This window comes from Phyllobates terribilis, unplaced genomic scaffold (genome assembly GCF_046119375.1).
Source record: "Phyllobates terribilis strain yellow unplaced genomic scaffold, ASM4611937v1 Scaffold_13__5_contigs__length_258822181, whole genome shotgun sequence".
Lineage (NCBI taxonomy): Eukaryota > Metazoa > Chordata > Amphibia > Anura > Dendrobatidae > Phyllobates > Phyllobates terribilis.
This window is the reverse complement of record NW_027362773.1, coordinates 129,587,251-129,731,429: the sequence shown is the minus strand read 5'-3', so window position 1 is coordinate 129,731,429 and position 144,179 is coordinate 129,587,251. Positions and strand designations below refer to the sequence as shown.

Sequence of the window (144,179 nt, the reverse complement as noted above, 5' to 3'; positions counted from 1 at the left end):
CTGGGGGAAATGTATAATATTGACCCTAAGACCTTGGCTGAAATGGCGGTACTGACGCTAGAGGGGGAGGCATTGACGACAGTCAGACTGGAGACGGTCAGGGGCCAGCGTACAGTAGATGATTTGGTGCGGGTGCTGGAGAACACCTATGGGCCGACCACATACCAGGGAACACTGCGACACATGTTCTTTAGACGGATGCAGCTTGAATGGGAGGATATTCCCCAATATGCAAACGCCCTTCAGGTACTCCTTGAACAAACCTGTGGAAAAGGGGAGCAACTAGCTGGTATGGCTTCTCGTGACCTGGTACTGAGAGACCAATTTGTAATAGGACTGAGAGACCAGTATCTTAACCGCACGTTACAGGACTTGATCCGGATGATGCCGGCTCTTACTTTTGCTGAAGTCAAACAGGAAGCCATAGAACGTTCAAGGGGACCCGTCATGGATGTGGGGATTCAAGGTGCTGCGTGCAGATCCATATCTGACATTAAAAATTCGAACAGTGACACGGAAGACCTGAAACAGATGGTAGCAGACTTACAGAGACAGATATTACAGTTAACATTAGACCGACAGGGAGACCAGCGAAGACAGCCTAGTCGTCCCGTGGGACAGTGTTGGTCATGCGGTGATCCTCGCCATAGGGCAAATCGTTGTCCTCAACACTTCCCTCCGCAACAACCTCCGTCGCACCAACGAACAAACCCTCAGTCACCCCAGCGAAGGGAATTTCGATCAGACCAGCGAATTGAACCCCAGCCATATCCACAAGCAGAGCTACCACGCCGGGCCTCACCACAATGGCCGCCGTTAAACTAGACACCCCTGCAGCTGAGGCTCGCGCAGCAGGGGAGGCCAAGGAGAGGGGTGTGGAAAAACAGAGCCGATGGCGGAGTGCTCTTGCCTCGAATAGCCCGACACTTGAAGTTGTCCTGGAAGGAATTGCCGTACAGGGACTGATGGACACCGGGTCACAAGTGACCACGATCTCTGAACAGTTTTACGAAAATTACCTCAAACCAAGAACTGCTCGTGACCCAGACACCACCATTAAGATTATTGCGGCTAATAATCTACCCATTCCAGTGACCGGAGTTGCTTGGATGGACACAAAGGCCTGCGGACAGGACTTAGGGAAACGAGGGATCGTCATCGTCAAGGAAGGTTTCGGCTCCGAGACCCCAGTGATAGTTGGAATGAACATCTTGAAAGACCTGGATCTTATGCTGTTGACAAGAAAAGGACCCAAATACTGGCAGAAAGTCACCAAACATAAGCCGACTCGTCTGGCGTTCCAGCGCGTAATCCGGACCGTTGGACTTCAACAGATGGCAGAGGAACAACTACCCCTAGCCGCCATTACGGTGCCACGCCGTACCCGGATTACTTTGCCCGCTGAAAAAGAGACAGTCATTTCCTTACCCCTTAACACCCACCGACAACTTGAGGGGGTTGAAGTGTTGATCGAGCCGAGGACCCCAAGTGGGGGTAAGCTAAACCCACTAGTTGCTCACACTCTAGCTGTCGTGCGGAACGGGAGAGTCCCTGTCAGGCTAAACAACACCGCAGACGTAGGCCTAGCCCTTGAAGCCGGCACTCAACTTGCCCGGGTATATGCTCTACCCACGGAAGTGAATCCCATTGGACCCCTAGAATTCACCCCGTCTACAGAAGGCGACTGGACGGTAACCGTCTCAGCCATAAACGCTCAAGTAGACGATGAAGACATTGGGCGAAAACTACGGGAAAAAGTGCAGCTAGACACGTCTCAGTACACCGAACAAGAAGTGTTTCAAGTGGAGGAACTTCTGCGGGAACACCAAGACTCCTTTGCAAAGCATGACACAGACTTTGGGTGTACCACCAGTATCCAGCACGAGATACCCACGGGCGATACCCCCCCTATGCGCGAGAGGTACCGGCAGATACCACCTCAGCAATACAAGGAGGTGAAAAGCCTGTTAGAATCTATGCTACACGCCGGAGTGGTACGTGAAAGCCAGAGCCCGTGGGCTGCACCCGTGGTGATAGTCAAAAAGAAAGATGGTTCCCTAAGGTTTTGCGTGGACTACCGTAGGCTGAACGCTTGCACTATCCGGGACTCATATCCACTTCCTCGGATCGAAGAGTCACTGACCGCCCTGAAGAAGGCCAAATATTTTTCGTCCCTAGACCTGGCCAGTGGATATTGGCAGGTTCCAATGAGTGAGAAGGACAGGGAAAAGACCGCCTTCATCCTTCCCATGGGCCTGTATGAGTTCGACCGGATGCCGTTCGGCATGAATAACGCACCGGGGACCTTTCAGAGACTAATGGAACGCTGTCTGGGGGACTTCAACTTTGAGTTTACGCTGATATACCTTGACGACATCGTGGTATACTCCGCCACCTTTGAAGATCATCTTCACAAGCTTGGCCAAGTGTTCCAGCGCTTGAGGCGACACAGCTTGAAGTTGAAGCCCAGCAAGTGCCGTCTGTTCCAGCAGGAAATCGACTACTTGGGTCACCGGATCTCGGCCGAAGGCGTCCAGCCCTCTCCGGAGAAGATAGCAGCCGTTCAAGAGTGGCCGCAGCCGACTACCGTCAAAGAAGTCCAGGCTTTTCTGGGGCTAGCAGGCTACTACCGTCGGTTTGTCAAGGACTTTGCTCGGCTTGCTGAACCACTGTATGAGGTTCTCCGAGGGACCGCGAACAGCCCCAGAGGACGACGCATCAGTTGGGGGCCTGACCGAGAAAAATCCTTTCAGGCACTTAAGGCTGCTCTAACATCACCCCCTGTTCTGGCATATGCAGACTACACATTACCGTTTCAGTTGCACACCGACGCCAGCCTTCAAGGTCTAGGGGCGGTCCTCTCTCAAGTTCAAGATAATAAAGAACGCGTGATAGCCTATGCCAGTAGGTCTCTCCGTGACACCGAAAAGAATCCCGTCAACTACAGTTCCTTCCGCTTGGAACTCTTGGCTCTGACTTGGGCTATGACGGAGAAATTTGCCGGCTATCTGACAGGAGCGGAGGTGCTGGTCATGACGGACAACAATCCTCTTGCCCACCTAGAGAATGCCAAACTAGGGGCAATGGAACAGCGCTGGATGGCCAGGCTCTCTAGATTCCAGTACAAAATTAAATACAGAGCGGGGAACGAGAATCAGAATGCTGACAGCCTGTCTAGAGTGACATCATCCCCGCCAGTGGGGGACCGGGATGAAGAGTTGGAGGAAGATGAGATGCCTGACTTTGCCCGGCTCGCAAAGCAAATAGAAGATAACCGCCAGTATGCTGTAGGAGGGATTGAAGCCGTAGTGGGATCTCCCCTGTCCCAGCAAGAATGGGCCAAGCTTCAAGATCGAGATCCCGAGCACGTCTTACTGAAACAGTATGTGAATAAACAAGAGAAACCGCCCTCCGAAGTGCGAGCCCGACTATCGACCGGATCCTTGGCTCTGCTTGCCCAGTAGGATCGGCTGATTGTGAAAGATGGAGTCCTGTGTCGCAGGGCCCTTTTATCCCATATGCTGGAGGAGTGTTTGCAGATTGTCGTCCCGGTGCAGTTGGCCCATGAGATGGTGGGCAAAGCTCACAGGAGGAACGGCCACTTCGGCATAGACAAGACCCTCCGGTGGACCCAGCAGTTCATTTTTTGTCCGGGGCTCCGTAAGTTGGTTGAAAATGTCTGTCAAGCATGCCGTACCTGTGAATTCCACAAGTCTGCAGAGCAGCGTGCCCCCGTCCAGACTATTAGGACGTCGAGGCCCCTCGAGCTGTTAATGGTGGACTATCTGTTGATCGGAACGGCGAATAGTGGCTACCAATACTGTCTGGTGATGGTGGACCACTTCACGAAATTCGCTGTCGCTGTTGCTACGAAGGATCAGACTGCTGAATCAGCTGCACAGGCTATCTGTCAGCAATTCATTCGGGTCTACGGGTGTCCGGAGCGGCTACACTCTGATCAGGGGGCTTGTTTCGAAGGGCGAGTCATTGAAGAACTCCAACGGATGTATGGAATCAAGAAGTCCAGGACCACCCCTTACCATCCACAAGGGAATGGCGCGTGTGAACGCTTTAACTGGACCCTCTTACAACTGATCCGGACTTTGGCTGAAGACAAAAAGCCCGACTGGCCTCGATTCCTCCCGGAACTGCTGTGGGCCTATAATAATCAGGCCCATTCCGTCACCGGATACACCCCATACACCCTTCTCTTTGGCCGTCCAGGCAAAGACATCCATGAGTTGCAACTGTCTAGCTCCGAAGAAGATACCTGTGGTACCTATCCTTCCTGGCTACAAACACACCGCCAGAGAATGGAGACTGTCTACCGGCTAGTAGGCCGACAAATTCAGGATCAAGTGCACGCTGACCCACTTCCGGTACAAGAAGACCCACTGAATGTAGGTTAACTGGTCCTAGTCCGAATAAAGAAGCCGCAAGGGAAACTCCGGCCCAAGTGGGAGACCGAAGTCTATCGAGTAATTGGACAGCCGTACCCCGGTGGCCCCGTCTATCGAGTGCAGGGCGAAGACAGCGGCAGCATCCAAACTTTGCACCGTAATATGTTGCGCCCCTGCCGTTCCCAGCCTGACTCCCCTACTGTGATACCTAGAGAGATGGATATCACTAATACTGTCGGAGACACTGACCCCGGGGATGTAGAGACTGAACGCATGCCTACCCCTGTCCGTCCGACTGACGCACTTGAACCAATTACCTCCTCTACTGACATGTTGACTGGGAAAGAGAGTGGGGTGACTGATAGGAGAGAGGGGATCCAACCCGTTAGGCGGACAACGAGGACCACTGCAGGGGTACCTCCAGGACAGTCCTACAGAGACCAATATGTGTGGCCCTCTTCCCAGCCGCCCCCTGTCACATCCACAGCCATCGCCGCCCTGGAGCCGGTCGTTGACAGGGACTGCCAACCTTTGAGTGGGGGGGCGTGTAGTGAGCTGGCCGGCTCTGGCTGTTCTGTGATTATTGATATAGAGCCTGTTACAGAAGTGATTACACAGGATGATGTTGCCACCTTGTGGCCAGAGGTTGCACCTGCGCAGGGTGTGATGACAGAGAAAAAGACTGAGCCTCCTGTGTCCGGCCCTAGAGAGTCACGTGACCAAAGTGGGAAGCAGAAAAAAGCGCGAAAAGAGTTTGCTGTGGTCTGTGAAAAGAGCCAGGACAGTGTGCAGGCCCTCGTGCGTGGCGCAGGATAGACTCTCAACGGGATTTCTTTTACCTGACACCATATCCTCGGGGCCTTCCCCAGCTTCTTCACTGCTGAGGGATACAGCTATTACACTCCCTGCTACTGGAGTGTGGACTACATAAGGGATCCACCAAAGCTGCTATCCGGATCAGAGAGACTGTAAGCGGGTCCTCTGGCGAGAGGCCGAAGTATTCCCTCCTTTCAGCGTAATTTGTTGTTCCTGTTTTTTTCTCCGGCTGGGACGCCTTCCTGCAAAGACAGACAGGCCTGCAACGGGGGACACATCCTTCTGGAGTAAAGGACTGGTAACGTGTGAGTAGGGACAGTGAGGGTCAGCTTATCACTACACGTTATTACTGTGCATATTTACGGTCGTCATTTATTGTTTTTTTTCTTTGCTGTGTTAAAAATGTATACGAGTAAAGATACGGTTATCAAGATGGAGTCTGTGTGTGGGGATCTTGCTTGGCCAGATCATAGATACCAATGCGCGGCCTTCCCCGCGGTCACTTCAAAGCCAATCTAGAAAGTCCATTTGAAGACGTGTTTCAGGGTGTTTACTCCTCATCAGTGCAAAGAAGGATAACTAATTTGGCTATGTGATTGGCCTCTGACAGGTGGCCTAAGGGGTAGAGTTTCTCCTTGTAGAAAGTAATAAATTGGCATAGGGACATACCAACACAACATGTAGATGTGATAAGAAGGCGTTGGGGTGGCCACCTAGCCATAAGATTTATATTTTATGGAAAGATGAGACCAGCTTATGTAAGCAGTATCCCTAAATACATCCATACGTATCAATGACAACTTCCATGTGTACTTTTATGTTTTGATTGTGAAGCTAAAAAAATGGAGAAACTGAACGAATTACACACCAAATGTTTGGAAATTGTCCAGTTTGGACACAAACATTGATTTTCAAATTGACATCATTTTGTATGCAAGACAGATCAGCCTGAACACATATATAAAATCAAGAGAGCTATTAGCTAACATACCAATGGTGTATTCCATCTTCAAGGCTTGGAGAAGCATGCGTGCACTCAAAAAGGGCCGTAGGCAAAGGGACAACATTCCTATTGTAGCTGTGTGTATCCGGCTGGAGCAAAATAATGGCAAGAACAATCGGTGAGTGCTGATACTGCTTTGTCTTGTACTGGTGATTGTACTTTGAACCAGATGACTCCAGCAAAGCATTACTGCACCCTGAGTAGAGCCTTGGTGCAGTCATTATTAAGAGCAGGAGTGGGCAGAACAGAGCGACAGTGGGTGGATCAGTGGGTCCTGGGATCAAATCCCACCAAGGACAACATCTGCAGGAAGTTTGTATGTTCTCTGTTACGCTCACGCCCGGACTGACTGGCATGAGCGTGGTTAGTGGTCCCACTGGGCCACGAACCGAGGAGTGCCTGGTGGGGCGTGACTAGGGGCCTCGCCAGATCCGACCACGAACATACGGAGGCTTAATCAAGTCCGAGGAGGGACGGGGGAGGTGGCCCAGGTGCTACTCCAGGTCAGACTCCGGTCACAGCTGTTGACCCACACCGGGGAATGCAGCAATGGGCAGGTTTGGCTGGTATGCAGACTGGCGGGTACTGACAGGCACGGCTGGTATACAGACGGAGGGATACTGGCAGGCACGGCTGGTATACAGACAGGGGGGTACTGGCAGGTAGGTAAACAGACTGGTTAGGGACCAGTACAGACTGGGATACAGGAACAGAGCCGCAGGTGCGGAGAAGAAGTGGAGCAGAGCTGAGCCGCAGGTGCGGAGGACAAGCGGAGCAGAGCAGAGCCGCAGGTGCGGAGGACAAGTGGAGCAGAGCAGAGCCGCAGGTGCGGAGGACAAGCGGAATGGAGCAGATCAGAGCAGAGCCGCAGGTGCGGAGGACAAGCAGAGCAGAGCCGCAGGTGCAGAGGACAAGCGGAGCAGAGCCGCAGGTGCGGAGGACAAGCAGAGCCTCAGGTGCGGAGGACAAGCAGAGCAGAGCCTCAGGTGCGGAGGACAAGCAGAGCAGAGTGGAGAGGAGCCGCAGGTGCGGAGGACAAGCGGAGCAGAGCGGAGCCGCAGGTGCGGGCAGACAGGACAGGGCTCTGTTCACCTGGAACAGACTGGGAAACACAGGAAGATAGCTAGAACACAGGAAGTAGATACGGAGGCAGGGAATGGTACAAGTAGAACCAGATACACACAAGGTATTTACAATGAAGTAGCGAGTGGACACAAAACTCACAAACAGAAGTACAGAGACAACGAGTAGGAGTTAGGTACTGGTTCAGACACTGCAGGAAAAGGGAAGGATCGGACATAGAGACAAACAGATAATGAGCTAGGACACAGTTCATACAGGAACTGACACAGGAACGAGGCTGGGCGTACAGCCCCCAGGGTGGCGGAAATAGACTAGAAGTCACAGATATAGGTAACGGGCCTGGGTACTCAGCCCCCAGGGTGGCGGAAAAAGACAAGATACAGGACAGGACCTGGCAGCTCAGTTGCACAGAACACACTGAAAGAAAGTGTTGCTCAGGCACCTCCTACTGGGTGGAGGAGGTTTAAGTATCCAGTGACTCACAGCAATAGGCTGGGGACGCATTAGGACTGCGCACGCTGTAAGTTTAAGAATCAGGAAGTGCCAGCCCCGCCGCCCTAAGCCAGCAGACAAGAGACATGCACACAGCAAGTAAAGGAGTATAGTACACAGCCTGGACTGATAGATAAGTTGGCGGTCTTGCATGGTGGGAGATGGTAAGCCATACCAGCACACCGCCTGGGATGTTATATTCTCCTTGTGTTTGTGTGGGTTTCCTCCGGGTTCTTCACTTTCCTCCCACACTCCAAAGACATACTGATGGGGAATCTAGATTGGGAGCCCCAATGGGGACAGTGATAATATCTGTAAAGCGCTGTGGAATTAATGGCACTATATAAGTCAATAAAGTAAATACATTTTGAGTGCTCAGAAGTGTAGACAAGTACTCAAGCAGCGCTGGGGTGATTCATCTATTGAGGTACACCACCTAAATGTCTAATATAAGAAAAAACTTATGCTTGTTTGCCCCAAGTACCATTTTTCAGGGCTTCGGATGGAAGCCGCAATTGAGTCTCTGACATGTTGCCCAAATGCAATGTGAACATACCCTAACGTAGAAATTAAATCTTTCATTGCTTTTATCCAGTGATTATTTTATATATCACATAAATTAGTTCCGTTCACTGCATCTGACAGGGGAGTTATTTGATTATACTTTATTTATTCATGTATTTATTTACATACGTCTACCCTATGTTTTATAAGGATATGCGGCATTTTTTGAAGCGCTTCATAGCAACATTTTTTAGGGTGGAAAAGAAGCTGCATTTACCAGCTAAATCAATGAGATTTCAAAAACCTCATGCACACATAGCTTTTTTTATTTGACTGTATTAATAAAAATTAGTAAAAGCCAAATAGGAGGAAGCATCAAAAACAAAGCAGCTTTATTTACAGCATGACGTACCAATAAGAGACATAAACCTCAGCGTCAAAATTGCAAAAAAAAAACGCATGTTATTTACATAATAGGTGTAGAAATGTGGCCACATCAAAAACTCACTAAATACTGATTGCGTGAATGTAGCCTTATAGTGCAATTTTCATTGAATATTATCTACCCTATAATTGAAGCGACCATAGCAGCCCCTGTTGTAGTGGAAAACTAATTGACAGCCGTCACAATCCGAGCTGGGCAAAGCTGCACCCAACAGCACCGTCAAGCAAAACTGACAATTCCTATATTGTCCATGGAGCACACATATGGGTGCTGTCTACGTAGTGATCAAGTAGACAGAGAAGGTAAAAGTCCCAGTGGTGGACTTACCATTGGTGCACATGGGCCTAAGAGGTAAGGGGGCCACGTCTACCTCCAAAGTAGGTGGAATTTTGCATTCTTCTGAATTATTGGACTGCAAAGGGCCCATATATTGTTCTTGCACAGGGGCCCTCTTTTGTCTGTGTCCGCCAAGACCATCATCACAGTGCTACATCATGTCCATAATCAACACCACCTTTTTGAATTAGTATCCGCAAAGGGTTGTTATCATTCTCCTTGTCATAGGTTGTGCCCCTACACCAGTGCTTTCCAACTTCTTCAGCATAGGGGATCTTCTGGGAAAAAAAGAAAGGAGAGAAAAAGGCTAAAAACAATTAATATGCAATACGTACAAATCACTGTTTGATATTAGCATCTGAATTTTACTTTAAAAAGGCGTACCCTTGTAGTGTGATACCAGAGCTTGCTTTATGAAAATTCCCAACAGATGTCGGTCATTGAGCTCGGGGCAAGTTCTACTGATTGACATCACGAGGCTGATCTGAAAAATGAGATGAAGTTCATCAACTTCTATAACAGTCACTGACCCCTGTATAGACAAAGTGTGTGTGTATATATACACACACATATTCCTATATATCACACGTGCACTTTAATCTGCTCATGCATGCACCTGTATATTGATACCATATATATATTTACTGTATAACATACCCTCTTGTAGTGCCCCTGTCTGGTTATAAATTAAAAATAAATTCAGACCTCGATATTATTACAGATTCCAAACCTGACGCCAATATTAATCCAGATCCCTAAATAAATTGGGGACCTGTACGTATACGGTCACTTATATGTGTAGGTCCTTCAGCAGGACTGACACCCACATGATTATGTGACCCTACCAGAGCAGGGTCTCCTGCAGGTCCTGAACACATTTGTGCCAGGAAATGTTCTTCAGAGCTACTTTTGTTGGAGTTTTGCTTCGATTTTCAACTTAAACTGTGACAAAACTACAACGTGCATAAAGTCTTTAAGATAGATTGTTCTCAGTGAGAGAAACAAAATATTTATCTTGTAGTTATGATACCTTTTAATGGCTAACCAAAATAAAAGAAGTGATGTTACAAAGCAAGCTTTCGAGACTTCTAAGGTCTCTTCATCACGTATGGTATAACAAAGTATCTGAAGAAACACAATTTATACACAAAAAGAGCAGAGGGGTGACATAATAAATGGACATGTAAAAAAACGAAATCTGAGCTCAGAGTATGAATCCTTCATTAGTTTAGATTAGTAGTGTGAAAGTTGTCCCAATATCCATGATCTGAGACCTGGTGCCCTCACTGTCTCTGGAGCAGATTCCTCAGATTTTGTAGTGAGTCATAAATCCTTGTTACAGATTTAGTCCTGTGTGGAGGGAATCAAAAACTCTAATACATTTTTTTGTTCTCAGACCCAACAGTGCTTTTGTGATTTGAAGTTGCCCTTTAACATAACTTTCATATTCTTTATGTTGTGTCCTGGATCACAGAAAGGTTTGGCCACAGGTTGATGGGATTTTTTTGTCTGTAATTTTGTGGCAATGAGATCTTATCCTTGCCCTCAGTTTCTGTCCTGTTTCTCAAACATAGAAACCCTCAATAGGACAAATAGTGCACAGATTTAGGTACACCAAATTGGAAGAGGAACATGTTGTAGCGCCGGCGTCCCTGCATGCTTCCTCCTTCCCCCAGCAGGGACAACGACTCATTCACCGTTGCAGCCCCCATCCTGCACTACCTCCTGCTGCCCAGGGTCTGACACAGCTCTCAGATCCCCGGCCACTGTTGTTAGGCTATGCACTCGCTCGCAACCTCTTAAAGGGACAGCACGTGCCATTCTAAAGTGTCCCCAGCCAATGGCTGGGAGACACTTACTATTTAAGGCACCTCCACCTGTTGGGAGGTACCTGAGCTACGTGTATTCTTTGCTAGTTGTATGCTTACTAGTTCTCAGGTTCCTATTCTAGTTGGTCTTCCTGTACCTGCCAGTACCAGCCTGTACCTGCATGTGCCTGCCTGTATACCAGCCGTACCTGCTTGCACCTGTCTTGCCCACCTGTATACCAGTTGTGCTAACCTATACTTGCTGTGCTCACCTGTATATCAGCCGTACCAGTCTGCATCTATCGTGCCCTCCTGTATACCAGTCATGCAAGCCTGCACCTACCATGCCCACCTGTATACCATCCATACCAGTCTGCACCTGCCATGTCCACCTGTATAGCAGCCGTACCACCCTGCACCTGTAGTGCCCATCTGTATACCAGCCATACCAGTGTGCACCTGCCAGTACCTGCCTGTACACCACCTGCTGTTCCTGTATTCCAGCCATGCCTGCCTTTATCAGCCGAACTTTCCCTTTCTAGGCCATTCCAGCTCCGTGCCCTTGGGGGTTAGCTGCCATGCGTCCGAGGTCCATCCTGGTGTAGCATCTGATGTCCATCTGGAGCCAAATCTAACCCCAACATCAGGAGCTTTAGCGAAGAGTCGGATGTTCACCTAGTTACGCCCCTCCAGGCTCTCCTCGGACCGCGGCACAGTGGTTTCACCATTTCCGTTACACATGTGAATGTTCCAGGAATCTTAGAGACCTGCTATGCATTGTAGATCTGTAACCTGTCTGTGGTCATTACATGAGTGCAGGTTTTGCAACTCTTCACATTACAAGGAAAGGTTCCTCTTGGTGTATCAGAGGGTATTGAACTACTGATCACAATATTCCTTAAATTTGTCAGTAGCATAGCATGAGAGGGTCTTTGAATATTATTTTTAGCCGGTCAACTTTGTGTAGGATATGGTGAAGTTTTTTGGCAGTTTTTATGAGCACTTCAAGCCGTGGGTTGTAGGTCACCACCAGAGGTATATGATTATTTTCTTCTTTTTCTCTAGACTGAAATAGTTGACTACGAGGGATCCTTGTGCCTCTATTGATGTGATCATCAATGGAGGTGGGGTGGTAGCCTTGGTTTAAAAATGTCTTTTTATGTTGAGTTAAGTGTCCATGCCTGTCCGTTAGGTTGGAGCAGATACGATTATATCTGAGGACCTGGCTGTAGACAATGGACTTTTTAATGTGTGTATAATATATATATATATATATATATATATATATATATATATATGTATATATATATGTATATGTATGTATATATGTATATATATATATATATATATAGTACAGACCAAAAGTTTGGACACACCTTCTCATTTAAAGATTTTTCTGTATTTTCATGACTATGAAAATTGTACATTCACACTGAAGGCATCAAAACTATGAATTAACACATGTGGAATTATATACTTAACAAAAAAGTGTGAAAAACTGAAAATATGTCTTATATTCTAGGTTCTTCAAAGTAGCCACCTTTTGCTTTGATGACTGCTTTGCACACTCTTGGCATTCTCTTGATGAGCTTCAAGAGGTAGTCACCGGAAATGGTTTTCACTTTCCAGGTGTGCCCTGTCAGGTTTAATAAGTGGGATTTCTTGCCTTATAAATGGGGTTGGGACCATCAGTTGTGTTGTGTAGAAGTCAGGTGAATATACAGCTGATAGTCCTACTGAATAGACTGTTAGAATTTGTATTATGGCAAGAAAAAAGCAGCTAAGTAAAGAAAAACGAGTGGCCATCATTACTTTAAGAAATGAAGGTCAGTCAGTCCGAAAAATTGGGAAAACTTTGAAAGTGTCCTCAAGTGCAGTTGCAAAAACCATCAAGCGCTACAAAGAAACTGGCTCACATGAGGACCGCCCCAGGAAAGGAAGACCAAGAGTCACCTCTGCTTCTGAGGATAAGTTTATCCGAGTCACCACCCTCAGAAATCACAGGTTAACAGCAGCTCAGATTAAAGACCAAGTCAATGCCACACAGAGTTCTAGCAGCAGACACATCTCTTCAACAACTGTCTTTGTGCGACGCAGAAAAGGTGAACGGATGGACTCTACATGCCTGGTTCCCACCGTGAAGCATGGAGGAGGAGGTGTGATGGTGTGGGGGTGCTTTGCTGGTGACACTGTTGGGGATTTATTCAAAATTGAAGGCATACTGAACCAGCATGGCTACCACAGCATCTTGCAGCGGCATTCTATTCCATCCGGTTTGCGTTTAGTTGGACCATCATTTATTTTTCAACAGGACAATGACCCCAAACACACCTCCAGGCTGTGTAAGGGCTATTTGACCAAGAAGGAGAGTGATGCGGTGCTACGTCAGATGACCTGGCCTCCACAGTCACCAGACCTGAACCCAATCGAGATAGTTTGGGGTGAGCTAGACCGCAGAGTGAATGCAAAAGGGCCAACAAGTGCTAAGCATCTCTGGGAACTTATTCAAGATTGTTGGAAGACCATTTCCGGTGACTACCTCTTGAAGCTCATCAAGAGAATGCCAAGAGTGTGCAAAGCAGTCATCAAAGCAAAAGGTGGCTACTTTGAAGGACCTAGAATATAAGACATATTTTCAGTTGTTTCACACTTTTTTGTTAAGTATATAATTCCACATGTGTTAATTCATAGTTTTGATGCCTTCGGTGTGAATGTACAATTTTCATAGTCGTGAAAATACAGAAAAATCTTTAAATGAGGTGTGTCCAAACTTTTGGTCTGTACTGCATATATATATATATATATATATATATCTATATCATATATGCATGATCTTCTATGCGTATGTATTACTGCACACTGTAGAATAAGTTTTATTAATTACCATCTTAAGAGACCTATTAGTGGTCATTACAAGATTATTCCCAAGTGTTATTCCCAATGTAAGGTTACTCCCAAGGGTTATTCCCAAGATAGTAAATTACGGGCCTACTGGAAATATCTAAGGACTGTACTCATCTTTCTCCAGCATATCATAAACAATGAATGGAGTGGAGAAAGGATCAAGCATGCAACGCCACTCCATTCAATACAAAGCACAGCAGAGCCCGATTCCCATGTTCCAAAGTCCTCTATTCATGATTGTTAGTTTTATTGTAACTTACTATCTTGGGAATAACCCTATAAGGAGCTAAATGGGTTGTATGAGATTAGAGAAAATAGTCTGCTTTTTTCTAGAAACAGCACCGCTCTTCCCCATGGACTCCTTCTCATATTGCACTCAGGCATCATTTGTCCACACCTTTTATTAAAAAGTTCCCACATATTTTCAGAATAGCATATTTTTTTATTCTAAAAATTATTTTCCACAGCGTAAAAAATAATTATTTTTGCAAACCTAAAATATCTAATTAGTTCTTGCAAATTTCTCTAACTTCCCAATTCTGACAAATTCTACACCACATAGAATATCAATCAGCACGAAATTGTTTTACCTCAGCACGGGGATTAAAAGCCACAATGACACCATTCAAGTACATGAGTGCAATGATAAATGGAGAAGTAGAATTTGAAAAAGAGATGTAATTATCTAAATAAAATATAAGTTTTATTAATTTGCATTAAAACTTAATTATCTGTAATAATATTATTGTTATATAAGTAGTATAGAATTCATATAATCCATCAAACTCAATCTGACAGGTGCCCCGCCCCAATCAAAGTGTATCAAACTGTCTAACCCCTCCCCTTTTGCAAAGCGTGACCCCGCCCCTATGCCCCAATGAAATTGATAGTGTTATATTAGTGTATCAATTAAAATTGATAGGGTGCATTATCAAATCATTTAATTTTGATTCATTAATTTGATAATGTTACTATCAATTAATTGCCCGATTATTATTAACCAGTTGTTGTACTGCACAATAAATTTGATTTGATAGTGGAATATTATGTATGACACTATCAAAGGCCGGGCATATTATATATATGGCCAACTTATAACTACTTCCCAGTAAATAAATTTGATTTGATAGTGCCATATTATGTATGATACTATCAAATTTGATATGATTCGCAATATTATATGTCAGTGTGATTCTCCAATTTTACATTCAAATGAAATTGGCCGGGCATATTATATATATGGCCGACTTATAACTACTCCCAAGTATTAAAAGTATTCACTTTATACAGTTTGTGAAAAAATGGAAGATGCTTTATAAGTTTTAATGATTTTATTAAGAAAATAGAATGTATCAGACATCACATTTCAGTCAAATTACAGTTGGATATAAGGCTGCGTGCCCACGTTGCGTATTACAAGTGTATATGCTGCGGAATTTCCGCAGCGTAAACGCTTGTAAAACGCATGTATATCCGCACCCCATGGTCCCCAATGGCATTCCGCAATGTCAATGCCCATGCTGCGGATTTTTCCGCAGCGTATATGCTGCGGTCAAAAATCCGCAGCATGTTCATTAATTTTGCGGAAGCGCAGCGGAATCAATGTGTGGATGGTACCCAAGTCTGGATGAGAGGAGACTCTCATCCAGACTTGGGTACCAAAGAACCTGTAAAAAAAGAAAAAATAAAGTTTATACTTATCTTCTGATGTCTTCCCGGTGTTTTCCCGCCGTCGCGCTGTTGTGTGAAGGACCTGCCACGTCATTGAGTCATGTGACCCATCACATGACTCAATGACGTCACCGCAGGTCCTGCACACAACAGCGTGAGCCGCTCAAGACTCCGGACGGGGCACAGAATGTATCGGTAGGTGAGTATAAACTTTATTTTTTTATTTTTTACCATTCTGATTCTTTTTTTTTAACTATTACTTGGTCACACTATATAAATCCATGCCGGTTGCATGGATTTATATAGTGTGAACAAGTTGTCAAGCACTTTTCCAAGTGATGCTTAAATCACTTGGAGAAGTGCTTGATAACCCGCATGCGGAAATGCATGCAAAGACGCTGCAAAGACGCCTCACAAACGCTTCTACCTGGCGGGAAAACCGCATGTAAAATACGCATGCGATTTTTCCGCCAGGGAGAAGCGTAAAAAATATGCTTCAGTTCCGCAACGTGGGCACTTAGCCTTAGGCATTACAATAACATGAGGTAGCAAGTGTTCATAATATATATATATAAAAACATTTGATAATATATAGTAGTATTGGCATTTTACAAATGTGTCTCAGACCGCTGACCTCTACACATTTAGGATGAAGCAGGGTCAGCATCATTTTCAGCACGACCAGAGACTGTTTTAGAGCGATTATCAGCTACCTGCCCCTGGCTACCAGATAAAGTGACCACTAACCCAGCACCGCCTCAGTCTGCCCAGATAGTGTCTAGTGTTAGCAGCTGATGGAGTGATGTGGCAGTGTGGTCAGCTAAAAGCAATTATTAGTGTTGAGCGAACATGCTCGACACTGCTCGGTACTCGCCCGAGCATCACGCTACTCGGGATGTTCGGCGAGCACCGAGCATTTCCGGGTTACTCGGGCGGGAGCTCGGGTCTCTGCCCTGCATGTTTGGCGCTCTTTACAGAGCCAATGAACATGCAGGGATTGCCAGCCAGTCACTGTAATGCTGCAGCCATGTTGGTTGTGGGCATTACAGTGATTGGCTGGCCGCACAGCGTCACCTCGAGTATTTAAAACGGGGCGCCGCCATCTTGGACACAGTCGCTCCGGATAAGACAGTGTAGGGAGAGTGCTGCTGATTTAGGGAGAGATATAAACTGCGAAATAGTTAGTGTAGGGTCTGTAAAGGCTGCCAGAACAAACAAACAGTCCTTTTCAGGACTAATATCCATCCCAGATACCAGGCAGGCAGGCTGTATAGGAGACACAGTGGTTATACCAGCAAACGCTGCATTACAGTCCTGTGCTCCTGTTGCTGAAATTGCTGGACTTAGCACCAGGTGTCGGGGGCCAGGAAAAATCCTTTTTTTTCATCTAAATCCTCCTTTTTTTTTCCTCCTTCACACTGTACAAATACCCGTCTTATTAACCTTTTGGTGTGTCCCCCCCCCCAAAAAAAAAGCATGTCTCTGATTTTTCAGACACAAATATAACTGTTGAAAATAGTCTGGTGTAGGCTAGAGAAACAGAAGTGTTGTTTTGCACTTCCACGGTTCAAACCTCTGTATTATCCATTTTGGGCCATTTGTATCTAAAAAAAGAAACAGTTTGAGTGTGTCGCTCACTGTTCAGCCGCAAATATCTCTATTTAAAAAAGTGTGGTATACCCCAGTAAACAATAACTGTGGTTTTGCCATCCCACGGTAAAAAATCTCTATTATTCAGCTTTTGGTAGTTTTTTCCGTAAAGAAAAACAGTAGTGTCTCCTGACTGTTGTGACACAAAAATATATCTGTTGAAAATAGTCTTGTGTAGGCCCGACATCCCAGTGTGGTTTCGCAGTTCCACGGGTCAAATCGCTGTACTATCCAGTTTTGGGCCTTTGGTATCTAAAAAAAAAAGCAGTTTGAGTGTGTCGCTCACTGTTCAGCCGCAAATATCTCTATTTAAAAAAGTGTGGTATACCCCAGTAAACAATAACTGTGGTTTTGCCATCCCACGGTAAAAAATCTCTATTATTCAGCTTTTGGTAGTTTTTTTCCGTAAAGAAAAACAGTAGTATCTTCTGACTGTTGTGACACAAAAATATATCTGTTGAAAATAGTCTTGTGTAGGCCCGACATCCCAGTGTGGTTTCGCAGTTCCACGGGTCAAATCGCTGTACTATCCAGTTTTGAGCCTTTGGTATCTAAAAAAAAAGCAGTTTGAGTGTGTCGCTCACTGTTCAGCCGCAAATATCTCTATTTAAAAAAGTGTGGTATACCCCAGTAAACAATAACTGTGGTTTTGCCATCCCACGGTAAAAAATCTCTATTATTCAGCTTTTGCTAGTTTTTTCCGTAAAGAAAAACAGTAGTGTCTCCTGACTGTTGTGACACAAAATATATCTGTTGAAAATAGTCTTGTGTAGGCCCGACATCCCAGTGTGGTTTCGCAGTTCCACGGGTCAAATCGCTGTACTATCCAGTTTTGAGCCTTTGGTATCTAAAAAAAAAGCAGTTTGAGTGTGTCGCTCACTGTTCAGCCGCAAATATCTCTATTTAAAAAAGTGTGGTATACCCCAGTAAACAATAACTGTGGTTTTGCCATCCCACGGTAAAAAATCTCTATTATTCAGCTTTTGGTAGTTTTTTCCGTAAAGAAAAACAGTAGTGTCTCCTGACGGTTGTGACACAAAAATATATCTGTTGAAAATAGTCTTGTGTAGGCCCGACATCCCAGTGTGGTTTCGCAGTTCCACGGGTCAAATCGCTGTACTATCCAGTTTTGAGCCTTTGGTATCTAAAAAAAAAGCAGTTTGAGTGTGTCGCTCACTGTTCAGCCGCAAATATCTCTATTTAAAAAAGTGTGGTATACCCCAGTAAACAATAACTGTGGTTTTGCCATCCCACGGTAAAAAATCTCTATTATTCAGCTTTTGGTAGTTTTTTTCCGTAAAGAAAAACAGTAGTATCTTCTGACTGTTGTGACACAAAAATATATCTGTTGAAAATAGTCTTGTGTAGGCCCGACATCCCAGTGTGGTTTCGCAGTTCCACGGGTCAAATCGCTGTACTATCCAGTTTTGAGCCTTTGGTATCTAAAAAAAAAGCAGTTTGAGTGTGTCGCTCACTGTTCAGCCGCAAATATCTCTATTTAAAAAAGTGTGGTATACCCCAGTAAACAATAACTGTGGTTTTGCCATCCCACGGTAAAAAATCTCTATTATTCAGCTTTTGGTAGTTTTTTCCGTAAAGAAAAACAGTAGTGTCTCCTGACTGTTGTGACACAAAAATATATCTGTTGAAAATAGTCTTGTGTAGGCCCGACATCCCAGTGTGGTTTCGCAGTTCCACGGGTCGAATCGCTGTACTATCCAGTTTTGGGCCTTTGGTATCTAAAAAAAAAGCAGTTTGAGTGTGTCGCTCACTGTTCAGCCGCAAATATCTCTATTTAAAAAAGTGTGGTATACCCCAGTAAACAATAACTGTGGTTTTGCCATCCCATGGTAAAAAATCTTTATTATTCAGCTTTTGGTAGTTTTTTCCGTAAAGAAAAACAGTAGTGTCTCCTGACTGTTGTGACACAAAAATATATCTGTTGAAAATAGTCTTGTGTAGGCCCGACATCCCAGTGTGGTTTCGCAGTTCCACGGGTCAAATCGCTGTACTATCCAGTTTTGGGCCTTTGGTATCTAAAAAAAAAAGCAGTTTGAGTGTGTCACTCACTGTTCAGCCGCAAATATCTCTATTTAAAAAAGTGTGGTATACCCCAGTAAACAATAACTGGGGTTTTCCTCTTCCACGGTTCTAATCTACTCTTTATTACACTTTTTCCATTGATAGTGCAAGTGTAAGCTATTTTACTTCATTTACAATGGGCAAGGCGCGTGGCAAGGGACGTGGAAGTGGACGTTCTGGTGATGGTTCGTGCAGAGGACGGGGCCGTGGCCAAGGTGAAAATGTGCCTCAACCAACGGCCACATCTTCTCGCTCCCACTTCTTGACCGAATTACTAGGGAAGCACACTACAACACCAGTATTGAGAACTGATCAGTGTGAACAGGTTATTAATTGGATAGCAGATAATACTTCCAGTTACCTGGGCACCACCACCTCCGGTCTGTCTTCCACACGGTCAACTCTTAGTAGCCGTGAGTCTCGACCGCATACTCCTCCTCACCCTGATGCTCCTTCCTCCCACCATGCCGAGTGTCGTCAGACAGCAAGTGATCCCACACTTGGACACTCTGAAGAGCTGTTCACTGGTCCATTTCCATATTTGGGCCCCTCGCCTGATACGCTTGAAGTGGTGGAAGAGGAGATCCCATGTTGCGATGCCCAAATATTTGAACAGCCACGGCCACAGGAAGTCGACGTTGGCAATCTGTCACAAGAGGTGGACGATGACGAGACACAATTGCCAGGAAGTGAGGAGGAGGATCGTGGTGCGCAAGTGGAAGAGGAGGAGGTGGTGGATGATCTAGTAACTGACCCAACGTGGAAGGAGGACATGCAGAGTGAGGCCAGCAGCACACAGGGGGAGGGAGGCAGAGTACCCCAACAGGCAGGAAGAAGCAGTGTGGTGGCCGCAGACAGAAGGCAGGCAACCGTTCCCCGTAACACCAACACGAGGGACGTTGCCAGTACAAGCGGTAGGTCTTCCAGAGTCTGGAATTTTTTTAAAGACTCTGCTGATAACCCCAAAAAGGCCATATGTTCCACCTGCCATGCCAGCATCAGCAGGGGTGACAAAACTACCAGCCTGACCACCACCAGCATGATCAGGCACATGGCAGCAAAGCACCCGACTTTGTGGGGCGAAACCCAGGGTCCACGACCAGTGTCAGCGGGTGTCACCACTGCTTCTTCCACTGTTGTGCGTGCAATAGAACCCCCTGTTGTGTGTGCAAGGCAATCCCCTGTCCATACTGCATGTAAAGATGCCCCTCCTCTCAGTCTTCACTTGTTGTGGCAGTTTCTCAAGAAACAGCATCAACGTCCACGTCCACGTCCCACCGCAGCGTTCAATTGTCCATATCCCAGACCTTTGAACGAAAGCGGAAATTCGCAGCTAACGCCCCACAGGCCACAGTCCTAAATTCGCACATTTCACGACTGCTTGCATTGGAAATGCTGCCTTTTAGGCTGGTGGAGACGGAATCCTTCCGCAATCTTATGGCGGTGGCCGTCCCTCGGTACTCGGTCCCCAGCTGACACTATTTTGCCCGGTGTGCCATCCCCGCACTATACAAGCACGTGTCCCAAAGCATCTGCCGTGCCCTCAACAACGCAGTTACTGGGAGAGTCCACCTGACAACAGACACGTGGACAAGTGCTTGTGGCCAGGGACGGTACATCTCTCTGACGGCACACTGGGTAAACATAGTGGAAGCCGGGACCCAGTCGGACCTTGGGACGGAACACATCCTCCCCACACCGAGGATTGCGGGCCCTATGTCAGTCAGAGTTGCCCCCACAGTGTACAGCTCCTGCGCATCCTCCTCCTCCTCCTCCTCATGTTCAGCCTCCATCTCAGATATCACCACATCAGTTACAAGCTGGAAGCATTGCAGTACTGCCTCCGCCAAGCGGCAACAGGCTGTGCTGAAACTCATAAGCTTAGGTGATAAACCTCACACTGCTTGTGAGTTGTGGACAGCTGTGAAAGAGCAGGCAGATCTGTGGCTGAGACCGCTGAACCTACATCCCAGCATGGTCGTGTGTGACAATGGCCGTAACCTGGTGGCGGCTCTGAGGCGAGGTGAGATCACACACGTACCTTGCCTGGCTCATGTGCTTAACCTCGTGGTTCAGCGGTTTCTTAAATCGTACCCCGAGTTGACAGATCAGCTCGTGAAAGTACACCGCCTGTCAGCTCATTTTCCCAAGTCGGCTACAGCTTCCGCCGCCCTTGCTGTGTTGCAGCAGCGTTTGCAGCTTCCGGCACACCGACTGGTGTGTGATGTCCCCACACGTTGGAACTCTACCCTCCATATGTTGCAAAGGATTTGTGAGCAGAAGAGAGCAGTTGTGGAGTACCAGCTGCAACAAGGCCGTCGATATTCAGGTCAGAATCCACACATAAGACCTCAGGAGTGGACCTGGATGTCTGACATATGTACCATCCTGAACCAGGCAATGTGAACTGAGGTCTAAGATGGTAGACATGCAAGAAATAGGAGCATGTTCACACTAGCAAAAAAGAAACAAAACCTACAAAAGACAAAAGACAAAAATATATCTCATACCCTACCATCATTATATATAAATGTAAAGCAAAGTTGCATAATAAATATAGGGTACTTAGTGAACTATTTTTGATCAAAAAAAGTATACAAGCCGTCCCACCAGCGGCAAGGTGACCCTAAATTGGGACGGTACCTATACTGCCTATATTAAAAACCTTACTGTATATCAAAGTTGAAGCAATGCATATAAAAGGGTAGACAAATAGGACCGGGTCCCAACTCCAGACCACCCAGGCCCGTGGTAAGCTACATATATACCAGTCAGCTCAACAAAGGGGATGCCACACCCTTAAATTGCACAGAATGCAAACAAGATAAAAAACCAGGCAATGTGAACTGAGGTCTAAGATGGTAGACATGCAAGAAATAGGAGCATGTTCACACTAGCAAAAAAGAAACAAAACCTACAAAAGACAAAAGACAAAAATATATCTCATACCCTACCATCATTATATATAAATGTAAAGCAAAGTTGCATAATAAATATAGGGTACTTAGTGAACTATTTTTGATCAAAAAAAGTATACAAGCCGTCCCACCAGCGGCAAGGTGACCCTAAATTGGGACGGTACCTATACTGCCTATATTAAAAACCTTACTGTATATCAAAGTTGAAGCAATGCATATAAAAGGGTAGACAAATAGGACCGGGTCCCAACTCCAGACCACCCAGGCCCGTGGTAAGCTACATATATACCAGTCAGCTCAACAAAGGGGATGCCACACCCTTAAATTGCACAGAATGCAAACAAGATAAAAAACCAGGCAATGTGAACTGAGGTCTAAGATGGTAGACATGCAAGAAATAGGAGCATGTTCACACTAGCAAAAAAGAAACAAAACCTACAAAAGACAAAAGACAAAAATATATCTCATACCCTACCATCATTATATATAAATGTAAAGCAAAGTTGCATAATAAATATAGGGTACTTAGTGAACTATTTTTGATCAAAAAAAGTATACAAGGCGTCCCACCAGCGTCAAGGTGACCCTAAATTGGGACGGTACCTGGATGTCTGACATATGTACCATCCTGACAAACTTTGAGGAGGCCACCAAGATGGTGAGTGGCGATGACGCCATCATTAGTGTCAGAGAATTAAAGAGGAGGCATTGCAGCCAGAGTATGATGAGATGGATCAAGAAGCCGTAGCGGGCGATTACACACAGCCCAGCCTCATCTCATCCCAACGTGCATTGGGGAACAATGAGGGAGAGGAGGAGGAGGAGGAGGAAGAACAGGAGCTGCTATCATGCGTTGTAGACGGTAGTACCTGTACAAGTGTCATACCGTCGGTTCAGCGTGGGTGGCCTGAGGACAGGGGGGAGGAGGAAGAGGAGGAGGAGGAGGAGAGCATGGTCAGTCGTCATCTTGGTGAGGACACGGAAATCTTGCCCGTTACCAGTCCGGCACGCATGGCTGACTTTATGTTACGCTGCCTTAACCGTGACCCTCGCGTTGTCAAAATGTTGGGTGACAGTCATTACTGGTTGGTGACACTTGTAGACCCCCGCTACAAGGAGAACTTTCACTCTCTTATTCCTGAGGTGGAGAGGTCTACAAAAATGGGGCAATACCAGAAGGCCCTTGCTGCAGAACTCTTAAAAAAATTCCTATCTGAACACGCTAGCGGCAGAGGTCACAGTTCGTTGCCCAACCAAGGCGTACAGGCGAGAGAGATGCAACTCCAATCCAGCAGAGGCAGGGGAACACTGTCAACGTTCTGGGACAGTTTTCTGACACCCGCCCAGCTTACAGGCCCTGAGGCGCGGGGTACTCTCACAAGGAGTGGAAAGTTTCAAAAGATGGTGAGGGAGTACCTTGCCGATCGTACCAGCGTCCTCCGTGATTCCTCTGTGCCTTTTAATTATTGGGTATCCAAGCTGGACACTTGGAATGAACTCGCTCTGTACGCCTTGGAGGTCCTGGCCTGCCCTGCCGCTAGCGTGTTATCGGAGCGTGTTTTTAGTGCCGCTGGGGGAATTATAACTGATAAGCGCACTCGCCTGTCAACTGACAATGCTGACAAGCTGACCCTTATCAAAATGAACAAGGGCTGGATTGGGCCAGACTTCTCATCACCACCAAATGACAGCAGAGTAACATAAAGTCAAATCCACTGTGTTATTTCGGGAGGTGTATTCACATGCACCGCTTCACACCCACACATGGGTATACGCTTCCTCTTTTCGGCTGTTTAATCTTCTTCTCCTTATCCTCAGCCTCCACCACCACTATACCACCAGGGTGCCAGCATTGCAAGTTCCTCCGTCCTTATTTTTGGCAGCTTTTGCTTGCAAGGCATAAGCAAATAATATGGGACACCCACTCCCCAATAATGGGACTTATGTTTGTAATATGCTGTACTGCATGGCTCTTGTAAGGGGCATTGCAAGTTGCTCCGTCCTAATTTTTGGCAGCTTTTGCTGGGGAAGCATAAGCAAATACTATGGGACACCCACTCCCCAATAATGGGACTTATGTTTGTAATATGCTGTACTGCATGGCTCTTGTAAGGGGCATTGCAAGTTGCTCCGTCCTAATTTTTGGCAGCTTTTGCTGGGAAAGCATAAGCAAATACTGTGGGACACCCACTCCCCAATAATGGGACTTATGTTTGTAATATGCTGTACTGCATGGCTCTTGTAAGGGGCATTGCAAGTTGCTCCGTCCTAATTTTTGGCAGCTTTTGCTGAGAAAGCATAAGCAAATACTATGGGACACCCACTCCCCAATAATGGGACTTATGTTTGTAATATGCTGTACTGCATGGCTCTTGTAAGGGGCATTGCAAGTTGCTCCGTCCTAATTTTTGGCAGCTTTTGCTGGGAAAGCATAAGCAAATACTATGGGACACCCACTCCCCAATAATGGGACTTATGTTTGTAATATGCTGTACTGTATGGCTCTTGTAAGGGGCATTGCAAGTTGCTCCGTCCTAATTTTTGGCAGCTTTTGCTTGGAAAGCATAAGCAAATACCATGGGACACCCACTCCCCAATAATGGGACTTATGTTTGTAGTATTCTGTACAGCATGTGACGCGCCCCCTGGGCCGTGTGTACACGTGTGTGGGATACCCGGTGCCGGGTCTCTGGGGTCTGTAGTCTCCGTGGCGGTGACCCGCTCCCGTGGCTCAGGCTGGTCAAACCAGTGGCAGTCTTTCTTAGGTTTTGAGGTTAATTGTCCGACTGCGCCACCCGTGGATTGCGGTCAGGGAGTACCACCGCTGCGAGGCAGACCGCTGAGGCTGGTGTTGTGTGCGCAGCATAGAATGGGATAACTCCCCTCGGGAGGAGTATAGCCTCAGGGCAGTGAGTGTGGATGATGGGGGTGATGGTGCACGAGCGCAGCAGGAATGACTCAGAGTCTTTGCAGTGCAGTTCAGGGTCTTTACTGATTATTATAAGGTAGACCCTCCCGGGAGTACTGGCTAGCATAAGAGGCCGGGTCAGTCTGTGAGCAAGCAGGAGTTCCCCTGGCCAGGTGGAGTTGTAGGCCTCCCCGTCTGTCTGCACTCTTCCTGGCTACCTTGCTGTAAGTGGGTAGAAGTAGCCCACGTCTCTGAGTGTACCGTGTAGTGCTCACCCGTATGGCTGGTGACTTGGGGCCTTCTGTTAGCCTCCGCTCCACGACGGCGGTGCTGGTCCCTTGCTTGTGACTGAGCCTCCGGGCTTCTATGGCCAGAGGACCTGAAATCCCCTGCCGGCTGGTTTCTGCTGCTGGATATATAAGTCCTCACAGCTTCGGACTCCTGTGTCCGGTTCCTATTGTCTTCTGCCAGGGCGAGCTCTGCTCAGCTTCCAGCCCCTGGTCTTTAGCTCCTAGCTCCTACAGAGCTCCTTGCTGTTACTTTCCCTTGCTCTCACTCTGACTCTGACTGTTCTCTGACTCACTCAACCCCGCCCCAGATCCAGTTTATAAGGGCAGAATTCTCCCCTCCCAGGATTGGGGCAGGAGGATGTTGCATGTTTAAGGGATCCTGACCAGGAAACCTCCCACTTGCTCTCCGACGTAATATCTCTATTACTGTGGTGACCAGACCCCTGGGGTGCCACACATGGCTCTTGTAAGGGGCATTGCAGTTCCTCATAATTTTTGGAAAGCCTTCCATTCACTGCTTAGGCCAACAGTGCACGGGAGACCCAGTTGCTATAAATGGAAAAAAAGGTTTAGTTAACGCCCTCTGACCTCCATGTCATTTCCAAGGGGCATTGGAGTGGCTCGAAATTTTTGGTAGGCATTGCACTCACTGTACGCCCTATAACTGTGTAGCCGAACCGCTCCTTTTGTTACAGAAACATATCCTACAAGACATATGTGGTTGACTGGCCTGATATTGATGTGAATGGTCCCTGTTCCTCCTGCTCTTTCTCCTTTGCCACTACCTCAGCCATCATTTATCACCTGAAGCTTTGTTTTAACGGGAGTCATAGAACTTGGATAGTAGCAGGAAAACATCCAGCAATCCTCGGAGGAGGTAGGATATGTGCCAAAACGCTGACCACCTCAGGCCTAGCCGCTACTACATACATGCGCTTGCATTACAACAAAACAAAGCAGATGCTAACTTCTATCATCCTCATCATGCTCCTCACCTTGGCACTCTCAACTTCCCTGATGGAGAAGCCAGGGCCCACCGGAGTAGTCTGATAGTCCGGTGGGCTCGGCCAATGCTGCCCTAAAGCAGGCCAGGCTAAGAAAAGTGTGGGAAAGGTTACCGGGACAAATAGGGGTGGCTGGGGACCGAGTATGGACACCCGGCCACCCCCTGGAGGCTGGGGAGCAAGCGGGGACACCCGGCCACCAGGCGGCTGGGGACTGAGTATGGATACCAGGCCGCCGACACAGCCATGGCGTGGTGGCCAGATTCCGCCTCCACATGCCTAAGAGGCCCAATTTAAAGTGCAAGCAAGCAAGCAGTATGGTATTGCAGCCTGGGGGTGGGTGGGTGGCAGGCTGCATACTTGCGCTTGCATTGCAAGGAATGGGAGAGGTACAATTGAACACTGCCCTGGGACAAGGACTTGAATGGGGATAGTTGCAAGTCTGCAACGACAGGTGCAAGGTGGGAGGCATCTTCGCATGTACCATGAACAGGGGTTTGGCATGCACACACTACAGCGGAATAGGCTCTCCTTCCCACTAAATGCACTGGGGAGGGCACAGGTAATGTTTTGGTATACGCGGTTAATCTTATGTATAAGGCACACCAGGACAAATATGGGTGGCTGGGGACTGAGTATGGATACCTCGCTGTCGAAGCAGCCATGAGGTAGTGGCCAGCTTCGGCCTCCTCCAAACTAAAAGGCCCCATTTCAAGTGCAAGCTAGCAGTATGGAATTGCAGTCTGGGGGTGGGTGGGTGGCAGGCTGCACACTTACACTTGCATTAAAAGAAAACATAGCAGATGCTAACTTCTGTCATCATCATCATGCTCCTCACCTTGGCACTCTCAACTCCACCGATGGAGAAGTCAGGGCCCACCGGAGGAGTCTGGTTCTCTGGTGGGCTCGTCCAATGCTGCCTAAAGCAGGCCGGGCAAGAAAAGTGTGTGGGGGGATGTTCCAAGGAGAAATAGAGGCGGCTGGTGACCGTTTATGGACACCCGGCTGCCCCCAGGCGGCTGGGGACCGTGTGTGGACACCCAGCCGCGGGGCGGCTGGGGACCGAGTATGGACACCCGGCCGCCGGGCGGCTGGGGACTGAGTATGGATTCCAGGCCGCCAACACAGCCATGACGTGGTGGCCAGATTCCGCCTTCACATGCCTAAAAGGCCCAATTTCAAGTTCAAGCAAGCAATCAGTATGGTATTGCAGCCTGGGGGTGGGTGGGTGGCAGGCTGGATACTTGAGCTTGTATTTCAAGGAACGGGGGAGGTACAATTGAACACTGCCCTGGGACTAGAACTTGCATGGGGATAGTTGCAAGTCTGCATCTTCTGATGCGGTAAGGATCACTTATGATGGGCACACTTTTAGACAGTGACCTGGGAGTCAGAGATGCTTCCAGGGGTCTTCCCCATGCTGTTCCCTTGTCTTTTCAGCACTTTATGCATGTGTCACACAGCACATGGCCAGATAAGGTTGTAAAATGTTAAAATGACATTTCACGGTGAATGCATTTGTCATAGTTGAAAGCAATACAAAAGTGCAAAAACGCATAAAAAATGCTACTTGTGAACATAGCCGAAGGTGTGGAGGAGTATTTTTGTTTTTGGTCATTTATTTTAACTTATACACAAGTCTTTACCCTGGAAAGGATGTTCCTTAACATATTTCACAGGAAAAAAGTTTCACTTTCGTTTTTGAACGTTTTATTGTGAGCCTGTAAAAGTGGCTTAATACCTCTGACCACGTTGTTGACAGTAGTGACCTGGGGGTCAGAAATGCTTCCTGGGGCGATCCCCATGCTGTCCCCATGTCATTTGAGCACTGTCACTATCGTTTTGGGCACTTGTTAGGCTTTTAAAAGACTGTCGGGGGTGCCACCGCAAAAATGCTCGAGTCTCCCATAGACTAACATTGGGCTCGTTGCTCGGGTCGAGCACCCGAGTATCACGGCGAGCTCGGCCCGAGCTTCGAGCACCCGAGCATTTTAGTGCTCGCTCAACACTAGCAATTATACATCACATTGTCAGCTAAATGCCGCCATACTAAGAGTAACACTGAAAAAGTATATTTTTACCCACTAGGAAATAAACTTAATTTATGTCTCCAATCAAAGAATTCATTATTGCAGCTGTAAATATAATGATAATTTTAGCTGTTATTACAAAGGACCAAACAATGTTGCTTATAAAGGTAGTTTGTTCTATAGGTTGAATGTGCAGGGCATAGATTATCCTTCAGAAACCGGCTCACTATCTCCCCATTTTGATTTAAATTCGCATTGAAGAAGCTCAATATCTTGGTATAGGTCAGGCCCTGGGCAAAATGATACAGAAAAAAAGCACAGAAATGTCCGCACACACTACTAAATGTATCTTGCAACTGGGAATTTTGATAGGCATATGTCGCACAGTTCCTATTCAAGAATGTCACAAAATCACGGGGAAATAAAATATTATTTGGCTCCAACCCATAGCTATTGAAAAATATGGCCTTTTTATCATTGCAGAGCACTATCAATATCCAGTGTCGGCCAGGGCGCCCCGAGGGATCCGTGTTGATGATGAAGGCGGCGGGTCTCTTGATTACTCTCTCTGACGGCAGCAAGTCACACGGCAGCACACCTGCAAATATGCGCTGTGTATAGCGGGTAAAGTCTGGTTTTTATTCAACTATCCCCTGACGCACCCCTGGGCCTACTTGGTGTAGCGTTGCGCACGCGGGGACTACCCGGAGCCGGGCCTGTTGGGGGTAGTAGTCTCGTGGCGGAGACCCGGTCCGTGCCCAGGGAGTCAGACTAAGTGGCGGTATATTAGCAGTAGATGTAGGACGACTACGCCACCCGTTGAATGCAGCTATGGAGCTGCCGCTGCAGGGCAGACCGCTGAGGCCGGTGGTAGGATAGTGCAGCGTAGATGGTATAACCCCCAACGGGAGGGGTATGGCCTCAGGGCAGCCGACGTGGATGATGGGGGTAGCAGGAACCACTCAGAGACGATGCGGTGTAGTTCAGGGTCTTTACTGGTGACAAAGATAGACCCTCCCGGAGTACTGGCTAGCGGTCGGGGCCTGGTCAGTCCTTGAGCAGATGGGATCCCCCTTGGCCAGGCGGAGTTGTAGGCCTCCCCAACTAATCGTACTCTTCTGGCTACCTTGCTAGAGGCGGGTAAAAGTAGCCCACGTCCCTGAGTGTACCGTGTGGTGCTCACCCGTATGGCCGGTGACTCGGGGCCTTCTAGTGGCTTCCGCTCCATGACGGCGGTGCTGGTCCCACGCGTGTGACCGTGCCTTCGGGTTTCTTGGCCAGAGGACCTGAAATCCCCTGCCGGGCGGTTTCTGCTGCTGGGTCTGGGTTAATCCCCACAGCCTCGGACTCCGGGTCCGGTAGTAACTCTTCAATCAGGGCGAGCTCTTCAGCTGCCAGCCCCTGATTCCTTTTAGCCTGCTCCCACAGAGCTCCTGATCTTTCTTTCCTATGCTGCTTCTCTTCTTCTCAACTCTTCTCTTCTCACTAACCCTGCCTCAGCCCCAGTTTTATATAGGGGAAGTTCTTCCCCTCCCAGGACTGGGCAGGAGGTGTGGCATGCATAGGATTCCTGACCAAGAGACCTCCCACCTGCTCTCAGACATAACATTGCTATTACTGTGGAGACCAGACCCCTGGGGTGCCACATTGACCTGGTAAGGGCGATTAACGCACGGATCGATAACCTCAAGCTATCTTGCGAGGGTTTTAAACTCCGCTATGGCGAGATAAAAAGAGGAGTTACCATATCGGACTCCCAGACGATCCAATTTGCACCAGGGCAAAAATTGGCTGATATTTTAGGGCTCCAACCCTATAGCGAGGGTTTTGTGGATAACAGCTTGCAAGAGAGGAAGAACACTTATGCGGATATAAAAGCCGGGTTTTATACACTATTTGTTTACTCAGATATCATACAGCACCAACTTGTGGGAGACAGCTATGTCCAGCTGCTGCGCACGGTACAGGTAGCCGGTAAGAGCGGTGAAATTATGAACCTACAGTATGCAAGACCCGATTAGGTGTCCTTATGCAAGTGTGGTGCCCCTGAGGGTTCGGTCGCCATAGAGGTATTGCATCTCATCCAGAGGTGTGGTATCTCACTCTCAGGTAAGGAAGGAGTATGGCTCAGGACCCTAACACTACATCCACTACACCACATTTCCGGGGGGACAGGGCGAGAATGCTCCTATGGGAGAGCACAAGTGTCCCTGATCCCTGGCTGGAGTGGGGAGGAACCACTTAGAGAGGGGAAACTAAGTAGTGGATGGGTGGAGAATGTAGATCCTGGGCGCACTGAGAAGGAGCATATAAAAGAGAGTAGCCAACTTAGATCAGTGTTCAGTCAGAGGAGGAGAGCCTCTGCAGGGGCTCTGCTCCAGAGGCTGGCCTAGCCACTGAGGCCTGAGCTTGAAAGGAGAGAAGAGAGGAGAGGGAGCAGGACGGCTCCAGGAGCAAGGAGAGAAGGGACCCTAGGGGTACGGGCCGTGCAGAAGGCCACCCGTACGCCCGCTGCTACCAGGAGGTAGAGGGGTCAGGCCAGAACAGGGAACCGGGTCCCTCAACTAGTAGAGAAACAGCAAATGCTCAACTAGGAACCGGAGGCTGCAGCACTTCAAGTACAGCAGGCCGCCCACATCAGCCACCAGGAAAGTGGCCACATAGGGCCAGGGGATGGAACACACGTCGCCCGCCAAGGCCCGAGGACACTGGACAGAGGTGCCGCTAGGTGTGAGGTACAAGGAGAGAGGCCAGAGAGGACACACAGAAGGGGGTCCTGCTAAGTGCTCCGGAGCTACCTGGGAGTCGACTGAGCCCCTCACTCGGTAAACACAGGACGACGTGGGAAGTTATAAACCTGCAGTAATAACTTGGAGTGAAAGAACAGTGAGTAAAGACCCTGAGACTGCATTGCAAAGACTCCGCGTTGTCATTACTAATTATTCCCTGCACTATCACCACCATCATCCACTCACGCTGCCCTGAAGCTACACTCCGCCTGTGGGGAGTCACATCACCTAGCTGCACATACCACCAGCTTCAGCGGACTGCCCCGCAGCGGCGGTTACCAATAACCGCAATCCACAGGTGGCGTAGTCGGACTATATAACGGAGACACATAGACTACCCAGGTTTGACCACCCTGGGTCACGGACCGGGTCGCCGCCACGGTGACTACAACCCCCAGCATCTACAAGGCCCGGCTCCGGGTATCCCCACGGCCCAGGGGGCACGTCACAAGCAACATTTTGACTCCATAACAATCTCTATTTTATCAGACCAGGGAACACCTGTTAAATTCAAGTATGGGAAAAGTATTGTGGGATTGCATTTTAGACCACGACAGCGTTGACACAATAAAAATGGTGTCTCATCGAGTGTACGGCGACCCCACCATTTATGCCCGCTACTATATTGCGCAATCGGGTCATGGTTTAGAGGGTTTCCAGCGGGCCCCTTTCATGTATGGGGCCGGTCTCACCGGTATCTTTCGCGGACTTTTTCGCCGGGCTGTACCATTTTTCAGAAAAGGCCTAGAATTAGTCAAGCCACATGTGAAGACGGTGGTCAAAAACATTGCTAAAGACGCTGTCACCACCGTCTCAACAGCCGTTATGAATAGAATAAATAACCCACCGCAGGATGGCTCTGGACTAGTTTATGTAGCTAAAAAGCAAAAGAAAAGAAAAAGACGCAATTCACAGATCCCAATGGTCACGAATAAAAGCGTTTCCAAGAGACGACCCCGTCAGAAAAGAGTAAGGCGCTCTGTGGAAGACATCTTCTAATCATGGCCTTCGTACACGACGGATCTGTAGAGTGCGCAAAATCTGAATTGGATATTTTTGACATCCCACCGACACAAACAAGTATTGAGAAATCTCTCTTTGTAGAGGTTCAGCCTATTGTGGCCCTGTCAGACAATGCACCTCTGGAATTCTACATATCGGGGAGCAGTGAATTTTATTTTGATCTCAATAACACCCTCCTTTATATAAACTGTCGCATCGTCAAGACCGATAATACGGCGATTCCCGAGGATGCTCGGGTGGCGCTTATAAACTACCCTATAGCAACGCTTTTTAATCAGGTCGATATCACTCTCGGGGGTCGCCTTATCTCGCAATCAGATAATCTCTACGGCTATAGAGCATACATCGAGACCATTTTAAACTATAGCTCATCTACACTGGCAACGCAATTTACTGTCGGATTGTTCTATAAAGACACTGCCGGCCACCATAATGATCGGAGCTTGGACGGCTCAAATGCCAGTTTTATCAAAAGAGCCAGGGCAACGGCCCACTCTAAACCGGTCGATCTATTGGGGCCTATTTTTGGAGATATATTTAATCAGCCGAAGCTTATATTGAATGGACTTGACCTTAAGGTCAAGTTATCAAGAAGTAAGGATGCTTTCTGTCTCATGTCTGCAGAGGCCGAACCGTTCAAGGTGCAAATCTTACAGGCCGCTCTCTACGTAAAGAGGGTGCAAGTCTCACCGGCTGTTCGTATAGGCCACAGCCAAGCACTACTAGCGGCAACAGCCAAATATGCACTTGATCGTGCTTGTTTAAAAGTTTATAGTATTCCAGCTGGTATGCGCGTAAGCAACCATGAAAATATCTTCCTCGGTCAGCTGCCTAAAACCGTTATATTAGGTTTTGTCGATAATGAAGCATTTAGCGGCACACTTAATAAAAACCCGTTGCCGTTCCATCATTATAATATGAACCATGCAGCGTTGTACCTGGAAGGGCAACAGATCCCTGCAAGGCCCTTTCAGCCTAATTTTAATGTCGATTTAGCAATCCGGGAGTATATGGCCCTTGCACACATATCTGGCAAGTACAAGTCTGATAGCGGCCTGTCAATAGACCGTGAAGAATTTATGGATGGGTTCACCTTGTTTGCGTTTGATTTATCACCTGATCAAAAACCGGGAGGTCATTTCTTGATCAGGTGAAGTACGTTTTGCCATACCAACACCCCACACGGTTAGCATGATCGTGTATTCGACCAGTACTGCCATCTTGGAAATAAACCATCGGCGAGAGATATTGTAAGATTTTAACTGATGATGGATACTCTAGAACTCACAGCCCTGTTGAAGTCTGACCGCTATACACAGCGCATATTTGCAGGTGTGCTGCCGTGTGACTTGCTGTCATCAGAGAGAGTAATCAAGAGACCCGCCGCCTTCATCATCAACATGGATCCCTCGGGGCGCCCTGGCCGACACTGGATATTGATAGTGCTCTGCAATGATAAAAAGGCCATATTTTTCAATAGCTATGGGTTGGAGCCAAATAATATTTTATTTCCCCGTGATTTTGTGACATTCTTGAATAGGAACTGTGCGACATATGCCTATCAAAATTCCCAGTTGCAAGATACATTTAGTAGTGTGTGCGGACATTTCTGTGCTTTTTTTCTGTATCATTTTGCCCAGGGCCTGACCTATACCAAGATATTGAGCTTCTTCAATGCGAATTTAAATCAAAATGGGGAGATAGTGAGCCGGTTTCTGAAGGATAATCTATGCCCTGCACATTCAACCGATCGAACAAGCTACCTTTATAAGCAACATTGTTTGGTCCTTTGTAATAACAGCTAAAATTATCATTATATTTACAGCTGCAATAATGAATTCTTTGATTGGAGACATAAATTAAGTTTATTTTCTAGTGGGTAAAAATATACTTTTTCAGTGTTAGGCTGTGTGCCCACGATGCGTTTTTAATGCGTTTCTGCAGCGTTTTTGCAGCTGCGGAAATGCATTAAAACGCATGGTAGAAGGGCAGCAATGTTCCCCAATGATAATCCGCATGTGCTGTGCACATGCTGCGGAAATTTCCGCTGCGGATCATCATTGCGGTAAAAAACGCAGCACTACCAATTATTTTGCGGAAGTGCTGCGTTTTCGCCGCCATTGACTTGCATTAGAACGCGCCAAATCCGCAAAACTGCATCTGTACTTGCGTAATTGGCGCGTTCTAATGTGCAGATGGTACCCGGGTGTAGAGCAGAGGAGAGTCTCATCCACACCCAGGTACCATTAAAAAATCTGTTAAAAAAGAATAAAATAAAAAATAAATGTATACTTACCTTCTGTCGGCCCGCGCTGCGCTCCTACTTGCTTCCCGGCACTTTGCAGTGGATTGAAGGACCTGCGCTGACGTCAGAGTCATGCGACGGGTCACGCAAGGCAGACGTCGGCAGATCTTTCAATCCACCGCTGCCGGCACCGAGCGAAGCAAGCCAGCGCGGGCCATCGGAGGGTAAGTATATATTTATTTTTAACCACTCTCTCGGGTCACACTATATAAATCCATGCCGTTTGCATGGATTTATATAGTGTGACCTAATTGTCACAAGCACTTTCCAATAGATGCTAATCGCTTGGAAAGCGCTTGTCAATCCGCATGCGGAAATGTCAGTGAATAACGCTCCATTTCCGCATGTCCCTGGCAGGAAAACGCATGTACAATCCGCATGTACAATCCGCATGCGTTTTTTTCTGCCAGGGAGATGCAGAAACGCTCAGGAAAAAATCCTGAGCATTTCTGCATCGTGGGCACATAGCCTTACTCTTAGTATGGCGGCATTTAGCTGACAATGCGATGTATAATTGCTTTTAGCTGACCACACTGCCACATCACTCTATCAGCTGCTAACACTAGACACTATCTGGGCGGACTGAGGCGCTGCTGGGTTAGTGGTCATGACGCGCCCTGGGCCTATGTGATGTAGCGTTGCGCACGCAGGGACTACCCGGAGCCGGATCTGATAGGGGTAGTAGTCTCGTGGCGGTGACCCGGTCCGTGCCCAGGGAGTCAGACTAAGTGGCGGTATATTAGCAGTAGATGTAGGACGACTACGCCACCCGTTGAATGCAGCTATGGAGCTGCCGCTGCAGGGCAGACCGCTGAGGCCGGTGGAAGGATGGTGCAGCGTGGATGGTATAACCCCCAACGGGAGGGGTATGGCCTCAGGGCAGCCGACGTGGATGATGGGGGTAGCAGGAATCACTCAGAGACGATGCGGTGTAGTTCAGGGTCTTTACTGGTGACAAAGATAGACCCTCCCGGAGTACTGGCTAGCGGTCGGGGCCTGGTCAGTCCTTGAGCTGATGGGATCCCCCTTGGCCAGGCGGAGTTGTAGGCCTCCCCAACTAATTGTACTCTTCTGGCTACCTTGCTAGAGGCGGGTAAAGGTAGCCCACGTCCCTGAGTGTACCGTGTGGTGCTCACCCGTATGGCCGGTGACTCGGGGCCTTCTAGTAGCTTCCGCTCCACGACGGCGGTGCTGGTCCCACTCTTGTGACCGAGCCTTCGGGTTTCTGGGCCAGAGAACCTGAAATCCCCTGCCGGTCGGTTTCTGCTGCTGGGTAGGAGTTAGTCCCCACAGCCTCGGACTCCGGGTCCGGTAAGAAATCTTCAATCAGGGCGAGCTCTACAGCTTCCAGCCCTGACCTCCTCTTAGCACGACTCCCACAGAGCTCCCGATCTTTCTTTCCTATTTCTGCTTCTCTTCTTCTCTCTACTCTTCTCACTAACCCTGCCTCAGCCCCAGGTTTATATAGGGGAAGTCCTTCCCCTCCCAGGACTGGGCAGGAGGTGTGGCATGCATAGGATTCCTGACCAAGAGACCTCCCACCTGCTCTCAGACATAACATTGCTGTTACTGTGGAAACCAGACCCCTGGGGTGCCACATTCCCCCCTAGTGAAATTTAGTACTCCGGGACTAAACATATTTTTAGAAAAACATAACCAATACAAACAGAAACGGTACAATAATAAATAAAAAAAACATATTAGAATGGTCACGGCGTGTCCGCAACCGGGTGCAGTTTTTGAAGAAAAGCAAGGTGTCCATTTCACCAAAACAGGGAGACGTAACCAGGTAGGGGTCTGTCCTGCCCCGAGTCCTTAACAGTCTTTAGTCCATTCCTAAGTTACGCTCCAACCAATTGTACAAGGATTCCCGGTAAATCCACCAAGGACTCCTAAAAATAACTAGAAACACATAATTATTTACAAGTAACAGACAGATGACCACAAATAAAACAATTTAAACACTTCAAATTCTCCAACGTGCGGGTAACTGGCCTTTAGTGGCCCTAGTGGACCTACGGAGCTGACTGTCTGGCCCTGAACTACAGGGTGTAGGAGCTGTCAAGGGTAAACTGGGCAGCTGTCTACAGGCTCTTTGGCTCACTAGGGGTATGGCAGGCTCACTATAAGCAGAGGGTTGATCCTCCTGATCTGCTTGTGTGGAGTCTTCTGCCTCCTGGACCGGCTGTTCTTCCAGCTCTACTGGTTGCTCCGTGAGTACTTGGGATGCTGGTTGGAGGAACGTGAGGACGGGTACCACAACTGCACCATTGACTTGAGTCTAGGACCGAGGGAAGTCTCCGAGCACAGTACTAACCACATCTTCCCTTTCCTCTACGGGTCGAGGGTCTTCTTGTTCCTCTTCAGGATTCCGTAGCTGTTCGGGACACCTCTTCAGGTGATCCCGGGATACAATGGTTGTGGTTTCCCCTCCGTCTTTACTGATGGTACAGACCTTCGGGTTGTCGTGGCTTGAGGGCAGTACGATGTACGGGTCCTTCTCCCACTGGTCGTCCAACTTGTGGAGCCGTCTTTTCCTCTTCAAGACCTGCTCTCCGGGTACCAAGGGAACAGCGGGAGCATACTGGTTGTAAGTTTTCTCTTGTCTTTCCCTAGCTAGACAGAGACTTCGCTCCACGCTCTCCTGTACTTTCCGGTACTGCTGCTGCCTCTCTGTGTCCCAGTCTGCTTCCGGTGAAGTGTCCTCGGGTGTCAGGACTCCCATCTCCAGGTCAACAGGTAGCTTACCGGGTCTTGCCCTCATTAGGTAAGCCGGGGTACAGTTGGTGGAACCTACAGGGATGTAGTTGTATAGGTCCACCAGGTCGGGCAGCTTCTCAGGCCACAGACTGCGTTCTTCCAGGGGCAATGTTTTTAGAAGATCTATCACCACCTGGTTCATTTTCTCACAAAGTCCATTAGTTTGCGGATGATAGGGTGTCGTCCTGATCTTCCGGCAGCCATACAGAGTACAGAACTCTTGGAAGACCTCCGCTTCAAAGGCAGGTCCCTGGTCCGTCAGCACCTGCTCTGGGTAGCCGTGTGGACGGCAGAAGTGCTGCTGGAAGGCTCTAGCTGCTGTTTGAGCCGTTAAGTCCTCGACGGGGACGACAGCCAAGAACCGGGAGTAGTGATCCACGATGGTTAATGCGTAGACGTAGCCACTTCTGCTTGGGGTCAGTTTTACATGATCCAAGGCGACCAGTTCCAACGGCTGCCGGGTGACGATGGACTGAAGGGGGGTCTTCTGGCTGGCACGGTCCTTCCTTCTTAGGTTGCATGGGCCACAGTCTCTGCACCACCTCTCGATGGCTCCTCTCATGCCTACACAATGGAACCGCCCGCGCAGCAGGAGCTCCAGCTTCTTCCATCCGAAGTGCCCAGCCCCGTCGTGGTATGCCTCCATCACCATAGCTGCGTCCCTTCTTGGCACCACTACTTGCCAGATCAGTTCATGCGTCCGGGAGTTAACCATTCTGCGGCACAACTTCCCCTTGTAAAGGAACAGTCGACTCTTCTCTGCCCACAGTTGCTTGGCCTCCTCCGGAGCGTCTGGGTCAAGGCGAGCTTCTGGCTGAGTCAGCATCTCCTTCACCAGCCGGACGGCAGGGTCACTGTCTTGCGTTTCCGCCCAGTTGTAGTGAGGTAAGGGGTTGAACGTAGCGGCTTGCTTACCCCTTACACGGTGGGAATACTGGATAGTCCCATGACGGTGGAACGCAGGGAGTTCGACCTCTTCCAAGTCTTCTGAATCCTCACCCTCGTCCGGTAGGTTTGGCATCCTGGACAGGGCGTCCGCGTTGGTATTGGAGCGTCCTGCCCGGTATTTGATTGTAAACTCATAGTTGGACAAGCGGGCCATCCATCTCTGCTCTAGGGCACCGAGTCTTGCAGTGTCCAGGTGTGTCAACGGGTTGTTATCCGTGTACACGGTGAACCGGGAAGAAGCGAGGTAGTGCTTAAAGCGTTCGGTGACTGCCCACACCACTGCCAGGAACTCTAGCTTAAATGAGCTGTAATTCTCAGGGTTTCTTTCGGTGGGTCGCAGTTTTCGGCTGGCGTAAGCAATTACCCGTTCTTTCCCCTGCTGGATCTGGGACAGTACGGCTCCTAGCCCGATGTTACTGGCGTCGGTGTAGAGGATAAAGGGCTGGCTATAATCAGGGTACGCCAGGATTTCATCCCCCGTGAGGGTCATCTTCAGCTGACGGAAGGACTCTTCTTCCAGCTTCTCCCATCTGAAGGGTGGCTTCTGGTTCTTGGCTTTCCTGGACTGGCCTATCAGGAGGTCCTGCATAGGGGCTGCCTTTTTGGTGAAACCGGGAATGAACCTTCGGTAGTAGCCTACCAACCCGAGGAACTGCCTCACTTCCTTTACGCTGGAGGGGCTTGGCCATTCCTTAATTGCGGTGATCTTATCAGGGTCGGGAGCCACTCCGTCCGCACTCACCACGTGTCCCAGGTACTGCACCTTTGGCTTCAGGAGGTGACACTTGGAGGGTTTCACCTTTAGGCCGTAGCTTGCCAGAGCTTCGAACACTTCCGCCAGGTGTTTCAGGTGGTCCTCATAAGTCTTGGAATATACGATGACATCGTCCAGGTACAACAAAACCGTCTCAAAGTTTCGGTGTCCCAGACAGCATTCCATCAATCGTTGGAAGGTTCCTGGTGCGTTACAGAGCCCGAACGGCATGCAGGTAAACTCACTAAGTCCCATCGGGGTGGTGAATGCAGTTTTCTCCCGGTCCGCCTCTGCTACAGGAACCTGCCAGTACCCGCTAGTGAGATCCATGGTAGAGAAGAAGTTAGCAGATTTTAAAGCAGCCAAAGACTCCTCTATCCTTGGTAAGGGGTACGCATCCTTGTGTGTGATACGGTTGATTTTCCGGTAATCTACACACATTCTCATGGTGTTGTCTTTCTTTTTGACCAAGACTAGTGGAGCTGCCCAGGGGCTACAGCTATCTCTGATTACCCCAGCCTCCTTCATGTCTCTAAGCATCCCCTTGGCATGTTGGTAGTGTGTAGGGGGTACGGGTCGATACCTCTCTTTTATGGTAGGATGGTCTCCCGTGGGGATGTGGTGTTCTACCCCCTTGACTCGCCCGAAGTCTAACGGGTGTTTACTAAACACTCTCTCATACTCTTGAACCACCCGATAGACTCCCTGTTTCTGGTGTGAGGGAGTGGAGACAGTACCCAAATGTAGTTGCTGACACCAATCCTCCATTTGTTGTTTAGAGCCGTTACCTTCCTCCGGAGAAGATGGAGGCAAGGGTTCTACGGACTGTATGGAATTCTGATTGATAGTATACAATTTGGCTAGCGTGGCATACCGGGGCAGGTACACTTCCCTCTTCCCGATATTTATTATGCGAACGGGCACCCTCCCATGGCGTACATTGACCACCCCCCGTGCTGTCAAAATGGTGGGCCTACTGTCTGAGTAAACTGGTTCTACCATTGCCTGGTAATCTCTACCCCTCAGACAAATAGCCGCCCGGCACCAAATCATCATTTCACTTTTTGGGGGCATGGCAATAGGAAAAGGGTCACACATTCTCACGCTACCAATCTCACCGCCGGAGAGTTCCACCTGTTGCCGTCGCATCAGTGCCCGGATCTCTTTTTGGAGCACTCGCTGCTGGCCGGAGCTGGCGTTCTTGGCAACCTGCTGTAAAATAAAAATCACCTCTGCAAGACAATTTTCAATTACATTAGTTCCTAGAGTTATCTTAGGGTGACTCTCGCGCTTGTCAATGTCCACAATGATCAGTCCCTGGGCTGCCAGCTCGACTCTACCGATTTTAATGGTCACCTCTTTAAATCCGATCTGTGGCACGGGCTGACCATTGCTGGCGATGATACTCAAGTCGTCGTCAGGGTAGCGGGTTATATCCGAGTCATTCCAGTACTGCTTGAAGAGCACGTACGGGATGGTGGTGACCTGTGACCCAGTGTCCAGTAGGGCACTCATAGGAATGCCATCCAGTACCACAGGCAAGACTGGACGTCCTCCCACATATATGTCACGCCAGTTTGATGGGCCTGATGATCTTTTTCCTAGGGGTTGGCCCTCTACCCTAGGTTGTGCCAGTTTAAAGGACAGTACCTTGCCATATGTCCGGGTTGATTGCAGCGGCGGCAGATAGGTTGTCCGTCCTCGTTGTATCGGTCGCTGGGTCTTCCTCTGGCCGGTGGGGTCCTCCTTGGTCGGCGCCACGGGATGTCCTCCGGTCCGGATGCCAGCTGGATCTTCCCTGGAGTAGAAACCTGTAAAGACTGCACAGTTCGGGTTAGCGCAGCAACGCTTTTAGCTAGCTCTTGGACCTGATGGTGCAGGTCGGAAGCCGGGTCATTGTTCAAAGCCTGCGCATCAGCTCACACAGGCCCTGCCGACAAGGGCGCCGCCTCCTGGTGGTAAGTGGTAGTGGGGCGTCTGTGGGTCACAACGCCACCTGGTGCCGGTTCTCGGAGCACCCGGATGGCTCTGTCCTTGAACTGTGCAAATCCCAGATGAGGGTCCTGTAAGGCCATTGCCCGCAACTGGGTTCGGTGGGCATTGCAATATAAACCCTCTATAAATTGTTCAGTCAACAGCCGGTCCTCGTCTCCCACGCCGTCAGGGTCAGTCTGCTTAATGGCTCTCAGGGCCTCTTGTAGGTTTAATGCATAGTCCCTTATACTCTCTTGTGCTCGCTGCTTGCACCCGTAGAATCTAAGCTTGATCTCGGCTGAGGTGCGGGTATCAAAGGTGTCCTTCAGCCGGGTTAGTATCCCTGCGACAGTCCTCCCCCCAGGTGGCCAGGACTTTACCTCCCTTTGGGCTGCCCCAGTTAATTGGGCCACCAGGATGCTCACTTTTTGCTCTTCTGTGAGGGGGTACACCTGGAAGAGGCTATCCAGCTTTTCTCTAAAGTCATGCAGAGTATGTGACTCCCCTGAGTACTGGGGTAGCCAGGCCGCTCCCGGGATATAGGGCATGGTGAAAGGCATGACTGCAGCAGCGGTGGCGCTGGCGGGGGTTGAGGCAGTGAAGCTCTCCTCCGTATCCGACATCTTCCTCCCCCCTAGTGGACCGTGGCCTACCTTGCGATGATCCTCTTCCGTAGGCCGTGGCTCCGCAGTGGATCGTCAGGGTTGAGGACCTTCCGCCGCGCTCCTGTGACGTCAGCGTCTGCTGGGCTCCTTCCAGGACCTTACGCGACGTCTGGACGTGAGGCGGAGCTTCAGTTCTCGCGCGCTTTCGGAGTCCACGCCCCTCTTCTTCCCGCGTGGCGTCTTCAAGATGGCGTCCAACGGCGGGAAAACTCCACGGATGGCGGGAAGAAGGCAAAAGATGGCGCCGGATGGCGGGAATCTTCACGGATGGCGGGAAGAAGGCTGAAGATGGCGCCGGATGGCGGGAATCTTCACCACTGGTAAGTTTGAACAGTCTTTTTCAGGCACGCAGTACCCGGTGGTTGCGGGCACGAAATCCTGCCGACTACGCCAAAAGTTGACGCGCCCTGGGCCTATATGATGTAGCGTTGCGCACGCAGGGACTACCCGGAGCCGGATCTGATAGGGGTAGTAGTCTCGTGGCGGTGACCCGGTCCGTGCCCAGGGAGTCAGACTAAGTGGCGGTATATTAGCAGTAGATGTAGGACGACTACGCCACCCGTTGAATGCAGCTATGGAGCTGCCGCTGCAGGGCAGACCGCTGAGGCCGGTGGAAGGATGGTGCAGCGTGGATGGTATAACCCCCAACGGGAGGGGTATGGCCTCAGGGCAGCCGACGTGGATGATGGGGGTAGCAGGAATCACTCAGAGACAATGCGGTGTAGTTCAGGGTCTTTACTGGTGACAAAGATAGACCCTCCCGGAGTACTGGCTAGCGGTCGGGGCCTGGTCAGTCCTTGAGCTGATGGGATCCCCCTTGGCCAGGCGGAGTTGTAGGCCTCCCCAACTAATTGTACTCTTCTGGCTACCTTGCTAGAGGCGGGTAAAGGTAGCCCACGTCCCTGAGTGTACCGTGTGGTGCTCACCCGTATGGCCGGTGACTCGGGGCCTTCTAGTAGCTTCCGCTCCACGACGGCGGTGCTGGTCCCACTCTTGTGACCGAGCCTTCGGGTTTCTGGGCCAGAGAACCTGAAATCCCCTGCCGGTCGGTTTCTGCTGCTGGGTAGGAGTTAGTCCCCACAGCCTCGGACTCCGGGTCCGGTAAGAAATCTTCAATCAGGGCGAGCTCTACAGCTTCCAGCCCTGACCTCCTCTTAACACGACTCCCACAGAGCTCCTGATCTTTCTTTCCTATTTCTGCTTCTCTTCTTCTCTCTACTCTTCTCACTAACCCTGCCTCAGCCCCAGGTTTATATAGGGGAAGTCCTTCCCCTCCCAGGACTGGGCAGGAGGTGTGGCATGCATAGGATTCCTGACCAAGAGACCTCCCACCTGCTCTCAGACATAACATTGCTGTTACTGTGGAAACCAGACCCCTGGGGTGCCACAGTCACTTTATCTGGTAGCCAGGGGCAGGTAGCTGATAATCGCTCTAAAACAGTCTCTGGTCGTGCTGAAAATTATGCTGACCCTGCTTCATCCTAAATGTGTAGAGGTCAGCGGTCTGAGACACACTTGTAAAATGCCAATACTACTATATATTATGAAATGTTATTATGAACACTTGCTACCTCATGTTATTGTAATGCCTTATATCCAGCTGTAATTTGACTGAAATGTGATGTGTCTGATACATTCTATTTTCTTAATAAAATCATTAAAACTTATAAAGCGTCTTTCATTTTTTCACAAACTGTATAAAGTGAATACTTTTAATACTTGGGAGTAGTTATAAGTCGGCCATATATATAATATGCCCGGCCAATTTCATTTGAATGTAAAATTGGAGAATCACACTGACATATAATATTGCGAATCATATCAAATTTGATAGTATCATACATAATATTCCACTATCAAATCAAATTTATTGTGCAGTACAACAACAGGTTAATAATAATCGGGCAATTAATTGATAGTAACTAGTGTTGAGCGATACCTTCCGATATCGAGAAATATCGGATCGCATTGGATCGGACCAATACCCAAAAAATATCGGATATCGCCGATTCCGATACCGGAAACCAATGCAAGTCAATGGGATACAAATATCGGAATAAAAATAAACCCTTTCTTTCCTTATAGGTTAATTCTACATGAAGGAAAACAAATAAGAATAATGTAGAATGTATTACATGAAAAGCAGGCAATTCAGCAAGCGGCATACACCGGTACCCGACAATTTAGAACAGAAAGAATAGAGCATCACACATAGATTAGATAGATAGAAACATGTCAGTCACATATATATGAAGTACAGTGACAGTGTTGATTACTGTACTTGTCATTTAGTGTTAAAATAAAGGATTTATTTTAAAAAAAATTGGCGTGGGGTTCCCCGTAATTTTAGTCTCTAGCGGAGGTTAAGCAGACGGCTGGGGCAGATGTTTGAAGCCTGGGAAGGGGGTAATACCCATTCTCTAATAAAGAATGAAAAATTTAAAGGGGTCTGAATACTTTCCGTACCCACTGTAAATGATGTATGCTATGATCCTGCCTCTCCTGCCCCATTTCTCAATTATGGCTTTTTCAGATGCACTTTTTTCAGAGTCTTTTTCTGTTTCCCGTAAAAAGTGCCTTGCTTTTTAGTAATATTACTGTCTTTTTTCTTTGCAAATGTTTTCGGCGTTTTCACATTTTTTTTTAATAAGTTTATCCTGATGTTTTTAAGTCCTTCATGTATCCTTTTTTTGCCCTTATTTTCTTATCTTATTCTATTTTTTTTTTTAATCCGCCATATTGTTCTAGAGATATCGGCCTGGGTGTGGCTCACAAGATCCTTAGGGGCGTGTCTTTTGGCTGCACTGCATTATTATCCTATGATCCTATTTTTGTGTCCAGCCAGGTACAACTAGGCAGCTGGGGGCTGGAATCTGCAGCGCAGGGAGGCCCAAGCTTTCTGGGCCCCCCCCGCTGCAAATTGCAGTCCGCAGCCACCCCGGAAAATGGCGCGTTCATAGAAGCGCCATCTTCTGGCGCTGTACCCAACTCATCCAGGGCCCTGGTGCGGTGGCTCACTGGGTAATAAAGGGGTTAGGGCCAGCTTGGTATTATCAGCTGGCCCTAAGCCCAAAATTCATGGGGTCACGCCAATATTAGACATGACCGCCATGAATTTCTAGTAAAGTATTTAAAAAAAACACAACACCCAGAATAAAGTCCTTTAATTGAAATAAACACACAATTCTTTATTGTTCTAAATTAAACCACACTTACCGTCACGCCCATTCCAGCTGAAGCCAATGATCTCCTGAAATAAAAGAAAAATAATAAAGCAACATAATCCTTACCTTTCCATGGTTCCCAGGACAGCTTCAGCTCTGCTACATCGAGATGACAGGCTGGACCGCAGCAGAAAGCTGCCATCCAGCCTGTCATCCCGCAGACACTGAAAAGCGCAGGCATGCTTGCGCTCCTCAGTGTCTGGCTGTGACGGCATCCAGATGAGCTGACAATGAACTCAGCTCACCTCATGCACGTCACTGACAGCGTGGGAGAATTCTCCTGCACTCAGCGCTTCAGCGTGAGAATTCTCCCACGCTGTCAGTGACGTGCATGAGGTGAGCCGAGTTCATTGGACATGACCTCGGCTCATCTGGATGCCGTCACAGCGAGACACTGAGGAGCGCAAGGAAGCCTGCGCTTCTCAGTGTCTGCGGGATGACAGGCTGGATGGCAGCGTTCTGCTGCGGTCCAGCCTGTCATCTCGATGTAGCAGAGCTGGAGCTGTCATGGGAACCATCGAAAGGTAAGGATGATGTTGGTTTATTATTTTATTTTTATTGCAGGAGATCGTTGGCTTCAGCTGGAATGGGCGTGACGGTAAGTATGGTTTAATTTAGAACAATAAAGAATTGTGTGTTTATTTCAATTAAAGGACTTTATTCTGGGTGTTTGTGTTTTTTTAACTTTGACTATGGGGTTAGTAATGGGGGTGTCTTATAGACGCCTCTCCATTACTAACCTGGGCTTGATGTCAGCTGGCATTATAAGCTGACATCAACCCCAGCCCTATTACCCCACTGCCACCGCTACAGGGCAGTGGGAAGAGCGAGGCTAAGTGCCAGAGTTGGCGCATCCTATGGATGTGCCATTTCTGGGGCGGCTGACGGCTGGTGTTTCTAGCCTGGGAGGGGGCCAATATTCATGGCACCCTTCCTGAGCTATTAATATCAGCCCCCAGCTGTCTGCCTAGCCTTTGCTAGCTATTAAAATAGGGGGGGCCCCACGTCATTTTTTTGGGTGGGTCCCCCATTTTAATAGCTAGTAAAGGCTAGGCATTCAGCTGGGGGTTGATATTAGTAGCCTGGGAAGCTCTGTGGGTATTACCCCCTTCCCAGGCTTCAAACATCTGCCCCAGACGTCTGCTTAACCTCCGCTAGAGACTAAAATTACGGGGAACCCCACGCTAATTTTGTTTTTTAATAAATCCTTTATTTTAACACTAAATGACAAGTACAGTAACCAACACTATCACTGTACTTCTTATATATGTGACTGACATATTTCTATCTATCTAATCTATGTGTGATGCTCTATCTTTCTGTTCTAAATTGTCGGGTACCGCTGCTGAATTGCCGGCCGGCTTTTTTAAAGAGACGGTGCATGAAAACACTAATATTTTTTTAAATAAATCCTTTACACTAAATGACAAGTACAGTAAGCAACACTGTCACTGTGCTTCTTATATATGTGGCTGACATGTTTCTATCTATCTAATCTATGTGTGATGCTCTATTCTTTCTGTTCTAAATTGTCGGGTACCGCTGCTGAATTGCCGGCCGGCTTTTTTAAAGAGACAGTGCATGAAAACACTAATATTTTTTTTAACAAATCCTTTACACTAAATGACAAGTACAGTAATCAACACTGTCACTGTGCCTCTTATATGTGTGACTGACATGTTTCTATCTATCTAATCTATGTGTGATGCTCTATTCCTTCTTGTCTAAATTGTCGGGTACCGGTGTATACCGCTGCTGAATTTGCCGGCCGGCTTTTTTAAAGAGAGTGTCTTCTGAGCAGTTTGTCAGCTTTTGGACACCTTTGAAGGTGTTTTCTATGTGTTTCTATGTGTTTTTGTTTGCCTGCCATTGGTTTTAACGGTGTTCGACGGTGTTCTAAGGTGTTCGACGAACAGTTCGACGAACAGTTCCTCGAACATCCCGGTGTTCGACGAACCGAACCGAACCCGAACACTACAGGGGTGGCTCAACACTACTCTTTATTTCATTGCAGCCATTTGGTAAATTCTAAAAAGTTCATTTTTTTTCTCATTAAAGTACACTCTGCACCCCATCTTGACTGAAAAAAACAGAAATGTATAAATTTTTGCAAATTTATTAAAAAAGAAAAACTGAAATATCACATGGTCATAAGTATTCAGACCTTTTGCTCAGACACTCATATTTAAGTCACATGCTGTCCATTTCCTTGTGATCCTCCTTGAGATGGTTCTACTCCTTCATTGGAGTCCAGCTGTATTTAATTAAACTGATAGGACTTGATTTGGAAAGGCACACATCTGTCTATATAAGATCTCACAGCACATATCAGACCAAATGAGAATCATGAGCTCAAAGGAACTGCCCAAGGAGCTCAGAGACAGAATTGTGGCAAGGCACAGATCTGGCCAAGGTTACAAAAGAATTTCTGCATTACTCAAGGTTCCTAAGAGCACAGTGGCCTCCATAATCCTTAAATGGAAGAAATTTGGGACCACCAGAAGTCTTCCTAGACCTGGCCGCCGAGGCAAATTGAGAAATCGTGGGAGAAGAGCGTTGGTGAGAGAAGTAAACAATAATGTTGAGCGAATTTGTTCGGCATTTCAAATTCGTGTTCGTGTTCGGGGTTCCGGCTTGTTCGCGCAAAAAAATCGGCTCCATCCACGAACATCGCTGATTTGCCACGTTGTCACGCAGATAAGATAAGATTTTCTGGTCTGATGAGACGAAGATAGAACTTTTTGCTGATAATTCTAAGCGGTATGTGTGGAGAAACCAGGCACTGCTCATCACCTGTCCAATACAATCCCAACAGTGAAACATGGTGGTGGCAGCATCATGCCATGGAGGTGTTTTTCAGCTGCAGGGACAGGACGACTGTTTGCAATTGAAGGAAACATGAATGCGGCCAAGTACAGAGATATCCTGGATGAAAACCTCTTCCAGAGTGCTCTGGACCTCAGACTTGGCCGAAGGTTCACCTTCCAACAAGACAATGACCCTAAGTACACAGCTAATATAACAAAGGAGTGGCTTCAGAACAACTCTGTGACCATTCTTGACTGGTCCAGCCAGAGCCCTGACCTAAACCCAATTGAACATCTCTGGAGAGACCTGAAAATGGCTGTCCACCAACATTCACCATCCAACCTGATGGAACTGGAGAGGAAGGATGGCAGAGGATCCCCAAATCCAGGTGTGAAAAGCTTGTTGCATCATTCCCAAGAAGACTCATGGCTGTACTAGCTCAAAAGGGTGCTTCTACTCAATACTGAGCAAAGGGTCTGAATACTTATGACCATGTGATATTTCAGTTGTTGTTTTTTAATAAATTTGCAAAAATTTCTACATTCCTGTTTTTTTTCAGTCAAGACGGGGTGCAGAATGTACTTTAATGAGAAAAAAATTAACTTTTTAGAATTTTCCAAATGGCTGCAATGAAACAAAGAGTGAAAAATCTAAAGGGGTCTGAATACTTTCCGTACCCACTGTATGTTTCTTTGCTTTGGCAATTAAAGTGTTTGTACTAAGATCACAAGTTTGGGCCTATCCATAGGATAAATGACAAATCTAATTGCTGGGGGTCCGAGCTCTGGGACCAATATCAATCATGAGACTGGGAATCAAAAGTCCCATGTTTGAATGGAGTGGTAGCCAAGCCTATGTTCAGCCTCTCTATTCAGAATCTGTGGGACTGCAGGAGGTAGCTAAGTGTTGTATTCGGATATTTCTGGCAAGAAAGTAAAAAACATACTTCAATCACAATTAAACATTGCTGAATGAAGAACAGCCTTGTTATCCACACTAAATAATAAACTCCTGGGTCTGATGGATTTCGCAGTTTCATAGAACCCAGAAAAATTCGTTTTTACACTTGAAAAAGACCCCGGTTCGGTGTTGAAAGACATTGTGGAATAAAAACCGTTTAGTCTACATTTGGCAAAAGGATCTTTATTTCGGCAGCGCAACCCAACACCATGAATCATCCTATCTGGTCATAGTGTAGTAGAATGCAATGAACCATCAGGAGAACTCTTGCAGGATGTGCCAGAGATGAGGAGAGATTGCCATCTGCTGACCAAGCAAAATTAAGCGGAACCAAGTTGTGATAGAAGAGTTGAAGGGGGGGGCAAATTAAGATGCTGGACCTGATCAGGTGACCTTCAGGAAGGATTTCCTGGATATAAAAGTCCAGCAAGCCAAGACCCAGGAGGATTTGGTGCCAGGATGTAGAGTGGAGCAGATGTGCTCCAGAGGGACTGCAGAGCCCAGCACAACAGGACTCAGCCGGAGACCTGCGTCGCACCAGATCCGGACACCATCTGATAAGCTCCGGACTCCTCACAGAAGCGCCCTGAGCCCTGCACATGTTGGTCAGAGTCAGGACCTGCGCTCCACACTGAGTAAGTTCCCGGAACCCGACGCTGCCTGCCAAGAGCCGAGGTCTGGATCCCCTTACCCCAAGTGTGAGAGAATACCGTCGATGGTCAAGCCGAGAAGAGCTGAGAGAGGACTGTGAAAGGAGAGATGCACCAGCAACTGTGGAGGAATCGCGCAAGTGAACAGGGCCGTCACTTCCAACTCTCACCTACGGTACCGGGGACAGTTGGGATTAGGACTTCAGGTTGGATGGAGGCCGGTTGGTGCAGGGGAAGATAAAAGGGATCTGATAGACTTTTTCCTTAAGAGACTTGCGGCCTAGCGGGAAGAAACCAGTGCCTTGTCCACCGCACCTGCGGTTTCACTCCGCTCTGTCTTGCCCACGGCTTCGGCGGTTTCTCTCTGCTCTGACTTGCCCACCGCTCCGGTGGCTTCCCTCTGCTCTGCCTTACCCACCGCTCCGGTGGTTTCTCTCTGCTCTGACTTGCCCACCGCTCCGGCGGCCTCCCTCTGCTCTGCCTTACCCACCGCTCCGGCGGCTTCTCTCTGCTCTGACTTGCCCACCGCTCCGGTGGCTTCTCTCTGCTCTGCCTTGCCCACCACTCCGGCGGCTTTTCTCTGCTCTGCCTTGCCCACCGCTTCGGCGGTTCCGCTCTGCTCTGCCTTGTCCATAGCACCTGCGGTTTCTCTCTGCTCTACCTTGTCCACCGCTCCGGTGGTTCCGCTCTGCTCTGCCTTGCCCACCGCACCTGCGGTTTTCGCTCCGCTCTACTTGCTCACCACACCAGAAGTTCTTCTCTGCTCTGCCTTGTCCTCCGCTCTGGCGGTTTCGCTTTACTCTGCTTGTCTACCCCATCTGCGGCTCTGTACCTGTCTCCCAGTCTGTACTGGACCCTATCCAGCCTGCGCTCCAACCTGCTAGCACCTCCCTGTCTGTGTGGCGCCCCTGCTGCGCATGAGTGCCACAGATCCTGGATGGGTGCATGAATGCATTTCTCCACAAGAGGCCCTCGCAGCATACATACACCTCCACCTTCCACCTCAGACCACCAGAGGGAGCCCGTTAGGGATATAAATAGGGAAGGTGGAGCTAGGCAGTCAGTAGTTCCTCTGGAGAGTTCAGCAAGTACAGGTCTGAATACAGAGTCGAGCTCAGTCTAGAGAGCAGAGTCCCTGCTCAGAGCCAGAGAGGGACAGAATTCTCAGTTCAGTTCCTCTAGTGAAAAAGCCTAGAGTGAAGCTCAGGTTAGTGAGCCCAAGTCGTGCCGACGCCACAAGAGCGGTGAAGCGCGGCAAGCTGCCACTAGTGTGTATAGCCTAGTGAGGGCCTCGAGCACGGCCGAAGGCTAGAGGAGTGAGCAGCATTGGGGGCAGAGGAGCTGTGATGAACCTGTAGCCGCCATCTTGGTAATGATAAATCATATCCAGGGATGGCCACACTTCAGCAGCCCCCACCCTTGGGACCTTCTGTTAAAACGTCAACTAGATAGTTTCCCCCCATCCAGGCTCCTGTAAGATAAGAAGCCTACTTAACACTTGAATGCTAGGAGCTTCAAAGACTTCGAGAGGAAACACAGCCAGCAGGGGGGGGTGCTTCGTCTATCTGTACCTGACCATTTGTCCCATAGGACTAGTTTCTTTGTCTGTCACAAGCATGGAGGCATAAGATATAGAAACATGAATAGTACACGCATGTTGCGTGGGATGGGCCAATAAAAAAATATCACGGCGTCCCGGAGCCATTGCGCACACAAGCCTCCGCGGTAGACGTTTGTACGTGCTCTGGAAGCCAAGATATAGCGCGGAGCCATTCCTGAGGACCGTATGGTATCATAATTGATATCAAAAGGTCGGTTACGGCGGCCCGAATCCATGGGAACCCCTGGGGGTATCATGAGACCATCCCAGAAGAAGTTATTGGGTTCCATAGAATTTGGGCTTCTGATCGAAGTTAGACCTGAGGGTGGAGACTGAGCCAGCTGACCTCACCAGCAGTGGGCGGGACGGGGCAGGTAAGATAGCAGGACAGACAAGAGACAAGTCAGTTTTTGACCCAAGAGTGGTGTGCTGAACATCTGAGCACCAGCTGAGGCCACCAAGGGGAGGAGCAGTTTGACCATGCGGTGGTAGGCCTCAGCCTGTAACAAAGAACCGTGCCTGCGACCGCAGAATCCTCTCCCTGCGTCACAAGAAAATCAAGAAACCGGTAACTGATATGCTGTGGTGATTCTGTGTGTTGTATTCCATTGTTGTATAGTTTAGCCTGACCTTATACCTGTGTATATTTAGTTGTATATCGTGTATCTAGTGTATTATTATAATCAATTACCTCAAGTAATTGTGGGCCTGCCTTTTATTCTGCATAACGAACGCACGTCCGTGTGAGCTCGGCTCAAGCCAAAACGCTACCCAGGGTTGGTTCCTGACCCGATATAGGCCCATTCACGGACTGGGCGTATATCTAAAATAGGGACTGGTGGCAGCATACCAACTGGGGATTGGGGAAGGCTGGTAGTGACGGTCGGAGGTTCAGATATATATATTCCTGGCGCGGCCAAGGAAGATATATATACCGCCCTCACTACAGAGGGCCCCGATACCCAGTAGGTTACAGGACAGTCTCCCTGGCGACCGCTTATCCTAGGTGCAGTTCCTTGACTGACCTGAGGCTAAGAGGGCGCTAGCGAGTTGTGCTGTGTAGTGACGTTACGGTTTAGTGACGTTGAAGGGAACACTCTACCGTGTTCCCTGCGCTGGTTGCAGCTTCCTGGCACTACTTTCTCTAGGTGCAGTACCTTGACTGACCTGAGAGGTAAGGGGGCGCCAGAGAGCTGCACCCACCGGCCGGCTTTCATCACATTGGTGGCAGAGCGGTGGGATTGCAGAATAATAGTGTTGTGGGACCCCTACTCCCAGGCACTAAAGACTGCCAGTGGTAACTTCCACTGCTGGAGTCTTAAGGTCAGCCCAACGTTAGACGGTCAGGCTAAAAGTATAACAAGGTGTGTGCAAATTCAGGGTTGCAGCGGTGTCGGTTACCAAGATGGCAGACGGCACCAGGAGCAAGACCCTGCAGGAGGCTAATGCTACGGTCCGTGTGGCAGGAGGGGAGGACATTGTTACTCATGGCGAGGAGGAGTCCAGCCCGGGCACCTCAGGGAGCCAGTCCCCAGTATACGGTCCCGCAGTGGGCTGCCCACCACCTACCCAGCCCAGCCTGTCCAGATCACAAGCCCTTTTACAAGCGGCTATGGCAAGTCTCCAGTCTCATGGCGATGCCGTCTACAAAACCCTCCTGGCAGCATCAGAGAAGGCAGCGGAGGAGGAGCGCGAAGCTGCGGAGCGCCGGGAGGCTGCGGAGCGTGCAGAGCGGGCTGCAGAGCGCCGGGAGGCTGCGGAGCGTGCAGAGCGAGCTGCGGAGCGCCAGCACCAACTGGACCTGGCCCAGCGGGGGCTTCCGCTAGAGCAACCAACCCATCAGGAGACCAAGTCGTCCAAAGTCCGAGCTGAGGACTTCCCTCTACTGGAGAAGGATGGGGACCTGGACTCCTTCCTGGTGGCATTTGAACGGACCTGTCTTCAGCACCATCTGGCCCGGGATCAGTGGGCCAGATACCTAACCCCCCGTTTGAGGGGTAAGTCCCTGGATGCCTTGGGGGACTTACCTGCCGGGGAGGTACAGAACTACGACTGCATCAAGCGGGCCCTGATCCGGCAGTACAACCTCACTCCCGAGTCGTACCGCCAGAAGTTCCGGAGCCTGCTGCGTGGCCCCAAGGACACCTGGACCGATCATATGCGGGCGCTGTTGAGAGCCGCAGAGCACTGGACCTCGGGTCTAGCGCTTACTACCCGCCAGGAGGTCCAGGAACTGTTCGTCACGGAGCAGTTCTTGTGGAACTGCCCAGAGGACCTCCGACAGTTCCTCCGTGACCGAAAACCAACAGGGGCTTCTGCTACAGCCGCCCTGGCAGACGAGTATGCCAATAACAGGGCGCCTGAGCTGAAGAAGTCTGCCAGCAGCACCTGGAGAGGGGGTAAGCCCAGTCATGCCCCTGTTTCCCCGGCCCCTAGAACACAAGGGGTGTATCCCCCTGTTGCCCTCTCCAGGCAAGGACCAGACGTAAGACGTTGTCATCTATGCAACAAACCAGGACACTTTAGGGCTGAGTGTCCCCAGCGCCAAAAGACCCCATCCCAGTCCCAGAGAGCGCCCAATGTTTTGTGTGTGGGAGGGGGTGGTGGTAGGTCCCTGGACAACATCCAACCCGTCACCATAGGCCGTTCTGCGGTCATGGGACTGCGGGACATGGGCGCTGAACGAACACTGGTACGGCCTGAGGTGGTGTCCCCCCAGGACTTGGTACCAGGAAAGACTCTTTCCGTCTCCGGGGTTGGAGGCGTGGAGCCGGCACTTCCCGTTGCCATGGTGTATTTGGACTGGGGTGCCGGAAGGGGGATGCGGGAGGTGGGAGTAACGCCAAATATTCCCGCAAATGTTTTATTAGGGACCGACTTGGGGCGTCTAGTATCGCAGTATGTACCCTCTGAACCCCCAAGTTCGGCCCCCCAAGAGTGTATTGATTTGTCTGCTGCTAATGCCAACCATGTTGTATGTAGTGTGTGTCCTGCTGAGGAGGAGGGAGTGAAACCTGAGGGTAACACCTGCACAGACACAACACAAACAGGGTTAGTGAAAGCAGGTGGGGAGTGTGGGGATGCCCGCAGAGGTGCTCAGCCGGCGTGCCGTGACCTCTTGTCCTCCGGTGAGGGAGGGGGCGGGCAGGATTCTGTAGAGGGAAGCTCAGGGATGGAGAGGGGGGCAGCTACCGGCAGTGTAGGGCTCCCAGGGGTATCCAGGCTGCTGAGTATAGGCCCACTGCAGGGGGAGGAACAGGCCATGGGAGGTGGGGGTGTCCCAAGAGAGGAGCCGCCAGGTAAGACCCCAGGGCAGGAGTTCCCCACATCCGAGATGTCCAAAGGCCTAGGAAGCCTGCCTGATCGGGCGGCTTGGTCAGAAACAGAGGGGAAGCAGGCACTACCCACGGTCACAGCGGTCATAGCCGCTGTCACCAGGAGTGGGAGCGCCGGAGCCCAAGGAGCCTTGCAGAGGTCCGACGGCTTCCCCACTTCTGACCAAGTGTCTGCCGGGTCAGACAGCGGCCAGGTGACATGCCCGGAGGGGCTGACAGAGGATGTGGCAGTTTCGTCGATTCTGGCCACATCAAGTCAGGAATTTCAGGCTGCGTTGGAAGCAGACGACAGCCTGAAAGCTCTCAAGGAACAGGCGGCACAGCCTCCCATGGAGTCAGACTGCGAGCGTGTGGTCTGGGACCAGGGACGGCTGTACCGGGTAACGGTCCAGCAGGGTTCACCGGAGGCGTGGCCCAGGGACCGACAGTTAGTGGTACCCTATCCGTTCAGGGCGGAATTGTTGCGGATCGCACACGAGATTCCGATGGCCGGACACCTAGGGATCGCTAAAACCAAGGCCAGGATAGCTCAGCATTTCTACTGGCCTGGGATGGGAGCCGCGGTGGGTGCCTACTGCCGTTCGTGTGACACCTGTCAGAGGGTGGGGAAGGCGGGGCCGCGCCCCAAAGCCCCACTGGTAACTCTGCCAATCATCGAAGAGCCTTTCTCGAGGGTTGCTGTGGATCTTATTGGACCTCTGTCCACTCCCAGCCACTCCGGGAAATGCTTCATACTCACGGTAGTGGACTATGCCACCCGGTACCCGGAAGCGGTAGCTTTGTCGTCCATTCGGGCCGACAAGGTGGCTACCGCCTTACTGGAGATCTTCTCCAGAGTGAGTTTCCCCCAAGAAATGCTCACCGACCGAGGGACCCAGTTCATGTCGCGGCTGATGGAGTCCCTCTGTAAGCAAATGCAGGTGCAACATCTGGTGGCCAGCCCGTATCACCCACAGACTAATGGCCTGTGTGAGCGGTTCAATGGCACCTTAAAGCAGATGCTTAAGATGTTGGTCGACTCCCACGGGAGAGACTGGGAGCGTTACCTCCCACACCTCCTATTTGCTTACCGGGAGGTTCCGCAGGCCTCAACGGGGTTCTCCCCCTTTGAGCTCCTGTACGGGCGACGGGTACGGGGCCCCCTGGCTCTGGTGAAGGAAGCATGGGAAGGGGATTTGGCCACCCCCGAGGTGTCGGTCATCGAGTATGTCGTGCGCCACCGGGACAGGATGATGGCCTTGGCAAAGCTGGTGCAGGACAATATGGCCCAGGCCCAGGCCGACCAGAAGCGGTGGTACGACCAGAATGCTTGTGAGAGGACCTACCAGGTGGGTCAAAAGGTGTGGGTACTGGTCCCCGTACCACAGAACAAGCTTCAGGCAGCCTGGGAAGGTCCCTACTTCGTGCACCAGAAACTCAATGCCGTCACCTATCTGGTCACCCTGGATCACGCCCGTGGAAGGAGGAAGGCCTTCCACGTGAACATGATGAAGGCTCATCATGAGCGGGAAGCGACTGCCCACCCAGTGTGCAACCTTCCCGAGGAAGGAGAGGTAGAAACCCTCCTGGATCTGCTCACCCAAGCCAAGGCGGGTGGGTCCATCGAGGATGTGGGGGTTGGCCACCAGCTCACGGAGGACCAACGGTCCCAGCTGGGGACCACCCTGCACCCCTTCCGGGGGCTGTTCAGCAGCCTGCCCGGAAGGACTGAGATGGCTGTCCACGACGTGGACACTGGCGATCACCCGCCGATCCGGCGTTCAGCATATCGGGTCTCTTTCGAGGTGCAGGGAAACATGCGCCAAGAGATAGACGAGATGCTGAAGCTGGGGGTGATCCAGGCATCCAGCAGCGCGTGGGCCTCGCCTGTAGTCCTCGTACCAAAGAAGGACCGAACTACACGGTTCTGCGTGGACTACCGGGGGCTCAACGCTGTAACGGCCACCGATGCGTTCCCCATACCACGCATCGATGACCTGCTCGATCGGATGGCCGGGGCTAAGTACCTGACCATCATGGATCTGAGCCGGGGGTACTGGCAGATTCCTCTGACCCCCGCGGCAAGGGAACGCTCTGCCTTTATCACCCCTTTTGGACTGTACGAGTCCACAGTGATGCCATTCGGCATGAAGAATGCCCCTGCCACTTTTCAGCGGATGGTCAATACGCTGCTTGAGGGACTTGAAGGGTACGCGGCTGCGTACTTGGACGATATTGCAGTCTTCAGTCCCACTTGGGAGGATCACCTAGAGCACCTGCGGCAGGTGCTCGGTCGGATCCACCGGGCAGGCTTGACCATCAAGCCGGAAAAGTGCCAGCTGGGCATGAGTGAGGTCCTCTACCTGGGTCACCGGGTAGGCGGGGGGGTTCTGAAGCCAGAACCGGGGAAAGTGGATGCCATCGCATCCTGGCCCACTCCTAGGACCAAAAAGCAGGTGATGTCCTTCTTGGGGACCGCCGGGTACTATAGGAGGTTCGTCCCACACTATAGCACCCTGGCCAAGCCCCTGACGGACCTCACCAAGAAGAAGCTGCCCGTCGCAGTCGACTGGACAGTCGCCTGCGAGACAGCTTTCGGGGCACTCAAGGCCGCCCTAAGTAGCTCCCCTGTACTGCAAGCTGCCGACTTCGACCGGCCGTTTGTGGTACAGACCGACGCCAGTGACTTTGGCCTCGGTGCTGTGCTAAGTCAGGTCAACACGACAGGCCAGGAACATCCTGTCTTGTACCTGAGCAGGAAGCTACTGCCCCGGGAGGTGGCTTACTCCACGGTGGAAAAAGAATGCCTGGCAATTGTATGGGCCCTGCAGCGTCTGCAGCCCTACTTGTACGGGAGCCATTTCACCGTGGAGACGGACCACAACCCCCTCAGCTGGTTACACACGGTCTCTGGGTCGAATGGCAGGTTGCTACGCTGGAGCCTCGCTCTCCAGCAGTACCACTTCTCCATTCGCCACAGAAGAGGCCGTGACCACGGTAACGCTGACGGGTTATCCCGGCAAGGGGAGGGTGCAGAAGGACGCACGGGGGAACACAGGAATGTGCTACCCCCTCGCGCCCTCGTATAGGGGGAGGTGTGATGAACCTGTAGCCGCCATCTTGGTAATGATAAATCATATCCAGGGATGGCCACACTTCAGCAGCCCCCACCCTTGGGACCTTCTGTTAAAACGTCAACTAGATAGTTTCCCCCCATCCAGGCTCCTGTAAGATAAGAAGCCTACTTAACACTTGAATGCTAGGAGCTTCAAAGACTTCGAGAGGAAACACAGCCAGCAGGGGGGGGTGCTTCGTCTATCTGTACCTGACCATTTGTCCCATAGGACTAGTTTCTTTGTCTGTCACAAGCATGGAGGCATAAGATATAGAAACATGAATAGTACACGCATGTTGCGTGGGATGGGCCAATAAAAAAATATCACGGCGTCCCGGAGCCATTGCGCACACAAGCCTCCGCGGTAGACGTTTGTACGTGCTCTGGAAGCCAAGATATAGCGCGGAGCCATTCCTGAGGACCGTATGGTATCATAATTGATATCAAAAGGTCGGTTACGGCGGCCCGAATCCATGGGAACCCCTGGGGGTATCATGAGACCATCCCAGAAGAAGTTATTGGGTTCCATAGAATTTGGGCTTCTGATCGAAGTTAGACCTGAGGGTGGAGACTGAGCCAGCTGACCTCACCAGCAGTGGGCGGGACGGGGCAGGTAAGATAGCAGGACAGACAAGAGACAAGTCAGTTTTTGACCCAAGAGTGGTGTGCTGAACATCTGAGCACCAGCTGAGGCCACCAAGGGGAGGAGCAGTTTGACCATGCGGTGGTAGGCCTCAGCCTGTAACAAAGAACCGTGCCTGCGACCGCAGAATCCTCTCCCTGCGTCACAAGAAAATCAAGAAACCGGTAACTGATATGCTGTGGTGATTCTGTGTGTTGTATTCCATTGTTGTATAGTTTAGCCTGACCTTATACCTGTGTATATTTAGTTGTATATCGTGTATCTAGTGTATTATTATAATCAATTACCTCAAGTAATTGTGGGCCTGCCTTTTATTCTGCATAACGAACGCACGTCCGTGTGAGCTCGGCTCAAGCCAAAACGCTACCCAGGGTTGGTTCCTGACCCGATATAGGCCCATTCACGGACTGGGCGTATATCTAAAATAGGGACTGGTGGCAGCATACCAACTGGGGATTGGGGAAGGCTGGTAGTGACGGTCGGAGGTTCAGATATATATATTCCTGGCGCGGCCAAGGAAGATATATATACCGCCCTCACTACAGAGGGCCCCGATACCCAGTAGGTTACAGGACAGTCTCCCTGGCGACCGCTTATCCTAGGTGCAGTTCCTTGACTGACCTGAGGCTAAGAGGGCGCTAGCGAGTTGTGCTGTGTAGTGACGTTACGGTTTAGTGACGTTGAAGGGAACACTCTACCGTGTTCCCTGCGCTGGTTGCAGCTTCCTGGCACTACTTTCTCTAGGTGCAGTACCTTGACTGACCTGAGAGGTAAGGGGGCGCCAGAGAGCTGCACCCACCGGCCGGCTTTCATCACAGGAGCTGTACAAGCTCACACCAGAAAACATATACCGGACACCGGGTCCGCGTCTACAGGGCCGTATATCCCCCTGTAGAGACAACCGGAGACCCCTGGAAGACTTCAGGTCCCAGGATCACCCAAGAGCTGATACGTACCAGAGCCAGGAGTCACGGAGGCCCCGCAAGCTGGGAGCGTGTACTCCAAGAGAAGGCACTACCACAAAGTCAGCCGGTGCAGGACAGAGACAAAGTTAGGCCTAGCTCCAGGCAGGTCAGAAACTTACTACACAAAGGCAAGAAACAGGAGGCCCTATACCCGCTCACTGGGGAGGATCCTGATATGCACCCTTCACCCTACAGTGCTCCGGAATGTGCCTGAACTTCCATCAGTAAAAGGTACTGAAGTGGCTATCGTGTCTGTCCCTGTTCTTACTCTGACCCAGCTGGGTCCCATCTGTCCTGCATCCCTACATCCATGCTGCCCTGAGGCCTAGCTCCACCTGTGGGGAGCTCTACCACCCAAGCTGCCTTAACACCGGCCTCAGTGGGCTGCCGCAGCGCTGGTGAACCTTACCAGACACCACAGGTGGCGTCACGAACTTTCACATAATTATCCACCCTTTTAAAGAGAGGCCCAGGGTACGGGCCCGGGAGCTGACTACCGCAACATCCCGCAAAACTAACAACAAGGCCCGGGCGCCGAGTCCTCCCCATCCCCTGGGCACGTCATCTGCACTCCAGCCGTGCTTGCCAGTATCTCCCTGTCTGCATACCAGCCGTGCTTGCCAGTGCCCACCTGTCTGCATACCAGCCGTGCTTGCCAGTGCCCACCTGTCTGCATACCAGCCGTACTTGCCAGTACCCACCTGTCTGCATACCAGCCATACTTGCCAATACCCACCTGCCTGTATGCCAGTTCCTGCATTCCCCGGTGTGGGTCAACAACTGTGACCGGGGTCTGACCTGGAGTCGCACTTGGTCCCTCTGCTCGGTTCCTCCTTGGTCCACGGAGTCGACTAGCCGCCGTGCGACCTTGGTCGGATCGGGTTGATATTTAGTTACACCCCTCCAGGCACTCCTCAGTTCATGGTACAGTGGAATCACTAATCACGCTCATGCCAGTCAGTCCAGGCGCGAGCGTAACAGTCAAGAAGGCTGGAGATGAGAACCGAGAGCTAGGACCATTAGAGGAAGTGCTGCATGACCAACTGATTGCTGGCCTGAAGGATCCCTCACTGAAACAGATTTTAAAGGAGCGACTGCACTCGAGTCCTGATCTGGGCTTCCTGGAGGTTGGAGCCGAAGCTAGAGTCCTGGAGAAAGAGATTCCTGTCCTCAAGAGCTATGCAGTGACTATTCCTGAATTAACCCACAAAGAGCCTGACTGGGTGCAGGAGATACATCAAGAGATCCGAGATATCTGAGGTGAGCTGCACAATAATAGAGGGACCACCACTGCCCTCTCCCTGGGGGACCGCAAAGCCCCACGTGGACAGAGGTGGGAATGAGAGAAGCGTTCCTACCGTACTCCACCACGTCGTATACCCAGTCCATCAGAGGAGCGAGGGCCAGAGTGTTGGACCTGCGGAGGTAGAGGACATATCTCCAAAGACTGCCCGAGTCGAGAAAGGAGGGGCAGCCGTTAAACTAAGGCGCCCCATAGTCGTGAAGCATACTGTGGGGTTCCGAGCCTCAGAGAGTGGAAGGAGGAACTCTGAGGACATTGTCTCTGAGATGCCCATCATCTGGGCTGAATTTAATGCGTGACGGATTCATTGTTTAATGGACACAAGGTCTCAGGTGACTACTATGCCTGAGGCGTATTTCCAAAGTCATTTCCCTGAAGTTGCTCGCTACTGGAAAGAACAAACTGTCTGGCTAGTGGCAGCTAATCAATTACCTTTTCCAGTAGCGGGACTAGTATGGATGACTGTCCGGTGTGCGGGAAGGACCTCGGTCGAAAAGGGATAGTGTTGACCACGGGGTCTGGAGGCGAAGGACCCATTGTAACCTTGGGCATGAATGTGCTAAAAGATCTCAGGCAGTTCTTAGCCAAGGACCCCAACAAAAACAATTGGACCCTCACCACTCGCAATCTGGCTAGCAAGAGAGTATTCCAGCATCTCGTGTGAGTCAACCAAATTCAAAAGCTACCCGCTGCCTCCCAGTATCTCGGTAAAGTATCGATACCACCCAAAGCCACGGCGACACTGCCAGTGAGACAGACTGTACTCACTATACTAGTACTGGCACATGTATCCTTAGAGGGCGTGGATGTTCAGATTGAGCCAATGGAGAGAGACGAGGCGCCCTCCAGACTCTTGATTGCTCGCACGCTACCCACCTTGTGACAGGGGCGAGTGCCCGCACGTTGCATCAACCTAAGCGGGAAGTATACAGTTATTGCCCCGACAAAAGGTGGTTCGAGTTTGTACAATGCCAGAGGATCTCACCAGAGCTGACACTATAGGATTAACACCTGTGAAAGGAGAACCATGAACCCTAGAGGTGTCACATAACAGTAAAGAGAATGGAAGAGAACCACTGGCTGGACGCCATCTCTTAGAGCAAATGGAGGCTAACCTTACACAGTTTTCCGCAAGTCAAGTCAGACAGGTTGAGCAGTTACTACAGCGATACCAGGGGGTGTTTGCACAGCATGAAGACGACTTTGGGTGCACCCAGGACATTCAGCACTAAATACCTACAGGAAATACTGCTCCCATTCGATAGAGGTATTGGCATATACCACCTCAGATGTATCAGGAGGTGAAAGAACTGTTGGCTCACATGTTGCGGAATGGCGTGATATGCGAGAGTCAGAGTCCCTGGGCAGTCCCTATCGCGTTGGTCCGGAAGAAGGACGGTACTTTGAGGTTTTGTGTAGACTACCGGAATCTTAAAGCATGTGTAGCACCCTGAGGACTCGGCTGCTACAGGGGTATTACACCTCAAGCCAGAGGTGTGGTATTCCACTCCCGGGTAAGGATGGAGTGTGGAACTGAGCTCAGATAGCTGCATACACTACATACATCCCATTTCCGGGGGACAGACCAACGGTACTCCCACCAGTTTATGTGCAGGTACGATAGTGTCTGTCCATGGCTGGAGTGGGAGGGGGGTGGAACATCCCAGTAGTGTAGGGGCAGATAGGGGGAGCAGTCTGGGTAAGGCTAGGAGCTCATTGGGTGCTGGTCACCTGAGCTCACACATAGAGGGAGTATATAAGGTGGGCACCATCTTAGGACAGGGTCTTTTGTAGAGTGAGTCAGTCTGTCTTTGTAGAGTCAGAGGAGCAGAGCAGAGAAGCTCAGCCAGAAGGGCTGACAGGGAGTTGTGGTTCCGGCTGGGCCCAGCTCCAAGGCCAAGTCTGAGAGAGAGAGAGGAGTCAGAAGGACCCAGAGAGAAGAAGAAGGAACCCCAAGACCCCAGAATACAAACAGCAGGGTGAAGGGTTGGCACCCAGGGTACCGGATCCCAAGCTGGTGGAGGCCACTAATCCTCAGCCAGAGACCGGAGGTCGTGGGCAGGATCTGCCACGACCCTCACTAAATCCACTAGGAAAGCATACCAAGTATAGGGTCAGGGAACCCAGAAGAGGTGTACCCACCAAGAGACCCGAGGGAGCCGGACATAAGTGGATCCCTGGTGGGAACGGCCAGAAGAGAGGGGAAGTCAGACAGGAGCTCAGGACCACGCTCCAGAATTGCTTGGGGGTTGGCCGAGTCCAGGACCTGGTGGACGCAGCACGGCTCGGGTGGTCGCTTCAGGCCAGAGTGACCATAAGAACACCCGTAAGTAAAAACCCCTGAACTGCACAGCCCGACTCTGAGTCTTCTTGCTTAGCTCTCCTGCACCTGCACAACCACCATCCTCTACATCTGACCCCCTGAGGCTATACCCCTCCCGTTGGGGGTTATACTACCACAGCTGCACACATACCAACAGCCTCAGCGGACCCTGTTGCAGCGGCGGCCTTTTGACCGCAAATCAACGGGTGGCGTAGTCGACACTAAGAACATCAATAACATCTATCAAGACTGCCACACACTGAGTTTGACACCCTGGGCACGGACCGGGTCGCCGCCACTCGGAGACTACAACCCCCATCTGATCCGGCTCCGGGTAATCCCCAAACAGCACTGGCCCAGGGGGCGCGTCAACTTTGGCGTAGTTGGCAGGATTTCGTGCCCGCAACCACCGGGTACTGCGTGCCTGAAGAAAAGTTCACATTTACCTCAAAAAGAAGTCTCCCGCCGGTTCCAGAGGGTCCCCGCCATGGGACGCCATCACGGATCGTTTCCCGCCGGTTGCCCGCCATCTGCAGCTTTTTCCCGCCATCCACGGAGTTTCCCGCCACTGGGAGACGATTCCCGCCATTTCCAGAAGATTTCCCGCCTTGGAAGAGCGGACGCCATTATGGGCGTGCCAGAGGGTGGCAAGAGGTCACCTCCCATCGTGGGCCAGGTCAAGGAATGGCGCCAAAAGCGGAAACCGCCCCCACCAACAGAGACTCTGATGCTGGAGATGTCCATCAGCGTGAGAGAACTGCCCCTGGAACTGACAATCACAAAGTTGCCCCGGGACCACCTTCAATGTGGGCGGAGACAGAACAAAAGAGAGAAGATGGGTGCAGCCTGGAGGAGTCTGGAGAGAGCGCACCCGGAGACAAGAAGTCTGGAGAGGACTCCGGAGAAGTCGTACCCGGAGATGGAAGGAGAGTCAGGCAGCACCGACCCTGTGGTCAGGAGCCTGCTGCAAGCAACAACCCCACTAAGCTTAGTGGAGATCCTGGCACAGCTCCCCCGAGACCGGGAGTGTGCACAGACCGCGCTGGAGCGCCTCGCATGGAGGATGGCCCAGGTGCAGCGAGAGACGCTGACGGAGTGGAGCCGAGAGATGGCCCTGCAGGCAAGAACCCGCCAGCGAAGCACGCCACCCGAGATGAGGGGACAGACCGCCTCTGAGGATGGTGCAGGAGGAGTGAAGGCCGGAGACGGCGCCGAAGAGGGAGCTGAACAGATGGAGGCAGGTAAAGGGGACGTCACTACCCCGAGCCGAGAAACCGCGTGCCTGCCCCAGCTCCCCGTCGCAGAGCCCGAATATTCCCCCTGCCGTGCCCGTCGCTGCATCGTCACCGCTCCAGACAAGGCCTCAAGCAGAAGCCGCGGCCGCGACCCCTGTGACGTCACGCGCCTCAACCCTGAGCGCGGCAAAGCAGGAAACACCACCGGCCTGGTCGCAAGGTCTAGTACCCCCGGGCGCCGCAGTACCAACAGCGCCCTCTACCTCCACTGAGCCACCGGCCTGGTCGCTGGGCCAAGTAACCCCGGGCGCCGCCGTCTTCACGGTGCCCTTTACGTTCAGGGTACCCCAGGCCTGGTCGCAAGGCCTGGCGAACCCGGGCGCCGCTACTACCACCGCGCCCTCAACATCCACAGCGCCACACCTGGGTGAAGACCTATTTGCCCAGCACACGTGCCCGTATGGGCAGCCCTCTGTGTGGCCACCGGAGTACCACCATCCCCGACTCCGGAAAGAAAGACCCCTAGATGAGCCCCTGATTCCGGTTCCGAAGCCCGTTAAGATCACCCCACTCTCGTTGGAGGAAGCGCAGTTTGCGTGGGACCCTACCGGAGGAGACCTCATGGGATTCACCCAAGAGACTCGGGCAGCCGCAGCTGAGCGTGCGGAGTGCTGCCGGCAGCAGTTAGAGGTCTTCGACCGGGAGCGAAGAGAGAGGCGGGTCCGTGAGCAGCGGCTGCAGGAACAGAGCGCAGAGCAGAAGAGCCGGACCAGGAGGAACCCCCGTGCAGCTCATGGTCCCCGTGCCACCGGGACTGTGATTAAATTCCAACTGCAGCACGGGTGGGGCTTCATCAGGGATCACCACACCCCCGGCGACGTCTTTGTCACCAGAAGAGACGTGGAGTCCCATCTGCCGGAGGGACACAGAGGTCGTGACCTATATGTAGGGGACGAGGTCACGTTCACCCGGCACAAGTGTGCCAAAGGACCCTACGCCCTCCATGTACACCGGCTGACGGAGGAGGAGCTACGGTGTGAAGAGGAGCAAGAGGATCCGGACGGGTCTGAAGGAGGAGCAGGAGTACGCCGTCATTAAAGTACGGTAAAGAGACTGTACATAGTTACCCGTCAGGGTATAAGAACTGTTACTGCTGCTAGTTAAAATCTAGTCCCCGTTGGGACCAGCAAATTGAACTGAAACCCGTGCGTCCCTATTCCCACTGACCGAGGACTGAGAGCGGTCATTCCTTTCCTAATACCTGGCCGAGGACTGAGAGCGGCCATATTTCCCCTTGTATATAGTTGCGCTTCCTAAGGCGCCCCCTACCGGTTTTATAGGAAACTGTTGTTTTTACTACAAGAGACTGTTGCACTTTACCCGGTCACAAGTTGCACCGTGGCCGGAGGAACAAGAAAGTTTACAAAAATGTTTATATGAAAAAGTTTTATGCTGATAGTATATATATTGTTGTATATGTTTATGTTTTATGAAAAAAAAATTGTATGTTTATGGATGTTTATTCTCTTACAGCCCGAGGACGTGCTGTGATTTACCAGGGGGGAATGTAGCACCCTGAGGACTCGGCTGCTACAGGGGTATTACACCTCAAGCCAGAGGTGTGGTATTCCATTCCCGGGTAAGGATGGAGTGTGGAACTGAGCTCAGATAGCTGCATACACTACATACATCCCATTTCCGGGGGACAGACCAACGGTACTCCCACCAGTTTATGTGCAGGTACGATAGTGTCTGTCCCTGGCTGGAGTGGGAGGGGGGTGGAACATCCCAGTAGTGTAGGGGCAGATAGGGGGAGCAGTCTGGGTAAGGCTAGGAGCTCATTGGGTGCTGGTCACCTGAGCTCACACATAGAGGGAGTATATAAGGTGGGCACCATCTTAGGACAGAGTCTTTTGTAGAGTGAGTCAGTCTGTCTTTGTAGAGTCAGAGGAGCAGAGCAGAGAAGCTCAGCCAGAAGGGCTGACAGGGAGTTGTGGTTCCGGCTGGGTCCAGCTCCAAGGCCAAGTCTGAGAGAGAGAGAGGAGTCAGAAGGACCCAGAGAGAAGAAGAAGGAACCCCAAGACCCCAGAATACAAACAGCAGGGTGAAGGGTTGGCACCCAGGGTACCGGATCCCAAGCTGGTGGAGGCCACTAATCCTCAGCCAGAGACCGGAGGTCGTGGGCAGGATCTGCCACGACCCTCACTAAATCCACTAGGAAAGCATACCAAGTATAGGGTCAGGGAACCCAGAAGAGGTGTACCCACCAAGAGACCCGAGGGAGCCGGACATAAGTGGATCCCTGGTGGGAACGGCCAGAAGAGAGGGGAAGTCAGACAGGAGCTCAGGACCACGCTCCAGAATTGCTTGGGGGTTGGCCGAGTCCAGGACCTCGTGGACGCAGCACGGCTCGGGTGGTCGCTTCAGGCCAGAGTGACCATAAGAACACCCGTAAGTAAAAACCCCTGAACTGCACAGCCCGACTCTGAGTCTTCTTGCTTAGCTCTCCTGCACCTGCACAACCACCATCCTCTACATCTGACCCCCTGAGGCTATACCCCTCCCGTTGGGGGTTATACTACCACAGCTGCACACATACCAACAGCCTCAGCGGACCCTGTTGCAGCGGCGGCCTTTTGACCGCAAATCAACGGGTGGCGTAGTCGACACTAAGAACATCAATAACATCTATCAAGACTGCCACACACTGAGTTTGACACCCTGGGCACGGACCGGGTCGCCGCCACTCGGAGACTACAACCCCCATCTGATCCGGCTCCGGGTAATCCCCAAACAGCACTGGCCCAGGGGGCGCGTCACATGCACTGTGCGGGACTCCTATCCCTTACCCAGAATTGAAGAATCTCTATCAGCACTGGGAAGTGCCAAATTCTTCTCTTCCCTCGACCTAGCTAGTGGCTATTGGCAAGACCCGATAGCTGAAAAGGACCGTCCGAATACAGCTTTTGTTCTCCCTATGGGCTTGTTCAAGTTCAACCGGATGCCTTTCGGGCTGACAAATGCGCCAAGGACCTTCTAAAGACTGATGAAAAGATGCTTGGGGTATCTTAACTTTGAAGCCGCTTTGATATACTTAGATGATATATTTATCTATTCCGCTACGTTTGAAGATCACCTCCGCCGACTGGAACAAGTGTTAGAGCGACATCAGAGATACGTATTGAAAATCAAGCCTCGCAAGTGTCATCTGTTCAAGTGGGAAATTGAATATCTAGGACACACCGTGTCTAGTGCAGGAGTGCACCCCACCACAGAGAAAGTAGCTGCAGTACAGAAGTGGCCCACAAGTACCAACCTGAGAATACTGAGGGCACTCCTGGGACTCACCGGATATTACCGCTGATTCATAAAAGACTTCGCTAAGATTGCAGTACTACTCAATGAGCTGCTGAGAGGAACGGCGGGGGGAGCCAAGCGACAACCTATTCAGTGGGGCCCGTGACAAGAAAAAGTCTTCTGAGCATTGAAGATGGCACTAACGGATGCCCCAATTCTGGCCTACACTGATTTTTCACAGCCCTTCGTATTGTACACTAACAGAAGCTTGTATGGTCTGGGAGCAGTATTGGCACAAGTACAAGAAGGAAGAGAGCGGGTGATTGTGTATGCCAGTCAGTCACTGCGGGATACAGAGAAGAACTCAGACAACTACAGTTTGTTAAAATTGGAACTACTGGCATTGGTATGGGCCATGACTGAGAAATTTGTGGAGTAATTGTTGGGGTCAGAAGTACAAGTGCGAACAGATACTAACCCCTTGGCCCACTTAGAGAATGTGAAGGTGGGCGCGTTAGATCAGAGGTGGGTCGCAGGGATGTATAAGTACCAATACAAGATGGCCCTGAACACTCATGCAGATGCTTTGTCTCGAGTCACCCAAGCGGAGCCGAAAAGAGATATAGACGAAGAGCTGCAAGGTGAAGAGATCTCGGATTTCAGTGAGTTTGCCGCTGCTGTAGTAGACGCCCAGGAGTCCGGAGGAGATCCCAGACCCACTCAAATTCTAGGCCAATCAAGAGACGAGTGGATACATCTATGGATGTCTGACCCAGAACTGGCGAAACTGAGAATGGGTCGCCCTGGAAGAAATACCCAACCAGGACGCCAGGGATGCTTCGCTCCCACCTATCCTGCAAATCTTGGGCTAGTGGGAAAGGCTCTTTCTGAAAGATGACTTGCTATGCTGAAGGATCCAATTACCTCAGGAGTTCAATGTTACCTGGCAAGTATTAGTTCCAGAAGCGCTAGTAATACAGCTAGCCAAGGAAGCTCATGAGAGGGGTGCTCACTTTGGTGTGGAGAAGACCTTCCGATGGTTATAACAGCTGGTGTATTGGCCCCAACTGCGGCAAGAAGTTGAAGGAGTTTGCAGAAAATGTCGTCAGTGTGAGCTAAGTAAGCCCCCGGAACAGAGAGTTCCCATTCAGACCATCCGAACTTCTGCGCCTTTGGAGGTCCTGATGATTGACTACCTGATGATCGGAACTTCGTACAATGGTTGCGGGTATTGCTTGGTAATGACTGACCACTTCACCAAGTTCGCAGTGGTGACCCCTACTCGAGACCAGACGGCAGAACCTGCAGCCAATGCTATCTGTCAGGATTTCATTCGAATATATGGGTGCCCGAAGCGAATGCACTCCATCCAGGGAGCCTGTTTCCATTGGCGAGTGATGGATGAGCTGTATCGTATCTATGGAATCGATAAATCCCGAACAACGCCATATCACCCCCAGGGGAACGGAGCCTGCGAACGCTTCAACCGAACCCTGTTGCAAATGTTGACAACTCTGGAAGAAGACAAGAAGATGAAGGGCCCGAATTTGTGTCTGAGTTGATATGGGTGTATAATAATCGAGTCAATGCGACTACTGGCTACACCCCTTACATGTTGCTGTTTGGGAGGAATGGATGAGAAATCACTGAACTGGAGCTAGACTCAGAAGACTCCTGTCCGGGCAGCAGCCCAAGTACCTAGATTCGGGAGCACCGACGCTGACTTCACAGTGTGAGAAAATTGGTTGAACAGATGTTCCGGGAAGTGGAACATCCAAGTGAGCCCCCGTCCTCGGGTGGACCACTCCAGCCAGGGGACCATGTGCTAGTGCGAGCCAAGCGGCTTGGGAGTAAGCTGGATCACCGTTGGGAGGCAATACCCTATCGAGTGTGAAGAAGGTCCACCCAGATAACCCGGACTACGAGGTCCGACCCGAAAGGGATGACACCGCAACATCTAGAATGTTGCACCGCAATATGCTGCGGCCCTGCTCTTCCGAAGTGTAGGACTGCCACGAGACTGAATCTTCAACTAAAGCGGCTGAAGTGCCACAAACAGGGGCCTTAGGGGATGAAGAAGGATGGACTACAGTACCGTTGAGTCTGTCAGAGCTGCCAGTGCCACTCTCGAGGACAAAGAATGAATCGGGAGGCGTATTACAATCCCCAGTGATTGATTCTTCAGGAACTCCAGAATCACCTCTGAACGAGCAGCTCTGCAGGACTGAGCGGGCTAATGCCAGAATCCCACCTAACCGGTATGCCCAAGAAGAGTTTATCTGGTGTCAGATTTAACAGAAAAGTGTGCTCAACTCTTGTCTGAACTTGCGCTGCCTGGAAGGAGACGTCAATCCCGCAAGAAGTCCACTCGCCTGAGGACTGGCGAGCAAAAAGGGGGGAGGAATGTAGTAGAAGGCAATGAACCATCAGGAGAACGCTGGCAAGATGTGCCAGAGATGAGGAAAGATTGCCATCTGCTGGCCAGGAGAAATCAAGCAGAACCAAGTTGTGCTAGGAGAGTTGAAAGGGGAGCAAATTCAGATGCCGGGCCTGATCAGGTGACCTCCAGGAAGGATTTTCTGGATATAAAAGTCCAGCAAGCCAAGACACAGGAGGATTTGGCGTCAGGCTGTAGAGTGGAGCAGACGTGCTCCAGAGGGACCGCAGAGCCCAGTGCAACAGGCCTCAGCCGGAGGCCTGCATCGCACCAGAGCCGGACACCGTCTGATAAGCTCCGGACTCCTCACAGAAGCGCCCTAAGTCCTGCGCATGTTGGTCAGAGTCAGGACCTGCGCTCCACATTGAATAAGTTCCCGGAACCTGATGTCGCCTGCCAAGAGCTGAGGTCTGGATCCCCTTACCCCAAGTGTGAGAGACTACAGTCGACAGTCAAGCCGAGAAGAGCTAAGAGAGGACTGCGACAGGAGAGAAGTGCCAGCAACCGCGGAAGAATCGCGCAAGTGAACAGGGCCGTCACTTCCAACTCTCACCTATGGTACCGGGGACAGTTGGGATTAGGACTTCAGGTTGGGAGGGGGCCAGTTGGTGCAGGGGAAGCTAAACGGGATCTGATAGAATTTATCCGGAAGAGAATTGCGACCTAGCGGGAAGAACCGGTGACCCCCGCTAGAGCCATATAAAGAGAACTCACGTGGTGGCTACCACGACAGGGTGCATCACAATTTTGCAAAGAACTTTACTGTTATTCATTGAAAATATTTCTTATTGTTATTCCAAGTTGCTGTTTATTACCCTTGTTACTAACCCCCTTGCAGAATAATTGTTATACATATAAAGTGGTTATATCAACCCCTGACTGTGCCTGCCTGGTGTCTCTGTGCGTTGCATTCTGGCACCTGTGTTACAATAGTTTCACAGTAAACAGACAATAATAAGATATAATAAGATAATAAGAGTCTTTTTTTGAAAGTTTTAGGACAATCTCATTTACATTAATAATAAAAAATAAAAAAGATAAATTATGTCCTGAGTAATATTGTCCTTTATCATCAATAAATACCACTGACATGGCTCCTGACATGGCTACTGGCTTCTAGACTGGTCGGGTAAACAGTCATTTCTTTAGACATAATTTAAGCCGGTTTCACACTTTCAACATTAACGGTCTGAGTACGTAGTGCAATATCCATACCGACCGCGGGTTTCCGGACCCGAATGCTACAGCTTTATACAGTACAGACCAAAAGTTTGGACACACCTTCTCATTTAAAGATTTTTCTGTATTTTCATGACTATGAAAATTGTACATTCACACTGAAGTCATCAAAACTATGAATTAACACATGTGGAATTGTATACTTAACAAAAAAGTGTGAAACAACTGAAAATATGTCTTATATTCCAAGTTCTTCAAAGTAGCCACCTTTTGCTTTGATGACTGCTTTGCACACTCTTGGCATTCTCTTGATGAGCTTCAAGAGGTAGTCACTGGAAATGGTCTTCCAACAATCTTGAAGGAGTTCCCAGAGATGCTTAGCACTTGTTGGCCCTTTTGCCTTCACTCTGTGGTCCAGCTCACCCCAAACCATCTTGATTGGGTTCAGGTCTGGTGACTGTGGAGGCCAGGTCATCTGGCGTAGCACCCCATCACTCTCCTTCTTGGTCAAATAGCCCTTACACAGCCTGGAGGTGTGTTTGGGGTCATTGTCCTGTTGAAAAATAAATGATGGTCCAACTAAACGCAAACCGGATGGAATAGCATGCCGCTGCAAGATGCTGTGGTAGCCATGCTGGTTCAGTATGCCTTCAATTTTGAATAAATCCCCAACAGTGTCACCAGCAAAGCACCCCCACACCATCACACCTCCTCCTCCATGCTTCACGGTGGGAACCAGGCATGTAGAGTCCATCCGTTCACCTTTTCTGCGTCGCACAAAGACACGGTTGGAACCAAAGATATCAAATTTGGACTCATCAGACCAAAGCACTGATTTCCACTGGTCTAATGTCCATTCCTTGTGTTCTTTAGCCCAAAGAAGTCTCTTCTGCTTGTTGCCTGTCCTTAGCAGTGGTTTCCTAGCAGCTATTTTACCATGAAGGCCTGCTGCACAAAGTCTCCTCTTAACAGTTGTTGAAGAGATGTGTCTGCTGCTAGAACTCTGTGTGGCATTGACCTGGTCTCTAATCTGAGCTGCTGTTAACCTGCGATTTCTGAGGCTGGTGACTCGGATAAACTTATCCTCAGAAGCAGAGGTGACTCCTGGTCTTCCTTTCCTGGGGCGGTCCTCATGTGAGCCAGTTTCTTTGTAGCGCTTGATGGTTTTTGCAACTGCACTTGGGGACACTTTCAAAGTTTTCCTAATTTTTCGCACTGACTGACCTTCATTTCTTAAAGTAATGATGGCCACTCATTTTTCTTTACTTAGCTGCTTTTTTCTTGCCATAATACAAATTCTAACAGTCTATTCAGTAGGACTATCAGCTGTGTATCCACCAGACTTCTGCACAACACAACTGATGGTCCCAACCCCATTTATAAGGCAAGAAATCCCACTTATTAAACCTGACAGGACACACCTGTGAAGTGAAAACCATTTCCGGTGACTACCTCTTGAAGCTCATCAAGAGAATGCCAAGAGTGTGCAAAGCAGTCATCAAAGCAAAAGGTGGCTACTTTGAAGAACCTAGAATATAAGACATATTTTCAGTTGTTTCACACTTTTTTGTTAACTATGTAATTCCACATGTGTTAATTCATAGTTTTGATGCCTTCAGTGTGAATGTACAATTTTCACAGTCATGGAAATACAGAAAAATCTTTAAATGAGAAGGTGTGTCCAAACTTTTAGTCTGTACTGTATATGTTTATAAATCTGTTGCATCTGGACATCATGGTCCGTTCTAGGACTGTGAATTTTGTACGTTTGAAACACGCCAAAGACCTTGAATTGTGTGTGTAGAGGTTTCTTTTTAGAAACTTCCATTTTAAGAAAAATTTGGATGGAGTTGAGCAAAAAGATTCACATGACTCTAGTCAAGCAGCCATGGACTATTGATGTGGCCATCATGAGTGCGTCATATTGAAATAATGACGTTACGCCAGACCTACTAATTAGTAGAGGCACAGGGGATGCCATGAGGTAGGAGAAGGTTCACAGTGCTCTGGTCAGGTGGCCAGGGACATTGATATGGCTGGTGGACCTGGATCTTGCAAATCTTTTTGCACAACTCTAAAATTCGGCTTCGGGCAAAATATTTTAAAATTGATCAGGATGATATATGCTGAGACTATGGCCAATATTCTTGGTGACAGAAGTGATATGGGTCCACTACTAAAGGTATTCAACAGGGATGTCCATTTTCCCCCGGGGAGAGGGAAAATCTGCCTTGGCTAGTGCTAGGGTAGTAATGTCATTCTGATTAAGAAATTATGAAAGGGCAAGAACATGTGTAAAGCACATTGTATACACCCATTTAAATTAGATGAAAGTCAGATTTTAAAAACCCATGGTGATTCAAACTTTATTGTGCAATACCGGAGAAACAATCCCTTCCTGGAGGGTATAGAAGTCGGCAGACTGCAGAAAACAGCATCAGACATGTTTGATATGTTTGTCTGTTACTTGAAATATGATGTTTATGTAGTGATGAAAGATCATTTACGAAAATGATCCCCAATGGGTATATATTGGGAAAACCATAGATTGCACTCTAGACTGTCTGTCTACACTTATGGCATCTTTGCCCATTCAGCACAGACGACATTAATGGCAGTAAGTGTTCTGACAGTCACGCAAATAAATGGTTTGCCGGTAGCGTCTAGAGGTTAGTAGTTTTACATGTGGCACTAGCATTAAGGCTCATTCAGACGTGAGTGATTTTTCTCATATGAGAAAATCGGTAAGAGTTTCTTCAGAGTTTTTGATCAGAGTTTGGTCAGCGTCAGTTTTTACCATCAGTGTTTGGTCCGAGTTTCATCAGTTTTTCTCGGATGAGAAACAACAACAAAATAGTTTCTCTATCTTTTCTTGTCAGTGAAGAATGGACAGCACATGGATGGCATCCCAGTGCTGTTCGATTTTTTTCACAGACCCACAGACTTGCAATGCCGAGTTTGATCCAACACTCGGATCAATATTGGACATATCTCTGCGATATTGCGCGATTCATGAAAATCACGGACATACAGTGAGGAGAAAAAGTATTTGATACACTGCCGATTTTGTAAGTTTTCTCACCTACAAAGAATGGAGATGTCTGTAATTTTTATCGTATGTATACTTCAACTGTGAGAGACATAATCTAAGAATAAAAAACAGAAAATCACATTGCATGATTTTTATGTAATTAATTTGAACTTTATTGCATGAAATAAGTATTTGATCACCGAGCAACCACCAAGAATTCTGGCTCTCACAGACCTGTTAGTTTTTCTTTAACAAGCCATCCTACTCTGCACTCATTACCTGTATTAGTTGCAGTTGTTTGAACTTGTTACCTGTATAAAAGACACCTGTCCACACAATCAATCAGACTCCAACCTCTCCACCATGGCCAAGACCAAAGAGCTTACTAAAAACAGAGAAAATTGTAGACCTGTACAAGGCTGGGATGGCCTACAGGACAATAGGCAAGCAGCTTGGTGAGAAGGCAGCAACTGTTGGCACAATTATTAGAAAATGGAAGAAACACAAGATGGCTGTCAATCTTCCTCGGTGTGGGGCACTACGCCAGATCTTACCTCATGAGGTAAGGATGATTTTGAGAAAGGTCAGGAATCAGCCCAGAACTATAAGGGAGGACCTCGTCGATGACCTGAAGAGTGCTGGGACCACAGTCTCAAACATTACCATTAGTAACACACTACGCCGTCATGGATTAAAATCCTGCAGGGCACGCAAGACTTCCTGCTCACACCAGCACATGTCCAGACCCGTTTGAAGTTCGCCAATGACCATCTGGATGATTCAGAGGAGGCATGGGAGAAGGTCATGGGGTCATATGAGACCAAAATATAACTTTTTGGTATTAACTCCACTCTCTGTGCTTGGAGGAAGAAGAAGGATGAGTATAACCCCAAGAACAACGTCCCAACCGTGAAGCATGGTTGGGGAAACATCATACTTTTGGGGTGCTTTTCTGCAAAGGGGACAGGACGGGGGAAATACAGGATGGGGCCCATACAGCATGGGGCATTATATGGCTTTTGAAGGGAGTTGAAAGTCTGTGTTGCCCAGCGACAGCCCCAAAACATCACTGCTCTAGAGGAGATCTGCATGGAGGAATGGGCCAACATACCAGCAACAGTGTGTGCCAACCTATGAAGACTTACAGAAAACGTTTGACCTCTGTCATTGCCAACAAAGAATATATAATAAAGTATTGAGATGAACCTTTGTAATTGACCAAATACTTATTTTCCACGAAAATGTGAAAAAAATTTCTTTACAAATCAGACAATGTGATTTTTAGGATTTGTTTTCTCATTTTGTCTCTCATAGTTGAGGTCTACCTATGATGGCAATTACAGGCCTCTCTCATCTTTTTAAGTGAGAGAACTTGCACAATTGGTGGCTGACTAAATACTTTTTCCCCACTGCATTGTACTATACCTATATTTCTCTGCCATATCTGTGCATCATGAATCGTGGTACAGTACAGACCAAAAGTTTGGATACACCTTCTCTTTTAAAGATTTTTCTGTATTTTCATGACTATGAAAATTGTACATTCACACTGAAGGCATCAAAACTATGAATTAACACATGTGGAATTATATACTTAACAAAAAAGTGTGAAACAACTGAAAATATGTCTTATAGTCTACGTTCTTCAAAGCAGCCACCTTTTGCTTTGATGACTGCTTTGCACACTCTTGGCATTCTCTTGATGAGCTTCAAGAGGTAGCCACCGGAAATAGTTTTCACTTCACGGGTGTGCCCTGTCAGGTTTAATAAGTGGGATTTCTTGCCTTATAAATGGGGTTGGGACCATCAGTTGTGTTGTGAAGAAGTCTGGTGGATACACAGCTGATAGTCCTACTGAATACACTGTTAGAATTTGTATTATGGCAAGAAAAAAGCAGCTAAGTAAAGAAAAACGAGTGGCCATCATTAGTTTAAGAAATGAAGGTCAGTCAGTCCGAAAAATTGGGAAAACTTTGAAAGTGTCCCCAAGTGCAGTTGCAAAAACCATCAAGCGCTACAAAGAAACTGGCTCACATGAGGACCGCCCCAGGAAAGGAAGACCAAGAGTCACCTCTGCTTCTGAGGATAAGTTTATCCGAGTCACCAGCCTCAGAAATCGCAGGTTAACAGCAGCTCAGATTAGAGACCAGGTCAATGCCACACAGAGTTCTAGCAGCAGACACATCTCTTCAACAACTGTTAAGAGGAGACTTTGTGCAGCAGGCCTTCATGGTAAAATAGCTGCTAGGAAACCACTGCTAAGGACAGGCAACAAGCAGAAGAGACTTCTTTGGGCTAAAGAACACAAGGAATGGACATTAGACCAGTGGAAATCTGTGCTTTGGTCTGATGAGTCCAAATTTGAGATCTTTGGTTCCAACCACCGTGTCTTTGTGCGACGCAGAAAAGGTGAACGGATGGACTCTACATGCCTGGTTCCCACCGTGAAGCATAGAGGAGGAGGTGCGATGGTGTGGGGGTGCTTTGCTGGTGACACTGTTGGGGATTTATTCAAAATTGAAGGCATACTGAACCAGCATGGCTACCACAGCATCTAGCAGCGGCATGCTATTCCATCCGGTTTGCGTTTAGTTGGACCATCATTTATTTTTCAACAGGACAATGACCCCAAACACACCTCCAGGCTGTGTAAGGGCTATTTGACTAAGAAGGAGAGTGATGGGGTGCTACGCCAGATGACCTGGCCTCCACAGTCACCAGACCTGAACCCAATCGAGATGGTTTGGGGTGAGTTGGACCGCAGAGTGAAGGCAAAAGGGCCAACAAGTGCTAAGCATCTCTGGGAACTCCTTCAAGATTGTTGGAAGACCATTTCCGGTGACGACCTCTTGAAGCTCATCAAGAGAATGCCAAGAGTGTGCAAAGCAGTCATCAAAGCAAAAGGTGGCTACTTTGAAGAACCTAGAATATAAGACATATTTTCAGGTGTTTCACACTTTTTTGTTAAGTATATAATTCCACATGTGTTAATTCATAGTTTTGATGCCTTCAGTGTGACTGTACAATTTTCATAGTCATGAAAATACAGAAAAATCTTTAAATGAGAAGGTGTGTCCAAACTTTTGGTCTGTACTGTATGTGTTAATGTGGCCCACTGAGACTCTTTCACCCAGGGCCCACAAAAACCTGGAGCCGGCCCTGCTTCCAGCATGACAATGACCTGAAACACACAGCCAGGGCAACTAAGGATTGGCTCTGTTAGAAGCATTTCAGTGTCCTGGAGAGGCCTAGCCAGTCTCCAGACCTGAACCCAATAGAAAATCTTTGGAGGGAGCTGAAACTCAATGTTGCCCAGCGACAGCCCCGAAATCTGAAAGATCTGGAGAAGATCTGTATGGAGGAGTGGGCCGAAATCCCTGCTGCCGTGTGTGCAAACCTGGTCAAGAACTACAGGAAACGTCTGACCTCTGTAATTGCAAACAAAGGCCTCTGTACCAAATATTAAGATCTGTTTTTCTATTGTATCAAATACTTATTTCATGTAATAAAATGCAAATTAATTATTTAAAGATCATACAATGTGATTTTCTGAATTTGTTTTTAGATTCTGTCTCTCACAGGTGAAGTATACCTACAATATAAATTACAGACCTCTCCATTCTTTGTAGGTGGGAAAACTTGCAAAATCGGCAGTATATCAAATACTTATTTTTCCAACTGTATGAACATTTACTATAAGGCCTCATTCAGACGTCCAGTTTCTTTCTCGTACTAGTTAATCGGACTGATTATTCTGATTAGACTCTTATTAGAGTAGTATGAGAGTCATCCAATTTTCTCCTACTTGGAGAATTTTTTTTTAAATTTCTCCACCTTCTCCATTCTGACAGTTCGTGAAATTCAGATCACACTCAGATATCATCCGTTGGTGGTCCGATTTTTTCATGGACACGTTGACTTGCATTGTTGACTTTGATCCAACCCTCAGATCAAAATAGGACATGTGAATAGCCCCATAAAATATCATACAGAAAATAGGAAGAAATCTCAAGCAATGTCACACCAGGTGTGAGTGCAACACAAAGAGTCACGCCAGGTGTGAGTACAACACAGAGGGGAAAGGAAAAGGAAGCCCAGACACTAGGGAAAGGGGGAAGAGGTAACCTCCTAATCTGGACTAGCGTCACCCTGTCTCCCCCTAACGTCCCTATACAGCCTCCGCAGCTGTTGCTGATCACATGCCTCGCCCTACTATCCTTGGCGTAAGGCTATAGCTGGGGGAGGAAGGAGATGAGCACTAGTCAACCTCTGCTAGCACTCTAAAGACAAAAAGGGAAGCCAACACAGGGGAACAACAACACAGCTTTAGAAGAACTCCAACAGGGCACACGGCCTCAAGACTCCAGAGAGGACGTAATGCTGCTTCAGCCAAATTCCAAGTAGAAATTAGTATAACCGGCGACGCCCACCTAGACACACCAGGTATATATACACCCAGAATAAAAGGAGGTAGTCGCTGGGTCCTAAACACAGCCTCCTATCTAGACAGCTGTCTGCATTGCCAAATGTGGAGATCTCCTGCAAACCATTGCAGGGCAACTGTCTGTCACATCTGACACACCCGTGACAAGCGATCAGGAAATAAAATGTCCGAAAACTTTATTTATGAAAATCAGCAACCACCAAGTGTCCAATATTAAGATTGTCGCATTTCGACTGCACCAGTCTTAATCATGATCTCTGGTAGCATGTTAGAAACACCATTCTTATACTAAGGTAACTCTCCCTTGCAAGCACATAAGTGCCGGGTTAGCAATTAGGAGTGGAACTATTCCTTTATGAAGCTTCGGGAAAGCATGGTAAATTGGTACTACGGGACAATTCACATAAAAGCATCGTTTCCCATCCGGACCTTGGTGGCTCCGTGCTATGGCTCCTTAGAAGCAAGGTGCATATACCAATTGGTGAGCTGACTTTTCCTATCCCCCTCTCCCTATGTTACATAGAATATCATGAGTACAAGTGCTATCTTTAAAAAATTTTAGCTATCAATTTGGGAAAAATATATTTCTATATAAAATTGTACAAGAAGGAATTGTTGATGAATTTTATAGTTACCAATATTTGGCAGCAGGGGTGACCTGTCACGGGTGTGTCAGAGGTGACAGACAGTTGCCCTACTGTTGGTTGCAGGAGATCTGTACGTTTGGCATTACAGACATCTTCTTAAAGGCAGTCTCTAGGACCCAGCGGCTACCTACCTCTTACTAATTAGCTCCCTGGCCTGAGTGTATAAATACCTGCTGTGTCTGAGAGAGAGGTGCCGGCGATATTCATTACTACTTGTGAGGCTTTAGCAAGAGCAGTACTTCGTCCTGTCTAGAACTTGAGGCCGTATGCGCATTTGGCTGGAGTCGTCTAAAGCTAAGCAATTCCCCCCCGTGTTTGTCTACCGTTGTTGTCTATAGAGTTTAGTGGAGATCGACTAGTGCTCATCTCCTCCCTTCCCTAGCCTTAGCCATACGCCAGGGAAAGTCAGGGCAAGGCACGCGTGCGGCGATTGGTGAAGAGCCAATATAGGGACTGTAGTTGAGACAGAGTGACACTAGTCCAGACTAGGAGGTATCCACTACTCCCTTTCCCTAGTGTTTGGGCTCCCTTTCCCTCTTCCCTCTGTGTTGCACTAAGTCATTCCCACACCCTGCGTGACATGACCAATACATGACATGTCCATATGGAGCAAGCAGAAAGTACAGAGCCGGGATACAAGAAGTACCCAAGAATAGGATCTAAGAAATACCCAAGAAATTCTGTAGGCAGGACACTACTGTAAGCTTGTAACATCAGCTGTATTATTTTCCTTATGTCAGTAAAAGCCAACTTTCACTTTGTTTCCTTCAACTTGCTGACAATCTGTGAACAAAAGATAACACTTCATACTTAGAAGCCAGATTTAGTGACATGGAAACAGTATTAGGATCCTGGAAAAAGTCTGGGAGTAATTTGTATACACTTGACAATAAAACAAAGTATATACAATACATATGTAAAAAACAACTTATGTAAATGTCATAAATATATTTATTTTTACCTTGAAGGAATTTTACCCTGTTTGGAAGTTATCCCCTATCTGCAGGATAACTTGCCCATCGCTGGGTGGGTGTTCAAGGAACCTAACCTAATATCTCTCAGTTGTGAATCTCAACTGTTAAAGGGGTTTACAATCACTCTTTGGTAAAAAGGTCCCCTGACCATTAAATGATTACCCCCAACAATCATACCTAGTCTGTGGGGAAATCTCACAGTAAGGGCACAGTCAGACGGCTGTGTAAATTGGATGGAGACCAGACCGCAATGCACGGACTGGCCGGTGGCTCTGCCGACCCGAGCATGACAGCCTCATATAAATATATGAAGCTGTCACGCTCAGTCGGGAGAGCTACCGGCCAGTCCATGCATTGCAGTCCGATCTCCGCCTGATTTATACAGCTGTCTGATTGCACCCTAATTGTTGAATTCCCCTTCTGTACTGCCACTGCAGGGAAAATGAGAAATTACATGAAGCCCATTGAACTCAATATTGTTACATCTCTACCCAGACCTGCTCCAATGACATCTGCCTCTTTCTCCAGACATCCAGACACCGATGTGTTCATCCTGCGGGAGGCAATGGTGATAGAGTATAGGTTATGGCAGATATCACAGGCAGAATCGGTGTGGGTGCTGTCCAGTAGCTCATCAGGATCTAATAGCTCCCTCCTGTGGCCAACCAGGCAGTTCCACACCCTATTTAAACTCCTGGCACAGTGCTAGGAGTTATCAGCCATTGCATGGTTTACTCCTGAAGGTTTTCTAATTGTTTTGATCTTAATGCTTACCCTGCTTGTGATCCTGATTCTTGACTTCATTTGTTCTGAATTCCTCTTGACTCTGACCCTTACTACTTTTACTTTGCTTTGACTGACCACCTAGTAGTTGACCTCGAAAAAAAAAATGCACAAAGAGAGAAGTCATCTGTAGGCATGAACTCTTCACAGATTTGTATCTGCAGCCACTGAACTACCATCTGAGAGATGATGGATTGAACTGAGCAACCTGGGCACAAACATTAACATATAGATACCCTGTCACCGAAACACTCAGTGTCCATCAACGCATGAGACAACCCCTTTAAAGAACAGTTGTCATTCTGTGTCAAACTGTTGTGTTTCCTTGTCACTTTACATGTAAATTATAAGAAAGGTTCTTAAAGCCGAACTATCGTTCCCGATCATTGCTCAGTAATAAGTCAGTAGTTTGTCAGACTATTGCTTCTTTTATGCAGGGATAAAACTTTTGGTTGCTAGCTCATCCCCTCGTGTTAACAAGGATTTACAGAAACTGTCTCATGTAGCAATGGTGGATTTTTCCCCTAATGATTGTACATGCAGAAGTGTAAATGGAAGTGTGGCAAGCACCAATCTGCATGCCATAGAGCTGATCAGCCCAAGAATTGACATGTTGCTTCTTTTAACTCACTACTAAAAAAAGTGTAGAAAAACAGCACCATGTGCACTATAGATATGTTTACCCATTGAAATTAATAGGAAGCCTTATAAAGAACATAAAGAAGGTTTTCGATGCGGGTTTACGGCTCATTCATATGACAATATTATATGTACGGGTGCTGTCTATATTATAATCAGGTAGCACACTGACGCAGTGATGTGATCAAGTTGAGCGGGATTCATATCCAATGAACTCCGTTCACCCCACTGTCGTCACCCCGAGCGTGAGAAGGTGCTCACGCTCGCGGTGTCAGCAGAAAGGTAATTGGAGTTCATATCCAATGAACTCCGATCATCTCAATGATGTCAGTGCGCACACTGTGGGAAAGTTCTCACCGCGTGCGCTGACGTCATTGAGATGATCGGAGTTCATTAGGCATGAACTCCGATTACCTTTCTGCCGACACCGTGAGAACTTTCTCACAATCGCGGTGACGTCAGTGAGGTGAACGGAGTTCATTGGATATGAATCCCACTCAACTTGATCACGTCAGTGCGAGTCACTGAGGTGAGCAAGCATGCTCAGCTCAGTGTCTCTGCATGATGGCTGGCTGCATAGTCGCATCATGCAACAATGCAGCCTGCCATCTAGATGTAGCAGAGCTAGTCCCGTCGCTGGACAAATGGATTATTTTTTTCACGTCAGAGAGGTGAGGATGAGGTTGCTTTATTATTTTATTTTTATTGCAGGTGACATGGGCTTCAATGGAATGGGTGTAACAGTAAGTATAAGGCTTTTGGTTAAATTTAGATTTATTAAAGGAGTCTGTGTGTTTATTTAAAAAAAAATATTTTATTTTGGGTGTTTTATTTCACTATTTGACTATGGGGTTAGTAATAGGGGCGTCTTATAGACACCTCTCCATTACTAACCCCTGAATACTTATGATCATGTGATATTTCAGTTTTTCTTTTTTAATAAATTTGCAAAAATTTCTACATTTCTGTTTTTTTTTCAGTCAAGATGGGGTGCAGAGTGCACTTTAATGAGAAAAAAATGAACTTTTTAGAATTTACCAAATGTCTGCAATGAAACAAAGAGTTAAACATTTAAAGGGGTCTGAATACTTTCCGTACCCACTATATAAGAGAGTAAAATAAATAAATAAATAAAAAACAAAATGAGCCCTTTGGCTAGATCCAAATGACCATATTTTCCCTCATCCGTGAGAATTGTGCCAATTTTGCTAATCACCCTCTGATCAGAGTTTGATCATAGTGTGATCCGATTTTCTCGCATGAGGAGAAGATGGAAAAGAAAATTCACCATCTTATCCATTCTGTCAGTCCATGAAAATCGGATTGCACTCAAATGTCACCGAGTGCAGTCCAATTTTTTTCCATGCGCTCATTGACTTGCATGGCCAAGTGCAATCCGAATATTGAATACAAATCATACATGCTGTGCTATTTTTCCTGGGATAGAATAGGTCTCACGAAAAAAACAGACATGTGCACGGCACCATAGAATGACATTGGTCCAAGCGCGATCCGATGTCTTGTCGACTTGCACTCGGACCAAAAATACGGCCATCTGCATGAGCCCTTTCTGAAAGTGCGGCTTCTGGGAGGAAATTAACTTTATTCATCCTGAGAGCTACCGGCTTTCAGTCATAAGGGCCGCGACTGTAAGCACTCTCCTTCACCATGGCTGACAGTTCGTGATGCAAAGCTTCTGTTCAGAGTGAACTGTCAATCAAAGTGCGGAGGCGTGTTTACAGTCGCAGGTAACATTGCTTTGAGGAGTGACTGTTGCTGCTCTATGCATAACTCTATGACTGAAAGCCGGTGGCTCTTGGTATGAATAAAGTTCATTTTCTCCCGGTAGCCCTGCTTTTAGGCCGTGGTCACACAAGCAATGATTCTCTCAATCAGATCGATTATGTAAATGACAGAGTTTGATCCGAGTGTCAGTTTACTGTGATCTGATTCCCTCGCATGAGAGAATCGTAACACAAGTGTGGAGAAGATGGAGAGCAAGATTTCTCCATCTTCTCTATTGTCTGTATCAGCGTAAATCCGAGTGAAGTCGGATATTTCACATGCACCCAAAGACTTGAATGGGCGCGCATTATCAGATTTGTGGAACCACTCGCACTATGCTGTGATTTTTTTTTTTCATGCCGAATCGATATGAAATAAAAAACTCAGATCTGCACTGCCCCATAGTATATGATTGGTGCGAGTGCTATCCGATAAAACATAGGATAGCACTCATCAGATGTATACGCTCGTGTGAGTGAGTTCTTAGTAATGCGGTTGGACAGCATTGGAACGCTACTAACCTCCAGATTAACCCTGTATAGTGTTTTTGGGACATGACAGGTTCCTTATAAATAGGTTTTGGATGTGGATTTTGGAGCAAAATGTGTGTGAACATACCCTACTACTGTGCTGAGAATCTGATCTATGGAGCTGAGATCTCCATTGTTGTCTCCTTGCATTCTTTTAGTATCACTTCTGTAGCTGTCATTCCCTGTATTAAATCCCCGCCCCACCAGCTCAGACTTTTTCAGCACCAAGGTCCTATGTCATAGTTTTTTTTTCTGTGATAACTCTTCCCCTGCAACGTTATGCAGTCTTATTGGCCTCCGCTGCTGCATTGTGTCACCCGGGGCTGGGCTAACTCGAGTATATTTATGGTATGCTAGTGTAGTTCTGAGTTTGCAGAAGAAACAATATCTAGCGAGCGACAAGGTAAAACATTGGCTGGGTATACGGTACTGCTTTATTCTATAGTAATCATTCTAGCTCCTATATCTGTAGGCTGCACCCCTGTCATAGAGCTAGAATCCAGCTTGGGGTGTTGTATACATATATGACAGTTCCCTTTTACAAGCGGATTTTGGAATTTCCTCTGTCTGGGGATTACATTTGCTGCAAATTTATTCAAGGATGCAGATAGTCTCTAGCTACAGACACAGGAAGAAGGGAATCTGTGAAACAGAGGAACATGTTGCACAAGAAGGGTCATTGGAATTGTTATTAAATAGCTCAACGTAACAATATCTAAAGCTCAATTATATTAACATTTCCCATCACCACCACTGGTTAGCTATGAATGGAGTAATGTTTTACTAGTATATTTTTTTTATTATTTTGGGGGGGAAAGGGGATTTGCAGGGTTAAATGAGGGATCTTTTTATTTTTCAAATTCAATATTGACAAGTTCTTTAAATGTGTAAACAAAACAAAGTGTGTATGTGATATCACATATCTGTCTGTGTCCTTAGCAATATTTTGAGAGTTATTAGGGGGAAGAATGGGGGAAAAAAAGAAAAATAAAGGAGGGGGTGGTATCAGAGCAAAATGAAGGTAGAAACAGCACAGATATTTTTATTATTATTTTTATTTATTTTAGGAAATGCACCGCCCCATAACAAAGCACAGTGTTAGTTCAAAGTTGTACAATTGTGCAAGCATCCCTAAACTCCGGTGAATGGGGCTGAGCATGGGTGAGGCACAGGGAATTGCAGTAGTTGCAGTGCTCCCCCCCAGCAATGTTACATCATGAATTAAAGTGTAACCATTGTTTTCATTTTTATTTAATAAATCAATAGTACACATGAAAATAAGAAACTTTTTAATATATCCTATCAGAGAAATCTGCTTCTTTCACCTCCAAATTAGAGCTTGCATTATGAATTAATTTGTGAAATTTGTAAAAAATCTATATTCTAATCTAGGGGTATTCCCATCTCCAAGATCCTATCCCATTTCATGGGTAAAATCTTTCTTCATTGAATACAGACTGACCCATTATTGAGGATATGACAGTTGGTGCTCATAAAGTTCTATGGAGAAGTAACTGACTTTTCAGGAGAACTTGCAGCAGACTGTCTGTGTCTTTTTGCTGCAAGTTCTCATGAATCGACAATTCTCCATAGAACTTTATGAGTACCAACTGTCATCTCTGAAAATTTGTCTTCACTTAAAGGGGTATTCCCATTTACAAGATCCTATCCCAATCTGTAGTAGGTGTAATAATAATAATATAAGCAAATACCTCCAAAGAGAAATGTAGTATATTTCTTCTGATTTGCTATGTCACTTACCCCATGTGCAAGGCATTGCAGTAGCGTAGATATCCATGGTTACAGCCACTGATATAGTGACAGTTAGTTAGTTGTTAGTGGCCGTAACCATAGATACTGAAGCTACTGCAATGTCCTACATATGTGGTAAGCGACATAGATAATCAGAAGAACTATATTACATTTCTAATTGGAGGTATTTGCTAATATTATTATTATTACACCTACTACAGATTGGGATAGGATATTGGAGATGGGAATACCCCTTTAAGTGAAGACAGATTTTCAGTAATGACAGTTTGAGCTCATAAAGTTCTACGGAGAACTGTTGTTTCAGGAGAACTTGCAGCAGAAAGACACAGACATTCTTCTGCAAGGTCTCCTGAAATGTCAGTTACTTCTCCATAGAACTTTATGGGCACCAACTGTCATCTTCTCAGTAATGGGCCAGTCTGTATTCACTGAAGACAGATTTTACCAGTGAAATGAGAATTTTTAAAATTAATGATCAGTTCAAGAGGAGAAAGAAGCAGATTTCTCTAATAAGATATATTAAAAAGTTTCTTATTTTCACGTGCATTCTTGAATGATGAAGAAAAAAGTTAAAATGATGGTTACTCTTTAAATAAGACTCTGGTAGTACCACACTGCAGTTCCCCAGACCAGTCTTTGATAACTTGACAGTACTAATGGGATAAAAAAATTAAAATAATGTGCATTTTGCTAATATTTTCTCAAGTTTAGGGCAAATTCAGACGTCGGTGAAACATGGTCCGTTTACGGACTGTGATACATGGACTGGCTGCAGGTCCCCTGATCCGAATGTAACATCTTGAGGCTGTCAGGAGACCCGGGGCCAGTCCGTGAATCATGGTCCGTCCCAATAAAAAAAAATATCTACACCATTCAGTCCGGTCGGCTGTTATCATGCACCATGAATGATATGAGTGCAGTATCCATATTGCCAATTATGCAAACCCCCAAAAATCAATTTATAGGAATCTTTGTTTTGGGATTTGATGGCAATTTTGATGTTGTAAAATGCAAATTGCCTCTTCAGAGAGGAAGAGGACTTGAACTCTATAGCGCCACCTGTTGGAAGTAGCAATCCTAAAAGTCACTATCGACCCTTTAACGAGTCTTGCAATATGACTTAGGATAAAAGCCAAATCAGTATCTCAATTTGCAGACACGGTGTTTGGGGGTGTTGCCCCTCATCAGTGCAAAGTATGGTATCTGATTTGGCTGGGTGAGCGGCTCTGGACTTGGATCTTGTGGAGAGTAACATACCGGCTCTGGGATGTTGTAAAACAAAGACCAAATCTCCTTCCACCCCCCCCCAAAAAAAAACAAACAAAAAAACGGTTTGCCATGGAGTTTTTCCTTTAGAAGTACAAATCTCTTTATAAATGGGGATACAACCATGCATGGCACGGGTATGAGATTATTGGCTGAACGATGGTCTAAGGGACAGCTATCATGGCGAATAAAGATGTAGGTGGGAAGGGGCAACCCAAAACCCATGTTTTGCACCCCTGAGAGCTTGTCCTGCTGCAGAGTACATGGCCCCAGCACTTACTGTTATCACTGAGAGCTTGGGGCAAAGTTCCGTGGAAAACGGAGCAGGAAGTGAAACTGGGTGAATTCTTGCAGACATATCAATAGTGAAATTCTGGAATCTGGTAGAGGTTCAAATTAGGTTGTAAAATTAATGATGAATAGGAAGGTGACAGTGCGGTATTAATACTCCTCGGTACTGCTATATATAGCAAAGAGCGGCCATGACTGCTTGACAAAACATCGTTAATGTATCACTGGAGACAATGAGGACATAGCTATAGGATTAGTCTACAATGACTAGGGTGCAACCACTGCAAACCAGACCAAACCCAACACTGAAGGTCGTTCAATCCAGCACTACAAAGCTTTAGTTCCAATTATTGGTGATAAACAGCCGGTATGTCAGACAGAGGCAACGGATCATAGTTTTAAAGGGAATCTATCATAAGGTTTTTGCTATTTTATCTGAGAGTGGATTGAAATCGGGACTGAGACACTGATTCCAACGATGTGTTACTTGCTGGGATACTTGCTGTCATTTTGATAAAATCACAGTTTTCTCTGCTGCAGATCTAACAGAGTTCAGAATGCTGAGCTGTGTATAACCCCGCCCACATCACTGATTGGCTGTTTTCTGTATACACTGTTCATTGACAGAAAGCTACTAATCATTTCTGGGGGCGTGGTTGGACTAGGAAACACGAGACACCTAGTCCTGTAGTGATAATCTTCTGCTGATAAAACACTGATTTTATTGAAACAACAACACAGCCCAATAAGTAATAAATCGCTGGAATAAGAGTCTCAGACTCTCATATTACATAGCAAAAACTTGCTTACAGATTCCATTTAATTTTCATTGTAACCTTGCAGGAGAACTTCAATTTAAAACCCTTCCGCAATGAAAAGTGTGAAATCCATGACCGGAATTTTTTGAAAAATCTGCAATTTGTGCTGAATTAAATCAAAAGTCAATAGTCCATGACCATATAGAGTGTAACAGAAATAAATATAAATCAAATAATGCCACTCAGTATATGTTCTCCATCAGAGGGACTAAGTGGACACTAGAAAAGTGCAAACGCTAATATCATTTTTATTAATATCATACAAAAATAACAGATGCCTCTTGTGTGAGAGACGCTAGGAAATGATATATAATGTTGACAGTTGGACTGTCAACGGCCGCTGCCAGACGTGTGTGGCAGTGGCTTTCTTTTCTCTAATAAGTGGAAAACGCATGACTGCTCAGTCGAGTCGAGTGCTCGTGTGTTTGGGGGAGTCGGGAGAGATAGTTATTGGCCCAGACCGATGTTTGTACAACAGCTATCGCATGTGTATGGCCAGATCACGGCTTCCATGCGTCCTAATTAAAAGGGATGAGACACGTTGGAGTGTATAGTATACGTGTTGCATACATTCTCATATACTAACTCTATGATGTCATACAATAAGTTCTTACGAGTTCTGTAAGTCATTAGTGTGTTGGTTCTAAGTGATGATGAGAATGCACTCTGACTTCTTGGAAGTAAGGGCGTGCCCCATTAAATGTTCTTTTATCCAGACATACCAGTATGACAGCTTGGACTGAGCCATTACTATACACCGTTTCAAAGAATCGGAGAGGCTTAGAAGGGAAACATTGGCACAAAGGACTAAAGATGCTCATACGCACAGTAAATGGCTCAATACTGCAGTCTGTCTTATCTGCCAGGTGCCATGAAGCCGGACTTTAGTTCTTTCAACCACATTAAAGTCTGACAATCTCTAAGGCCTCGTTCCGACGTTCGATTTTTGCGTACGAGTGCCATCCACATTTTTCACGCTTAGCACTTGTACCTGGGATAGTCTATGAGACCATTCACACATCCGATTTTTTTTTTCCTCGAACTGAGTGGTCCGCGGAAAGACAAATCCGATTTTGATCCGAGGGTCGAACCAAAATCAGCAATGCAAATCTATGGGTCCATGAAAAATTTGGACTGCACTCGGGTGACATCTGAGTGCTGTCCAATTATTCACAGACTGTCAGAAAGGAGAAGGTGGAGAATTTTTTTTTTTAATTCCTCCACGTACGGAAAAAAATTGGATGACACTCGTACTCAAACTCTGATCAGAATAATCGGTCTGATTTTCTCTTATGCTAAACAATTGGATGTCTGAATGATCAATAATACAGTCAGGGCAGGCAGAGTAAGACGCACCGAGCTTGGGGGGGATTCATGGTCACTTACATAAAAGTACTCTATTCATGTCAATCTAAGAGTAAGGGTATGTTCAGATGTTGCATTTATGCATTTTTATTTCTGCACCAAATAACAATGTGGTGACTTTTTTCCCCCCACTTATTTTAATGCGTGAAAGAATTGACATGCTGCCGATTTAAAGAAATGTAAGAAATATAAACGTAGGGTGAGAATGAGATTTTTGAAATCTCATTCCCTTCGCTGGTACTGTGTTGGCGCAGAAAAAAAACGTACCAAAAAAAAAGCCACATGTGAATATACCCTTAAATGGGTGGTCACTGCGACTCGCCAAGGACCTACATCTACAGCCAAATCTGACAATATCATATGTGTGGCGGCATGGGCGTACCCACCGTGGGGCAGCTGCCCCCCCCTACAAGCAGGGACGCACGCTGCACACACACTTGACCATGTAGGATGATTGACAATACCTGTAATTGGGCTCCTCCCTAATGAACGCTTACTCTGATTGTGATTGGCTGCTTACTGCACACATGGTCAGTGACATCATTAACGTCCTGAAGTAAGTGTGCAGAAATCGCTGGCAATGCCTGGCACAATCTATAAAGTACAGGAGACTGGAGTCACTGACAGAGTGTGACCCTTCCATTATCAGCGTCAGACAGGACGGGGTGGATGTGCGGCAGGAGAGGAGGCAGCAGCTCAGGGGAATAAATGGATAATATATATATCAAATAGAGTATAATAAGCAGCACTGAGTGTCACACGGCCCTACCTGACATGGCCGAGCATTTAACCCCATAAGCAGTGGGCTATGTTATTACAATAATAATGTTATTTTTTTTCTTTTTAATTTCTGTTCTTTCATCTTTCCCTCCCTTCCTTTTTTTTTTTGGAACCAGCAATACTTTTGATTGACACCATCCATTTTATACGGTTTACTAAAAAACGTGCAATAAAAAAAAAACAACACACGAGCATAGAGCATGGGATGCGATCTGCTAATGACACTCGGCTCCTGCTCTGCTGCGAGTGTGATCCGAGTGTCAGTGCTCCGTGCTCCGATTCTCTCACATGACAGAATTGCAACACAGCTGTGGAGGAGACGGAGAAAGTAATTTCTCCATCTCCTCCATTGCCTTTGTCCGTGGGAATTGCACTGCACTCAGGTGACATTTGAGTGCACTGCCCCATAGTGTTACACTGCTCAAGTACAATCCTATTTTTTTATCGTATTGCACTTGTCCGATTTATTCGCTCGTGTGTCAGCGAGCCCTTGTAGTTTTTAGAGATCGTAGTTTTTCTGGACACGTTGATACCAAATGTGATTTTATTTTTTTGAACACTTCTTTATTGTTCACCAGGGTAAAGGTGGGAATGATTCCAATTTTTATCTGATGATCACTGTTTGAGCATCCCAGTAGACAATGGGATTCTCAAATGAAGCGTCATCAAAAGGAAGCAGAAAAATAAAAAAGCTGTTAGATAGTGTAGTTAAAGCTCCACTCCTGCAGTTTTTTATTTTGCTGCTGAAGTGGCGCTTTAAACCTCACTCCCCTGCCAGTGAATGGGTCTGTGCACATGACAGTGTGTTTCCACAGACCGTGTGTCCGTGGGCAAAATACGCTGATATGTCAGTTTTTTACACGCTGCAAGGGCCACAAAACATCCCGTACTGATGACACATGGTTGACATCCGTGTGTCATCAGTGTGACACGTACCGGTGCCTGGGAATCAGTGTACAGTTAGCGCTGTTTCCAAGCGCCAGGTGCTGAACAGTGCCCTCATCATTGTCCCCTGCCAGCGCTGCGATCAGCACCAGCAAGGGACAATGATGAGTGGTATTCTACTCCAGCTGTGTCCTGGTGTAAGAATAAAATAAAAAAATTATTATACTCACCTGTCCGAAGATGTCCCCCACTGTAACCCATCTGACCGTTCAAGCCGAGGAGCCGGAGAGAATGACTCACTCCAGCGAGCAAGCCCCGAACCTCCGCTGCGCTCAGTGAGTGACAGGACACCGCTCACTGAGCACAGCATCAGTGCTGCAGAAGTCATTCTCCCTGGCTCCTCGGCGTGAACGGTCAGATGGGTTACAGTGGGGGACATCTTTGGACAGGTGAGTATAATGATTTTTTTTATTTTATTGTTATTTTTACACCAGGACACAGCAGGAGCAGAATACTACTCATCACTCATTGTCCCTTGCGTGTGCTGATTTCAGCACCGGCAGGGGACAATGATGAGGGCAGCGTTCAGCACCTGACACTTGGGAACAGCGCTAACTGATGCGGCACGGCTGCCACACAAGTACACACGAATATCTCCAGGACTGTTTTTTTCCAGTACTGGAAATATCAGGACATGTGAAACTGGCCTAACAATGCGTGTGTGGTGCACAGATCATAGTTAGTCTGTAAGAGCCTGTAAGGGTATGTGCACACGATCCGCAATCGCTGTGGATTGGATGCAGTGCAAACAGCAGCGGTCAGATGTTAGAGCATAGTGGATGGGATTTCTTGAAATCCCATCCACTATGCGTCTCCATGCATCTGCAGATTACCCGCGGACACATACATGTGGCGCGTCTTCACAGACCGCAGCATGTCAATTTCTCTTGCGGAGACTAGCGACTCCGCAAGAGAAATTAGATCACTGTAATGTTTAGGATGCAGTGAATCCGCATGGTTCAATGAACACATGCGGATTCACCTGCGTGCAGCGCTTTGGACGCAGCATTCACCTTTTTCGTTTTAAAATTTTACAACCTGAACAACCATGGCTTGCCCCCCCCCTAGTTTTGATCCTGGGTACGCCCATGTGTGGCGGCACGGTGTATGGCTCCTGAGTATCATATAGACCTGAGATGTAGAAGTCCAAAGGTTGATACATTCTTCCGCCTACAATCTTCCTCTACTTAGACATTTCTTATCATTATCTTTCTCCTTTTCTCTCTATGACATAGATACATTTATTACGGCATACCGTATACATCCGATACTATCTGTACAGTAACACGAGGGCAGATTTTGCTTCTTGGCCTCATCTGAAAGTAAGAAAACACAAGGTTGTAAACTCTACCTGGTTATGTTGCACCACAATAGATCCACACTGGATTAATGAGTAACTGAAACTTTTAACATTTTTTTTTTAATTTGGCAGGTATTTTAATTGTCTACAGATTGGTGGGTTACAGAGTCCTCAGACCCTATCCCCCATCGATTGCTCAAAAGACCCCTGAATGGTTGTGTAGCTCAGGAGACTGGCACAACCTATGCTTTCTATTGAATCTGTATTCAGCTCTGTCTGCTCAGCTGTGCACTGTTCTAGGGTCTATTGAGCAATCGATGGGGGGGGTCCCAAAACTCCACCAATTTATAGGCAATTAAGCAGGATTTGATCCCCCTCTAACTATTTATATATTTAAAAGCGCATGTAGGTCTTTCAAAGACAAATCTAGTAATACCTTTACATGGCCAGTCCGTTTCTCTGTTACTGAGAAATTAGTGTTTGAATTGATATGCAAATGAGGCTGAAGAGCTATGGTAGATCTGAAGCCTCTGTCACTCCAGCTCTTTTCCCATCCCAGGTCTGCCTTCTCCTGCTTGACTGACAGCCTCTTTGCTGTGTGACTTCAGACAAAGGAGCAGTCAGTCAAGCAGGAAGCGGCAGCGCTGGGTGGGGAATAGAGCTGGAGTGGCGGAGGATTCAGATTTACAAATAGCTCTTCATCCTCATTTGCATATAAATTAAAACACTATTTTCTCAGCAATGGAGGAACAGAACGGCCATGTAAAGTTATTTACAGCAGGAGGAGGCGACGCTGGACAGGGAATAGAGCTGGAGTGACAGAGGATGCAGATCTACAAATAGCTCTTTAGCGTCATTTGCTTATAAATTAAAACACTGTTTTCTCAGCCATGGAGGAACAGAATGGGCATGTAAAGTTATTTACAGCAGGAGGAGGTGACGCTGGACAGGGAATAGAGCTGGAGTGACAGAGGCTTCAGATCTACCATAGCTCTTCAGTCTCATTTGCATATCAATTAAAACACTGATTTTTCAGTAACGGAGGAATGGACTGGCCATGTAAAGGTATTGTTGGATTTGTCTTTGAATCAGCTACATGCACATATAAATAGTTTGAGGTGTGAAATCCTGGTGATAGACTTCCTTTAAAGTGCCTGCCATTTGAAAAAATAAATAAATAAAGGTTTATTTATTCTTTAAGTAAATTTCATGCTAAAACTAGCGATTTCTTCAGTTGTCCCCTACAGCCAAGTTACTGAAATTCTTTTTGTTCCAGAGATTCCCCTAGAAAAGCCCCATACAGATTGTCCAATTCAGCTGTAAGATCCCCAGGGGCAGAGCTTAGGGGACTTAGAAGTCCTGGTGTCGCTGCCACACAAGGAGATATAAGTGGGCGGCCTGTAACAAATTTTACACAGTAACAGGAACTTATGCTTTGGAGGAAACCCTTTTCCTAAAACTTATACACTGTGTATATATATATACAGTACAGACCAAAAGTTTGGACACACCTTCTCATTTAAAGATTTTTCCGTATTTTCATGACTATGAAAATTGTATATTCACACTGAAGGCATCAAAACTATGAATTAACACATGTGGAATTATATACTTAACAAAAAAGTGTGAAACAACTGAAAATATGTCTTATATTCTAGGTTCTTCAAAGTAGCCACCTTTTGCTTTGATGACTGCTTTGCACACTCTTGGCATTCTCTTGATGAGCTTCAAGAGGTAGTCACCGGATATGGTTTTCACTTCACAGGTGTGCCCTGTCAGGTTTAATAAGTGGGATTTCTTGCCTTATAAATGGGGTTGGGACCATCAGTTGTGTTGTGCAGAAGTCAGGTGGATACACAGCTGATAGTGCTACTGAATAGACTGTTAGAATTTGTATTATGGCAAGAAAAAAGCAGCTAGGTAAAGAAAAACGAGTGGCCATCAATACTTTAAGAAATGAAGGTCAGTCAGTGCGAAAAATTGGGAAAACTTTGAAAGTGTCTGCAAGTGCAGTTGCATAAACCATCAAGCACTACAAAGAAACTGGCTCACATGAGGACCGCCCCAGGAAAGGAAGACCAAGAGTCACCTCTGCTTCTGAGGATAAGTTTATCCGAGTCACCAGCCTCAGAAATCGCAGGTTAACTGCAGCTCAGATTAGAGCCAGGTCAATGCCACACAGACTTCTAGCAGCAGACACATCTCTTCAACAACTGTTAAGAGGAGACTTTGTGCAGCAGGCCTTCATGGTAAAATAGCTGCTAGGAAACCACTGCTAAGGACAGGCAACAAGCAGAAGAGACTTGTTTGGGCTAAAGAACACAAGGAATGGACATTAGACCAGTGGAAATCAGTGCTTTGGTCTGATGAGTCCAAATTTGAGATCTTTGGTTCCAACCACCGTGTCTTTGTGCGACGCAGAAAAGGTGAACGGATGGACTCTACATGCCTGGTTCCCACTGTGAAGCATGGAGGAGGAGGTGTGATGGTGTGGGGGTGCTTTGCTGGTGACACTGTTGGGGATTTATTCAAAATTGAAGGCATACTGAACCAGCATGGCTACCACAGCATCTTGCAGCGGCTTGCTATTCCATCCGGTTTGCATTTAGTTGGACCATCATTTATTTTTCAACAGGACAATGACCCCAAACACACCTCCAGGCTATGTAAGGGCTATTTGATCAAGAAGGAGAGTGATGGGGTGCTACCCCAGATGACCTGGCCTCCACAGTCACCAGACCTGAACCCAATCGAGATGGTTTGGGGTGAGCTGGACCGCAGAGTGAAGGCAAAAGGGCCAACAAGTGCTAAGCATCTCTGGGGACTCCTTCAAGATTGTTGGAAGACCATTTCCGGTGACTACCTCTTGAAGCTCATCAAGAGAATGTCAAGAGTGTGCAAAGCAGTCATCAAAGCAAAAGGTGGCTACTTTGAAGAACCTAGAATATAAGACATTTTTTCAGTTGTTTCACACTTTTTTGTTAAGTATATAATTCCACATGTGTTAATTCATAGTTTTGATGCCTTCAGTGTGAATGTACAATTTTCATAGTCATGAAAGTACAGAAAAATCTTTAAATGAGAAGGTGTGTCCAAACTTTTGGTCTGTACTGTGTATATATATATATATATATGTATATATATATATATATATATATATATATATATATATATATATATATATATTACATAATAAAACCTCTCCAAAAGACCACCTGTTTGAAAAGACCACCCCTTTACCCAAACCAGCATTTATACCTTTTTGCATATTTGCTTGAATTTATGTGTCTTTTCCAAGTATCCAGTTTTCACTTGAACAGATTCGGCCCATGTTCTTCTGTCATCTTCTTCTGTCCCAGGATTGAAGCCGTTCACCCATGAGATCGCCTGTGTATATTTGCAAGCAGAAGAAATGTCAGTCTATGTCTTGTCCTCTGATCTTCAGCTTAAGAACTTTTCAGTATTTACTTTTGCAGGCATAAAAACATGATCTATAACTAAATATATGACTTTTTTAGACAGTTTGTTTCCCAAACAACAAAACAAAATTAAAACATAATTGACTTATTTAAATATTTAAGTGATATTTAGGGCTCTTCAGCGCCACCTAGAGTATCGCAAGTGTTGCATGCACATCTGACAACAACACTGAATCAGTCAGGTGTCTAGACATGACTACGCGATATTGGAAATAGTTATACATTGTTGACTTCAAGTTTACATTGTTTCACCATATGTATTTTAGCAATGCTTTTTAGTAACTCCATCTTAATATCTTACAATTTTAGATACCATTTGTTTTCTCAACTTTTAATCGGATACTGAACAATCAAGAAAATGCCCAGGAGGGAGAGGTAATATATGGCATTTTAAATATTTAAAATAACTAAGGAATATATCAGACATGTATTAAAACCAAAAAATGGATATGTTCCCATAGTAATCAATTAGTATATGTTCATGTTCTAACCCAAGCTAGAAGTAAAGTATGCTGACTGTAATTTGATTGAAGGGGTGGTCCAGGTTTGGCACGAAAGTCTGCAGCCACTCTCTGTGACTGCAGACTTGTGAAACCTCACATCATTCACAGCTCGCATTGTCAGGATTGTCCGGAGACAGGAGCGGCTGTTCATGTGATAGCAAGTATGCGCTATGCAAGCTTCCAAGCTACATTCCGACTAGACATGTGCGGCCTTGCTCAATTCACTTGTATTGAGCAAGTCTGCACAAGTCTTGTCTGACTGTGGTCGACACCAGAGAATCCTGACAGCGTGCGTTGTGCGCGATGTGAGGATTCACAAGTCTGCAGTCACATAGAGTCACTGCAGACATTCGGGCCAAACCTGACAAGCCCTTGACATTTATAGTTATGTGTATTAAATTGTTGGGTTTGCCCCATTTTTTATATTCAGGAGTGCACTGCTCCCCTGCCTCCTGCTTGTCAGGGGATGGTGCATTCCTGATGACTGACAGTTCGGACCAGCAGCTTGGTTGCACCGCTGGCTTAAACTCTATGTTCTCGTCAGCTGCAAGCAGAGACAGCTTTGCTCTGCAGCAATGGAGGAGTGCATGGTCACTGATGCTTCCTGGATTCAGCGACCCGGGCAGCTTCAGAGCAGTTCCTGCAAGCTCCAGCAAGAGGTTTATAAGTGCTGTGTTCCTTGCCCTGTTACCTCTGACAGATTGCATTGGTGGTCGGTAACCTAGATAACCAGCAGCAAACTGTAGAATTAAAAATTCCTCCAATTTTGTTTAAGAGAGAATTTCTAATGAGAAGTAAATTGCAAAATTGCTTTTTTTCCCAAGCACTTTTCAATTTTACCCATTGAAAAAAAAATAAGACAAGTCCTTTAAGGCGGTATTATTGACAATTTTTAGAATGCTCTGGCATGACCCAAGAAATTGCCATAACTTTTAAAAAGTTGATTTTTGTGATTCACACCTATCACGATAAGGGCAGAGACCATCCCGTCTCTGCTTTGAATGTGGCACCTGCAAGCATTATCAACCACTGTGCCATGCAGAAGAAGAGGAGTGGGTCTGTGGGGGGTTCCTGCACTCGGGCCCCCAAACTGAAGATACTGTAAGTGATAATGTATTTGTTGAGGATAACCCCTTTAATTAATGAAATAAGACATGATACACATCTAAGGTGTTATGTCTTCATTTTGCACTTTGTCTTTGTATACAGATGCATTAGATATGACAGTGTGCACATTTGCTACATTGTATCCATTTATCATTTTTATATGTTTGTGTCACAAACCAGAGAACTATTTGGCCCTTGGCTGATTCGTCAGATCAACAGCAATAATTTTGACGGTGTTTGTTGGTTGGATGGAAGTCGAACTTTATTCCGTTTACCATGGAAGCACCTGAATATGAGTAATAAGGATGAGAAGGATTATCGTATATTCAAGGCAAGTGGAAAACAAAAGTCTGCATTTTGTGGTTGTAACAATGTGAATATTTATGTTGGTCTATAATGGATCTACAATCATTATATTCTAATGAATAGAACAGGGTCAAGATCAGAGCCGGCCTATACAGTGGTGTGAAAAAGTGTTTCCCTCCTTCCTGATTACTTATTCTTTTGCATGCTTGTCGCACTTAAATGTTTCCGATCACAAAACAAATTTAAATATTAGACAAAGATAACACAAGTAAACACAAAATGCAGTTTTTAAATGAAGGTCTTTATTATTAAGGGGAAAAGAAATCCAAACCTAAAGGATCCTGTGTGAAAAAGTGTATCTTTGTCTAATATTTAAATTTGTTTTGTGATCTGAAACATTTAAGTGTGACAACCATGCAAAAGAATAAGAAATCAGAAAGAGGGCACATATCTCTAGAGCCATATGATGGATTTAAAAAGAAATATAATAAAACCTGAATACCCAGATGAACAGCAGGGATAAAATAAGAGCAAAAACTGGACGCTTTTCTCCTGGTAACAAATCCTCTTTATTAAACAAACTGTAGTAGAATGTTATAGTAGAATGTTATGAATAAAAACGCTTTTTTGTTAAGAGTAAAGTTATCTGGCCAATAAAAGTAATAAAAGTAATGGAAAGATGGAAGAGATGACGAAAGCAGGAAAAGAGTTTGCAGTTTGTTACCATGGGGGCACATAGTCTTGCATAGGTTCTATAGACACAAAAATTGTCTTAACTGAAATTTTTGCAGACCATTAGTAAATATTGCTTACTTCAATATTTTAGATTTAGTCTTTAAAAGAAGTTTTTATGTACTCATTACCTTTTGACATCAATTTAATTTTTCTAAGCGCATGCGTTCTTCATTTTTTTCAGGCTTGGGCTATTCACAGTCGAAAGTATACTCAAAATTGTGAGGACCCCCCTACTTGGAAAACAAATTTCCGTTGTGCCCTCAATCAGGTGCATTATCGTAATAAAAGAATGTTCACTGAACATGAAGATAAATCAAGCGATCAACGGGATCCACATAAGATCTATAGGTTCAATGGAGATCATCATGATATGCCTGCATCAAATCCAAGTGGTGCCATCTTAAATGAAGCCCCCAATAATCAAGAAGGTATAATGATTACTCCATTAATTTAAAGATATGCATTAAAACTGACTTTTTTTAACTATATAGTGTCCTATTCAGATTACAAATTTACCGACAGTACTGATTTTGGTGTGACTGTCGTGCAACAGAGGACTAGAATGCAAAAAAATTGGGCTTAGCAAAACAATGTCCAATGAGGGTATTTTTGGGTCATTCTTTGGGTGGGACTTGAATTTCTTTAATTTTGCAGTCTAAAATTTGGTAAAAATGAGATTACTTTATTATAACAATGTATTGGGGTGGTGAGCAAAAAGAACAGTTGCATCCAGGACCCCCATATATATTGGACTAAATCGGATGAACTCGACAATGTTGGGGTGATGTAATGTGTTTTGGGCCTCCCCACTCTCCTACCAACAGGAGGTGGTGGGTGACCGGCCTGTTGGAATTCCAGCAGCTGATCGTTTTTGTTCTGCAGGGGACTAGTCTGGCAGTGGAAAGCTTGGTACATGGCTCAGTACCGATTTCAAGGTTTACTACCTGCTGAAAACTGTGACCCGTTTCTAAATTAATGTTTGTTTTTATTTTAATCTGGCAGAGCAAAATTTTCACAATGGGTTAAACGAAGAAGACTTCACACTTCGCATAAGTCCTGACTCTGTACTGGATGCCCCTTTCGCCAGAGCTGAGGATTCGGTGCGTTACCACATGGTGTAAACCTGTATCTGAAAGACATTAAAGAGGTTGTTCACTACCTTAGCATTCATGACCTATCCTTAGGATAGGCCATGATTGTTTGATCGATTGGTGTCCGACACTCGGAACCCCCGCGGATCAGCTGTTATTGGTGTCGGAGGTGGCCGCCAGCCAGAAGTTCTCACTTGCGGAGCTGCTCCTTCTTCTGGCAGTGGCCGCGGCAGGGTACTACACATCCACCTCATATTGATTTAATAGGAGGCAGTTGTGCAGAACCAAGCCTCGGTCACTATCAGAAGACGGACAGCTCCGCGAGTACTTCAGGAAGGCGGCCGTTGCCACCGATAAGAGCTGATCGCTGGGGGTGCCGGATGTCGGACCCCGATCACTATCCTAAGTATAGGCCATCAATGCTAAAGTAGTGGACAACCTCTTTAAGGGCATGATCTACATACTTCATATTCCTAACTGTTTAGCCACCCTGTGTACATGTAGTTATGATACCCTCCATATAATCAGACCACACAACTATTACAGGACCAATAATTAAAGGGATGCTGGAATTGAACTGTTATATACAAATACCAATGACTTAAACACTAGCTTTATAAATCAGTATGCATTCAGCTCCCCCTAGTGGTTACTACAGGCAGCGATATTTGTATTATTTAACCAGGATCGTTATCCAATGTGCCTCCTGTTTTCAATGTCCAATATTTCTGTCTATTTTATTTGATTATCAGTTCTGATGGTATTTTCAGATTATGGTTGTAGTGTGCTGCTTTACGGATTCTAATATACACTTTTCTTCATTAAATATAGGACAATATTGCAGAGCTAATAAGAAATATTTTACTTGAGCCAACAGAAAACAGTAAGTCAGAAGTCTAACATGCGTATCATTTGTCTCTCGCTCTAAAACTATTTGTGATGGGTCATAAACTGTTATATAGAAAAAATACATTAGGAGTGAGGTCCCTGCTCGCAAGCTTACATTCTACTTCTGGATGCCAATAGTCTTTAAACATCCAGGAAGTCCACATTCTACTCTGCAGTGACATTTTAAAACACCACTGCACAGTAGAGCAGCTGTACGCGATCGTGCACCTGCAAGAGCAGGGAATCAGCTGTCAAACGCAGCCTAGCTTCCCATAGAGAAGGCAGAGATGGTTTATTACCATATCTGCTATCTCTACTAATATATACACAGCGCTGAACAAGTGCTGTGTATACAATATAGGAAGCGCTAACAGAACTTCCTCTTTGGGACCCATAGGTCATGTAATTGCTTGATGTATGGAGAGAGTAGGAGCTGCTAGATCCTAGGAGACATAGTGAGCTCTGCTATGCGGCTTAGAGACTGCATTCCCCCTGTAACTGTGCCTAATATATCAATCCAAGTTTCAAGGGAAATTGGATTAAAAATAAAGTATTTACCGTACCTTTCGGACTATAAGACGCACTTTTTTCCTCCAAAATTTTGGAGGAAAGTGGGGGTTGCGTCTTATAGTCCAAACATATATAGATATGTACTGTGGCTGTGGGTGGTGGGGTGTGTGGGGGTTGCGGCAGCAGGGGATGAGCGGGGCACAGGAGGCAGCAGCCGCCTGATGCAGCCTACTGTGCCCGCTGCTAAAGAAAATGAATATTCCCTGCTCCCCACGCCCACAGGCGTGGAGATCAATGAATATTAATTTTCCCTAATAGCGCGCACACTGTACACGCAGCGTGGCTGCCGCTGTGGCCGGCGGTCTGTGTGCCCGCTATTAAAGTCCATGAATATTCGCTACTACCGAATATTCATGGTCTTTAATAGCAGGATCACTGACCGCAAAGCAGCAGCAGGAGCCACGCTGCGTGTACAGTGTGCGCGCTATTGAAGAGAGTGAATGGTCACTGCTCCCCACGCATACAGTTCTGGCGTGGGGAGCAGTGACTATTCCGGCACAGCAGTACACTATGTGAGGGCATATGGCAGGAACGCCATGTGTGGCTCACACAGTGAGATCCCTGTCGGCAGCAGAGCGGGACGTAGCGCTGGAGGAGAGAGGAGGTGAATATGATAGTTTATTTTTTGTGGGCAGCATGATGGGGATCAGGGGGTGCCATGCATACCAGGATGAAGGGGGCCATGCATACCAGGATGGGGGATGAAGGGGTGCCATGCATACCAGGATGGGGGATGAAGGGGTGCCATACATACCAGGATGGGGGATCAAGGGGTGCCATGCATACCAGGATGGGGGATCAAGGGGTGCTATGCATACCAGGATGGAGGATCAAGGGGTGCCATGTATGCCAGGATGGGGGATCAAGGGGTTCCATGCATACCAGGATGGGGGATCAAGGGGTGCCATGCATGCCAGGATGGGGGATCAAGGGGTGCCATGCATGCCAGGATGGGTGATCAAGGGGTGCCATGCATGCCAGAATGAGGGCCACTTATACTAAGATGGGGATGAGGGCCACTTATACTAGGATGGGGATGAGGGCCATGTACACCAGGATGGGGATGAGGGCCCACGTATACCAGGACGGAGGGGCCATACATGCCAGGATGGAGGATATTAGCAGAATTGGGGGACATTACCCCAATACCAGTGTCAGCAGCAGACCCCCTCCCCCATAACAGGGCATCATGACCACATTTTTTGCTTACATTTTTTTTCCTGTTTTCCTCCTCTAAAACCTAGGTGAGTCTTATGGTCCGCTGCGTCTTATAGTCCGAAAAATACGGTAAATGTTGACATGCCCACCAAAGATCTTTTATGGTCTTATGGGAGGGCACAATATGTGAAATAAATAAAAGATAAATAACAAGTAGGTAAAAAATAAATGAACAAAGCCACTGCCAATCCAAATCCAAATCACTGTTACTAGCCCCGCCCCGTCAACAGAAAAAAATGTGCCCAATAAATAAAAATAATTGTTACAGAAAGGGGAACAAATTTTAAAATATATTTTATTGGTCCTTTGTGGTCTAAAAAAAAATTAAAACATTTAAAAAAACAGACACGCATTTCCTTTATTTTCCCACTGACATCATCTGATATTGGCAAAAGAATGGAAAAAAAGAGTATGAAAATAGTATAAGAATTAAGGTACATTTATACCAAAAATAGATGCAAAAATTATTTGAATATCAGACTGAATTTTTTTTGCAGCTTTTTAAATTGCGAATACGAAAAAAATTGAAAATGTGGCTGGTCAGGAACAGCGGTAAATGGCCTGGTTTTGAACTGATTAAATAGACAAAACTATACAATAATTGCATTACTTACAATAGTTGGTACAAAAGTAAATATACACAGATAGGGAGCTTATAGTCAAAAAATGACCACTCACATGTCATAGAGCATGTCCCTACATTATCCAATTTAATCAATCAAAGGGTAATTTTCTGAAATGAGAGCAGAATAGAGAATATATATCTTTTTGGTAAAAAAAAAATTGTGTCATTGTTTTGCACTTTTACCACGTATACTAGGCAAGAAAAATTAGCTACAAAAATGAACTTGTGAAGACTGTGATGCATTCACCAAAACTAGCGAGAAATTACATAGATTTTTTATATCTACAGACATAGAGCAAGTACTAAACCTCTCCCAGGATGGGTATCTGCAAAGGGAGCCACTTGTGGATGAAATTTTCAGATCGTCCATTCATGAGCAGTGGACAAATTCACAACAGATGGAATCCTATGTTGTTAATGGCCATGAACAAACCGCCCACGAGGAGCCGTCCATCCATATTCCAGTGTTTGGTGAGCAACGTGAGTACTTAGAGCGCTAGTGAGGGAAGTGGATTGGGTATGCCATCAACTTTTGCCATAAACCATAGCAATAAAACCTGTATTCCTTTACTCCTATGTGGCACAAGAAGCTGCTAGAATCAATGTTTGTACCATAGAAAATGTTTAATCATTCAATTAATGTACTTTATATGCAAATTCTTGCAATTCTAAAAGTCAATATTGACCCTTTTAACAAGCATTGCCACATGACCTAGCATAAGAAGCCAAACTAAGACGCTCCATTTGCAGACACATGTTTCAGGGTGTTTGCACCTCATCAGAGCAAAGCAGGAGGTTTGATTTGGCTGGGTGAGAGGCATCTGATTGAAAGGTCTAAAGAAGAACATCTCTCCAAGCTGATGTAAGGAGACCTTTAGGCCATGCAAAGCTCCTCTGGATATTTGAGAATGCACATAGCTTTTTTAGAGAGGAAGAAAACTGGACATCTAACACCACCTTTTGGATGTTGCAATCCTAAAAGTCAATATCAACCCTTTAATGAGTCTTGCCACATGATAGGTGGCACTGTCTTCTTCCGCTCTGAAGAAGATATTTGCATATTTATATTCCCAGATGAGCATTGCATGGCCTATAGAGTCTCCTTACGCTGACTTGGCACTCTCTACAAGAAGAAATATTCCCACTTTAGACCCCCACTTCAATAATACCAATATGACAATTATTAGAAACGTTTTGAATTATTTTTTGAAACCAAAGAAAATTATACCTTACGCCATATATGAACAAATATTTTTTTTTTACAGGTGCACAATATCAAATGTGTAATATTTATCAGAATGGATTCCCACAAGACGTGGCTGTACACCAAGGCTTCCAACAGATATCTGCAGTCCCACAGTTCCAACACCCTCCCGTAATTCTTAATGGTTATGTTTCAGCTTTGCATGAACCGCAGGTCGCTCAATGTAATGGGTACCATCAAGAAAGTGAGTAACACCCATAATACTGTTACACGCACGCCGCTAGGTTCAGATAGGGCGGGACGGGTTTCATGAATTCATTGGAATCCTGGGGGAACAGTCACTCAGGGCGACCATAGGCTGCATCTTCTCTCAGGCACACGATAGATTCAGTTGCCGACCAGACACATCTGACAAGAGTCTTTTTTAACAGTTTAACAGTGGAATTTAATCTGAAGCACGGCCAGTGCAATTCAGGGATATTACAATCACAATCTTCATTACAGTACAGGTTATTAAAGTAGGCACAGTAACATCAGTCTCTTCAGTAGCATAATTCAGCACAGATTAGATCTCTTTGCAGCACACTTCTATGCATACACAACCACAAGCTTTTCCTTCACAAGGACACAATAGTACACAGCATTCTTTATCCTGCATGGAGATGGAGGGGGGGATAGGGTTTGATGAGGGAGATGATCCCTATGACACGATTCCTTCCAGTCCTTATCTTTCTGCCCGATAATACTTCACACTGTTAGCTCAGGGAGTCTATCTGACCTGTGTTTAACTTGCCTCCTGACCTGAATTCAGTTCCCTTGCCTTCTGTGATATACAGATCACACAGCACCATTCTCTTCGGCTCCAGCCAGACTGTAAACAACTTCCCCACAATCCCCCTGGGGCTCTGCTAAACACTCCCTGTCTCCTGTGACTGTGTTAACCCCTCTAGTTGCTGGATGCTTCTGAAGCACAACACTTCCTGTCTCCTGTGCTTGTGTTACTTCTAATAGTTGCTGGATGCTTTTGAAGCAACAGCACTATTTCTGCATGTCACAATACTCTTCTTAGTAAATCAAATACCTGGTAATATATTTTTTCGCACCTCCCCATTGGGCAATAAATTTGCGACTTTTCAAAGTTTGTACGCCACTTTTCTGGTGTAAAAGCTTTGATAAATCAGCCCCATTGTGTCTTCTAGATATACAGTAACATACTGTATGTCTTGAGGATTGTGGCTCTGCCTTTTAAAAACGACAGCAATGCTCATCCCTTACACTGATTATATAATCTAATAAACTCATCATTTAAAAAGGCTTGACCACATTTCTATAATTTGTTCCTCTTAAATAGGTGCACATGACCTAGCGTACCAGTCTGCTAGCAATGGGTGTCAACAGGATACGCCAAGAGTAAGACAAAGTACTAACTCTTCTCTAAATTATTCCTATCACACCAACAATGAAGAAAATGCAAGATCATCACCAGTGGGTCACGTTCCACCTCAGGTTAATGGATCTGAATCTGCTTCTCCACCACAAACCCAAGCTGCGTCATTGAATTTACAAAGTTAGTCAAAAGATTTATTGCCATATTCCGGAGTATCTTCTTTATTGTATTTTAGATTTTTTTTTTTTAAAAAAAAAAAAACATTTATAGTCATGGAAAAAAAGAATCAGACATGTTGGATTTTAGTGACATGATGTGTGTTTGTTGGGGTTTCCTCTAGCAAGGTACCCTGATTTTCTCCGACTGACAGGTTAAATTGCCCCATTATGAAATTGGACCATTTGTATGTGTTTGAGATGGAAAGTATAGATCATGAGCCCTATAGTTGGCAAGGTCTCATTGTTGTCAGAGCTGAGGGCAAGGCAAATATGTTGCGCCCCCTAACCTGTCAACTCTTAGCAGGCACTACGTCCCTTCCACCCAGGCTTGGACTGCCCCACGGTAGAACAGGGGAATCCTCCGGTGGGCCCCCTCCCTCTTATATGAGCTGTACTTGGCACAATATATGTGAATCACTATGTACAGACAAAGGCAGAATATTATTTATTTAACAATCTACCCAGTTCATTGTTATATAAATTTGTGATTGAGGATAATGTCACATTTGCATGTAGCTGAGAAGTGGAGACCTGGAGTCGGTTACTGGTGGGCCCTTGGCACCCCCAGTCCAACACTGCTTCCACCAATCCAGTTTTGAACCCTTTTTTATATTCTAAGCGCGTGTATTGTAATTTGAGGAAGATACTGATGTTATAGTTTGATGATTCTTTTTCTACTATTTGCTAAAATGTTAAAAATCTAAAGTTATACAAATGTTATATATTTTTTTATCACACTAGCCCTATCCCTAACCCTAGCCCTAAAGTCTATCCTGAGCCCTAAACCTATCCCCTATCACTAGTTAAGGTTAGAAAAAGTGTAAAAAACAAAAGGCAGCTCATAGTAATAAACAAAGACAATATAGAATTATGTGTACGCTACTTAATTCAATGTTGACTTCATTCTTTAGCTGCTCACCTTCTGTCATCTTGGTTGGTGCTTATGCAAAGCACAGTAGCGGAGATAAGTTTGTCATTGACTGCTGCGCTCTGCATAGCAAGCAAGCGAGATGATAAAGCTCACTTCTTTATGCTGAACTTTGTCATTTTAGTTTCTGCCTATGTGGAGTGCAACATTTAATGAAAAATTAATCTCACCTGTTGTGATTTACATAAGCAGCTCCAGACGGGCACTTGCTGAGCCAGTCCAAGAAGAAGAGGTGCCAATTACTTAACAGAAAGGCCTGCATAGGGTAGGAGTGGTAGATCAAAATATTTTATATATCACAAGTTTATTATATCAAAAAAGTTTTAAAACCATGATAGAAAAAGTTATACATATACATAAGAATAGGACATGACTTAGTACAATGGAATAGGAGACGCCCTAACGCATTCAACACCTCCTGACGAAACTGCAGCAGCAGTGAAACGCGCGTCGAGGTAGCTATTGAGCCAGAGAATCTACCATCCAGGACTACACCTAATGTCTACAGGTAACCTACCCTTCTAAATTTCATATTTGAGACACCTATAGTACATACTATATATATATATCTACTACCTCTTATTTCAATGAGATCCATTATACTGACTATAAGGTAGCCTCTTATATTTACTTTACTGCCCATTACCCTATACCTTAGACTTAGGCGTTAAACAACATTTTAGTCCAGCTCACTGGTCTCCTATTCCATTGTACTAAGTCATGTCATATTCCTATGTATATGTATAACTTTTTCTATCATGGTTTTAAAACATTTTTGATATAATAAACTTGTGATATATAAAATATATTGATCTATTGCTCCCTCCTTCTGCTCGTGATTGGTCATGCTAATGACGCGCCCTGGGCCTTTGTGATGCAGCGTTGCGCACGCAGGGACTACCCGGAGCCGGATCTGATAGGGGTAGTAGTCTCGTGGCGGTGACCCGGTCCGTGCCCAGGGAGTCAGACTAAGTGGCGGTATATTAGCAGTAGATGTAGGACGACTACGCCACCCGTTGAATGCAGCTATGGAGCTGCCGCTGCAGGGCAGACCGCTGAGGCCGGTGGTAGGATAGTGCAGCGTAGATGGTATAACCCCCCAACGGGAGGGGTATGGCCTCAGGGCAGCAGACGTGGATGATGGGGGTAGCAGGAACCACTCAGAGATGATGCGGTGTAGTTCAGGGTCTTTACTGGTGACAAAGATAGACCCTCCCGGAGTACTGGCTAGCGGTCGGGGCCTGGTCAGTCCTTGAGCAGATGGGATCCCCCTTGGCCAGGCGGAGTTGTAGGCCTCCCCAACTAATTGTACTCTTCTGGCTACCTTGCTAGAGGCGGGTAAAAGTAGCCCACGTCCCTGAGTGTACCGTGTGGTGCTCACCCGTATGGCCGGTGACTCGGGGCCTTCTAGTAGCTTCCGCTCCACGACGGCGGTGCTGGTCCCATGCGTGTGACCGTGCCTTCGGGTTTCTTGGCCAGAGGACCTGAAATCCCCTGCCTGACGGATTCTGCTGCTGGGTAGGAGTTAGTCCCCACAGCCTCGGACTCCGGGTCCGGTAAGAAATCTTCTCAGTCAGGGCGAGCTCTGCAGCTGCCAGCCCCTGACTCCTTGTAACACTGCTCCCACAGAGCTCCTGATGTTTCTTCCTATGCTGCTTCTCTTCTCTACTTCTGGCATGGCCCAGGAGCTGGGCCCAGCCGGAGCCACAGCTCCCTGTCAGCCCTCCTGGCTCAACTCTCCCTCTGAACTCCCTAACCCTGCCTCAGCCCCAGGTTTATATAGGGGAAGTTCTTCCCCTCCCAGGACTGGGCAGGAGGTGTGGCATGCATAGGATCCCTGACCAAGAGACCTCCCACCTGCTCTCAGACATAACATTGCTTGTTACTGTGGAAACCAGACCCCTGGGGTGCCACATTCCCCCCTAGTGAAATTTAGTACTCCGGGACTAAACATATTTTTAGAAAAACATAACAAGGTATAAACAATAATAATACAATAAGAAAAACACATAAAGATGGTTACGGCGTGTCCGCAACCGGGTGCAGTCTTTGAAGAAAACAAAGGTGTCCATTTCACCAAAACAGGGAGACGTAACCAGGTAGGGGTCTGTCCTGCCCCGAGTCCTTAACAGTCTTTTAGTCCATCCTGGGTTACGCTCCACTAACTGTACAAAGGATTCCCGGTAAATCCACCAAGGACTCCTATAAATTACTAGAAACACATAATTATTTACAGGATATGGCCGCTCTCAGTCCTCGGCCAGTGGGGATAAGGATTGGCTGCTCACAGTCCTCAGCCTGGTAAGGGATAGGGACACACGGGGAACAATTCACTAATCCCAACGGGGACCATATTTTAATTAGCAGCAGTCCTTGTACCCTAACGGGTAACTATGTACAGCTCTTTATTCACGCTACTTCCCTTCAGTAGCTATGTCCTCTTTGTGCTCCCTTCTGAGGGTAGTCCTCAGACCCGTCCGGGTCCTCTTGGCTTTCCTCGTATTGGTAGTACTGCAGCTCCTCCTCGGTTAGCTGGGTTAGTATCTCTGCGACAGTCCTCCTCCCAGGTGGCCAGGACTTTACCTCCCTTTGGGCTGCCCCGGTTAATTGGGCCACCAGGATGCTCACTTTTTGCTCCTCTGTGAGGGGGTACACCTGGAAGAGGCTATCCAGCTTTTCTCTAAAGTCATGCAGGGTATGTGACTCCCCTGAGTACTGGGGTAGCCAGGCTGCCCCCGGGATATAGGGCATGGTGAAAGGCATGACCGCAACAGCGGTGGCGCTGGCGGGGGTTGAAGCGGTGAAGCTCTCCTCCGTATCCGACATCCTCCTCCCCCCTAGTGGACCGTGGCCTACCTTGCGATGATCCTCTTCCGTAGGCCGCGGCTCCGCAGTGGATAGTCAGGGTCGAGGACCTTCCGTCGCGCTCCTGTGACGTCGGCGTCTGCTGGGCTCCTTTCAGGACCTTACGCAACGTCCGGACGTGAGGCGGGGTTTCAGTTCTCGCGGGCTTTCGGAGTCCACGCCCCTCTTCTTCCTGCGCGGCGTCTTCAAGATGGCGTCCAACGGCGGGAAAACTCCACGGAAGGCGGGAAGAAGGCTGAAAATGGCGCCGGATGGTGGGAAAACTTCACGGATGGCGGGAAGAAGGCTGAAGATGGCGCCGGATGGCGGGAATCTTCGCGGATGGCGGGAAGAAGGCTGAAGATGGTGCCGGATGGCGGGAATCTTCAACACAGGTTAGTTTAAAAGTCTCTTTTTCAGGCGCGCAGTACCCGGTGGTTGCGGGCACGAAATCCTGCCGACTACGCCAAAAGTTGACGCGCCCTGGGCCTATGTGATGCAGCGTTGCGCACGCAGGGACTACCCGGAGCCGGATCTGATAGGGGTAGTAGTCTCGTGGCGGTGACCCGGTCCGTGCCCAGGGAGTCAGACTAAGTGGCGGTATATTAGCAGTAGATGTAGGACGACTACGCCACCCGTTGAATGCAGCTATGGAGCTGCCGCTGCAGGGCAGACCGCTGAGGCCGGTGGTAGGATAGTGCAGCGTAGATGGTATAACCCCCCAACGGGAGGGGTATGGCCTCAGGGCAGCAGACGTGGATGATGGGGGTAGCAGGAACCACTCAGAGACGATGCGGTGTAGTTCAGGGTCTTTACTGGTGACAAAGATAGACCCTCCCGGAGTACTGGCTAGCGGTTGGGGCCTGGTCAGTCCTTGAGCAGATGGGATCTCCCCTGGCCAGGCGGAGTTGTAGGCCTCCCCAACTAATTGTACTCTTCTGGCTACCTTGCTAGAGGCGGGTAAAAGTAGCCCACGTCCCTGAGTGTACCGTGTGGTGCTCACCCGTATGGCCGGTGACTCGGGGCCTTCTAGTAGCTTCCGCTCCACGACGGCGGTGCTGGTCCCATGCGTGTGACCGTGCCTTCGGGTTTCTTGGCCAGAGGACCTGAAATCCCCTGCCTGACGGATTCTGCTGCTGGGTAGGAGTTAGTCCCCACAGCCTCGGACTCCGGGTCCGGTAAGAAATCTTCTCAGTCAGGGCGAGCTCTGCAGCTGCCAGCCCCTGACTCCTTGTAACACTGCTCCCACAGAGCTCCTGATGTTTCTTCCTATGCTGCTTCTCTTCTCTACTTCTGGCATGGCCCAGGAGCTGGGCCCAGCCGGAGCCACAGCTCCCTGTCAGCCCTCCTGGCTCAACTCTCCCTCTGAACTCCCTAACCCTGCCTCAGCTCCAGGTTTATATAGGGGAAGTTCTTCCCCTCCCAGGACTGGGCAGGAGGTGTGGCATGCATAGGATCCCTGACCAAGAGACCTCCCACCTGCTCTCAGACATAACATTGCTTGTTACTGTGGAAACCAGACCCCTGGGGTGCCACACTAACATTGGAGGGGATCCCCTCCACAATTTAAGGCTGTTTTGTTTAGTATATAGGGTAGGAGTGGGTAGGCAAAATTTTTCACTTTGGCACCTGGGGCAACCACCTCTCTTGCCCCCCTCATGCTACCCCACTGAATAGACTAATATGAATATATCTGTAGAGAACTTTGGAATAAGTTGACTATTGGACTAATAAAAAAAAAAATGTCAACGCTGATTAGCAATCTGTCGTCATACTCCGGGTGAGACCGCTTGGGGCAACTGGCAATACATGGACAAATCACTTCCATGGTGGTCAATGGTCGCGTAATTTTGTTTCAAAATCATGCAACCATTGGCCATCGCAAATTGATGGAGTTTCATCTCCCCCATGAGATCTCACCCCCAAAGTCTACAAATTATTTTATGGCTGCTTATGGCTTCATGCATGGCTTGTTAGAGGATACCCATTCACATGCATCTACTAAACCTCCATATGCCTTTGATCTCATACTGAAGGCTTTTTACGAATCCCACAGAAAAAAAATTGTGGCATGCAATATCAGATGGTGTGTGTATATATGGAGCTTTACTTCCCCAGAGGCATTGCATCTATAGGGTGATAAGCTCTGTACATAGTCCATCCAACAAAGCCTGTCTGGCATCACCAGGAGGCTGCGGGCTCCATACTATGCTCTTATCTTGCATACTGACTTTAAGGCAGTGAATAATTGTGTCTACTTAGTTTCTGTTTATGAGTATGTGCACTCGGGAGAATATCTGGATGGAAAATCCACTGAGTATTACAGTACCAGCATTGTGGATGATGTTCACATCCACTTGTTGCAGAGAAAATACAAATTTGCAATTGCAGAGAGTGAAATCTGTGACAAAGCTATGGCACTTCCACAACAAAATCCACAGAACTTTAGTCCCATGTTTACGAACCCTATTAATTCTAATTTATTGGGATCTAAGGGGTAACGTTTCTCCTTGTGGAGAGTGACGTGCCAGCGTAAGGAGACTTATAAGGCCATGCAATCTACTCTGGGAAATTAAACATGCAAAATGCCTCTTCAGAGAGGAAGAGAACTAGAACTCTAGCGCCACCTGTTGGAAGTAGCAATCCTAAATGTCAGTATTGACGCTTTAACCACATGACTTAGGATAAAAGCCAAACCAGAATCTCAATTTGTAGACACAGTTTTTTGGTATGTTACCCCTCATCAGTGCAACGTATGGGATCTGATTTTGCTTGCTACTTCCAATAGGTGGCAGTAGAGTTCTAGTCTTCTTCCTCTCTGAAGAGGCAATTTGCATATTTAATTTACCAAAGGAGCACTGCAGGCTTTATAAGCTTCCTCACACTGGCATACCAGGCATATCACTCTCCACAAGGGGAAAGATACCCCTTAGATCCTAGTCAGAGGCCTTTCATACAGATAAATCAGATATCATACTTAGCACTGATGAAGGGTAACAGCTCAAAACACCATTTCTGCAAATTGAGATTCTGGCTTAGTTTTTTTTCCTAAGTCATATGGCAAGGCTCATAATTGGGATTGCTACTTACCATAGGTGGCACTAGAGTTCTTGTCCTATTCCTCTTTTGAAGAGTCAATTTTCTAATTTATTATGACACTTATTTTTACTTTTGGAACAGTTTAGGAATACTTATGCCGATGTTCACTGTAACAGTATTTGAATTTGCTAATTCCATGACAATATTCAACCAACAGGGAGCATGCCACCCCTCACATCCTGGGAAGTTACTGTATATTATCGAGGAAAGGAAGTCCTAAAACAAAACGTGTCTAAAAAGTTCTTCATCCTGAGAGATGTTAGCGAAGTTCAGATGGAGCATGCAGACACTATCCAATTCCCTTCAACAGATGAGCTGGTGGATCAGGTGCAGATCAAGGCCACTAACGAAATTTGTAATTATGTTGAAAAAGGTCTTTTACTTGAAGTCAATCCTGAAAATTTCAAGGTTTATGCTACAAGAATGGGAAGATCAAGAGTTTATTGGAGCTTGTCAGAAAGTGTAAAAACCAAAGAAATGGCTTCACAGGCCAAGAAGCTGATCAGAGATGACCAAACAGAGATTTTTGACTTCAGCCAGTTTTGGGAAGGTGAGAGTCCTAACAAGAAAATATCTAGGGAAGAAGTAGCTTGTAGATATTTTATACTTTGATGCATACATTGTACACTTTGCCTTTCTTGGGTAGGGTCACACGACCATTTTTCTTTCATCTGGGAAAATCGGCCCAATTATATTAGAGTTTGATCCGATTTTCCTGGAGGTGAAAAAGGAAAAAAAAAAGCTTCTCCTTCTCTATATTATCAGTCCGTAAAAATCAGACCATACTCGGAAGTCATTTGCGTGCGGTCCGATTTTTTCCTCGGACCCACAGAGTTAAAGTTTCTTGGAGACAAATCATGCATGCTGCGATTTTTATTCCTTGGCCCGAGGAAAAATTTGGATATGTGCACAGCCCTATGGAATAACATGGGGACGAGTGCTATCCTTCAAAACAATGTATACCACTTGTCCGATTTTTATGGTCGTGAACACAAGCACTTACTAATATTATGGGGGAATAACTAGCAAATTTACGCCATAGGTGCATGCCACAGTTGTGCTTACATTCGTCAATATTTGCTGTTTCACATCACTATCTATTTTTTTAAAGGGTTATTCCCAACTACAAAGATGTGCATAGTTGGATTGTGCTTATTTTTGCAATTTTTGTTTGTTAAAATTTGTAACCGTTCTTGAGATATTAACACTTTTGTAAACAGCTCATTGCCTAGGTGACCGTCCACCGCTGCTATCTAGCAACGGTGGTCAAATATACATTGTGCTTACAAGTTGTTTTTTTTCCATTGAGCTTGTAATCATTGCTTTGGAGCTGACCAGGATCCCTACAGAGCGTTGTTACCTCCTAATCCCGGCAAAATTCAGTGCAGAGCTTACAAACTACGCAGTATCGGTGGTCGGTCTCCTAGGCAAGAAACTGTAAACAAAAGAGAAGAAAAGTGATAGTATCTCAAAGACGTCTGCAAATTTTAATAAGTAGTAAATTGCAAAAGTGTTTCGTTTTTTTTTTTGTTTTTTTTTTACAATCAATATCTAACAATACAGATGGCAATGACCCTTAAGAGTTTAGTAGGTGCTTTACTATAATTTTCGGAAGCAGTGATCACCAACACCATTGCATTCCTCCCCTCACGCATTGATTTGTTTCATAAAAAGACATGAGAAATAGATTTAGGATTTTCTTTTCTCAATTAAAAAAAATAAATTAATTTATTTCAAATTACCTTTTAAATAAGAAAATTGTACTATTTTTTCTCCTTTTTTTGCATCTTCAGAACTAAAAGGTTACAGGAACCACAAAAGGTCATCACCAGACTACACAATCTATATGGCATTTGGTGAGGAGCTGTTTGAGCCGGTCATGAAGAGACTTGTACTAGTGAAGGTGAGTGCACGGCCTGTAATGGATTCCTGCTCTTTGACCATTCAGCTATTGATCTATTATAATAACCAGGTTCACGTAGAATTACATTATTCCTCTGGCTCCTTCTTCATTATGATCACAGATAATTAACTGGGCATCTTCTACTTTGATCTATGGTTAATCAGAGGGACACGTTTTTTTGCCAAATGAAAAAGTTACGGCACTTGTTTGTAGAGACCACACAAAATTAAGACTAGCACTTAAGGCTCTGTAACAGGGCTGCCACGAGAGGTGGTGAGTTCTCCTTCAATGGAAGTCTTCAGACAGAGGCTGGACAGACATCTGTCTGAGATGGTTTAGTGACTCCTGCATTGAGCAGGGGGTTGGACACGATGATCCTGGAGGTCCCTTCCAACTCTAACATTCTAGGATTCTATGGAGGCTAGAGTTGTTGTTGGGTTGTAGGTTGACAAGCTCCTTTTAGTAATATCATGATGTATTGAACCTTAGCGGCAGAATGATTCCCTCTAAGCGATGGTGGTAAGATGCAGGTGTAAATTGATCTCAATTCAAAAAATTATATGGAGACAACAAGCTTGATGGTTACAATTGTCCTACAAGAGGCAACTGGTTGATTTGAACAAAGGCAATACAGTTGGCTTTTGTGACAACAGGTTAATTCTTGAGACAATTTGCTGATATTTGTAACAATCTCGGCAGCACTATTGTCACTCTTCAACAGTCTCTGCCACTATCTCAGCTTAAAGGGAACCTTTCATGTCCGATAACACTATTAACTTGCAAATTAACCCTATGTCTGCAGGTTGAGTTATGAGACATGACAGGTTCCCTTTAAGCAGGCACTCTCTATGTTGGTCACAGCTTCTCTTGCAGTCAACTCTCGATGGAAGCCATATCTTGCCGTAACTGCTACAGCACTTAGCATGCTCTTGGGACCTAATTCGTCATACGCACAGTCCCTCACACAAAGGCACCAATCTCCTAGCTGTATCAAGTCTGACACTCCTCCTCACATTCAGGCATCGGCTGCTAGACTTCTCTGCTTTTGGATATCTCCCCTTGACCTTTACAGGTTGGTGAACATTGCTCACACAGTTTCAAGTCTCACTGCTACCCACTAGTATGCAAATCCTCATACTCTAAGGGTCTTTCTCTTGCTCAGGTGGACTAGTCTTCTACCTCTGGGACAAACCCAACATGACTGCAGCTCTGGCTCTCAAACTGGAGCTTTTTTATCTCTTCTGTGGCTTTATTTAAACCCCTCAGTGGTACACTTAAATGCTGATGCTTACTCACCCCCACTGCTAGCTAACTAGGATGCAGACATTCTCTCAGCATAACCTCTTGTACTTGTATGTCTGGTAACTACTGGCAGGAAATCTCTTCCTTTTATCCCAAGCATGTTCTCTAGGTTACTACTGGGGTATGAGGATGTAGGCTCCACTGACCCCTACTCTCACCTTTGATCCTTCCATCTCTCTTCCAACCTAGTGCACATTTAGAAAACAGTGGAAAACCCTCTGTAACGGGTCTGGGAGGCGGAACCTCTGAGCAACTATACAAGGGGGCGATCCTTGTAAGGAAGCGGGTGGTGACCAGGGAAGACGGGCAGGTAGTCACAGCAGGTGACCGGGACAGTCTCTGGGTAAACGGGCAGGAGGTCACGGCAAGTGACCGGGACAGTCTCTGGGTAAACGGGCAGGAGGTCACAGCAAGTGACCGGGGCAGTCTCTGGGTGAACGGGCAGGAGGTCACAGCAAGTGACCGGGACAGTCTCAGGGTAAACGGGCAGGAGATCACAGCAAGTGACCGGGACAGTCTCTGGGTATAGGGTTGGTACGACCTGTGACGGCTGAGCCTCCAGGTAGGCTAGCAGGCGGATGGCAGGTGTGTGCTCCCAGGTGAGCAGGCGAGAGTCTCTGGATAAGCAGGTGGTCACAGCATGTGACGGCGGAGCCTCCAGGTAGGCTAACAGGCGGATGCAGATGAGTGCTCCCAGGTGAGCAGGCGAGAGTCTCTGGATAAGCAGGTGGTCACAGCATGTGACGGCGGAGCCTCCAGGTAGGCTAACAGACAGGTAGCAGGTGAGCACTCCCAGGTGAGCGGGCAAGCTGGTCCATAGACAGACTGACAGGTGTCGGAAGGCAGACCGTCGGACCTCAGGCTAGCAAGCAGGAAAGCGGATGACAGGCAGGAATCAGGCAGCAAACTGGCAGGAAACTGGCAGGTAACTGGCAGGTAACAGGCAACGGGACCTGAGGGCTGAAGCAGAGTAGTGAACAGTGCAACAACATTGCTCGGGCACCTCCATTTTGGAGGAGGTGCCTTATATATGGTGAAGTCCTCCGGCCATTGGCCAGGGACTCCTTAGGACGGCGCGCGCGGCCCCTTTAAGAGGGGGGGAGCGCGCGCGCGCCCTAAGCACCGTGGCCGGGAAGGAGCGTGCGCTGCCAGCAGAGCGGGAGGAGGACGCCGGGCTCGGAGCGGAGAGGTGAGGGGAACAGCGTCCCTGCCTAGCAGGGGGCAGGGACGCCGACGCTACAGTACCCCCCCCTTTAGGTCCCCCCTTTTTTAGACCAGACAGAAATTTAGCAAGGATGAGAGGGGCATGGATGTTCTCCCGGGGCTCCCACGTTCTCTCCTCAGGACCAAACCCCTTCCAATCTACTAGAAAAAAGGTCTTTCCTCTTACCCTTTTGGTGGCCAGAATGTTCTCTACCTCAAACTCGTCTTCAGCAGAAACCGGAGCAGGAGGCGTACCTGTAGACTTGGAAAAAGAGTTAAGTACCACGGGTTTGAGGAGAGATACATGGAAGGAGTTAGGGGTCCGTAGGTTGGCCGGGAGTTTCAATTTATAGGCCACCGGGTTGATCTGACTGATAACCTCCAGAGGACCGATGAACCGAGGCCCTAACTTATAGGAAGGAATCTTGAGCCGGACATACTTGGACGAGAGCCAGACTTTATCCCCAGGACGGAATTGTGGAGGATCCAGACGTTTTTTGTCAGCGTGTCTTTTCATCCGCTCGGACGACTGAAGGAGTGCGGATCGGGTACTCTCCCAAATGGAGGAAAATTTGTTAACGAGAGATTCCGCAGCCGGATTATCCACCGAGGTGGAGATGGGAAATGGGATCCGAGGATGCTGACCGAAGACTACAAAAAACGGGGATTTGGAGGAAGATTCGCTCTCGTGGTTATTGTACGAGAATTCAGCCCATGGCAGGAGATCCACCCAGTCAGAATGGTGGGCATTAACGAAGTGCCGGAGGTAACTGGTCAGGTTCTGATTGATCCGCTCCACTTGACCATTAGACTGTGGGTGGTAAGCGGAGGAGAAGTCCAGGGTGACGTCTAGCAGTTTACAAGTGGCTCTCCAGAAGCGTGAGGTGAACTGTACCCCACGATCCGACACGATGTGGAGGGGCAGGCCATGAAGACGAAAGATCATAGAATCATAGAATCATAGAATGGTAGAGTTGGAAGGGACCTCCTGGGTCATCTGGTCCAACCCCCTGCTCAAAGCAGGATTCACTAGATCATCTCAGACAGATGTCTGTCCAGCCTCTGTGTGGCGGATAAAATCTTTAGCCAGCTCGGGTGCAGACGGGAGGCCTGGCAGGGGAACGAAATGAGCCATCTTGGAAAAGCGGTCAGCGACCACCCAAATGACCGTACAACCAGCAGAGACGGGGAGATCAGTTATGAAGTCCAAAGCTATATGCTGCCAGGGGGCAGCAGGTACAGGAAGCGGAAGGAGGCGACCGGCTGGCAGATGTCTCGGAACCTTGTTGCGGGCGCAGGACACACAGGCAGAAACAAAGTCAATTACGTCCTTGTGCAGGGTAGGCCACCAGTAGTGCCGGGTAATAAGCTGGAGGGTCTTTTTCTGACCGGCGTGGCCAGCTAGTTTAGACGAGTGACCCCAGTGTAGGATCTTCTCCCGATCAGGTACTGATACGAACGTCTTACCGGGAGGGAGACGATTTAGACTCACTGGAGCCACCTGCATTACTCTGACGGGATCGATGATGTGTTTAGGTTCCTCCTCGAGATCAGACACCAGAAAGGATCGGGACAAGGCGTCCGCCTTGATGTTTTTGTCAGCCGGGCGAAAATGAAGGACAAAATCAAAGCGAGCAAAAAACAAGGACCACCGGGCTTGGCGCGGGTTAAGTCTCTGGGCATGCTGGAGGTAAGCCAAGTTCTTGTGGTCAGTGTAAATTATTACCGGGTGAAGAGCCCCTTCGAGCAGGTAACGCCACTCCTCCAATGCCAGCTTGATGGCCAATAACTCTCGATCTCCTATGGAATAGTTGCGCTCCGAAGGGGAGAAGAGTTTGGAGAAGAAGCCACAAGTTACCATTCTCCCGGAAGACGATTTTTGGGTAAGTACCGCTCCGGCTCCAGAGGAGGAGGCGTCAACTTCCAGGAAGAACTGCTTGTTGCCATCTGGGCGATGCAGCACCGGGGCGGAAGAGAAGGCCTGTTTTAAGGAAAGAAAGGCATCCTCTGCTTCGGGCGGCCACTCTTTGGGATTAGTGCCCTTACGGGTGAGCGCAGAAATTGGGGCAGTCCGGGAAGAGAAGTGCGGTATGAAGAGGCGGTAGTAGTTGGCGAAGCCCAGGAACAGCTGAATGGCCTTCAACCCCTCCGGTCGAGGCCACTTCTCGATGGCAGACAGTTTCTCAGGATCCATTCGTAGGCCGGTCTGAGAAATTATGTAGCCCAAAAACGGAAGCAAGGTCTGCTCAAAAAGGCACTTCTCATATTTAGCGAAGAGGTGGTTCTGCCTGAGCCTGAGCAGGACCTGACGAACATCCCTCCGGTGAGTCTGGAGATCCGGAGAGAAGACCAAGATGTCGTCCAGGTACACCACCACGCAGGAGTAGAGAAGGTCCCGGAAGATGTCATTGACCAACTCTTGAAAGACGGCGGGAGCGTTACAGAGACCGAAGGGCATTACCAGATATTCATAGTGGCCGTCCCGGGTGTTGAATGCCGTCTTCCATTCATCCCCCTGACGGATACGGACCAGGTTGTACGCCCCACGAAGGTCCAGTTTGGTGAAGATTCTAGCCCCCCTCAGACGATCAAATAATTCTGGAATGAGCGGAAGGGGGTACTTATTCTTCACCGTGATCTGGTTTAGGCCTCTATAGTCTATGCAGGGACGGAGAGAGCCGTCCTTCTTTTTAACGAAGAAGAAGCCTGCTTCCGCCGGGGAGGTAGATTTCCGGATAAATCCCCGGGCCAGGTTCTCCTCAATATATTCGGACATAGACCGGGTCTCAGCAGCGGACAATGGGTAAATACGCCCACGAGGAGGAGTAGTACCGGGTAACAGGTCGATAGGGCACTCGTATGGTCTATGAGGGGGTAGTGTCTCTGCCTCCTTTCTATTAAAGACATCAGCATATGACCAATAAGGAATCGGAAGTCCAGGTAGATTAGCTGGGGTAGGAGAAGGACGGACGGGATGGACGGGAACCAAACAAGTCTTATGGCAGTCCTGTCCCCAGCGAAGGACTTCTCCGGTCTGCCAGTCAAGCACGGGTGCATGTCTCTGGAGCCAAGGTAGGCCTAGCAAGAGGGCATGAGAGAGTCCAGGCAGAACATGAAAGGAGATGCTCTCAGAATGCAGCATTCCCACCTGCAGAGTAATGGATTCGGTGATGAGTTGGATGGGACGTGGTAAGAGGCCCCCATCCACGGCAGCAACAGATAAGGGTACAGCCAGAGGTTTGGTGGGGATGCGGTATCTCTCTACCAGGGACTGTGAAATAAGATTCCCGGCTGCTCCAGAATCAAGTTGGGCTAGTTCGAAGTAACGGTTCTCCCCGCAGACGATTGAGACTGACAACAGCAGAGATGGAGAGGATTTATTCTTGTCTAGGACGACCTCTCTGAGCGATCCTAGACACAGGCGTTTCCCGACCTCTCCGGGCAGGTACGGATCCGGTGCTCCTTACTGCCACAGTAGAAGCAGCTCCCCTCGGCACGGGGTAAGTCTTGACGGGTTTTGACCATCTTGGTCTGGTCGACCTGCATAGGCTCAGGAGAGTGTGCCTGGGGAGAAACGGAGGGAATAACGGGTTTCTGGAAGATGGGAGCTAGATGTGGAAACCTTCTCTCACGAGAGGCCTCTTTGGCGCGCTCCTGGAACCGTAGGTCAATCCGGGTGGCAAGAGTTATTAAGTCGTCGAGAGTGGTAGGAATGTCCCGACCGGCGAGTTCATCTTTAATACGGCCGGACAGACCCTCCCAGAAGACAGACACCAGAGCGTCGTTATCCCAGGCCAGCTCCGAGGCAAGGGTACGGAACCGTATGGCATATTGGCCCACGGTGAGATCTCCCTGACGGAGGCGTAGCAGAGACGATGCGGATGAGGTCTTCCGTCCGGGTTCATCGAAGACTTTCCGGAAAGCCGTGAGAAAGGCTGACAAGTCGGACACCAGAGGGTCTCCTCTCTCCCATAGAGGATTCAGCCAAGCCAGAGCCTCCCCCGTGAGGTGGGACATGATAAAGGCCACTTTGGACCGGTCGGAGATAAACTGGTGGGACAAGAGTTTGAAGTGCAGGGTGCACTGGTTTATGAAGCCCCGAGCCGGGGTCCAGGACAGGATACCATGGTATTGGTGGGCAGCGGCGCTGCCGGGTTGCGAGTCATGACACTAGCGGTGGTTGCTGGTGGAGCAGTCAGAGTGTCCAGGCGAGAGTTGACATTCCGCAGGTGACCCAGGATGGACTCCTGTTGGGACCTCTGACGGGACAGTTCATGACATAGGTCCGAGAGTGAGGGAGCTTGGGTACCACCGGGTTCCATGGCCCGAGCAAACTGTAACGGGTCTGGGAGGCGGAACCTCTGAGCAACTATACAAGGGGGCGATCCTTGTAAGGAAGCGGGTGGTGACCAGGGAAGACGGGCAGGTAGTCACAGCAGGTGACCGGGACAGTCTCTGGGTAAACGGGCAGGAGGTCACGGCAAGTGACCGGGACAGTCTCTGGGTAAACGGGCAGGAGGTCACAGCAAGTGACCGGGGCAGTCTCTGGGTGAACGGGCAGGAGGTCACAGCAAGTGACCGGGACAGTCTCAGGGTAAACGGGCAGGAGATCACAGCAAGTGACCGGGACAGTCTCTGGGTATAGGGTTGGTACGACCTGTGACGGCTGAGCCTCCAGGTAGGCTAGCAGGCGGATGGCAGGTGTGTGCTCCCAGGTGAGCAGGCGAGAGTCTCTGGATAAGCAGGTGGTCACAGCATGTGACGGCGGAGCCTCCAGGTAGGCTAACAGGCGGATGCAGATGAGTGCTCCCAGGTGAGCAGGCGAGAGTCTCTGGATAAGCAGGTGGTCACAGCATGTGACGGTGGAGCCTCCAGGTAGGCTAACTGGCAGGTAGCAGATGAGCGCTCCCAGGTGAGCAGGCAAGAGTCTCTGGACTGGCAGATGGTCACAGCACGTGACGGCGGAGCCTCCAGGTAGGCTAACAGACAGGTAGCAGGTGAGCGCTCCCAGGTGAGCGGGCAAGCTGGTCCATAGACAGACTGACAGGTGTCGGAAGGCAGACCGTCGGACCTCAGGCTAGCAAGCAGGAAAGCGGATGACAGGCAGGAATCAGGCAGCAAACTGGCAGGAAACTGGCAGGTAACTGGCAGGTAACTGGCAGGTAACAGGCAACGGGACCTGAGGGCTGAAACAGAGTAGTGAACAGTGCAACAACATTGCTCGGGCACCTCCATTTTGGAGGAGGTGCCTTATATATGGTGAAGTCCTCCGGCCATTGGCCGGGGACTCCTTAGGATGGGGCGCGCGGCCCCTTTAAGAGGGGGGGAGCGCGCGCGCGCCCTAAGCACCGTGGCCGGGAAGGAGCGCGCGCTGCCAGCAGAGCGGGAGGAGGACGCCGGGCTCGGAGCGGAGAGGTGAGGGGAACAGCGTCCCTGCCTAGCAGGGGGCAGGGACGCCGACGCTACACCCTCACTCATTACTGGCGGCGCATCCCTCCCTAGATCCCTGGAGGCTCTTGATTTGTTACCCAGTGACACCTACATGAGTTGTTTATTGAGTTAAAAAGATATCACTTGTTAACTCTTCTATTTTTACAGTAATCCATAGCAATCTTTCAAGCATATGACAGTCCAGAATTTAAAGGGAATTTGTCCCCATGAAAATGCAGTCTAATCTTCAGGCAGAGGGAGCTGAGCCGATTGATAAATAGTTTTGTGAGAAAGAATATACTAAATCCTGTGTTTTCATAATTTAGTCCTTTGCTCTTTGTGGGATTCTCTGTGTAGTGGGTGGTCCTATCAGTGATTGCATGAAGAGATAGCAGTCACACATACATAAAGAAGGCTGTCAGTCACTGATAGGACAGCCCACTGGACTGGAAATCCCAGAAGAAGCCGAGGTTTAAATTATTAAAATGAAGGTTTAACTGAATCTTTACTCAAAAAAACTATATGTCAATTTACTCCTCTCCCCCGACTCTATAACATGGTGTCTTAGATTGGACAGCATTTTCATGGTGAATGGTTCACTTTAATAGTTAGTAATTTTTTTTTGTAAGAGGATAATGCATAATTTTTTAACTCTTACATCTTCACTCCACAAAACTAGAGCTTGGGTCTTAACATGGTCTGTAAATCTTTCTCAGGCCGCTAGAATCGGCGATCTGGGTTGAGAGAAGAGCTCATTACTGCCTCCTAACCCTTGGCTAATGCCAATCACTTTACACAAGTCATGCATTGTGACTTATCTAACCTTTCCCAGTCTGAACTTGGATTTTTTCAGACATGTAGTTCACTGTTATCAAATATTTTGTGTGATTAAATATTATAGGATCATTATGTAATGATCTGTCCATGGAGACATATTGTTTGCACCTTTGAAATAAAACCTGAATTTTACATAGCTAAAAAAATCATTACAAAGATATTTTCTAAAAGCGGAATATTGCAGAAATGCCCAACACTTTACAACCATAGGCGCCTTAATGCAATATTTCATAAAACCAGAAAGTTTTGTAAAAAGAAATGTATATGTTACACGCACGCCGCTAGGTTCAGATACGGCGAGACGGGTTTCATGAATTTGTTGGAATCCTGGGTGAACCGTTACTCAGGGCGACCATAGGCTGCAGCTTCTCTCAGGCACACAATAGATTCAGTTGCTGACCAGACACATCTGACAAGAGTCTTCATAAACTGTTGAACAGTGGCGTTTAATCAAATATGGCCAGTACCATTTAACTCTATGAAGCAACAGGCTTCACCACAGTACAGTCTATTAAAGCAGGCACAGTAACGTCAGTCTCTTCAGTAGCATAATTCAGCATAGATTAGATCTCTTAGCAGCACACTTCTATGCATACACAACCACAGGTTTTTCCTTCACAAAGACACAATAGTGCACTGCATTCTTTATCCTGCATGGAGATGGAGGGGGGGGGTTTGATGAGGGAGATGTTCCCTGTGACACGATTCCTTCCAGTCCTTATCTTTCTGCACTATACTCTGCACTGTTAGTTCAGGGAGTCTATCTGATCCGTGTTTAGCTTCCCTCCTGACCTAAATTCTGTTCACTTTCCTTCTGTGAGATACAGATCACACACCACCTTTCTCTTTGGCTTCAGCCAGACTAATAAACAAGTTCCCCACAATCCCCCTGGGGCTCTGCTAAACACTCCCTGTCTCCTGTGACTGTGTTAACCCCTCTAGTTGCTGGATGCTTCTGAAACACAATACTTTCTGTCTCTTGGGACTGTTTTAACTCTTATATTTGCTGGATGCTTTTGAAGCTACAGCACTACTTCTGCATGTCACATATACAGTTCCTTGCTTATTGCAAAATGTCTGACGTCAGCAGAGCCCAAGATGCATAACGCCTGGTAAAAATAAAAGTTCAGCCTGTGTAATGTTCATACATATCCCACTTCTATATCAAATCACTAAATAAACCAAAAATATATATGAACATGAGCCAGATGCCAGTAAATATTTGTGTCGCAAGTTGAGATGAGCAAAAAGATTCAAGCCACCCTAGGGCAACGTTCACTTCTGCTCCAGCAATCCTCTGTCCGACATACTGGGCACCTCTGCTACTTTCTAGGCAATGTCATTATGTTACTTGAGACCTAGTCTAGTCACAAGGCTGCACGTAATATCACAATGTACATTGTTCTGTGATGTCATGATATGGCAGGGGCCTTATAAGAAGCAGAGGTGCCCAGGATGCCAGACAGAGGTTGTCAGAGCAGAAGTGAACATTGCCCTCGTCCAGCTGTCACTGATGACCAAACTGGATACTGGACCAGGGTAATTTGAATCTTTTTGCTGAATTTCAGCCACAAGATTAGGAGGTGATTCAATGTGTAACTGCTCATATTCTCACTCAGTGAGAATAAACAAAAGATGTTCTATAACCAATAAATGTGATCAGAGAAAACAATTTTTTCTAATTGGTGAGACGAAAAAATCCTGCATATCCCATGCTGGATCAAAGGAGGCTGTACAGAAGGCCAGGACCGTGGGTGTTAAAGTTCAATAAAAGAGACTTTCTTTCTGACATACAGTCTTTAATGAACGGTGACTTGATAAGGGTTGTGCAAAAGGGGTGGTGGACACAAAATCTTTTGGCCATTTCCTTAATTGAAAAGCATTTTCACACACACAGGATCCTTCCACTGTAGTCTACTTCAAGGCCGGTGAAACGCACTGTATCAGCCTACTTGGTCACAGCCGACCTTGTCACCACAGTCCTCATCAGTGGGTCTCTCTACCTACTCAGCGGCTCCTCGTCCTTCCACTACTTCCACTACTACAGGAGGAACGAGGACCCTGCCTTTGAGAGCCCACAGTCTGCAAGGGATGGGTGAGGATACAGTAGGTGAGGGTAGAGCTGGTCGTGCAGCGGTATGGTGGGGTGAGGGTTACTGCAGGTTGTAGGCTTGTCAGAAGAGGTGGGTCTTCAGGTTCCTTTTGAAGGTTTCCACGGTAGGCGAGAGTCTGGTATGTTGGAGTAGAGAGATCCACAGTGGGGGGATGCACGGGAGAAATCTTGTATGCGATTGTGGGAAGAGGAGATAAGTCCCAAAACTGAACCTTGGAGAACACCAACAGATAGGGAGGGCGAGATGAGGAGGTGGTGTGTGAGTGGGAGATACTGAATGTCCTGTCTGTTAGGTATGAGGAGATCCAAGATAGGGCCAAGTCTGTGATGCCAAGAGATGAGAGAGTCTGTAGTAAGAGGGACTGGTCCACTGTGTCGAAGGCAGATCACAGGTGTAGGAGGAGGACAGAGTAGTGTCACTTGGATTTGGCGGACAGTAGGTCATTGGTGACTTTAGTCAGGGCAGTTTCACTAGAATGGTGCAGTCGGAAGCCAGATTGGAGGCTGTCAAAGAGAGTAGGAGGACAGTTCAAAGTGGACATGTTGTTCCAGTAGTTTTGAGGCATAAGGGAGAAGTGATATGGGGTGGAAGCTTGTCAGAGAGGATGGGTCAAGGGAGAGATTTTCGAGGAACAGGTGTGATCGAAGTACGTTTGAAGCATGGGGGGGAAGACACCAGTTGTTAGTGACAGGTTGAAAAGGTGGGTTAGGGTTGGGATGAAGATAGTGCTAAGGTTGGGGATGGGGTGGGATGGGATTGGGTCAAGTTCACAGGTGGTGAGGTGTGATTTGGAGAGTAAAGAGAAAAGTTGATATTGTGTACTGATGGAGAAGCTGGTTTTGGATGAGGAGGAGGATCAAGTAAGTGTGAGGAGGGGCTGGGGGGACTTTAGGCAAAAACTTTGTCTGATGGTGTCAATCTTTTGCTTGAAGAATGAGGCAAAGTCTTCGGCTGAGATGAGAGGAGAGGCAGGAGGTGCTGGGGGGGCGGAGGAGAGAATTGAAGGTGTTGAAGAGCTGTTTAGGGTTATGAGAGAGGGACGATATGAGAGAAGTATGTTTGTTTTGCTGCAGCGAGTGTGGACTTGAAGGTAGTGAGGAATGGTTTGAATGCGATGAAGTGCTCATTGAAGTGGGACCTTTTCCATCTACGCTCAGCAACCCTGGAAGCTGTCGCAGTTCTTTGGTTAGGATGATGTGCCTGGGTTGCCTGTTGATTGTGCAAGCTTTGGTATATGTGAGGGGGGCGACCAAGTTGAGAGCAGCAGCTGTTGTGGTGTTATATAAAGTGGCAGCAACATCTGCGTCATGTAAGGAACGAATGTCTGTAAGAGGGAGGAGGGATTCAGAGAGTGAGTGTAGGTTACTACAGACTGCGGAAGACCATTGGGAAAGGCTGAAAGAGGAAGTGAGGGATAGAAGCTTAGAGACAGCTGAGAGAGAAGTGTCAATGGGGATGTTGAAGTAATCTTTCTAATAATCTTTATTTTTATATAGCGCCAACATATTCTGCAGCGCTTTAAATACATTATCATCATCACTGTCCCCATGGGGATCACAATCTACATTCCCTATCAGTATGTCTTTGGAGTGTGGGAGGAAACCAGAGAACCCGGAGGAAACCCACGCAAACATGGGGAGAACATACAAACTCCTTGCAGATGCTGTCCTTGGTGGGATTTGAACCTAGGACCCCAGAGCTGCAAGGCTGCAGTGCTAAACACTGAGCCACCGTGAAGTCGACCATAAGGATAGTGGGGATGTCAGTGGAAAGGAAATGAAGTAGCCAGGTGGTAAAAGAGTCTAGGAAGGTAGTGGCTGGTCCTGGGGGGTGGTAAATGACAGCCAGTTGGAGGTTGGAGGGGGAGTAGATGACCACACAGTGCACTTCAAAAGAGGGGAGAGTTTCGGAGGGTGGCAGTGGGATTTGGGTGAAGGAGCAGTTATCTGGCAGGAGAAAACCTACTCCTCCACCATGCTTGCCAAAGAGGTAGGGGGGGTGGGAAAGGTGGAAGCCACCGTATGAAAGTGCAGCTGGAGAGGCAGTGTCAGAGGGGGTGACCCAGGTTTCTCGGTGATGCTGAGAAAGGAAAGTTTGTTAGTGATAAAAAGATCATGTATGCAGGAAAGTTTGTTGCAGATGGAGCGAACATTCATGGAGCTCCTGTTAGTGGGACTGGGTAAGCAGGGGCTGGGCGGATGTGTATGAGGTTAGAAGGGTTGTGATAGATCGTGGATAGGAGGTGGAAATGACTGTGGGTGGGGATGTGGTGAGGAAGGTCAGGATTTGGGGAGATATCGCCAGCAGTGAGGAGGAGCAGAGAAAGTGTTAGTAGATGGGAGCAGGAGAGAGCATGAAGTGGCTGTCTGTGTTTGGAGACACAGGATTGAATGTTTAGGAATAGTTCTGATAAGGAGGTGAGATGAATGGGGAGGATGGCGGGAGAGATGAAGAGTTCATTACTAGGTGTAGGGATTATGGGTGGTTGTAAAAAGTGAAGAATTAAGGGGGTGAGAGTGAAAACAAACACAAACATGATTTACAGTGTCTAAGTATCCAGTTACCTTCAGTTCCCTTCAGGTTCAATTCAGGTATAATTCAGGTTTAATTCATATTTCTCACACTTAAGCAATACACTTAAGGCAATGCACTGCAGACACGTCTATAGCATAGTCCTCTATACAGTAGAATAGGCCCCACATAGTCCTCCATACAGAAGAATAGGCCCCCCCATAGTCCTCCATACAGAAGAATGACCCCACATAGGGGTGGTGGTTCTGGTGTCGCGGGCCAAATATAACCAGCCTGTGGGTCAGATTTGGCCCACGGGCCAGAGTTTGACACGTATGATCTACAGGAAGCAGTCACTTGCCCTAACACTACGTGCCTCCAACTATGGGCTAGTCCTTAACATTAACACTTACCTTACCCTAACGTCACTTATCAAACTACAGTGACTGACTTATACTACCTATCTTATATCCTAAGTCCTAAACTATGTTTTACCCTATGCTATGTTATACTGTGCACTAGGCATTACCTTTACATTACTTATACATTATATCATAATACACAGTATATACCAAAATACGCAGGACACTATTCACATTACAGAATACAACACAATTGGTATCTTCAGGGGCAGGAAAGCAACAGCCATTGTCCACCACCTTTACAATAACATGAGAAAAGTCCTGTACAGCTCTCCCTAGATCACTTGAGGCTGTACAATAGGAGAGCTGGCAGAAAAAAGCCGAGATCTTCCTGTCACGCCGAAAACAGGAAATGGCTGGTAGTTGGGACCCAGACCTGTCCCTGCCACACTAGGGGAGCCCTGACTTTCCCTTATCTCAGGGGTACCTCTGAAGGTGAGGAGGCCCGAGCCGCCAGCGTCTCCCCATCTCCTGCACAGGCCCTGTCAGTGACCCCCTTTCCCCCAGGGAGGAAGACAGTACAAATAGAATGATACTAAAACAAGATAGGGAAAACAGACAGGGTGAACTGAAATAGCAAGCTCACCAAAAATACACTCACAGCCACAAAGGAAAAGACAGGGAAAGAGTAGGTAGGAAAACTAAATGGGAATGAGGAAAAGAAAACACACAGCCAAAACAGCAAGCAGCAATCCCAAGGTAAACCTCCAACTACTCCAGACAACAGACTCCTTCTCCTCACTCCAGGTTAGGCAGAATGAACTGAACACCAACATCAGCTGAAGAGGCATGTGACTATTTATAGGGTGGAGCATGAGATAACACCCAAATCAGCTGAACTATCAACACACCAAGCATAGCAAGGAAAACTGACATTAACCCCTGATTGCGCAAAGGAAAAAACAGCATTTAAACAGCAAAAATTACAGGGCAGTCACAAATCATAAAATACTTTGTGACACTTCCTACCTGATGTCACTTGCAGCTTCAACCTTCTCACCCCTCTCTTATATTCAGACAGAAACAAAAAGTGAATTGATCTAGCCCTTATACAGTATTCTAGAAATGACAAGCATGTAAAAGTCATGACTTACTGTAATAAGTACATCCTTGGCAGACAAAGGATTAAAGCTGCAATTTTATTTATCACTGACATATAGTTGATGGAATCATTAGAATTGTTTAGGACAGTTTTTGACAACCCAAAAATCACAACTCTCAGAAAACCCTGATAGCCAAAGGCTGGAGATCTAACTGCTGGAGAACCACAAGTGTGTGATCACTGGTGGTTTTTCAGTGTTATCACTGCTTTCTTTCCTACTTGCTATAATGAAAGCTTAGAGTCCAATACTTAAAGTATAATTACATTTGAAACATTGTCGCCCCTAAAGGGAAAAGTTAAAGTGAACCTGACAGGTGATTCTTGCTGCCTGAACCACATGAACTGGACTCCAGTCGTGCTATTGTATCCACAGTATTTAAAAAAAAATTTGATGGGATGGGGTGGAATAAGAGGCTCCCGATTCGTTAAGAGGTGAATGTTAATGAAGCAGGCGTGTCTGACGAGTGCCGTGCACCTCTGAGTGCGCCCCACCACAAATCTTACTCCAGCCCCCACTGGAGTAAGGTTTGTGAAATAGCAAGGCTCATCATGGGTTTGACCAGCAGCGGTTAACATGTCTCCATCCCACCTCAGCTCTGCCCACTTTGTTGGAGCCGGGCGAATATGTCATGAGAACGCCAAATGTTGCAAAATTTTAGCGCAGCTTTGAGTTGTGCCAAAACTTTGCAAGTTTTCAAAGCTTCTTCCACCAGAATTCTGGTGTAAATGCTCTGATGAATCAGTCCCAGAGTTTTAAAAGCCAGCCAGTGACTATGCATCTTAGTTGACTAGTCCGAAGCAGGTCCATGGTGGCTGCGTTCTGTCCTAGTCCCCTAGACTGACAGCTCTACCTATTCACACACATAGGGACATACCTGTGAGTCTTGGGGAGTGGGGCGGGGAGATGCTGCCACCAACATGCCTCAGACTAGTCATCCTAGACTCCTCGTACCTGGCGGGATTTTCAAAGTTTGTTATAGCAGAATTTCAGAGTAAGACGTAAATGGCTGCAATAACAAAGCCAGGTTCTGAGTCATGCTGCCCTTGGTTCGGGCAGCATGAATCTCCTGTCTGGTTCCCTTTAAGTACTGTTAATTGGTGCGGTCCGGGTTCTGAGACTCCCATGATTGATCAAACCAAGGTGGAGAAGCTCAAGCATGGGTTGGTAGGTGCATAGGCCCCATGGAAAGTCTTTGTATGAGCTCGAGCATTCTGCATGCCGAGCACTCCTGCCCAGTGGTTTGAGAGATTAGTGGGGTCTCATGACCAATCACCGATCAACATTACTTAGTATAAGTTAGTTATATGTTAAATATTCACAAGACCAACTTAGCAAGGTGATAAACTATATAATTACCCAGGGGCCCAATATCATAATCCTTATCACCCTTCACACAACTCCTAGGGGCAAAATACATTTGACATTGACCCTTTTACTGCCACAGACTCCAGGAAATATAAAGTTATCCCCTTTTACAGCATTAAGCCACCAATGAATTTACTCTTAACCCTTACACTAACCTAGGGCAACAGGGATTTGATGCAGAGCAAGAGGGTCCTACTTTGCCATTTGTCCAGGACCCTATTTTGTATAAAATTGTTCTTTAATATTAAAATTCTATAAACATTTTTATATTCCCTTATTACATTATTATTACTATAAAATGTATATTTGGTCCATACCAAAATATGGATTTTTATCTCCGGTATAGCTTTCTACCTGGGATCATCTTGGTTGTTTTTCAGTGAATATTTAGTGATTTTTTAGATTCTAGAATTCTTAAACGATCAGCATTACATTTTCGTGGGACTAACCCTTTAGCTAAAACACATAGTACAACACAATGTTAAAAATGGGTATTTACTAACAAGTGACTGGTGATGGAAAAATTTGTCAAAATTTTATAAAATGTTCACTTACCAAATATGAGCATAATACAAGTCCCAATCCTAAGAATTGCAGTGAGGTCTTGTCTGTGTCGAGCAGAGGTCTTCTCTGAAAATGAACCTTGTTGCTTGAACTTATATATGTTCTGTGTTAAGTTTCACTTTCCTATTCCTAGGTTAGGATCATCCTCCTTCTTCCCCTACATGTTTCCCAGCGTAACAGTTTAAATGGTTGGACTTTGAGATGTGTCCAGAAAGATCACAATGATATTATTTTGTTGTGTAGGGAAATTTTCATAATTTTTGTATCATATTATAATTTTTAATTTCTGGAGAAATTACAAAGAATAATGCACAAGAAGCTGGTCACAAATTGAGCTAAAAAAAATAGAGTATAATGCACCAAATGTATTATATATTTATGATGTTTGTACCTATCTATTCAGTTTTAATACAAATTTGGAACATAAAAATTAGGCGAGTATAAATTTGTAAAAATTTGCCGTGTTCATATTTTATAATACGTTAAATTATATTTGCAATGTTATAAATCAAAATTAATTTAAGTTTGCCATGTATATTAATGCTGCATGTCATTATTGGCTACAAATTATGAATAAACATGCATACATTAGTATAACCATAAACCAATATGAGAAAGAAAAATATGTCTACTGTGTAGTGCCACATGCACAATTTTGACATATTGGAGACAATTAAAATTCTCAAATACTAAAATGTATTAATTATAAATTGTAAATGCCGTTCTATTTCTTTGTTTTGCAAACCTGTTTTTGACATTGCATGTCGCCTATAGACCCGCCTTTTCTTGCAACTTTGATACTCTGAAGGCCCCAGGACTTAAAGGGGTTTGATCATGATGAATCATCTATTAATAGTATAGGTCGTAAATGTTTGATCACTGGTTGTCCTGCTGATGGACCCCACCTCCACCGATCCGAAATACAAGGGTCTCATGTCCTCAAATTGAATGCAGGAATGGTCATGCAAGCATTATCCTTGGCTATCTTTGTCATTTGAATAGACAATAAATGGAACAGTAGTGGGCACATACGACTACCCCTCCATTCATGAATGACCCAGGATAGGTTGAGGTCCCAGTCATGGAGCCCCCAGGAATTGTAAATTTAAAACACATCCTATAATGAAGTGTTAAATGTTGCTCATTATATAAACCACTTAGGTGTATGTTGGTTATATGGTAATTTTCTCTAGGTAACTATTAGGGGGGATCAAGGCTAGAAAAACAGGAGCTGCAGGTTTCTTGTAGTATGTTGGTCCTGAACTTGACTAAAGCCAAATTCAGCATTAAAGGAACCAGTAAATTGTGGTTAATTACTATTCAGGTTGTGAGGAATACAAATCACAGATCTGGGGGCACCAAGGCAGAGCTTGCCAAAGGCAGAACGGGGGCACAAAGGCGGCCCTTGCCATAGTTAGTCAATACAGAGAGGTCAAGAATCTAGACAATGTGCTGTCAGCTTCTCTACTTAGCCTTTATCACGCTGCCCCTAACTAACAGCAATCAAGGTCCAGGAGGACCAAAACGTTGGCCATCTTGCAAAATGTGGCAGCTTTGAACATAATGTTCTGGCAGATCAATGAAATTTTCTACACTGCAACTAAAAAATGCTGTGGTCTTCTGTGCATTAATTACAATCAAGACAAGGCGCAGAGCAGTCACAAACCAACAGTGTAGTCAAACAATACTTGTCCAATATGATAATCCTGAACAGGGTGAATACTCCCATAAGTGGCAATAAGTAAGTGGCCCTTGGAAGATTCAAATGGAGGACTCAGATTGGCTGAATAGCCTTGCACATGTAATACCGAATTTCCTATATTGCTTGGATTATAGGGGTTGTCCACCATTAGGAAAACCTTTCTTAAATACTATATTTCCCCTTGTAAAATTAAAATACCCTATACTCATCTAGCGTACTGGCACCGTTCCAGCATAGTTGACACTGGGTCTTGCCAAGCTCGCGTGATGTTGCTATGAGTATAAGGATATTTTTATTTTACAAGGGGGGATATAATATTTAAGAAGGAGTTGTTATAATAGTGGACAAACCCTTTAAGTTCATTCGTCTACCTTTGCAATGTATTGGATCACAGAATTTGGATATACTGTAACTCATCACACGAAACCATTACATTCTCAGTAACATCTCATATCTTTCTTTTCAGCTTGTTCCGAATCTCTGCACATTCCTGCATCAAGCTGCACAACAAAACGGTGCCTCATCGCTGCACTCCGAGCTCATCAGTCTCCAGATCTCACACGGAAGCTCATTCAACAGCTTCGACCTCAATGATGCATGTTTAATGGATTTCCAGGATTTATTTTAAGTTCTTCTCATATTTCCTGGATGTCTTACCCTTCTTATCTTTGTAGTAGTAGGACAATGATTGATATTTTCTTGCTCTTTATTTTAAAACTCATTCTATGTCTATTCTAACTTTGTCTTGGTTGCTTAACCCCTGAATGACCAGACCTGTTTTGGGGCCTTAAAGGAATGGGTCCTATGAGTTCTGCTTGAACTACAGGCTGCATTAATCGGACACTGGCTGAATAGTTGCATCCAAGTACCGTATGTTTTTTTCTGAAACACTGCAGAGTAAAACATGCTTTGAAAGACCGACTTGTGACTGTGTCCCAGATGACTTGCAAGAGTCAAGTCACCGTTGGCTTCTCCTTCCCCATGACTCCCCATATACATAGGAAAACACTCATCAGTCTAGGGGATCAGTGATGAGGTGAAGCCACCAGGAACTTAGATTAGTGATCTGAGACAAATAGTCCCCGGCCAGCTTTACAAAGTATGTGCGTACACTAGTGCTCGGATAAAGGGTTAACCGAGCACTCGGGTATTATCCGAGTATCTTTGGCGTGCTTGTATATTATGTTCGAGTTCCTGCTTTTGCATGATTTTCGGCTGTTAGCCTCAACACATGCAGGGATTGCCTGTTTGTTAGACAGTCTCAACATATGTGAGGATTCCCTAACAGCCGCAAATCATGCAAACGCAGGGACTAAAACATAATATATCAGCACGCCAAAGATACTCGAATAACACCTGAGTGCTCAGCTAACCCTTTATCCGAGCACGTTCGCTCATCACTACTGTACACTAGTGTTTCAGTGTAAGATACATTGCCAGTATCTGATATATGCAGCCTGTGGTTTGGACACAATGAATCAGATGACAGGTTCTCTTTAACTATAAACTGTATTTTTTTTTCCTTTGCTACATTTTAGCAGCCATAAGTATTTTTTTTTCTTAGTTTTCATAGTCATGGTTAAATGTGGCCTTTTTTAATGCGGGAGAAATTATATTTTTTCCCGCTCTTGTGGCTACATATAAATTGCTGTGAAATTTATACTTTCTTCTTTTTGTGGCACAGATGGTTCATTTTTATACTCTCCACTTTTAACGCTATTTTTACTGTCAAGTGGATACCTGATGTGGATTGTTTAGTATAAAATATCATGTTTGTCATTTTTTGATGACTTTTTATTTTTTACCAATTACATTTTTACTGTAATTTTTTTCTTAATCCCATTAGGGATTACCATTTGCTTTTTTTTATATATATACTTATAATGTATTAGCATAGTTCTGTATGCAAATCTGTTATGTTCTGTGTCATTGCGGCACAGGCGGTTGTTCGTTTGCCCTAACAGTGGGTTTATTGTACAGAAAGCCCTCGGTGTCCCTTCCAGATTATCAGGGCTGACTACAAAGGGGTCTCCCACTTTACTTACTGGGAAACTTGGGTGCCCAGCAATCAGGGATTTGACATAAAAACATGGCAAGATAACATAAGCTCCCCTCCCCCCTAGTCACATTGCTGGTCATTACGGGGTTAACTGCAAGCCTTCATGCACAAAAACTGTTTTTGGGGGAAAAAAATTGTCCGTTTTTCCTATAGCGATTAATGAGACCACTTGTTTATTTTGAAATGAAAAATACAAGTGCGAATCTCATTGGTTGACTTTGCAGTGATGTAGAATTGTAGTTCTGATGATGACTCATGCAAGGAAAAGAAACTTCCTGTTTCTACATAGAGCTTAGAAGGATTCAGCTAGTCAGTTTTTAGTCACTTGATGGAATAGACCTAATGGAAAAGAGAAGAATTATCTGGGTAAAAAGGCAAAATGAGCAATTGTAAGAACACAGTTATATATGATATGATGAGTGCAATATTTAAGGGGGATAAAAACTGTGATGGGAGAGATTCTTTAAGAAAAAGCAAAAATGGCATCCCCCTTTTTCTACCCTCACTAAGTTATAGAGAGAGCACGGATTAACTGTGTGCTACCCCATGAGGAGGGGAAGGGACCATCTGAGGCAAAATCTCACCTGGAGTCATGGAGAGAACTTCTGAAGAAGGGCTGTTACATGCCGCGTGCTGTGCCAAGTATGGACACTACTGGCGACATATATCAAATGCTATATATGAGCACAGAACTGTATATTAAAAATAATGTAGATATTTAACTTATTTTAAGCTTCATTGATTGCTAACTAACAAGTGTTAAATACCCTGTACAGGAGGACTGTATACTTGTTTATCCGGTTGCTGTGAAGCCCAGCATTGGTCTAAAATCACAGGAGTTAACTGCCTGTTGCCACATGTTTCGCTGCAGGGAAAAGTCACAAGTCACTAATTCTAATAAATGGGCAACCATGTAATAGGCTAGTATGCCATGTCCCCCAGAGCAGAGGCAATATTTGCCGTTTGCCTCTTATTAAATATCCTCTCCGTTCACAAGAATTGCGGAACAGCAAAGAGTCTATCAGAGGGGGGCCAATTTCCAAAGCAAGGAAGACAGAGCTTGTAGGCTCTTTGCTATTGGGCTTGTAAACGCTGCTCTCTGGATCCGGCCAGTTTCAGTGATTTCTCAATGCTGCAGAGGCAAGACAGGCTGCCGCTGATCCAAACTGTCAATCATTCAGGATTCCCTCTTCCCTTTAATTCTATGAGGACAATATAAGATTGGGACTAATAAGATGATATTATACCTACATTTACATTACAAAACAAAGTTAAAAGGTTATTCCCATCTCCAATATCATATCCCAATATGTAGTAGGTTTAATAATAATAATAATAATAATATTAGCAAATACCTTCAATTAGAAATGTAGTATAGTTCTTCTGATTCACTATGTCGGTTACCCCATATGAAGGTCATTGCAGTAGCTCAGGTGTCCACTCATATAGTGACAGTTAGTTAGTTGTTGGTGGTCATAACCATGGATACCTAAGCTACCATGCCCTGGACATGGGGTAAGTGACATAGCGAATCAGAAGAACTATACTATATTTCTAATTGGAGGTATTTATAATATTATTATACCTACTACATATTGGGAAAGGATCTTGGAGATGGGAATATCCCTTTAAGTTCTTGCCTAAAGCTCTAAACACGGCCACAGTCCAATAATTATTAATAAACCCCAGAAAAGTGTAATATACTCACTTCATACAAGCAATTACTAATCTGAATATATAAATATTATTATATATAATATCATATTAGGATAAGGCTACACCGTGACTGAAAATGGCAAAAAAAAAAATCACAGTGAATTCCTTGTAATTTAAATGTAACCTAATAAAAATCACAAACTTCTGATTATTGCAGACAATTTGCACAGTGGAAATGTCCGTGACTGATGCAGGTCATTAGCGATTTATTTTCGATAGGTAATAGAAACTGCATAAAAAATGACCCAACTATATTATATACAGTAAGAAATATGAACTAAATGTAATAATGAGTAAACAACACAAGAAAAAAAGTCTAAAACGCTGAGGATTATTTATTGTAGTAATGAAGCTAACATTGGAACTTATTGTTCCTTTGTTTCACTTACCTGTGCTATCCGTTTTTTTTTTTTTGGGGGGGGGGGGGGGTTAACAAATAGCATGTGGACACTTTATAGCCTGTGATGTATTTTTTTTTGTGGGGGAACGATGGTTCACAAAAAAAGTGATGTTTGAATTTAGTCTGATTTGGCTTTCTCACCCTTCCCAGGTCCAGAACGGAGTCCCCCATGCTGCTCTGATGTGGTTGTCACATCGACAGTGCAGCAGCTAATCAGTGACTACATTGACTCTGCCCAAGTCGATGGTATGAGCCACTCTCAGCTGCTGAGCTCAATAACAGATACTGGGAATGGCAGAGACTCAGCACTGGACCTGGGAAGGGTGAATAAAGCATTTTTTTTTTTTTTAACAAACTGCACCCGGGAGACAGCGGTTTACCAAAGATGGAAACCGTTTAAGTGTACATGCTGATGTGTGTTTCAAACATTTTAAAATAACTCTCTATACATGTAACTAAGTATACATAGAGCATTATTTGTTATTTAGTAGTAGAGATTATTTAGTATTTAGACTAGAGATTGTTTTCGGTCTTGATAATAGACTCATACACTTGTATACACCCATTTTATGTTTAATGTTTGCTGTAGATTAATAAATGAGTATTGAAAGTGATTCCGGAATTTATTATCTTTTTAGTCCATCTATATCAAATACAACAATCAAATTCCACGCCTTACACTTTTCCTGTTTTAGACATATTTTGGGGGGTTTAGGAAAATAAAGTATTAGGGTAATTGTATAACGAAAAGTTATACCATATTCCCATATAATTTCTATATCAAACATGGTTTACGAGATCCCTGATTGCTGAACTCTATTCATTACTTCCAATGGATCCAAATCAGTCCTGGTCATCTGACACGGGCTATTTTCATGAATCTACATTAAAAATTTTACATGAACAAATACAGTTTCCTAAGTTAATACTGGAAATGTGTCCGCAAAAATGAGATGCCGCAGGGATGTTTCATATGGTATATGATTTTTTTTACGCACCCATAGACTTGAATGGGCGAGTCTAATATGAGACTCGGAAGAGAATAGACAATAGTGCATACTGGGATTTTATTTTTTCACACGGACACTCGGCCTGTGATAAAACTCATCCCACAAAAAAGAAAAAAAACATCATATACAGTGCCTTGAACAAGCATTCATACCCTGTGAACTTTTCCACATTTTTTCATATTACACACACAAACTTAAACGTATTTAATTGAGAATTGATGTAAAATTCGAACACAAAGTAGCGAGTGTTTGTGAAGAATAAATGAAATGATACATGGTTTACTAAATATTATAAAAATATAAATTTGAAAACCCTTCTTTACCTTTCTCCACAACGCTATCCCTGACCTGTCTGGTGTGTTCCTCGGTTTTCATGATGCTGTTTGATCCCTAAACAAACCTCCGAGGCCTTCACAGAACATCTGTAGTTATACTGAGAATAAATTACACACAGGTGGACTCAATTTAATAATTATGTGACTTCTGGAGGCAATTGGTCACTCAAGATTTAATTTAGGGGTATCAGACTACAGGGGGCTGAATACAAATGCATGTCACAATTTTCAGATTTATATTTTTAAAATAATTAGAAAACTATGTATCATTTCCTTTATACTTCACAAATACTTGTTACTTTGTATTGATATATCACATAAAATCAATTTAAGTTTGTGGGTGTAATGTGAAAAAATGTTGAAAGGTTCACGGGTTATGAATAATTTTTCAAGGCACTGTAGCTATGTCTATATGAAAATGAAATTGGTATGGCTCTCAAGAACATAGTGGTGCAAAAGAGTAGCCCAGGCTAGTTTATATGACTACGTAATTATTTACTAGACTCCACGGGTAAACCCCATAGATGTCGTGGAGATTATGTCATTTTGGGGCCTTATGCTGCATATGGGGTTATTGAAGAAACCAAAAATTAAGCCAAACTGGGGAGGTGACATTTTGTACACCACCCCGACTTACAGCATCGTCATAGTACTGACACGGCCATCCAGTAAATAACGATAATGATCAGTGCCCACCTCAAGATTTTGTCACATTTTTAATGGAAATACTAGTAAAATCCCAAATAAAACTTATATTCTTAAAAAAATTCTTCTCCTTATATCCTTAGATGAATAGTCTAAAAGGGGCGGCTTCTAAAATGGGGTCTGCACTGGTACCTCAAAGACTCTAAAAAGGCAAGAAGCGAAACCCTGTCCACAAAATCAGCACTTTGTAATGCACACGCCCGAGCTGAGCGGCGTGTGCGTGTGATTCCACTGGACCGGGCCGGAGAGTGAATGCCTGGAGGGGCGTAACTAGGTATTCACCCGATCCGACCAGGGTCGCATGACGGCATACGATGCCAGTGCACCAAGGAGGAACCGAGCAGAGGGACCAGGTGCTACTCCAGGACAGACCCCGGACACGGCTGTTGACCCACACAGGGGAATACAGGAACAGACTGGTTAGGCTGGCACACAGACTGGTGGGAATAGGCAGGCACGACTGGTATGCAGGCACGGGGGTACAGGCAAGCACGGCTAGAGTGCAGACAGGGAGGCACTAGCAGGTAGGAACACAGGCAGGATAGGACCCAGTACACACTGGGACTCAGGAACAGAACCACAGATGTGGCGGACAAACACAGCAGAGTGAGGCCGCCCAGAGAGGTGAGCGAGAGCAGGGCAGGACGAGACCGCCTGGAGCGGTGAGCAAGAGTAGAGCAGGACGAGGCCGCCTGGAGCGGTGAGCAAGAGTAGAGCAGGACAAGGCCGCCTGGAGCGGTGAGCAAGAGTAGAGCAGGACAAGGCCGCCTGGAGCGGTGAGCAAAGGCAGAGCAGGCTAGAACCGCCGGAGCGGTGAGCAAATGCAGAGCAGGCTAGAACCGCCGGAGCGGTGAGCAAAGGCAGAGCAGGCTAGAACCGCCGGAGCGGAGAGCAAAGGCAGAGCAGGCTAGAACTGCCGGAGCGGAGAGCAAAGGCAGAGCAGGCTAGAACCGCCGGAGCGGAGAGCAAAGGCAGAGCAGGCTAGAACCGCCGGAGCGGTGAGCAAAGGCAGAGCAGGCTAGAACCGCCGGAGCGGTGAGCAAAGGCAGAGCAGGCTAGAACCGCCGGAGCGGTGAGCAAAGGCAGAGCAGGCTAGAACCGCCGGAGCGGTGAGCAAAGGCAGAGCAGGCTAGAACCGCCGGAGCGGTGAGCAAAGGCAGAGCAGGCTAGAACCGCCGGAGCGGTGAGCAAAGGCAGAGCAGGCTAGAAACGCCAGAGCGGAGAGCAAAGGCAGAGCAGGCTAGAACCGCCGGAGCGGTGAGCAAAGGCAGAGCAGGCTAGAACCGCCGGAGCGGTGAGCAAAGGCAGAGCAGGCTAGAACCGCCGGAGCGGTGAGCAAAGGCAGAGCAGGCTAGAACCGCCGGAGCGGTGAGCAAAGGCAGAGCAGGCTAGAACCGCCGGAGCGGTGAGCAAAGGCAGAGCAGGCTAGAACCGCCGGAGCGGTGAGCAAAGGCAGAGCAGGCTAGAACCGCCGGAGCGGTGAGCAAAGGCAGAGCAGGCTAGAACCGCCAGAGCGGTGAGCAAAGGCAGAGCAGGCTAGAACCGCCGGAGCGGTGAGCAAAGGCAGAGCAGGCTAGAACCGCCAGAGCGGTGAGCAAAGGCAGAGCAGGCTAGAACCGCTGGAGCGGTGAGCAAAGGCAGAGCAGGCTAGAACCGCCGGAGCGGTGAGCAAAGGCAGAGCAGGCTAGAACCGCCGGAGCGGTGAGCAAAGGCAGAGCAGGCTAGAACCGCCGGAGCGGTGAGCAAAGGCAGAGCAGGCTAGAACCGCCGGAGCGGTGAGCAAAGGCAGAGCAGGCTAGAACCGCCGGAGCGGTGAGCAAAGGCAGAGCAGGCTAGAACCGCCGGAGCGGTGAGCAAAGGCAGAGCAGGCTAGAACCGCCAGAGCGGAGAGCAAAGGCAGAGCAGGCTAGAACCGCCGGAGCGGAGAGCAAAGGCAAAGCAGGCTAGAACCGTCGGAGCGGTGAGCAAAGGCAGAGCAGGCTAGAACCGCCGGAGCGGTGAGCAAAGGCAGAGCAGGCTAGAACCGCCGGAGCGGTGAGCAAAGGCAGAGCAGGCTAGAACCGCCGGAGCGGTGAGCAAAGGCAGAGCAGGCTAGAACCGCCGGAGCGGTGAGCAAAGGCAGAGCAGGCTAGAACCGCCGGAGCGGTGAGCAAAGGCAGAGCAGGCTAGAACCGCCGGAGCGGTGAGCAAAGGCAGAGCAGGCTAGAACCGCCGGAGCGGTGAGCAAAGGCAGAGCAGGCTAGAACCGCCGGAGCGGTGAGCAAAGGCAGAGCAGGCTAGAACCGCCGGAGCGGTGAGCAAAGGCAGAGCAGGGGGGACAGGGCTCTGTTCACACGGAACAGACAGGAAGGGAAAGGCAGAACCAGATACCCACAGGGTACTTGCAGTGAAGTAGCGAGTGGACCACAAACTCACAAACGGGAGTACAGTGACAACGAGCAGGAGTTAGGTACGAGTTCAGACTCTGCAGAAAAAGGAAAGGTACGGACATAGAGAAACACGGGAAACAGGCTAGAAGAGTATACAGACAAGAACAGACACAGTAGCAAGATACAGGAGCGGGTCTAGGTAGCAGCCCCTAGAAGGCGGGAGGAACAGGCTAGGAGCGTGTTCAGACAGGACAGACAAGATACAGGAGCGGGTCTAGGTAATCGGCCCCTAGAAGGCAGGAGGAACAGGCTAGGAGCGTGTTCAGACAGGCCTGGAAATACAGCCTCCAGGATAGGCAGACAAGAGAACACAAAAGGGACCTGGCACATTCAGAGTGCAAGAGCACACTAAATGAAACACAATGCTCAAGCATGGGTTAATTGGAGCAGCTGGTTTAAATACCAGGTGACAGACAGCAATATGCTGAGGACGCACAAGGGGTGTGCCTGCAGCAGGTACAAAAAGCAGGAAGTGATCGGGCGCCGCCCTTAAGCAGCAGCACACAGAAGCAAACAGACAGCATGGAGGGAAGCCAGAGAGACATTCTGGATTGGAGATCAAGTGCGCGCTCTTGCACAGCGGGAGATGGACCACTATGCAAGGACGCCGCCAGGTATGTTACACACTTCAAAGCCAAATGGTTGCACTTTCCTTCTGAGCCTTGCCGTGTACCCAATGTGACATCGAGTCACTACTCACGGGCAAGCCGTGAGACCAGGTAGTCAGGAAGCCAAAGGTCAGATACCAGGAGGGTTCGTAGTACAGAGGGGCAAGACAAAGGCATGGTCAGGTAACAGTCCAGGTTCAAATGCAGGAGAGAATTCCACATAAGGGGATAAGACAAACGGATAGTCAGAGGTTCGGGGTCAGGTACCAGAGGTCAGAAAGCATCAAGAGCAAAAGGGATAAAACACAAATAGTCACGACAAATTCTAGGTCTGGCAAGAAGATCAGGGAATCAGGCAAAGCACACACGAACCAAAGCTACAGCTGACAATGGTAAACCATAGCTAGCCAGCTAAATAGCTAGCAAATAATTAAGGACCAAGCTAGGCCAGATTGAACAGCAGGGCTGTGTAACATCCCTGGCGGCGTGCTTGCATAGTGCACCACCTCCCACCATGCAAGACCGCAATCTTACCCATCAGTCCAGCCTGCAAACCTTGCTCCAGTTCACGCTGTGTGCATGTCTCTTGTCTGACTGCTTAGGGCGGCGGCCCGGTTACTTCCTGATTCTTATAGCTGCTGTGGGCTCACCCCTAATGCGTCTCCAGCCTATTGCTGTGAGTCACTGGATATTTAAACCCCCTCCACCCAAAATGAGGTGCCTGAGCAACACTATCTATCAGTGTGCTCCTTGCCTCTGAGTTGCCAGGTCTTGTCCTGTATCTTGTCTGTTTCTGCCACCCTGGGGGCTGCATACCCAGGCCTGTTATCTCTGACTTCTAGTCTGTTTCTGCCACCCTGGGGGCTGCATACCCAGGCCTGTTATCTCTGACTTCTAGTCTGTTTCTGCCACCCTGGGGGCTGCATACCCAGGCCTGTTATCTCTGACTTCCAGTCTGTTTCTGCCACCCTGGGGGCTGTATACCCAGGCCTGTTAGCTGTGACTTCTAGTCCATTTCCGCCACCCTGGGGGCTGTATACCCAGGCTCGTTCCTGTATCTCGTTGCAGTATCAGTTCCTGTCTGAACTGTCTCCTAGCCTGTTATCTGTTTGTCTCTATGTCTGTACCCTCCCTTTTCCTGCAGTGTCTGAACCTGCACCTAACTCCAACTCGTTGTCTCTGTACTTCTGTTTGTGAGTTTTGTGTCCACTCGCTACTTCATTGTAAGTACCTTGTGTGTATCTGGTTCTGTTTGTCCCTTTTCCCTTCCTCCGTATCTACCTCCTGTGTTCTAGCCATCTTCCTGTATCTTCCAGTCTGTTCCATGTGAACAGAGCCCTGTCCTCTCTGCCTGCACCGTCAGCCCTGTTCTGCTCTGCCTTGCCCACTGCTCCGACGGTTCCTCTCTGCTCTGCCTAGCCCACCGCTCCGGCGGTTCGTCTCTGCTCTTCCTTGTCCACCGCACCTGCGGTTTCGCTCTGCTCTGCCTTGTCCACTGCACCTGCGGTTTTGTTCTGCTCTGCTTGCTCACCGCGCCAGCGGTTTCTCTCTGCTCTGCCTTGCCCACCGCTCCGGCAGTTTTTCTCTGCTCTGCCTTGTCCACCGCACCTGCGGTTTCGCTCTGCTCTGCCTTGTCCACCGCTCCGGTGGTTCCTCTCTGCTCTGCCTTGTCCACCGCTCCGGCGGTTTCGCTCTCCTCTGCCTTGTCCACCGCACCTGCGGTTTCGCTCCGCTCTGCTTGCTCACCGCTCTGGCGGTTTCGTTCTGCTCTGCCTTGTCCACCGCACCTGTGGTTCCGCTCTGCTCTGCCTTGTCCTCCGCTCCGGCGGTTTCGCTTTACTCTGCTTGTCTACCGAATCTGCGGCTCTGTTCCTGTCTCCCAGTCTGTACTGGACCCTATCCAGCCTGCGCTCCAACCTGCTAGTACCTGCCTGTCTGCACCCCAGCCGTGCTTGCCAGTACCCACCTGTCTGCATGCCAGCTGTGCTTGCCAGTACCCACCTGTCTGCATACCAGCCGTGCTTGCCAGTACCCACCTGTCTGCATATCAGCCGTGCTTACCAGTACCCATCTGTCTGCATACCAGCCTGCCAATACCCACCTGTCTGTACGCCAGTCTAACCTGCCTGTTCCTGCATTCCCCGGTGTGGGTCAACAGCTGTGACCGGGGTCTGACCTGGAGTAGCACCTGGTCCCTCTGCTCGGTTCCTCCTTGGTTCACGGAGTCGACTGAGCCGCCGTCGACCTTGGTCGGATCGGGTTGATACTTAGTT

General features: G+C 47.3%; 2 protein-coding genes across 4 annotated transcripts; both read left to right on the top strand.

Annotated features, from left to right (window-relative positions):
- Positions 1-32,134: 32,134 nt before the first annotated feature.
- Positions 32,135-33,310, top strand: LOC141173621 (uncharacterized protein F54H12.2-like). Its single transcript, XM_073657922.1, has one exon. The coding sequence runs from the start codon at positions 32,135-32,137 to the stop codon at positions 33,308-33,310; it is 1,176 nt and encodes a 391-aa protein (XP_073514023.1).
- A 50,460-nt stretch (positions 33,311-83,770) lies between these two features.
- On the top strand, positions 83,771-136,840 carry IRF7 (interferon regulatory factor 7). Of its 3 annotated transcripts, none has more exons than XM_073658646.1 (12): positions 83,771-83,851; positions 95,775-95,840; positions 97,256-97,406; positions 98,298-98,544; positions 99,119-99,216; positions 100,039-100,090; positions 102,797-102,979; positions 103,774-103,956; positions 105,064-105,279; positions 112,346-112,738; positions 113,982-114,091; positions 133,111-136,840. In XM_073658646.1, the coding sequence occupies exons 2-12, from the start codon at positions 95,824-95,826 to the stop codon at positions 133,270-133,272; spliced, it is 1,812 nt and encodes a 603-aa protein (XP_073514747.1). In that variant the 5' UTR covers positions 83,771-83,851; positions 95,775-95,823; the 3' UTR covers positions 133,273-136,840. The 3 variants fall into 3 exon arrangements, with proteins under 3 accessions (XP_073514747.1, XP_073514746.1, XP_073514748.1); XM_073658645.1 differs by having other exon boundaries at positions 102,797-102,988; XM_073658647.1 differs by lacking the exon at positions 105,064-105,279 and having other exon boundaries at positions 102,797-102,988.
- Positions 136,841-144,179: the final 7,339 nt, after the last annotated feature.

What these genes read in the sequence shown, in the direction of transcription:
- LOC141173621 (XM_073657922.1), top strand. Translation starts at nt 32,135, where the DNA reads ATGGCCTTCGTACACGACGGATCTGTAGAGTGCGCAAAATCTGAATTG.
- IRF7 (XM_073658645.1), top strand. An exon ending in AGGATTATCGTATATTCAAG is followed by an intron (nt 97,407 to 98,297) that starts GCAAGTGGAAAA and finishes CATTTTTTTCAG; the next exon opens with GCTTGGGCTATTCACAGTCG. An exon ending in TAATGGGTACCATCAAGAAA is followed by an intron (nt 103,957 to 105,063) that starts GTGAGTAACACC and finishes CCTCTTAAATAG; the next exon opens with GTGCACATGACCTAGCGTAC.